We start from the raw sequence: 144,179 nt of genomic DNA, 5'->3' as shown, positions 1-144,179 counted from the left end.
ATATGGGAAATACAAATATCTGAGGAGAAAATGTACAAAACTTCAGAGGTATGATAAAAGTTCTTTGGAGAGATGGAACAATAATAAAGACCGCCGATGCAAAGCCTGGATTCCCTAGAGCACAAATGCCTGCCAGATCTTCCCATAAAAACTCAATCAAAATTTCACAAGAACTGAAAAATATATCGATTATCAATTTAAAACACCAACATCAGCTGAACCACTGAAGAAAATGCCCATAAGAGTCCCATTACATCTTACTAGGGTTTATTATAGGATTGACTTATAGGTCATAACATGAGGTCATGTAATTATGAAAAAAGGTGTGGCTGATGAATAGTAATTGCTAAGGTCATCAATAAGGTCAAAGGTGACCTAAATAAGGCAAAACTTCATTTTTAGCCGCCCAATACAAGGTCTTGGGATAAATTGCCTGTTATCGGTCTCTTGAATCAAAAAAAGTTGCAAATTATAAACTATAGCTCGTTTAAACACATTTTATATCATAAATCTGATAGTCTGATCATTTTAAGTTGCTTAAAACAGTGCTACAGTTTGACACTATACTGGTAAATTAACCCATACTAACATTTATACTGTAATTTATTATGCATGTTTAATTTGGTTCTGAAAAACACTTATTTGGTTTATTTACAAATCTAGGTGCTTTTCGAATTATTTTGATAGCATTTTATATATAAGTCAAACTGAACTTTGATCTATGGTTTCAGGAAGTGATTCTTCACTGGCCAAAGACGTTGGACAACCGAAATTGAGGACACACACTTAAACACAAACACATGCTTGTGATAAAAGAACCAATTATTTACTGCAAATTATTTAATTTACTGCATGGCTTCACTCTGATGTTTTTCTTTCACTATTGGGCATATTTTGGAAGTAGTGTGTTGACCCTTGGTGTCATGTTTCTTAATGAAATGTATTTTCAACTTGAGAGAGCTGTTGATTAATTCACAAGGACCACTGAAATGTGCGTCATTAAAGGTGATGGAAGACTTTATGGAATGGCACACTGAAGTTCTATTACTTTTTATACGACACCCATACGAAAGATATTTTGGACACGTTAAAATAAAATAAAATAACGAGATTAAAGTCTTAATATTTTGAGGAAAAAATGACACTTAAAAAAAAAGCTGTGCTAATCAGAACGCTTGTCGGCACGTTCCAGCCTGCATGTTTACATAGCAAAGAAAACAGTGAAGCCAACACTGACACAAGAACGCTATAAATTTACCATCTCTCCGTCTTCTTGTGCATGCCTGCGTTCAAATGTGCCTATTTTCATACTGTACAATAAATAATAAATGATATAAATCATTACTGTGTGGATATCCAAGTAATGTCCCATGTACTGCTTCCATCGAGATTCTTAGGTACGTAACGTTACGCATCACTATTCTGTCGCCACGCGAAATGAGGCTAAATTCAAAAAGGTAAAATAATTCTGAAGGGAAACAATAACAACACCTAATAAATAGGTGTTATAAGGAGTATAAATTATGTATGTACAAAGAAATGTATAACAAGTGGTTAAATAGTTGATTATTTAGCTAGTTTTTGCAAACAACAAACGTAACATGGCAAATGTATATGTGAATGTATTGTCACTGTACGGAATGTAGAGTGCAATTGTCTATCAAGACCAAAGACAGTATACACACACTTTTGATTGGATAGATGGCCAACCTTCTCTCTAGATAGTAAGTGAAATAAATGGGCAATGAAATTTATGCTTTGCTCCATGGAGAATAGAGTAGAAACACACTGGAGCTGATTCTGCAGGCAATTTATAAGTTAGCCTCTTTAAAGTAAACGTTTAATTATTTAAAACACCATGGGCAGGCTGCCTGTAAGTTGCTGAAATGTTCAGTGCAGCTTTTATACTTGGTCTTGATTTTAAATAGCCTCTGCCAAGCCACAGTTCAAAACTAACAAAATCTTATACTAATCTTCTTAGTTAATCCTTTTCAACAAAACGAAATCCACTCAAACTAAAATAAAAAATTAAACTGTAGCTCAGACTAAATAAAATAATATAATTTTTAACATTTGACACTTTAGCAATCCATAATTTGGATGAGAAATTGGTTCTTATAACTTTGTTAAAGTATGTAAAAATGTTACGCGCAGGCACCTCAGCATTTTGAAATTACTATCCACCTCATTTTTTAACGCGGAGGTAAATGATGTGACGTTAACCTTTTTGTCTTGAGACTGCCGTTTTATTAGCTGGTAAGCATTTGTGAAGCCACAACACGCACAACCTTGAGGCGGATGGGCTACAACAGCAGAAGACCCCACCGGGTACCACTCATCTCCACTACATATAGGAAAAAGAGTTCACAAGCTCACCAAAATTGGACAGTTGAAGACTGGAAAAATGTTGCCTGGTCTGATGAGTCTCCATTTCTGTTGAGACATGAGTCAGAATTTGGCGTAAACAGAATGAGAACATGGATCCATCATGCCTTGTTACTATTGTGCAGGCTGGTGGTGGTGTAATGGTGTGGGGGATGTTTTCTTGGCACACTTTAGGCCCCTTAGTGCCAATTGGGCATCGTGTCACCATTTGGCCGGTTCTTGGCCACCAGAGGTCCCCAGAGAGTTCTTCACGCTTGATTTTGATCATTGTTTGCACCTGTGCCTTGTTTAATTTGAGTATTTATACCCCTAGTTTTAGTCCCTTGCTCTAAGTTTGTATGTTGTAGCCCTTCACATGTTACTGTGAGGTCAGAGAGTGATTTTGTTTTTGTAATATCTTTTGTGCCATTAACCAACTGTGGATTTATATTTTTGCGTGGAGGATTATCTTTTAGTTTTTTCCAATTAAAACTTTATTTCAAGCACTGTTGCGTCTGCCTCACCATTTTGGGATCAAACAACTCCTAGTGGCTCAGTCTGGAAATTGACTACTTATCACGCCGAGTTCGAGACCAGGCCCTGAAACATCGTTTAAATGCCACGGCCTACCTGAGCATTGTTTCTGACCATGTCCATCACTTAATCAACACCATGTTCCCATCCTCTGATGGCTACTTCCAGCTGGATAATGCACCATGTCACAAAGTTCGAATCGTTTGTTGAACATGACAATGAGTTCACTGTACTAAAATGGCCCCCACAGTCACCAGATCTCAACCCAATAGAGCATCTTTGGGATGTGGTGGAACGGGAGCTTTGTGCCCTGGATGTGCATTCCCCAAATCTCCATCAACTGCAAGATGCTATCCTATCAATATGGGCCAACATTTCTAAAGAATGCTTTAAGCACCTTGTTGAATCAATGCCACGTAGAATTAAGGCAGTTCTGAAGGCGACAGGGGGTCAAACACAGTATTAGTATGGTGTTCCTAATAATCCTATAGGTGAGTGTATAGTATAATGATATTTTTGTACATTAAGTGTCACACTCACCATAAATGTCTGCATTTGAACAATGTTTATTAGTTATTGCAGTCAAGAAGGTGTATTGTTTAGGAGAAAGCTAGGCATTAAGCAGGCTAAAATAATGAATAATAGATGCAGATCAAAAGGTGCACAACATCCAGATTCTGCTGTGGTGTGTGGATTAAAAACAAATGTTTTGTAGACATTAATGGCCTTTGTACCAACTGTTATGGCAACATCATACTGCACATATCAAGCTTGTACCTTTGGGTTCCATAATAAATATTACCTAGCCAGTCAAAACAGCACATTTGTCTCAGTCGTAATAAGACAGCTGCCATTAGTTAAAGTGGCTCACCGGAACACAACCAGTTCAAAGATGGTGGCGCACACATTTACGCCAATAATAAGGTGGATAGATGTAACATAGGAAACCTAGTATATCTTGGTGATTTTTATATTATATTATAATAAAAATACATTCATAAGTCAAAAGATAAGATGTCCTGGATGAGGTTTAATGGGAAATATTTTCATTTGCAAATATGTGCAAAAAAATTTTGGTTTACCTTAGGGCACAAGTCCTAAATTAGCTTTTTGCTCCCATCCAAAATGCAGAGGTAAGCTTTTTACTTCTCCCCCACCTACCAAGCTAGGTAAATCCATTCATCTTTTATGTTAAAAACTCTGTGTTAACTGAGTTGTCTGACACAGTAGAACTTTCTCTGTTGCATAATGAAAGACCTAAGCAAACAAGAAAAATGCTAAAACATTTAGAATGTTCTAGACATCTCATGCAAATTTGTATTTGTTTTCCTTCTGTATATTTTGCATTCTAATTTGCACTCTTCTCATGTTTTATCTAAACCAGGTCACCAAAACCGAAAGACAAGCAACTGTACAAAGCAAGAAGTAAAATTCTCAGTCAGTATTTCCCATTGTACCAAAATGATATCCCAGACTAATGAATAAGTTAAAGCTGTGTTGTGTAATGGAGGGGATGAAATTGGACACTTTTTCATGTGATCCTGTGCTGGGGAACAAAACGTACCATGAGGCAGCAACAGGCAGAATAACATTGACCTCGCCAATAAGGAAAGACTTACAGGACACAGAGCGTCCAGAACGAGACCTCGTGGGATTTTCAGGTTCGAGAACCCTGTGAGGATAGCAGAGGAAACCAGCCTGTGAAGGACAGGACTTCCCAAGAGGGTTTACCTAATTTTCCTTTTCTGAGATTTCTTCCGTGAAAATATCCTTCAGGTAAAAATGAGCTTGGACAAAAAGTGAATTGACCCAGCCATACAAGCCCAAAACTGTTCTATGGAAGGTTCATCAGCTCTTGTTACAGTCCTGTAACTGGGTGTCCTCTGATGAGCAGCGTTCCAGCACATCTCTCAGTAGTGGGTAAAACCTATCAGACTTGGCTACAGTGAATCATTCTATTCCTCTGGGATGATGAAAATGGGCTGAGCGGTGGTTACAAAAAAAGACTGGGAGACCTGCAGGCCAAACTGGAGCAAAGAAACCAAAGAAACAATTTTACCATAAAGCAGCGCCGGTGAGTAAAACCTCTAACAGGGAGCGGGTGCAGTTACATATGTTTGATGTAAAGCATCTGAAAAATAACGCTGTGGGTTTACACTTGCCCCGAAACCAGATGTCAACACAGAATCAGGTACTGTATGAATCGAAACTGAATTTACAATTTTGAAATGAACTAAGATTTAGCTAAATACTTACAATTAGTTCTTTATAAGTTAACAATTAAAGAGTGTAGGTATCTTTACTAAATTATAATAGGTTAAATATAGGTTATAGTAACTCATTGATAGTATTGATCTTCCCTTTTGTGGAGCTTTGTTACATTGGTGCCGAAACCCGGGAGGAAGGAGGCGGGAACCGGGAACATAAAATAACTTTTAATTAAAAATTTAATTAAAATTAAAAAACTGCTCGCCACAGTATCCATCCAAAATTTTAATGAACCTCTCTGAATAAAGTATCGGTCACGTTCGGCCTACTGTTCAGTTCGGAAACGCATGACTGTTTATACTGTAAATATCTTATAAATATTTTAATGTCAAGGCGTATGCTTGAATGTTTGAAATTACATTTGTATACAATATATAATTGTGCATACCAATTTCTTTCATTAAAATTGTTAATAAAACAAATAGAATACTTATACAATTTGTTTTTAAATTAGCGAATAAGAGGGATGATTTTCCAATTCTAATTAAAGGGTGACAACTTTGAATATGCAAAAATCAAACATAATTTTGATTCATTCACAATATAATTCCCACTCCCATTATTCTAAAAGGTAAAGAAAGTAAGTGTTTCTTAATGTATAGTGTATACATTTCGATCTTAAAATGATATGCTTAAATTATGAAAATCAATTGGTGGACAATAGAAGTTGTGCTTGTAACATGAGTTGCTGCTAAAATGTAAACGTTTAGTAGATCACAGTTGCACTGATAGAAACGCAGCAAGTATCCAGCATACATAGAAAGTCCTTGAATATTATTTAAAAAGCAACCTGAATGACTGAAAACAATCACGAGTGTGCAAAGCTGATATCTAGGCAGAGGCTTTGACACTTTGATTTGTGTTATACTTCACTATTATTATTATAGTTATGTCAATTCTTTTTAATAAAGATTTTACATGAATCTTCAAAACAATGTTTTCTTCTCATTTAAAACGTGTGTTTTTGAGAATTGTCTTAGGTAAAAATCAGGCACTGCTTGAACAGACCTTACACAAACATGCACAGTGACTCTAAATCCATGATTCACAAGCATTACATACTGTAAACATCACACCCCCACTTCTAAGAGATTATGAGACCGTTGGTGTAATGTTGCTGTTTTGCGGCCCCCTGCAGGTGTGTTTACCTGTCGCACTGCCTCAGGGAAAATACAGCACATGACTGTAACCTGACTCAGTCCCTCAACACAGATATGACATGTGGCCATTAGTACTTCTATCTGTGTTCATTCTCCTGAACCTGTAAGCATATGGTGGAATGAGATAACGATGATGAAGATCTATGGTGACATGCAGGACTCATTTGGGTTATTTTATTGCTACAGATTTAGTGACATCTTGAAGACGACTTAAGGATTTTTAGGCTGGTTATTGTGTTACTGAATTACATAGATCCCAACAAGTCAGCTGATTTAAAGGTAATACCAAAAAAACCCAAGAACACATGGCTAAACTGGTCTAGTCTTCAACCGTACAAGCTATAGTTTTAAAAACCAACACAATAAGTATGTAGTGCTGGTGAAAGTTGAGGATTACGCTTTTGTTAAATGTCTCTTCGTCCTGCAGATGGTCGTGTCTGCAGTGCATGATGAAAGTCCAAAAATATCTGATGTGGGATGAAGGATCAGTGGAGTTTTGTTTTGAGCCTTGGCATCTAAATATGTTGATCTGCCCTTCCAGCAGATTATTTGATCAAGTGACTAAGCTTCAGACTTTAAAGTATTTGAATGAACTTTTCTGACTACTGAAGCTCATTGAAAATCTGAGAATGTCTGGGAGACATCTCAACAGATTCTCAGCCTCAGTACACTGAACATTCAAGTACACTACAAGTCAAACGTTTGAACACACCTTATTGTTAATCTCATTTTAGGATTGTAACGCTCTCTTAAAAATAAAGGATCTTAAGAAGAAGAATTTTTGTTCCACAAAAAGAACCATTCAGTCAAAGGTTCTTTATCTCTACTCTTTTATAATCTGAAGAACCTTTTTTTGCCACAAATAACCTTTGGTGAAACAGAAAAAGTTCTTGAGATGTTTAAGGTTCTTTATGGAACAAAAAGGTTCTTCTATGGCATTGGAAGTGTTTTGGTGCACCTTTTTTAAGAGTGTGTAGTCATTAAAGTGATTAAATAGCAATTTAAAGTATTGAAAATATGTAGTAAAAATAAAAACATTCATAACGTTTTGTCTCGTCCAAAATAGCCAGTTCTGCATTTAACACCAGAAAGAATAACCGTGTGGGTATGTGTGGGCTAAAAACACCAATTATTGAGCAAGTACCTAAAACAGTATTTAAAACTGTCTGACGTCACTAACATAAATGCACCAAATAATCTGCAACTGTATGTTTCAAACATACAAGTTTGTAGAAGCAAAAGTAACGGATTGCATCTTTAAAGTGAAAGTCCACTCAAAAATTCTTCTGTCATTTCAAACCTGTATGACTTTTTTTCTGCTGCAGAACACAAAAGAAAACATTTTGAAGACGGTTGGTAACCAAAGAGCGACAGCACCCATTCACTTATATTATATGGACACAAAAGCAACGCAAGTAAATGGGGCCATCAACATTCTAAAACATATCTTCTTTTGTGTTCTGAGGAAGAAAGAAAGTCATTCAGGTTAGAAATGTCAAGAGTGTGAGTAAATGCACTTTTTGGGGGGTAAAAATCACTTAAAAAAATTAGTTTTGAAAATATATTCATGCAGATACACACAATGTGTTTGTCTACAAAAACTAAATCTATAAGCCCATGTATCAACAAAAATACCAATTTAGTCCAGAATGTCTAAACTTTTAATTTGTAAGTTTGATGCTCTATGAAAAAAAACTTTAAATACCCATTATGGGTACATGCTGTTTCATTTACATAGTTACACCTTACAAAACCACACTTACATAATACAACAGACATTAATCAAGTGGCTATACTGTGATCATAATCAATCACCTTTGAGTCAAAAGCAGCGATGGTTTGACACAAACAGACAGTCAATCAGGGTGTCTTTCTGCAAGACTGCTCTCTTTGAGCCTTCCCTGCTGTCATAGCTGGCTCGTGATGTGTTTATTTGTGTGTGTGATGGTGCTTGGGGATGTTTCCCTTCCCAGCTGCAATGCCCCCATGGCACCATTCCATTCCCTATGCATGTGAATTAGTGTATTCACCTATCACAATGAGCTGTGGAACAAAAGCAGCACTCCACAGACCACATACTGTTCTCAACTGAATGGCAGTATGAGGGGAATAGCCACCAATATGCTTGATATCACATTACCGACACCATGTATGGAATCTTTTATGTGTTAATCTAACGTAAAGGCAAAGCACCTTTGCTAACCGAAAATAATTTGGGCGAGGAAAAATGACAAAATACCCAAAGGTTCCCCAGAACTGTTTGCTTACCTACATTCTTAAAATGTCTTCTGTTTTTACTAAATTTATTAAGAAATCTTTTCTATTATGCTAGTCAATGGTGGACTGTTTGGTTACAAGCATTCTTTCAAATCACTTTCTCTGTGTTCATTAGAACAAATATTTTCAGATTTGGTGCAAATCGAGTGTGAGGAAATGAAGACTATGTGAAAACTGTTCCTTCTACCTTTTGTCGGAAGCCGGTAACCTTTTGGAGGCCACCTGGGGGTCCTCAGACCCCAGTTGGAAAACCCCTGATTTAGGTTATAGATGATATACTCTACTCTACCGTTATATTGTAAATGCTAGTGGTTGTAGAAAAAGCTCAAATGAAACTGAAAGAAACTCATCATTACACCAAATTTCTATACTTCTACAGAGAACTATGAAGACACAGCAATGCCTTGGCAACCTCTCGAGCCTTTCCCCTTTTTCCATATGAATCCACAGATTAGGCAAAGAGCTGCGACGTTCAGCCCCTTCTAATGATACCAATCAGTCATAGTGGAGGAGCACATCCAATACTGCCCAGCTCTTCAGAGACAGATCAGCTGTTAGTCCAATTCCCCTCTCTGGTTAAACACAGATAAAGCAGAACCAACAGAAAACAAAGGCAATGAATGCATAATTTTCTATTTTAGAGAAAATGTTTCACGGTTCTCTTCCTTTTCTCCCACTGGGTGTTTTGCTTGTGGAGCTGCAGCACAGGAGAATAAGAAAATGACTTTTGCAGCTGGGTGGGGAAATTAGAGGAATATTCGGCTTACAGACGCATGGTTTGCATAGTAGTGTGCTTTGCATAGGTCTTTGTTTAAAGCGCATGACCTCGATGTTCACAGTCATCACATATCTGACAGGACGGATTTGAGTCTTAGAAATGAATTTAAACTAGTTATTGCATTTGGAGAACTTTGAATGCCGTTTTGATGCCTGGTTTAGCAGTAGTTATTGCTGGCAGATCTGCAGTAGACTGTAATAGAGGATGTCCACTGTTGTGCTATTGAATAATTTAATATTGACAGCTGTTATGGCAACCACAGTGTGAGCACAAAAGGAGAAATGCAGTGTTTATCGGGGCAATTCAGAATTCAGTAGTTGCGATATATCCACGAAAATGTATCAGTGGCAACAAGCTATTAGAAAAACTGGAAGAACAAGTTTAGGACACGTGAAAACAGACACAGAGGGGCGTGGTCAGACGATAATAGCATCCACTTATGAATAATTGAATTTAAGGTGAGCAGCTGGGAGTTGGTCCCATTACTGAGAAAGAAAAGCCTACGAGACGTCATGATGCGACTTGCAAGTTGGCATATTCAAGTTTTCCTCTGGTTTGCATAGTATGGTACATGGACGACGCACTTTCAGGCGAACTTGTATTCATTTTAAAGTACGTACTGTGCTCTGATCTGTGATCACCTGACAATGGTTGACCCTTCAGACGTTTTTGCTTTTCCCACAGCTGGATATGTAAGAGACATGCATTCAAACCTGTACAGAGGTTGGAGATGCCCTTATCAGTCGTCACCAAATATTTATGAGGTAAGAGGAATGTAAACAACAATGAACAGTTTAGATTAAAATGTATTTTATTTATGGATTTTAAAGATTATTGCCTATCTGTTTGTAGTGTCCAGCTGTATTATGTCACTGTTGTTTCAAGAAATTTGTGTTGCACAAAAGAACTGTACATTAGCAATAATAAATGATGGAGAACTGCTCATTATTTCATTCTGGAGTACAGAATACAATAGCAAAACCGTCTCGCACTGTGTGCTTAATTTCCGGTAGTTATAATAAACTTGCAGGTTGGCTGTTGTAAGTAAAACAACAGTTACTGTCATACGGCTCGGCCTTTCCTGTAAATCAGCAGCCATGCGTAGAAATTGAATTAAGATGCCAGCTGGGTAAATTAATAATAATGTCCTGGACACTTCTGTTTACTCTCTTACTTAGGATTTCTGTTCTGAGTGTCTCCGCTGAAGGTTTCTGCTTATATGCAAAGTGTGTTTAATGTTTAATCTTCTTCACAGTTTGGTTTTACAGTGTGTTTTTCATATGTAGACCATTTTTGTGTCACAATACTTTAATCTCACAAATGTATTTATTTATTATTATAAATACATATTTATGCATAACTTCCGTTTGTTTTTGAGGACCTGTGATTTCATCATCATAAAGAAAATCTAACCTGCCTTTCAGCCTCGATGAAATTCATTTTCATAGAGGGGTAATAAAGGAGCACAAATATATCTGATTTATTCATAGCACCTTTAGACGTTGTTTGTAGCCCCTTAGGTCATATTGAAAGGCATGATTTAATTTCTAATAGATTTTCATTGTAAACACTCTTTTTCTGTTTGTTTTCAACTATGGACGAATCCAAATACATTTCGTTGCGAATACATTTCGTTGCACTGTACTTGTATGTGTGTAATGACAATAAATTGAATCCAATCCATCCAAAAAATACAGTGACGTAAAAAAATAAAGAGACCATTTCAAAATCTTTATTTTTATTTAAAAATGTACTATTTATGTGTGTAGGTAATATATTATGTTTATTTCATTTGGTGAACTACCAACAATATTTCTACCAAATTTAAAAAAAAAATAGTTTCTATTTGCATTTATTTGCAGAAAATGAAAACTGGACAGACAGGTCAAAATTACAAAAAAGATGCTCGGTATTGTTTCAGACAATAATATGTGTACACACTGTATATTTAAGAAAAGTTAAAAAAAAGTCTCAATTATTATTACAGTTTTCCTGTGTCTTGTCATGCTGTCAGTCTTTCAAATTGCTGTTGGATGACTTAACTCCTGGGGTTAAATTATGTTAAAATTAAACAGACATCTAGAAATGATGAATAAATAAAAATTTGGAAAAATTGTCCATTTTTTTCCACAGATGTATTTCCAGTAGAGAGGAAAAACGCAGCTTTTGATATATAAACACCTAAAAGTAAAGGTTTTCTGTGCCATATGGCTTCCTAGGCCTGGCAAGGCAAGGCAAGAAAAATGTCTAGAGCACGTTTAAAACAGCGCCAGCTGACCAAAGTGTTCAATGTCATAGAAGAACCATTATGCCTTAATGCTTCTGTAAATAAATATATTTTAACATCTTTGTGGAAAGGTTCAAAAGACGTAATAAAAAAAGAAAAAAGGGGGTTTTCTATGGTATAAATGCAGAGGACCCTTATTGGCACTTTTATTTGTAACAGTAGGGTGTATTTATCCCAGAATGTTCTTTTAATGAATTTATTATATGTTGTGAGCAAAGAGTTTATGCATTTGTTAAAGCTGAAGTCACTGGTCACTAAAGGTCTTATACTTCACAGACAGTGGATAATGAGCATTCTTGGTACGTCCATCAAAATGCCACAGCACAATGGAGGAGTCCAAGAACTAGACGGGAGATCCCATTCAGAGAACGGAATACATCTGCCTCTTTATCTGGTTATGACTTATATGATGAACCCCGGAGATCAAGAGCTATCACACCTAGTCGTTGTTTACTCCTGAGCCGGACACGCAGTGTCCCCGAAGCCCTCGATTGCTTGCACAGCCCCACTTCACATTCTAGATTTTCCTCAGTCACCATTACCGCCCGGAGTTTATCTCCTAACAGCGATCGAATGGCTTACTCAAGCTCAAGAATTAGCCATGTGAACATGCCTTGTAAACCCCCCTCATTTATAGCCCACAGTGAAAATCAAAACCTACATGCAAGGCCTAGTGTCACTATGGTCTCTCGCAAGGCAATTGTAGTGACGGTGACTGAAAGCACAGAACAGCATTCAACTATAGAGAACATTGGAAGTTTCCAGGATACAACAGAAAAAGATGCAGTCAGTAAGACAGTGCAAACAGACTGTTCATCCTCCTCGAAGACTTCTGCTAGACTCTGCCGCTCCTGCGCACATTTGGAGGTTATGCCATCCCGGCTGTGCAGGTCTACTCTCTACTTAGACAAATCTATCATGATCCCTCTTGGACAGCCTCAAAAATACAATGGGACTTTCCATAGATCTACTCTGTCCCTTTCACTAAGAAGATCTAATCAGACGTCTGATAAATTGGAGGTAATATTTCCACCTAAAAAGTCTTACAGTGAATGGGATACATCGAACATTGTCGTTGATGGAAAAGAAAAGCAGTCACACCCTTTGATGGATACTTCCAACCTCACCAGTAGTGCCTTCGGGAATAACACGAGCTCTCCCTCCAACACGCGGTATTCCACTTTAACATCATTGCCATTCAGAACAAGGTGCCACTCATCTTCCGCTGCCTTCAGCCTGAATGGAAAGGCTAATGATGTCTTAGGGCCTCCGCAGAGCAATCTAAGAGCCAGACAGGCATTCAGCCAGCGTTCAGGTACCTAGATCACCTGCCTGCTCCTCTGTAGCCATGCAAATTTATCTCTTCTGTCTCCCTTCGTTTCATTCTCTTTTCTTTTACTGCCCTTTATTCTGTACCGTTTCCGCTACTTCGGCTATTCTGAACACACTGTGTGAAATCCTTGCTATTTGGTTTCAACTTTTACTACTTTGGTTGTGCACTTTTGGATTTGTCAATCATTCATTGTTAATGAGACGACCTCCCTTCAAAGAATAAGAATGCATCGGGCAAAAAAGCTGCAGTATAAAAAGCATTGTCATTACAAGGCTTTTTGAAAGACCTTTGTACGGTATGGGGAATGTTTTCCTTTTTTACACAATACTATAGCGGTATTGACAATAATCGTGATATTAATGACGTCGATTATTGATATCATGTTAAACTACACATATGATAATTTCATAATTGTTACATATAATATTATAATTGTAACAACACCCCCCCCCCCCCACTCCACATCAACACCTCCTACCGGCAATTCCTGTTCCCTATCTCCTGATTTTTGGCACTATAAACTACACTACCCATAGTCCATTGCATTCCACACCGTACATGATTTACCCACACCTGACAGATTATATACCCTATATATGTTTGATCCCTGTCTTTGTTCATTGCCGGGTCTAGTTGTCGTTTCCCTATATCACTAGTGCCGACCTTATGTTCTGTGGATGTTTACCTTATTTCTATACCTGTGGATGTTTACCTGATTTCTATACCTGTGGATGTATTTACCTGTGGAAGTTTATCTGATTCTACACCTGTGGATATACTTATCTGTGGAAGTTTACCTGATTTCTATACCTGTGGATTTACCTTTCTGTTAAGAGACTTTTCATTAAAGAAACCATGATTGATCTACTCCTGCGTTTGTGCCATCGGTGTGCCTTTGTGAATTATGACAAAAATGACTAATAGCTTCTTTTAATTATTTTTAATAGATACCGTGGTAATATTGTTATTCTTTTTTTTTTGCCACGATACTTGTGCAGGGAAGATCTTTGACTACCCTACATGGAACATTAGATCGACGTGCAAGCTTAAGTGGGTCAATCAGATGTAGCCATGAAAAGCCCACTGGCACAAAATGGCAAAGTAAATTTAATCTGCTGTGGATACTGTGATTTTCTGTACACAGCATGATATCTAGAAAGGGAAGGAAATCTGTTATTGTTAGCTGTGAGGAAGGATTTAGGATTTTTAACAGTGAGAGTCTTGATCTAGGAATAATAAGATGCCTCTTGACTAAAGTGAAATAGAGGATCATAGTGTTATCTATGTTTGATATGGAGATGACTCTGGTATTCTGGAGTTTACTTTGCTGTGCACAGACAAGGATAGATTGTAGCATAAGCCAAGTGGGGCAGTGCCCTAAGGCCTCTAAATGCAGGGGGCTTCAAGCTGAGAGGTCCGCCATGTCCTGACACTCAGAACCAAAACAAAACAAATGTGTTTGTAGACAAACAGTTTGTGAAAGTGTGTCATTAACTGTTGGCATTATGTTGTTTGTAAAATGAGAAATGCTATTTGTTCCAGACACCTCCGTAAGAATGAATAACAGCAGCTGTGGTGGATGGATGGATGGATAGAAATAGCTCATTCTATAAGATCATAAAAACATAATGCTTCATTATATAATGGCTTCATACACACCTAAAGACATAGTTATGTTTTATTATATTGCATTTCTGTCAATAGATCCTCCAAACAAATTACACATTAAATAGTGGTCACTTGATCTTAATATTGTGTGAAATATAGCTAAGACTGTCATGCTGTAAGATAACATAAGCTACAAGATAACATAAGCTACATGATTTCAGTTTTTGTCTGTGCACAAGTCGAATCTAAACGTTTAGCACAATTCCAACTTTATGGTTTTAAATATAGTTATTTTTAGGACATGATTGCAAAATATAACGTCACGATTGCAATAGACTGTACCATATGTTCCAATTTCACCAGTTTTTACTCCCTGGCGAAAACAGTTAGCGTGACTAGAGGGCCGGCCCCAAAAAGGCTGGTGCCCCGGGGACCTCATAGGGGCAAATTCCTTCCTTGTGCACTCAAGATCAGACTCCTAGAACAACAGGAGATGCACAGTCAAATGGGCATAGAGAGAGAAAGAGAGAGAGAGAGTGAGAGAGAGAGGAAGAGCTATTATAAAGAAAATAGGATGAGTTTCAATCTTCTTATATCTGAGATGATGCATCATTGACTCCACATTACCTTGCACCTAAAGTCTATCAGTTTCTCGCTCGCCTGTTTTGGCTCTTGGTGCACATTCTGCAGTTAAACAAACCCTGAGAAGAACATCCTCACTGCAGCACACTGTGATCTGCATGTTCTGTGAGGCATGTGATGGCACGACTGCATGACTGGCCACTGGTAAACTAACACCAGGTACCACTGCAGCAAGCACACACCAGGACATGGAAAATCTTTATTTATTATTTATATACCTATCCTTTACTGCACTTTTGCAACACCCTTTGTTTATCTCTCACTGATTCTGCCGTGCCTTAGAAAAGATTGTGTTAAGAAAATAACATTGTTTTATTTTAGAACCAGTTTTAAATAAGATGGTGGACTCCACTGGGATATCCAAAAGTATTTCATCTGCAGTCAGTGTAGAACATATTGGACACAAGTGTACAGCAACCGACCCTGACTTTTCAAGCAACACTTTAAGAAAACAAATTAGTAAGTATAACATTTGATCAGCATGACATTAAAATCCACCATACTTTTCTCTTATTATCTTAATACATGTGCATGATTCATGCATGTTAAATATCTGCCTTGCTGCTGGAAGTTGACCTACTAGATTTTTACCAGATTTTATAAAGAAATTTTGTTTTTGGCAATGCTGGGTGTCAGGAGCGGTTGCCATGGTGGTGTTATGCAGCTTGCACCCAAATGGTCTCTAGAGAACACCAACATTTACTGAAGTTTAAGCAAATCTCTAACCCATTTTGCTCACACAAATGTCACATTAAAGAAGTTAAAGGGATAGTTCACCCAAGCAAAAAATATGTCATCATTTATTCACACTCATGTCATTTCAAATCTGTCTAAGACTATTTCATTTGAACAAAAGGAAGATATTTGGAGAAATGTCTCAGTGGTTTTAAATCCATACTATAGAAGTCAATGTGACCCAGGGTGGTTTGGTTATCAACCATCTACAAAATATCCTATTTTGTGTTTGAAAGTCGTAGAGATTTGGCCTGATGTGCAATTTAGATTTTCTATTGCAGTTTTGAGTGCACCATCCCTTTAAATGCCTATTCATTGTTGTTTTATGATGCGTGTATTTTAGTATATCATCTGAATTCCTGTATGTCTTGCAATGCTTCTGTGTTTTCAGGGAAACGGTTGTAACAGCAAGTGTGCATGCTATGGCAATAAGCTAGCATCATTATTTATCCGTACAGGAGTCCCCCGGGCATGTGTAAGTCCCCCCGGTGAGGTCAGAACTGTTTCCCACACTGCTGGGAAAGTCAGGAGAGTAACTGAGTGGTCGGCCTCTCCTCATCTGATTAATTGCACCTGCGTGTCCAGGCCTGACCAGGACACTAAACTCCAGTCGCTTAGCTTAAGGGTATGCTTTTATATTCCACGATAACCATATAGCCCATTAATAGTATGGATTATTGTCACGTTAATCGTCTGTAAGACCGGTGGTTCTCGGCTGGTTGATTGCTACCCAGAAACAGGTCACAGGTCTTTACTTATAGGGAGAGAAGGGACTAAACAATGGTATAAACAAAGAATAAAATGCAACTAACCATATAATTGGGCAGTTAGGATGACAAAATAAATGGCCTTATGAGCTTCTAAAAGGGAGGAGAAAATACTTCTGATTTCTTTTGTTGATATTAAAGGCTGTTAGCAATTAATTCATGTCAGTTTACAGTAGAAACCTCTCAAATGATTGAGATTCCAAAGTGGGCCTTTGACATACCCACTTCCTCAAGAAACCATGAATAAAACTATGCAATGTGCAGTAAAATTAGAAAAATGTTTCATTTATGAATGCAGAATTTTAAAAAATGTTTAAAGCTTGGATATACATGGTTTTGTGCTAATCAGATTTTTTTTACTATTGTAATATAAAGAATTTTCAATAAATTGATATTTCTGCATTTTGACACAACAATTCAGTTCAACGTAGAATCTATACATTCAGATTTTAAAGATTATAAAGACGTTTGAGTTTTCTTAAAGCGAAAGTTCACCCAAAAAGGATAATTGCTTCATCATTTACTCCTCCTCTTGTCATTTCAAACCTGTATGACCTTTTTTCACACAACCCAAAGGAAGATATTTTGAAGTATGTTAGCAAGCGAATGATACCGTTACCCATGCGTTTCTATTATATGGACACAAAACCAATGGGTCAATGGGTACTGCCATTTTTCCGGTAAACAACCTTCTTCAAGAAAAGTTCTGTAGAAGAAAGTAATGCAGGCTTGAAATTTCTTTAATGAACTTCCTATAGCTCATCGGTTCATTCATAAGGTAAACCTTCAATTTATTGTTTGGAAAAAAGCATCTGCCATTTGCATAAATGTAAATCTTCTTTTGCATAATAAACAAATGTGGTTCTCCGGTGTAAAATCTGGATCTGGAAACCAAATCCAACTGAGAACCCATCAGTTGAGCTGAACAGCCCATTGTGTCACCACTTTGCCGAAACACATCTTACCTTTTGTTCAAATCTAAATGTACGTAGGAGGCCCTAGAGCGGTTTCGTCCAGATTTCATCTCACGATCTCAGAATCGGTTGCGGCGATTGGAACAGAGGGCCAGGCAAAGGCGGAACTTACAAATGGCTGAATCTTTGGAGGGCATGGAGCCGGCCAACCCCAGGCGTAACTGCACCAAGCCACACCCGCTTAGCGGTAAGGTACTTTATTTTCATTTATGTACTGGATGCACTTGGAGGAGCTGTAGCACAGATGTGGTTCTGCAGCAATGCAGTCACAGTTATGCAGCTGTCGCAGCCCAAATCAGGCGTCCACAGTAACACAGAATTTTTACCATTGCATCAGTGCGACAAATGCCTGCAAAATGTGTAAACATTTGCAACAGGGTCATCGTCTTAGGATAGTTGTAGCAACCACACAGTTTCATTGCAAACACGCTGCAGCAAGGCACATTGTTGATGCATTCACAGAGAGACATGGTGCCTAATACATACTTCAATGCTGCAGTGAAATTTGGTGCATTGAAACTTTAGTAATATCACAAAGCGAGAGATGAGACAGACATATAGAAAGCTAACAGATACAATCAAGATCTCTGCATATTTCACCACGTCCCTGTTGAGATGGCACAGTGCATCTTAATAAGTAAATCAGCTATTTTTGTGCCACTGCAGCTAACTCATGCCCCCTATTGGCCCTGATATGATTTCGCAATAGGGATGCAATTAAAACATGTGAAACTGTTCTTATTCATAGGCTTTATTGCAACTTCAATAGTTTATAAGCTCTTACATCAGAATGGTGTTTTAGTATTTAAGGACATAAAAGCAAAGCAAGAAAGTAAATTACGCCCCAGCTAATGTGAAGATCTTTCGTAAAATGCTACTGAAGAAAAACGGGAAATTGGATAATAAGTTTTGTAATGACCTTTCGATTCTTTATTCTTCTTATGCTTAATGTGTTTTGCAGATAACCTTTTCAAACCCAGGGACAGAGTCATCTCAGGCAAAGAGATGCAACGGAGATCCAGACGGTTAGTTTTCTAGTATTCAAAGAAATACACACGCACACACAATATCACATATGCTCAGGATAAGACACCAATGCTTATCAGCACAGGAACACCTTATGACGACCTGCTGATAAGGACAATGTTTTATGGTATTTATCTACTGGAATAGAAATCCCCCCGATCAGATGAAATATAATAGATAAATCATTTACATTGACACATAACTTGGTTTATTTCTCTTTTTGTCTTTGTGTAAAATTCACACAGAACCCTTTCTGGCTTTGTAACCGCCCTTATATGTCCATCATGCTTGATCGTGCTTGCAGGATTTATAAAAAACTTCCAGAAGTGACCAAGAAGAAGGAGGACGAGAAGAAGAAATTGGCGTCTCAAACCAACAGAATGAAGGCGGAGGTCTTTAAAAAGGTTGAGTGTTAATATTCACACAAAAGCTACTTTGAATTATATGGCTTTTGCTTTTATTTTCAAGTAATACTGATATACTTACTTCACCCCAAAATGAAATTCTGTCATCATTTACTTACTACCTCCATGACTCTCTTTCTTCTGCAGAACACGAAGGAAGATATTATGAAGAATGTTGGTAACAGAAAACCGTTTTGTGTCAATGGGGACCATCAGTTTTTGTTTACCAACATTCTCCAAAAAATATTCTTTTTTGTTTTGCAGAAGAAAGTATGTCATAAAATGACAAGAAGGTGAGTAAATAATAATACAATTAATTATTTTAAATATCTAAATGTTTGGTTCTATGACGCAATATTACTGCTAAACTCTATTTCTGTATATTTAGTATATTGACACATCCGTTCAATTTTACCAAAACAAATCCATCAGCAAGCTGAACTGAATAAATAATAATTAATAATAAATAATAATTTATTTATATGCAACTCAGACCTTTATGTTTAATAAATGTGAATTATGAGTACTCCAAATAAGGAAACAGGTTACAGCACATCCATCATTGTGGTTTAATCACATATATTGGTGATATTCTACTTCCTGAGACAGTTTGATCAAATCCAAATTTGTCCAGTTCTGCATTACATGCATTCTGCCTTTTTCCACCACCCTATGAGAAGAGGCCCTTTGTTTTTGGCTGTGACTCACTAGTTGAAAACCACAGTTTAAATGACCTCTAGAGTGACCTTGAATGACCCCTGCAGGTATAAAAACACCTGAGGCTTTTGTCTCATAATGCGTTCTGCCAGAACTGTCAACCCAAATGTACCAGGGGAGATTAAACGTGTGCCGGTCTGTGAAAACCTTCCCCCTGGTTACAAACAACAGGTGCTGTGTGGTGCCAGACTGCCTGATCTCACCTTGCTGAACTTTTCGCTTCCACGCTGAGGTGTCAAGCGATATATAGGCTCAGAATGTGGATTCATGCTGAGAGTCTGAACACAACAGTTCTACACAGCTCTGCTGAAATGATCATATGTGGCAGAGCCATTACGTTTAGAGGCATCATGCACCTATTTTTTGGAGAGCACCAGTAGCGGTCCTGACGCAAAATTGCCCTGGGCGAGATTTTAGTTTTTACATATTACACAACATTGTCCTATACTACAATTTCTTGGTCTAGTGATTCATGATATATAGCGTGCGATGGGACCCGGGCTCAAATCCCAACCTTAACCATTTAATTTGACAAGTAGAGATCACTGTAGACAAAAATAGAGCTCTTACATTTTGATTACAACTCCACTTATGTTCCAAAAGAAAAATATCATCTGAGTTTGAAATGACACAGGAAGGCGGGTATGTGGTTATATAATTTTTAGTTTAACCACCCTGTTGTCCCAAAAGATCTGCATTCACCTGTGATCAAATGTCTCCACATTTAAATACTTTTAAATGTTAATAAATTCTTGATGATGATGATACATGTAAAGTTAATCGTCTTTTTTTTGTTCCAAAATGTATCATGCTAGGGGAAAATATTTAGTATTTAAGGATTAACAAAATCAGGAATAAACTAAATTTTGATGAATTTTGGGGCTCAACTTCCATTGTTAAAGTTAGGTAGATTTTTTTACATATTTTATACCTATTTCTGTTTGTTTGTCCTATTTGTGAATAAATGATGTATAGAGCTAGTTTATGTCTTTTAACATACCTTTTTTGACTAAAGCAGTATTTTTTGTAGAGGGTATGATTAACTCTATAGTGGTTATTTAGTGTTGTATAGTGTTACTATAGAAAGATTACATATGGTTCTTTAGACTTTCTTTTTTCATAGACAGCAATGTGTCAGTTGGATTCATAGATTAAAAATCTAGTTAAGACTGCATATTTAGCAGAAAGTTGCAATCCACAGCATAACAAATAATTACAAATTTAATATCAGAAACAAATGTATAATACAAAGTCGTTTACGTGCGTCTGGCAAATGCATAAATGTAAATCTTCTCAAACCTGCTGTTTGAAGACATTTGCTTGTACTTTCCTTTTCCTCCTGCAGAGGGCAGTACCATTCTGCAGATGAGTTTTACTCATCACAACACTTATTGATATCTAGATTAATTCCACTTAACACATTGATTTATTCATGAATTCCTTTTGTTCTTTTCGGTAACAGACGTGGCTCTGATACTTACGGGACGCTCATGGCACAGAGGAGTGCTGTGTCAACATTAATTTCCCTGTTTTGATGTTTAGAGAGTTGAATTCCAGAACAGGACAGCTGTCGTTGGTATTTCGGATGTCTTTACTGACAGACTGTTCCCAGGATGCCTGAAACTACAGTTTTTGGGTCCTCGTGTATAAGGAGAGATCTGTTGTCTAGCTATGTTGTTTTAACGGGTGTCAGCTCCTTTGAGGCTGATAGTTTGTTATGAAGTGTCTGGCTCACTGTCTCCCATGAAGCCCCTTGGTTTTCCAGGCTTGCAGCATCTGTGTAACAGTGATAAATGACTGATAAGTCAGGCCAAATATAGAGAGAGACAGGTGATGCTGTGGAGACTGTCAGAAAGAGAGAGGAAGACTGATAGACCTTTTCACAAGATGTGACAAAGGGTCAAAAGAGCTCATTTCAGTTCAGTTTTATTTAGTGCATTTCCAAATGTGTATTGTTGCTAAACTGCTTTATTTAAATAAAATATTTTAGAACAAGGAATATGATGCAAAGTATTTTTGAATAGCCTACTAGTTTGCAATAATACGAAAAACATGTAGTTTTGTTGATATTCTTTTACATCTTTTACTTCTAATGTTGTTTTGTATGGGTTAAATTATTACTACAATTGTTTTAATTAATTAGTTCAGTAACTGTTGGCAGGTTGTTTCTTGAACAAAACATCAGAAGCACAATTCGTTTTTTCTCATTTTTATTGAAGTGTTTAGGTTATTCACCTGAACATTGCAGAATCAAAGCGTAGTCAAGAACAGGGAAGAATTCACAGAAATAAAAGAATGCCTTTGAGGGCGAAAATACATGATAGCATGATGTGGTTTGAGGACAGATAGCAGGTTATCATTTCTCCTAGAGATGGCCACCCATGGGGACTGACAAAGAGAATTCTGGGCAATCTGCACATTACACAATCACTTCCACTTTGTTTTTACAGCACTTGACCTGAGCGGACAGGTGCCTCAGACTGGGAGGTTGCTTAGCCGGCTGTTCTTCAGTTTAAAGTTCCCTTTCCTTGTTTTCCACAGAAACTTTTGGATCAGGTGCTTCAAAGGCAGTGACTGAGAGTATGTTCACAAGATGCACATCCTCTCTCCTTGCCTGAGGCAAAGAACTGAAGAAAAGCAAGACCCTTGGAGCTCCCTCCCGAGAACACAGCATGGTTTCTGATGCATTGTTCCAAATATAAAACACCTTTTACCGGACCTGAGATGAATCTGTGCGTTGTATAGATGCGTTTCTGTGCTCTGTTGTGTCCATCACCTGAAATTGAAAAATTGCGTGCTGTGTAATAGACTTTTTCAGGAAGGGTAAATTGATAGATGCAAGATATATTTCAAGACTATACATCACTGTAAATTCAGGAATACCTTTTTGTTTTCTGCTGTAATACAAGAATAATATGGAAGATCGGGTCGAGGATCTACAGTAATTAAAATCTAATAAGTTATATCTGGAAATATTTTGTTATATTTTGTGTTCCGTACAAACAAATGCTGGCCACAATCTGAATTAGGCCACTGGCAGTCACTTGCCTAAACAGATGCCCTAAATAATGTTTTCGTGTTAAACGGATAGTTCACCCAAAAAAGAAAATTCAGTAATCATTTACTCACCCTCGTGTCATTGTCAGATGAACACAGAGGAAGATATTTGGAAGAATGCTTATCACCAGACAGATTTTGCCCCCCCCCATTGACTCCCAAAGTAGTTTGCTGTCCTACATTCTTCAAAATGTATCCCTTTAAGATCTCCATCCGACTGACCCTTATTTAAAAATAACGTGGCCTTCGAGTATTATTGCGGTCTATAGCACCAATCGAGTGTCCTAGTTTGCTTAAGCATTTGCTTTCTTATGAATCAGTATTTCTTTTCCAGTGGAAATGGATTTCCCTCATCAAGACTTTAATGTAAAAACTGCTGACCAGCTTTGCACAAAACTAAAACGCATTTCAAAAACATTGCATGCCTTGTTCTTTTATTGCAATATATTTTAAATTGAAGTGTATATAATTTTACTTTTACTGTAGGTCAGTGGTTCATAATCCTGATCATGAGGACACATTTTGTACATCTGTATAAATACACCCGGTATTAAGCATCAGCTTTATGCAAATGTGCAATGCTTTGGGTCCCAGAAACAGGATTAAGAACCACTGCTGTATGTCATCAATAACAGTTATTGCAATTCCTACATGTGTTATTTTAAATGCTGTTACCATCCCTATACAGTACCTATGCAATTTTACCCATGTTGTAATTTGTATGTTAGCTTTATGCATAATTTCAGCTTGTGGATCTGCTCATCATAACAGCTAATTTCGTCTCAGATTTATGACAGATAGAGGTGCATATCTTCTACTCTCTGACCCTGCTTTTGCCCTGGAAGTGTCAGAGTTTCTGGTGCATAAAATTTGGGGTAATAGAATTCAGGAGAGAACATATTTAGATGACAGCTTGGATGACTTGATGATAAAGCAGAGACAAGTAATTTATAAGCGCATTAAAAATGTAATCATCGATCTGAATTCAGAGCTGCATGTCTTTGCATTAAGTCTGTTTAAGGGAAGCGCAAGCAGATGTGTTAATTTGAAAATGTGTGGGAAGGAGAAAAGTGCAAAAAACGCAAGCAAGTCCTTGAAGCTCTGAGTCAATATGCTACCCCGTGGAAGCCTTCAGATCGCTATTAAACTGCCCTGCATACCAAAAAGAAAAGGGAAAACCACCCCATTTTAAATATGAACAAGTTCCTACAAATAAACAATAGACGACAACAGAACAATCAATGTTAAGGTTCTGTCATCATTTTCTCATCTTGTCATTTCAAGCCTGTGCGACTTTCTAGTGCAGGAGATAAAAGAAGATATTTTGAAGAAACGGAACAGCAAAAACCCGCACTCACTTATATTGTATTGACACAAAACCAATGCATGTGAATGGTTGCAGGTTTTGAACATTATTCAAAATATCTTATTTTGTGTTCTGCGGAAGTAGGAAAGTCATAGGTTTGGAACGACAAGAGGGTCGTTCGTCAAATGATGACATCATTTTAATTATTTGGGTTCACTATTCCTTTAAATGCAAATACACTGCATTAATGTTACAATAAGCCTTTTAATTTCTAATGGTTTACACCTGCATTACATATTTTCTTCCTAAATCAAATCCTGACTCGTCCTCGCGGCTCTAGGACCCTGCAGAACAGCACAACAAACACGTGGAGATGCGAGCAGCGCTCTTCCAAAGAAACATCACTTTAAAGCACTTCACTACACCCCATCTATTCAAATGTGTCCATGTGCACTTTGCTTTCGTTTACACCGTGCAGTACACGTGTGATAGTGTCAATAGGTTAACTCACGAGATTTCCTCACTATCGGCTTCGGAAAGTTATTTGACAGCTCTGCCGCGGGTCTCCAGACCACCCTCCCCTTTCTCCCCTGTGGATTTATTCGTATTGCAGGAAATCCCCTACATCCTCTTCTCTTGTGGCGTGTGTGTGCGTGTTTGGGTGTGTGTTTCTGTGTCGGTATATTATGAAGGTTTCATGGTAAGGAGCCGGGCATCATGGCCATCCACCGGCGTTTGGAGAGCTGGTGCCTCATGAACGCACTGCGCGCTTTTGTGCTTCTGTTACTGGGATTGATACCTGACAGCTCCAGTAAATGCTCACCCGACGGTAAGAGTCGCTCTTTCCATTGCTGTCTATACAAAAAGTCGTGAATACAAGTACTGTTTTGAATACAGTTAACGTAAATATATGGTCCGTGCACTTTTTATTGCTGTTAGTAATGCGTTACAGTATCGTGTTGTGTATGTGATGTTAAGCGCGTTTTGTGTTAAACACACTTTATAACGCTACAATGCTGCTATGAAACATGTATAACGTTATATTAAAATACATTTAAATAAGCGTTTTAAAATGCAGTTTAAAAGTTGGAAATATTATGATTCCATACTGTATTTCAATTTTTTTTATTTTGTATTTTTTTATGTATTTTATAATGACACAATTCTTTACAAAACACAATTCACAAAATCTTACTGTATTTCAAGTGTGTAAAAGAATGAAGAGTTTCTTTCGTAATTGTGTGTAGAATAAGACTAAGACTTTTACTGAAATCGTTTTGGAATTGGTGACTTGTAACAGAGTATTTTTCGCTGCAGGGTATCTGCATTTAGCACTTATAGTGGATAAGCCCTTCCCCCACATATAAACCGCACAAAAATATACTTACATATAGAATTATCGGAATATGTCTTTTTTCAACTCCTGGTAAGTGTTCTGCCTTTTCAAAATTAACTAGTTTTCTCTAATGTAATTACATTGGTTTCTTTGATGTGCCACACGACCTCTAAATAAATGTTGTTTACTGTTTCGTAACGCTTTAAGAGTGTGTCTTGTGTAAAGTGACATATTTATAAGCAGTCCTACTTCTCAGATATGACCTCCATAGCTAATATAGCATCACGTTGAGCTCTGTTCGAAATAGAAACGTTTTAGTGATGAAAAAAGCTGTACTTCTGATGTTCATTTAGTGTTGAATGAATGTGCAGAACAGCTTACACAGTTTCTATAAATTATAAGCAGTGGGAATAGTTTAAAATAGGCTTTGATATTGTTTTGTACTGAATACTCTATGACTTGTGGATGGGTGCATGTGTTATCAGGTCATAGGGTTAAGTGTTGTCTCTTTTACCAGTCAGTCAGTAACATCATTTGATATCACAACGCTTTCTTACAAGATATATCTGTTCTTCACCTCTGTGATTACCTCCCCTACTTACTTTCACTAGACACACACAAACACACACACATACAGACTTTAAAACCGGTGATGCAAGCGGAGTAAGTGAGTGTTCAGTACGATAGCAATTACAGCGACGGCATGATGATAATATGTCTTTGAGCTTTGATTGCAGGGGACGTTTTAAACACACAGCGTGATCACGTCTAATGCAACAGAATGCAAACACAAAAATAACCTTTCAAATGTCTCTCTGTCACTCTTATGCACTGTTGGGAATATGGCGTGGACACATATTTTTGTATTTATTTGAATGTTTTCTGTGTGTGTAATTATTTGGTTCACTGTGTACTGTATATTGTGTATGAAAGTTCGTTGACGTCACACTGTGCCCCGGGCACCTGTGTGTACAGTATGCGAACACGTGTCTCATATTTCCACTTGTTAGCACATTATTTTCAGCACTGACAAGCTTCTGAAGTTAGCGGGGATGAAATTATTTCACTGTATCACACATGAGTTCCAAGGGCCATTAAAATGCAAAATAAGTAAGATCGTCCATCCGTGCCTAATATGTTTCTTGTGCGGCGGGACTGTTTGTGTACGTGCATGTGTTTGCAATGTGTTTGCACTTTTCAAATCCTTATAATCTGGCGGAGTATTTGGAATATTATTTTTAACAAAAAAAAAAAAACATTGCGTTTGATACCTCGGTTCCTCTTTCCTGTGCGCAGAGAACTCTTGACAGTTTTACCCCTTGTGTGTTTTTGTTGAGCATCTGTTTTAAAGGGGTGGTGCAATGGTGTGTCATGCATTCTGACTTCTTTACAGTGTTAAACGTGTTGTCTTCTCATGCTTAACATGGTCAACTTGTCATAAAACGAGTTGGATGTATTACGTGGTATTTCTGTTCTCGATACACTCCCCTAGTGTTCGTACAGGTTTCGAAAAGTGTTTTTCGAACATGAAAAATCATTACATAACAACTTTTCCTTGTCCCTTATTGGAGAATTCTCCCGGAAAAGCATGCGGTACACCCACGCATCAGCCATGGAGAGCGGGAGAAGGAGCATGCGCACAAGTCACTTTCACTTGTCTGCAGGAGAGAGAGAGCACTATGTTTATGAAGTTCAGCTGTGTTGTTTGTTTGCTGAATTTGGGTGATGAATGTTATATAAAAGGCGGATATAACGCTTGATATGTAGATCGTTTGAAACTGATAGATGGAGCGGCGGTCCCAGCACTCAGATTAACATGAGATAAACAGAAACTGTCTGAGTTTGGGCCGCTTTAAAGGTTCAGGTTTCTTCCAGCAGGCATGTGGGTTACCCCGCTGTAGTGTTGGCTTTCTTGATCAATCCTTTCCAATGGGAGGGTTCTGGCGTTTCCACCTGGAGTGACACACAGATGCCAGTCATTCCTGTGTACACATGTTCATATTGGGCTTCACACCAGATATATAACTGCTTTGTATTGCAACGCATGGATTGAAGTAAGGCAGGGACTTTAAGAGTGCTGCGTTCACAATCAATACTTTTATCCGTCTTTGTCTGTCTTTGTCAAAAGTCTAACTAAGTTGTAACTAAGTTAAACTTTTTAGTTTTCGAGTGTAAGGAGCTGGACCATGACCAGTTTTATGTTGAATGGACCCCTGTTGTTCTCTCCATTGATCCAATTTCCCCTCTGCGTCATGCCTGCGCACACACAAACACCCATTCACAGAAACACCCAGCTATTGATTCTAACACTAACAACAGGGATTGGTTTGTACAGGCTGGTGATGCGTGCCTGAGCTCTCCTTAATCATTAGTCTTTAGCTATTGATGTGTGTCTCTGTTTTCAGGTTTAGCTACATTGATGAATATCACATTCTTTGAAGTGTCTACAAAAATATTGTAAAAGATGGCTAAAACTGAACAGTGAGGATTTAGGTAGTAGTGACAAAAGGCTCATAAAAAGGTCAAAATGTAAAAAAAACAAATTTCAGCTGCTTTAAATTGTTTAGTAAAATTACATTTGCTTTATGAGTCAATTGAGTTGAAAAAATTCAACTAGATTTTTTAAAGTTAGTTCAATATAATTAATTAATTAATAAAACTTAATTCATTTAGGTTTAACTGACTCATAATGCTAATTTGATTTAACTTAAAAAATGCAATGAAGCTGTTCAATTTAACAGTATTGTCCACGTGTAGGTGTGAACTCTTTACAAAGAGGTTAATAAGGTTATATTTGCTAACATTAGCTAACCTGTACTAACAATGATCAATATAGTTTATTAACAAGTATTAATCTTTGTTAATGTTATTTAATGCCAGTAATAATGATCATTTTAAGTTTACTGTGCATCAACTAATATTAACAGATACAGCTTTGGTTTAAAAATGTATTAGAAAATGTTCAAATAAAAATTTGTCAACTAACATTAATGTTATACAACCTTACTGTACAGTGTAACCTAAAAAAATCATATGCCTCACAAAGAAACAATACATTTCAATTACATGTCATCACTTATATAATATAATACTGTAATATAAAACTAGTATGAAGGTTAAAATAAAAAATAATGGGAATTTTATTTATTAATTCTCACTTCTTTCTTCACATAGCCCTCATTTAAAAAACAGATCTCTGTCATTTTGCAAAGTTTAAAATCAGATCCATTTATTTATTAAGTCTAGTCAATAGTCAGAGTAACTTCATTGGTTGCTATAGTGATAACGTAAGTGTCAGCACGATGTCAAGAGATTTTCTGCAACAATTGCTGAGACAGTCAGTCGGGTATCATGATTTCTCGCAGCAAAGTCAATGACAAGCAGTTTAGGAATTCATGCATATACTGTGTCCAATTCCGCTGACTTCACTCCTTTATATATTTATTTGTAAATGTCACTTAGGTCATTTTGATTGGTCAGTCGTGGCCAGTCTTTTTGGGCTCTTTCAGGATTATTTGGCTATTTAATCTGTTTGGGTAGATTATGAAATTATTAAAATGCCCGCAAATAAATAAGCATTAATACAACGGCACATGTAGGAGTTCTCAACCACAGGGACAGTATTTTAACAGGCTAATAACACGAAATGTCACTCATAGTTAACCTCTGTCACAAAGCATCGTTTAAGATGTCTGTCTTCCAAAGTAGCCTTCTCGCATTTCTGTCCTCCTGTCAAGGAGTCTCAAACTCATAAACCACACATCAATAGCAATGAGCACAGAGGGAGACAGATTATTATAGCAGGGTCGTAATGTCTATAGATTTTCTTGGTCAGTAATCTCTCTTCATTCACCCCATCTCAACACCATCACACCCGCATTAGCCATCTACCCACACACACACAAATCCTTCATCACGCTCTTAATCTCCAGTTCCCTCTGCTTGCCATCACACTTTCCATCTCTCTCACGTCCGTCTTATTTCGCCGAGATTCAGCTGATTCTTCGAGCACTGACATTGCTTTTTCAGCCTGTTAGGAGAGAACTAATGCATTGCAAGTCATCCACTCAAGACACAACAAGACACGTATTATTAACATGTGGGTGAAGGAATGTGTTTAATAATGATTTGAACATCAGGTATGTTGGAGTTGACTGGTGATGTGTGTGTTGAGTTGTGAACTTGCCAAAAGTGAAATACGTAAGATATAACTGCTGTGAGAGTTATCATGCGAGTTAGTTACCAAGAATTTAATGTAAAGCTGTTTTTTATTTAAATATATAGTGCGGATGACACATTTAACTAATGTTTAACATTGACCCACACGTGGATGTTACGTTTCCCACATTGATGCAGCCAAGCAACTTCAACCCTTTCCCACGTGGTTTGTTTAAAATAAAGTTGTTTTATATCATTAATGTAACCAAAGATTCTTGAACAGCATCATCTGTCCGTGCAACTTTACACAAACTAATTTATGACGTTTTAAAGACCAGTTTTTTACTTTCTGGCTGGATCCAGATATATCCAACACAACGGCTATAAAGCACTCAAATTCATTAGATTTAAATTATAAATTGTCTGGTCTGCTGTTATCACTTCTGTATTTAGTTAGAGACCCTAATAGAATTTCATTATTAGTAATAAAACGCAAACGTGTGCACAGATTCTTTGGGGTTTTATTGTTGACACGACACTAATTTATCAGGTGAGGTCATCAATTCTTGTTTCAAAAATATGCAAGCAAAAAAAGAAAGGCCAAGCCATTTGGAAGAAATGGTAAAATTAGGGGCACACTTTAAGATTATTGGATATCCACACAACCTAAAGTGTTAGACAAGGTTAGATATTATTATTATGTTACCAGTGTCACATTTTTAGTCTTAGCAGACTTAGTTTGCCAGTTATCTCTCCTCAGACAGCCATTACAGACTCTGTATTTGGATTTACTGGTGTGAATCTTTGCGACATAAAGCCATAAAGTGTGAATGTATAGCATTATGGTTTAAATATTTACCTTATTATGAAAAAAAACAAGTGACAAAGGAATTTTTTTTAATTTTAAAGTATTCGGATAGGTAATATGTGTAGGTAATGGGAAGAACAATACCTGTGGATACTTGCTAGTTCACAAACTGACTTCATAATTCACCATTAACCTTAATGGAACAGTTCACCCCAAAAAATGACAATGGTAGTCAAAAGGGCACCAGAACTGTTTGCTTTGCTACATTCTTCAAAATATCTTCTTTTGTGTCCAACAGAACAAATAAATGTATAAAGCAAACTTTCCTACTGTGTGAGCGTGTTTAGTTTATTTCATTTGTAAATTTTAAACATAATGATGTCTTTCAATATCATTTTATTATTCCTTCTCCTGAAGCCGGTTTTATGCTAGTGTGTTTGGTCCCTTCTTAAATTTAATCCTTGTTGGACAAAAAGAGCAGAAGAGAGGGGGGATGAAGGATAATGACATGCAGGAAATTAGGTCTAGGGAAAGGAAGTACGTGTGTGTGTGTGTGTGTGTGTGTGTGTGCGTGCGTGCGTGCGCGCGCGTGCGTGTGTGTGGCTGTGTGTGTAGTAGGAATTATATTCAGAAAGACAGGATGTGCACATAAACACATTAAAACATGAAAGATTGTTTCCTAGTGGGTAGAAAAAAAATGTGCTAACGTTTGTGCCACTTCCTGCCTATCCCAGATTGCAGAATTGTGGGTAATCTGAGGTCTCTAAGCAAAACCCCAGCCACAGATTGCGGTGAGTGGTGAAATGTGTGTCACCGATGTGTGTAGCTATGAACTGTGTAGTATGTCACTGTAGTGCTTTTGATGATCAAACTGACATTTAAAATCCAATCTCGTTGAAAGTTCTGTGTTGGTATCACTGTATAGCAATGATATCAGTGCTGTTTTTATGTTTTAGTATTTACCTATTCATTTAACTAAAATATCAGATTTGTGTACTATGGAATTTACAGGGTTTCTTCACAGCTAATATTTTACTAGGTGTAAAAGTACTTTGTTCAGTATTCAGCAAAGTGTATTTTTGACTGAAGAATACAGCAATTGACCAATTCAATTAACAGGAAAAATATAAAAATTCCAATCATTTGTAAAAGTTAATTGTAAGAGAATTAAAAAATCTGGGTGTGTCCGCTGTTTGGCAGAAAGAAAAAGACAGGAAAGCTTGGGTTTCGAAAAAACATGTGCTGTCTGTCACACCCCTTCTTTATACTCTAAAGGTGACACGTTGTTCTTTCTCTCTCTCTCTCTCTCTCTCTCTCTCTCTCTCTCTCTCTCTTACGCTTTCTCCCCTCTGTGTCTGTCCCCCTCATTCATAATGGATGATGTACTGTAGTTTCGAGGTTCAGCTAGGGATCGAACGCTTTGGCCCTGTAGGGCAAAATGATTTCACTCGGGAGAGATAGAAGCCTTTTGATTTAGACTTTCGAAACACAGATATGAGTCAAATCAAGTTTATCCTTCAACTCATCAAAAAACAGTGTGCAAAAATTAATGAAATACATGAAGATGACACAGAGAATTTGGGCGTTTTTTAATTTAGGGGTTAACATTTTTATACAAAGTACCATTATGTGTCATGACACATGAGGCTGGGAACTCAATTGCGGGGATAATCAATCTTTATTAAATAAAAAGTAAAAAAAAACGTAGTCCAGATGCATGGCACCACCAGCAGCACGATGACCGGTGTAGAGAACTCGACCAGCCAAAGAGAAGACGAACCCACGGAGGGAGAGCTGGACCCACACGGGGAGGAACGACCACAGAGGGAGAACTGCTGAGAGAACAACTCATGAAGAGAGAGAGAGAATGTGGTCACGACGTCGGCCGGCAAGCCTTGGAGACGGAAGACGTGGTCCACCAACAGTTGAGGCATCTCTTGGGTGGAAGGAAGCTTAGGCAAGGGAATGAACTTCACCTTGGAGAAACGATCCACCGCCGTCAGGATGAAGGTGTTGCTACCGGAGGGGCGAAAGGCCAGTAACAAAGTCTAAGGCAATGTGTGACCATAGGCGAGAAGGGATGGAGAGTGGGCGGTCAAGACCAGCTGGCGGGCGATGGGACCACCAAAACTGCTGCCAAACGAAAGCCGAACCCCTGGATGGCCGACCAACCTGGACGAATGACAATCCCAAAACAAACAATCCCGCGACCGGCCTCCGCCACTCACTGCTCAAGTTCCCAGGTAATAGCCTGGATCAATAGCCACCAACTCCCTGTGGAGAATGGCATTGGCCCGAAGGCTCCTCGCCGGGTGATCTAAGGACTGGTGTAATTTGCTCAGATTTTCTGGTTCTAGTGAGAATCTTGGCAGCAGCGTTCAGTATGAGCTGCAGCTGTCTAATGGTTTTCTTGGGAAGGCCGAAGAGAAGACCATTGCAATAATCCACCCTGCTGGTAATGATGACAAGTTTCTCCAAGTCTTGACTGGAAACAAAATATCTAATTCTTGCAATGTTTTTGAGATGGTAGTATGCTGATTTTGTTACCACTTTAACATGACTACTGAAACTAAGGTCTGACTCCAGAATCACACCAAGATTCTTGACTTGATTTTTAGTTGTTTGACCCCTAGAGGGAAGGTATGCATTCACCGTGAGAATTCTACCGCTTGGAATATAAGAGATACATGGTTTTATTACTCTAACTGCATTATTCTTCAAGAAGAATGTCATATTCAGTTAGGATACCTTAAGGGTGAGTAAAGCATGGGGACATTTTGTTTCTTGGCCTAAGCATCCATTTAATGTCAAGCCCTAGTAAAATGAATAAGTTATTTCTTCATTCATTGTAGTTCATTGATCAAATGTGAGCAAATTTATAAACTTATTTGTTTCAAAAATGCAAACTGATGTCAAATGAAATGAAGATTGTTTTTCAAAATAAGCATCAACACATCCCAGTTTAGCTTTGTTGTCATTCATGCTGAGTTTTGATTTTTGATGTTAATTCTCTTTGTAATAACATCTTACGCTGCTCTTGTCTGTTTACTGTTCTCCACTTTTAAGTTTTGCTCATTTGAACTTTTTGCCTCAAGGTCAGATCAGCTGCACTGATTGTTTTTCTGTTACTAAGATTGTACTTCTGAAACATTGATGTGGTCTTTTGTGTCTCTTGTCACAGGCAGACAACTGAAAAGTACTCTAACCAAACTGGAACGTTATCACACCATGATACCACTGCTGCTGGAAGGAAAAGAGCAGCGACCAATCAGCTGGCTTCGCTCCAGGGTAAGAAAAAGCACTCCATACATTTTTCTTGGCTGCCGCCTTTTTTACACATTCATTTTGAGCTACTAGAGAATCATTTGCATTTCCATCATAATGTCATGTTGCCAGTGGATGTTTTTAGATTGATCTATTGTGTTGAAATTGACTGAAAATGAAATTTATTTTTTCTTTATAAAAACAATTTATTGAGGGGAGATGAGGAAGATTACATGAGAAACACGCTGTCATATTTATTGGTTCTGATCATTTCCGTCTTTTAAATAATTACAAATATAAAAGCAGATTTTTATCATAGTTGTGGTATTGTAAAATTTCACTGTAGCTTTAAATTATTGAATTAAATTTGACTTGAACTTTCTGGGCTCCTCCTCGGTTTAAACATATCACCAACGCTGTCACAGTTTAATTGTAAAATGACAATTTTAATAAAAAGCATCCGACTGAAACCACAAAAAAATTATGTTGCACTGATAATTGGCTTCCAAATTCACTAAAAGTTAACGTTTTGATGCTGTTTTTGCTCAAATATGTCTTCTGTGAGACCATGTTATTAGACCTCTAAAACATAATGCTTGTGTCTCTGACAAGACTAGAAGTGCAGTGCAAATTAGTTCACGATGTATGACTCTCATAGTCTGTATAATTTGGAGCTGCAGACTATCAGCTCTCAAAGGGTAATTTATGAAAATGAGTGAAGGGCCCGGCTGCCAAATGACACCGGAGGCACAACGACTGACTGATGAGGTGATGAATCTCCAAAACTATTGTGCCAAGTACATTACATTAGATTTACTGCCTGAAGCTGTAGCGACATTGTCGCAAGAAAGTCATGGGATCTTTGTCAGTAAGACTTACTTTAATTGATTGTTTCTCCCCGTACATACAGTAGTCACTTGAGCTTCAATGAATATTACAGTCAAGCTTCTGTTGTAGCTCAAAGCATTTCTTTCTTTGGCACGTGGCATTTAGAGTCTATTCGCATGCTGTTGTACAAGTTGATGCAGTGAAATTACATGATCTTGGGTGCTTTGGCATAAAAAAATCTGGGTTTTTTTCATTGCTGTCTTTGGAAGAGTCCAGACTTCTACCCTGAGTTCTTTGTTTGGACAAAGTTCTGGAAGGCTTGGCTTATATGGTAACAGCTAGCTTTGCTTTCCAAGGCGATTGTGATTAAACATTTGCAGGTGCGGAAGGGCATTGTGGTTAGGGGAGTATATTATAAAAAGGAAATCCTCTGTAAAGTCGGCCAGAACCACAAGTTGGTCGACTGATTGGCCAAAGCTATTTTGTCTCAATGAGGTATAACGGAGGATGTACAGTATGTTTTCTCATCTGAGAATTACGTACAGTAAAAAAAATATGTGGTCAATATATTATTTTAAAAGGAAGATCTATAATATGCATAAAGATTGATGTATTTGGTTTAATTATGTGTGCATGTCTAGCTCTGGTTGTTTGTGTTTTGTGTTTTAACTTACAATAAATGCTCAATACAGATCAGTTACAGATGAAGAAATTAGGTGCATCCCAAATTACTTACATGTAGAACAGGACTGTAAAATAAAGCGCTACCCAACCGATGTACTTTCTGTCTGAATGTGAAGTATATTATAGACACATAGCCCTGTGCTGAGTGCTTTGGCATGTTATTATGTGCAAAATGACATTGGGAAGGCTTCCTCTCTACACATGTTGTGCTGGATCAAGGTGGTTTGTGTGGAAGGTGCAGTTTTTTTTTAAATTGGCTGAAACAGGTAAACAGGACACGGGGTGATTGTTTTTGTTTTGTTGTCTTTCGCTTATTTAGATTCCTCCAGCTTCGCTGCGCATCCTGATCCAAACAGAAGGACAGCGGATGGTTGTGTCTGTGGAGAAGAACCAGTAAGTTTCTCTTGCAGAATATACAAAAATTTTCACTGACAATTCACCACACATGCTCTGCTCCAAAATCTAGTGTGATGCCTGCGTAGGCTGCATTTTAAAGCATGACAAGCACGCTCCTGACGCGAAGGCATAATGCAGGCATTTTAATTATATCTAATCCTGGCCAAATTCTTCACCAGGCATTCTCTTCCTTCGAAGAGAAGGCAATCCCATGATGCATCTTAATAAACGAATGCTTTATTTCATTCAAGACTTAAAAGTAGTCTAATGTAATTAAATTGGATAATTTTACCCGCTGTTATTGTGTGCTAGGTATTTTTATGCTTCTAGAAGGAATATTTTTTTTGTCGGCCACTAGGATGCCTGAAAATGCAGCTGTCTATGTAGGCAGTAGCATGGTAGCTAACAAGATTTTGAAACAGAGCACATGCACAGTCACGCTGCGTTTTACAAACCCAATGCTCATCTCAGCAGGGTCACAGAATGCTTTCAAATTCTGATCTCGTCTGAGCTAGAAACACATTTCCATTTTTTGTCATTGTGTATTTCTCTCTTTCTCACACACACACGCAAAGAAAGTTGAAAGTGAGTATAAAATAAGGTATTAAAGATATACAGAATGTTTTTTCTAAATTTTGAATGCGTATGTATGAATTAAGCCAAGCAGCTAAAACCATTACAAACCAGCATGAACCACCTTCAATTTTCATTCTGGTCTAACCTGGTCTTTTCAAAAGTGTTCTCACTTATTCTGAGTTGTTGTCAGCAAGCACTGTGTCACTGTCAGGTGGGAACCTTTTATCTCTATTGTAATATATTTTCGTAAATGAATACTATTGGTCACCCTTCATGTTTAGCTGTGGGATTTGCAAATATTTAACCAATAAAAAAGTATTAAAAGAGCTTGTCAACACTGTGAACACAGTGTTTAATTATTATTTAGAAAATATGATGTTTCTTCCATTTCCTGAAAAGTATCAAGATTTGGAGATATGCGGCTTCTGTCTGACTGTGACAACTTATTTTTCAGCCACTAACATCCAACAGCCTATACAAACAGAGATCCAATTTACAATAAAAAAGGATAAAATTCCCATCCTGCATTGACATTGTCTGATATCCTGTTTAATTAGATAGACAAAATGGGTTATGAACGCATGTTGGCCCAGCATTTCACTAATCCTTCTGTGATGTGACTGTGTTGAACTTTCTCTCAAGTTAAATTCATCCTTCTTTCATTTAAATTCCAATTAAAATTCTTGATACAAATAGCACACTTTTCTTCAATTTGGTCTTTTGCTCAGCTGTGTCTTTAAGTGGCCCTGTATCTACACAATGTGAAAAATGTCCTGATTGCCATTGCTGTTTTCAAAGAAAAGAAAAAACACAAGACAGACAAAAAGAAATAACCAACGAGCAAACAAAGAAACTCCAGGGACTGGTGTCGAGGGACGTCCAATATGGGCTGACCTTCTCTGTACATTAAGCTGAGTTCATTTCTTTCCCACAGAAAAAAAACTCAACAAGCATCACTCATCCAGATATATAAAACACAACACAAGACAGATGCTTATTCTTCAGGAAGAACGTAAAGTTTTGTCAGTGTATCAACACAGTTATCATAACTATAGAGGCTACAATACAAACAATCTTTGTACGGGATGGTTTTTAAATCCAGTACACTTCCAAGTTGTTTTAAACAAACCTGCTTAAAAAAACAGCTCATGAAAGCTCACAAACCGGCAAGGTGATTGTCTGCGGATGATGTTTGATGTTCAGTGTTCTTTACCTTGTGGATTACTTATCCCTGTATTCTCTGGGCACACATCAGCAATAAAACACAGACCACCCATCTCCTCATAACCCATAATGCACAGGAAAGCAGACTTACAGTGTAGATGAAACTGACTGTTCATTCATAGGATTTGCAAATGATAGGCTTTCAGCTCATGTGGTGTGGTGATTGAGGCTTTAGAGATTTGGAGAGCGCTGTATCTGATAGTTTCTAATCACCAGCTGCCCAGTGAAGTAGTAGCTTTGCTGTGCTTAATTTGCTCAGTCCTCTTGAGGGACATGTTTCTCTCAGGGCAACTGTTGAAATGAGGCATGTAGCACAAAGCCAGGTGTAGTTAGTGCATGTGTAAATAAAGTCCACTGTTATTTAGCAGCGTTGGGGAAGCCGTTTTGAAACCGTAACTTGCCAAACAGCAAGCTTCTCGTAATTTTACATCATGTGCAGACTTGCAGGGTTAAAATGAACTTGTGATTGTTCTGTCAATTATTTGAACACACATAAACTGTGCTATTTGAACCTTGGTGGCACCAAACCATTGGTTGGATCTCTGTGCACTTACGAACGGACTAATATGTCAGTTTGAGCGAAAAATGAATGCAACCCAAACCAAATACATCTAAGCAAACCAACAGTAGAATGTTATGTTAAAAGATGCAACCCTAAAAAATGCATGGGCTGTTTCTCAATATGCGTCCTTCAGCGATCTTGTGTCATCGTGTACTCGCTCTACGTTATCATCAACCATCAAAGTACCCAAGTACACAAGAAAAGAGAACACCTGAAAGTACCCGGGTGTGTTCTTGATAGCAAGAATGCATCGAATGCAGCCTTAGGCACGCAGCGGCGATAGGATTAAGAAGCCGCTTGATGTCCCAGAAGTCACTGCGGCTCGTCCATCCAAGTTCATTCTTCCAATGCTGCCTAGCAAGACCGGTCTCCACGAGAACAGGAGTTGGTTCCTTGCATTCTTGGACTTGAGAAACGGCCATGATCTTAATCTATGCCCGCAACATAAGACTTCTTGGAGCTGGTTTGACTTTAAACATTTCATAACCTCATTGTGACATCTCAGTCCCTAAATGTTCAAGCATACAAGGAGCATGATTAGCCCAGCACACAGTGTAGTTTTAGATTTCCAGTAAGTTTCATCGCAAAATATATGTCATAAAAGTTGTCAGGTTGTGACTTTTCCCTATGCCTTCAAGCTATCTATCTTTAGATTTAGTGTTCCACTGTGAACTATAAACTTAACTGAATTAAATGATATTTTCTGCTTCGTTCAGGTCCAAAAATAACCAAAAGAACCAAACTACAAAACTAGAGTCGAATCAAACACTAGTTATGAAAGTAATTGGTTAAAGCTTGTGTGGAAGATGTGTGATTTAAGTCCAGCATGTGACACCTTCCAATCACACTTTTTCTGTCTGACTTTCGTTTTCTTTATTTTCCTTTCACAAAACAGTCAAAGAAAATGTATTTAATTTAATTATGCAAAAACAAAAGAAGTTTTACGACGCTGCACAGACTGGGAAAAACTATTGAGTGATGACTCAAATGAAGCAGTGAATTGATTTTTGAAAAAAATAAGAGAATAAGACTTTGCAGTACTACTTGAGAACGAAAAGACTTTCGTATTGTGTTTAATTATCGCCTCAGCTCACTCGGATTTAGGGCTGCATGTGCGATACAATGTAGAACAAAGCAAAGAAGAGCTATTCCAATTGAGAAAACAACTTGTAATTAGAAGACATTAAAAATACTGAAAAACCAAATTCACAGCATTATTACTTTTGGTTAGTTCTGTTATTTAGGAATTCTAATGAGCCGTAAAATTGCTGTCAATTCTTACACCTTCCTTATTATATTTATTCATAGACATCCAGCAGATTTAGACTGTAAATATTGATGATGTCATCAGAGGCCGAATTCTAAGCATCAATCGGTTGTCAGATTGTGTAGGAAGATTTATCAAGTGGCTTATTTTGGTCAACACAAACAGCTTTAAGAGAGGAAGAAACAGAGCGTGTGCCATTCAAAAGCTTCCGTTTATTCAGCCAAACAGTTTAGCCAAAGCTCACAAAACATGTCATACCTGTGACATCTACAAAAATTTATCTAATCTACAAAAAACTCTGACTTGTGCATGAATGAATGGCACGAAGGTTTATTTCTGTGAGAGAATGGCATCATGACTCCAAGACTATTAGAGTCCCCTTGCCATTGTGGTGTTAGAGGCAAAGATACATACACCTTCAATGAAATTTGAAACACAAGACCTTTGACATATACACATCTTTTTTTATGTTTTTTTAGAGTGAAATATATATATATTTCTCCTTTTCAACAAATGGGCAATAAAGGAGAAGCTTAATCTTCAGGCAAAGCTGACTATAGTTGAGTATCGTTGTGTTGTACTCAATAGGCTATGTATAGGTGTGGAGAAAAGTTGTCTTACATTTATTTGTTGCTCTATGAAACATATGAATATGAGAAAGATAGACTGAGCCAACAATGAAAATGTGAAAATGACAAGCAGTGAATAGTGTGCGGACTTGTGCAGATTTTAAATTATGGACTCACTTGTGGACCCGCTTGTGAACTTTCCATCTGTTACAAATTACTCCTCTCAGAGGCTTCAATTATTTCCTCTGTCTTCAAGCTAAAATTAATAACATGGTGTGCAGAATGTAATCAGAGGTTGCAGAGTGCATGAATGTGGGAGAAAGAGAGATAGGGAGAGAGAGTGAAAGATAATAATAATAGCATTAAGCAGACGTTAAGAAATGTCTTTAGCTTTTAAAGAGGTCCACACTCCAATTTTAGGAACACAGCAATTGGATTTCTGATCACATAAATGGTTCTGCACCTTCGAATAACTGTTGGTCTGTAGATGTACAATGGCATTTGTTGCAGAAAAGTTAAAATCTTCTATTTCTGAGCCAGATCTAGAGACTTGAGATAAGGGTCTTTTAACATGGACCTTAAAGACTTAGAGAACATCTTAGCAAATGCATAGCAACACCTTGGCAACCATTCTAACCTCTCTAGCATCATTAGCTTTGTCTACATGAGCGTTAATATAGTTTGTACTTTTATAATATTTTTTTATGTTTAGTTTAAATGTTAATTTTAGTTAAATATTTAACAATTTTGTTACATGCTTTTGTCATTTTATATTTTTTGTTGCTATATAAGATTAATTTATTTAGTATTTTAATTTAAGTTGACTTAAAAAATATATCAGTTCATTTCTGAGGCAACGTTTTAATTTTTAATTTTGTTTCGGTTTCATAAATGTTTTTTAGGCCAGTATTTTATTCGATGTTAATAAACAGAAATGTTGTCAGTTTAAATTCTAATAAAGTAAAAAAAGCAGCGAATTGAAAATACACCCAATGAAAACACTTACATTTGTCAATATGGCAGAATTTTGCGTCCTCATGAGGTGGTTTTTCAGGATATTTGAAAAAGGAATATTTCGCAACACTGCAGTAGACACTTACAGGTCACCTGGCATATGTAAAAATATTTCCCAAAAGATGTAAAATCATGTACTAAAACCTTACAGATACGAGGTAGTGCTACTAAGTACTGTATAAGGTGCTTTCCTACCCAGTAATGGTTGGATTACATCCAACCTGAAATTAAAATAATGGTTTGGTGGCTGCGATGAACGTAAACCTACCAAGATCCGCAATAATTTCTTTAATGACTTATCGCAAGAGGACAAAATAATGTTTTAGTCATTTAGTCACCGCAACATTGGTTAATGGAAATGCTGCCATTTTGCAGTGAGAGTAAAAAATAAATCTGTAATGAATACCAGGCTGTAATCTACACGTAGAATCAGTGTTTTTTAGTCTTTATTATTATTATTATAGTAATGCCTCCAGAGCATCACCACACAACACACGTTGCCACTTTATATAAATACACATTTATTAAGACATGTAATCAAATTTTACAGCTAATGCATATTTAATGTATATTTGCTGTTCAAGATGTTTTGGTAAATCTTGTTCGCTGTTACCCTTCAAAATACAAAGTCTCCTGCTATTTTTGAAGCCGGTTACCATGTTGCCTCCAGCAGAATCCCTTTCCTCCCCATGCCTCTCCCCAATTACTTACCAAAAGTGGTTTTGTATGTCATGTTTTCCATGCTTTTTACATTTGAATGCTTAATATGCAATTTACTTGTAAGACCGTGGCAAGGACGACCTGATATAGGTTTCATTTGACCTCAGTGAAATGGATGGGCTGTCAGGGGTACAGAGTCATGCAGTGAGTAATGAGAAGAATTTTACATCAGGACTTTGTGTTTGTTTGTATGTGTGTTAACACATTATTACAGCGGGTGGCATGAAATAAAAAAGAGAAAACAGGACGAGTTATGCTAATGCAATTTGGTTCTCGCCATCCCTCAATGAAGCCAGAACGGCTGCTTTGAGATATTGTATGGATCGGTTTGTTGTCAGCAGGCTGCTGAGGTGACAAAGAATACAAAGCATTAGGATGAAATAGAGCATTGGAAAGTATATGGTAAATTATGCTTTTCTGCATTTCTTTTTTCATGTGGCCTTTATGAAGTGGAATGCTCTAAAGAGTCCTTGGCGGTATTTATCTAAGTCAGCCTATTCACAGAAGTCATTTAAACTTTGGAAAGTGAGGAAATGCAGGTTTGCAAGATCTTCCCCATAAGATATGTTTTTAATGGCTAACTGGCAATAACTGTTACCTGTAAATTAATACTTTTATTTGTGAAACTGCTCCTCAGCTTATCCTGACTCATGGTTTGCGTGCATCTGCAATATTGGAGCATTTTTATATAATTATTTTGTTTCTTTTTCTAAAATATGCATTTGCAATCTCCATAACATGTTATTATCTGGGCCACCCCAATATCACATAATAATTTTGTTAGGCAGTTTATGCCAGTTAACTTCAGCAGTGAAGTTTTTTAAATGTAAAAATACTTTCTACTTTGCAGGTTCAGAGAAAGCTATTATTACTATTATGATTACAGCATTCTATAAAACCCACAATACCCTAAATATATTGTGCTTCACGGTACAGGACTTTCGTTCTGTTTTTTCACGTGCAGACTGTGGACATTAGGTGGAGAGGTTATGAGTTCATAGAGGAAAACCTATAGATGCTGTTCTGTCGAGATTGTGCTTTTGATTTGTGGTGTGTAAATTGGATCAGCCTTGTATTTTCTGCGTGTGACCTGCTGCCTATGTTGCTGTTTATCAGAGTGAGTTATTACACAGGGGTCAAATGTTCAGGTTATGGAACGTCAACTTCACACAATTTTTACTCTGCACGTAGCCTGTGACGTGTTGCTGGGACTAGTCAAGTTTACACCTTCAATGTACGTTTTTTATGGTCCCTTGTGATTTTTCTCAGTAAGATTCATCACAATATCAATTTAGCATTCTGTGAATATGAGATTTTAAAGCTATATCTTAAAGGAGAAGTTCACTTCAAAATAAGCCCCCATTGATTTAATTTGAGAGTTGAGAATCCCCGTGCAGGTTGTTTATTAAAAAACAATCGGCAAACAATCCAAAACAGCAGGTAAAACTTAGTCAAAAGCAGGCAGGTAAATCCATAAACCATGAGACAGTCCAACCAAATTAAACAAAGGGGTAATCCAAAAAACAGTTCCCAGATCTAGATTGAAACAGAAGGGCGATTGCGCCTTTTCGGTGGTGGCTCCAAAACTTTGGAACTTCTACCAGGGAACATTAGATCAGCTCCGTCTATGTCTAAATTCTTGTAAAAAATGTATCTATTAACTCAGGCTTTAATTCTGGAGGTTGAGATAGACATTGGATGTGTAGTAGAGACATGATGGATGTGAATTTTGGTAAATCTTTTAATCCTTGTACAGCACATTGGACAACAACAGTTGTATTAAATTGTGCTTTATAAATAAATAAAGAAGATCATGAACATGAACTTAACTTAACTTCATTAACTATGGTAAGGGAAATCTTTCACTATCCCCGAAAATGGTCTCAAACTTCAAAATAGTAGCCCAATCATACTCTGCTTAAGCGTAGTTATATCTGAAAACTTGCTTGCGAAACAGATTTCTTCTCTTGAGGCTGTATCAGTCAGCTTACCCTTTAAAAGTCAGCTATTCCGTCTCACTTCATTTTCCCAAGCGACTTTACCAGCTGACCTCTCCATGATCTCATCACCGAAGGTCAACAGCCAAACCTGGAAGTGGTCCTGTTTTATCAACCAGATGCGCTAACAGCAAAAACAGAGGAAACGCATCAGTGAAAAACAAGGGGGTTTTCAGAAAGAGAGAGACCACGAGAGAGTTGACAAACAATGATGTGAGCATTGTATCCAAAGGGAAGTTTCTCACAGGAAGCTGATAAGACCTGCTGGGTAAAGTTTGAGTGATGTTTGCTGCTGTGTTGAGGATTCGTGAATCAATACATGAGCATTTTGAGAAAGTTCTTAAAGAAACGTCTCTTCTTATGAAAAACTCTGAAATAGACCTCTTGAGATGATCATGAACAACATCCATCTAGGGTGATTTGATCCGAAGTTATAGTTTTTTGTAGTTTTACGACACAATTTCACAGGAATTTGTACGCTTTTTACAAGGTGGCTAATTCATATAATTCTGTACGATCTTATTCGTACATTTTAGTACCATTTGCTTTCACGCGAGTGACAGCAGGTTTAGGGGAGGGGTTTCCTTACTGCTTTTATCTAATAATCATACGTTTCACATCAGTGATGTTAGGTTTGGGGGGCTTCGTTATTGCTTTTTTCTAATAATTGTACATTTTTGTCGATTCACATTATACAAATTCATACGAATTGGCCATCTCCTAAAATACATACAGATTCCTGAGAGATCAGGTTGAGTCTTATTATTATTTAGAATTAGCTTTGATTTTTTAATATTTTAAATTTTCACGTTAAATTTTGTTTGATTTCTTGCTATTTTGTTGTGTACTTTTGCATTTATTTTTATAAAATGTTATAGTGCTACATGAGTAAAATTTTCTTTTTATTTCAGTTAGTAACTGTTTTCTAGTTAATCGTTTTAGTGACTCAACTTGAAAACATTTTTATTTCAAATAAAACAAAATAAGATATCACTATTTTCATTTACTAGGAAGGACCCCATCTGGAGCACCCATAGTCAGTCAAATAAAGTTTTTTGAGTTCTAGACACACTTGGAATAGTTTTTTTTGTAAACTTATTTCAGTTTATTGGTAAGGCTAGATTTTGAATATTCATTTAGTTTTTTAAATAATATTAAGGCCGATTATTTATTTGACTTCAATTAATAGAAATGTTTTAGTAGTTTTAGTTGTATTAAAATATACTTTAACATCCTTGATCTGATCTGTTGGGACAAAGCAACATTTACAAAAACATTTTTTAACCAATTTCTACGTGCATCTTTAATGTGCAGCGGTTGATTGACAGGTTAGGAATGCTTTGGGATGCATTGGCAATATTGCTGTCTTGTGGTCATATTTCTATAGTTCTGAATGTGGTTTGAGCAATTGGATAAGGGAAAATTTTGAGTCCCCCCTGTTTTCATTCCAGTCCACAAAAGTGGATCACCTGAAATGAATGTTGATTAATCTACGTGGTTCTTTTCTTTTGTTTCTTTATTCATATTTTGTTCTTTGTTACATTTTGCCCCATGCTGTCTGCAGAACAGAAGGCTGACCAAACAAAAGCTTCGCTAGCTGTTTTTCCAGCAAGACATCTGGATAACGCAATGAAGAAAGCTCTCCAGTGGAGAGACACTTCTGCTGCATTACTCACAGATGTTTGAAGCTGTGTGAGCATTGCACACACCGCTCGTAGGCTCAGCGCTAATGAAGTACTAGATTCTTTTACTTTTTGACCAAAATAAACGCAGTTGCCTCCAGTCCCCTGACTGCCGGCACTCTCAGTCTGACTAATAGCACGCAGATCAGAGGTACCGTCATAAATATGGCAGAAGAGGTTGATCAGACCTGTTTAATGAGCTGCGAAGGAGACTCTATTAAAGAAGCTCAGAATCATCAGTGTTTCCGCGGAGAGATTGAACAAGAGAAAGAATAGACGACAGTTAATGGAGTATAAATGGACACAGAGAAATGAGAAATAAAAAGGGCTGAAATTTGTTCGGATTTATTCAAGTGTGAATGCTCTTCTTCCCCAACTAGTGAAGTAGATGATCTATGGTTCAAGAAAGTTCTTAATGATTGTGCACTGCCACCCCTGCTGAGAATAAAGTTGCAGGGCTGTCATTTGTGAATTTCATCATGTCAAGTGAGACACAAGTTTACTTACTGAGTATCACTCAACATGCACTGTTCAATGGTCTGCTTAGGTTTGGTCTATATATATCACAGCATGGAATATTAACATTAACTTCCCAGTTTTCACAAATTTTAGTGTTGTGTCTGTAATGGATGGGCAGTCAGCCAGACACACTTGGTGTTATGGAGTCCTCAGGCCTCTTAACTCAGATTAGATTCAGACTAGATGAGGAGGAGAGCAAAGTTTGTAACAAATAATAAAAGAAAGGAAAGAGGACACAAGAAAAGCAAGGATATTGGAGAATAGAACAACATGCAGATGGTTCATTGTTGGGTCAGGTCAAGATTGTTATATTTGAATACAACTTTTAAAATATTTGTTTGAATATTATTACAAAATTCGCAATAAACAATTTTTTAAATGAAATCTTTATAGTTTACATTAATGCACTGAAGTGAAAACTAAAACCCAACTAAAACAAATCACACTTAAAATTGTAAGGATTAAAAAATGTGTTTGTTACCATTGTTGCTCTCAGGGCAACACTTTAAATGAGTGCCGAATTATTCACAATATTATCATATTTGTAAAATAATACAATATTGATTAAAAAAATTATAATAATACCATGATTATTGTCAATAATTGTACATCGTGACACCTCTAATAGAACAAATTAACAATAAAATTACTAAAGCAAATAAATTGAAAAAATTTATTCAAAATTAAACCAAAAGGAACACTAAATAAATACAAAGAAAAGTCAATTTAAATAGTAAAAAAACAACAATAAAACTGAAAACAAAACTATAATTACTCTGGGTCAGGTTGGTTAAATTTGTGTTTTTGTATCATAACCTGTATCAGATGGTTATACCAAGTCTATGACCATAAATTACATTTAAACGCATTTGGCAGAGGCTTTTATCCAAAGCATCTTCAATTGCATTTTACTATAGATTTGTTTCTAAGTATGTGCAATCCCCTGGTATCGAACCCATGACCTAGGTATTGTTAGCGCCATGATCTAACCACCGTTTTGACAAACAGTTAAGTTGAGGTGCATTATATTTGTATGCTCCTTGAGAAAGAAACCCCTGACCCTTTTTGCAGTGTAAGCGCTGTGCTCTACCGATTTAGCAATAGAAATACTTATAGAAGAATAGTGGTTTCAGACTGCTTGCGTGGTTTAAAAACATGAAAGTTTTGAGAAGTTATATAATCTAAAATATACAGTTGCAGAGCCAACTCGGACACATTATATTATTAACACAAGCCTGTTTTAAATGTGTTTAATAAAATGCATTTTGCACGGAAGATTTCTAAATTAGGAGATACTTGGATTAAACACGGGCGACCCTGTCTATAGGGACATCTGTGCAATGTTGCTTCGTCCTTGAATAAATTCTCAGAGGATGCACACACAAACAAACACAAAGGCTGATACAGTATACTGTATACTACCATAGAAACACTACAGAGTCTAAAGCTATTGGGCTTTGCTGAATTTCTTCCATATGAACACTGATGGCAGAAGCCACAAGGGGAAGTTTCATCAGACAGGAGGTAGCGAGGGAAAAAAAGATGTAGAGAGAACAGAGAAAATGTTTGTAATGGGGTTCAGTACACGTTAGGAAGTAGACAGGGTCGGTGTGGCAATATAGCAAAATATATAAAAGCAATATAGAATAATTTAATAATTATTTTATCTACTGTTATAATTTATAATCTTTTTATAATTGTCAACTTTTGTATTTTGTATTTGTAGATATTTTACATTTATAAACCTATAAATATCAATGCATTGTGACTATTTAGGCTGAATTGAGATGCATCGGGAGATTTTAATGTTATTTAAAATTACAATTTTATAAACTTTCCTCATTTCAAACTTTCAATCGCAAATGTAATAGAAAAAATATCTCTTACAGACAGTTCTTCCTCTGCACCCAGACAGTGCAAAATAAACTAAAATATACCTTTAGCGCTGAGGATTTCTTGTTGTCCTGCATCCTCGACCATCTCCCACCTCATCCTGTTATGTGAATCCTGTGTATTTTAGTTTGGCAAGCTAAATCAATTGGAGACACGGGAGTGTGGAAATAGAATTAGGCCTTTAGAGCAGCCATGTTCTGTGCACTTGTATTAGAGAAGAGGAAAGAAAGAGAGAGAGAGAGAGCAAAGGCTGGTACTTCAGTTTTTTGTGTCCGCTTTGGCAACATGAATGAAACTCTATAAGATAAACAAGCTTACCTCTTTAAAGCCCAGTATGGGGAGAATAAAAGGAAAGGAAAAAGGAAAAAGAAGACACATTCCGAGTAGTACTGTAATTCTGAGGGATTTTGTTTGAATCATTCTCTAAATGTCGGCAGATGTGCTAACAACAGTGACCGCTTTATTTCAATGTCACATGACTCACGTACAGCTTAATCTGAATGTTTTGTCAGAAAAATATCTGAGAAAGGCTTGTAGGACAGCCATTGCGCCACATATAAAAATTTTCTGTTTCTGCTGCAGTTTTCACTTTTGTGTCTGTTCTGTTAGTCAGAATAAAAACGTAATGGGTATTTTTAATTTCCGCACTGCAGGCAGTAAAATGAACTTTCTAATTAAAGGATCTAAATGGTGTTCAAGACCTCTCGCTCATCACAGTTTCACTAGTGACTGATGTTGGAGACTGTGGCTCCTTGTTAGCACAACCGACAACCACCAGCTTAGTTTTGCCATTCGAATCCCCCTCGGAGTGGGTCGAGCATAACCGATTTTAACAGCACCGATGCAGTTGTTGTATTGTGTCTTCAGTAGCTCTCGAAGTGAAGCACACATGTTTGCTGTTTCAATCATTGCTTTGGTTCTTCTGAGCTTGTTTCAGCTCTGTGTATTCTGGGATGGGATTTCAAGGAGATTGAGTTGAGGATAAGAGATACTCAGTAGCTTGTATCTTTAGACACAAAGACAGGACCTACTTCACACATGCACACACATAGCAGGGTTTCCTGGCCTTTTCTGCAGTTCATCATACGGGATAACAAAATTTTGATTCCCTGCGAAATGTATTTGATGATGGTCTATATGAAACGTGTGAACTGTCTGTGTGAACGTTGCCCTCTAAAAATGCATCAATGATGTTCTTACATGGAAGATAACATTATAAATAGAAAAATATAGAAATATGAAATAATTAAAAATATTTTATGATATCTTGTGTAAAGATGCCTTAAGACTGCTTTTTGAGTATCAGTTTGACCTTTTGACCATTTATCGTCACACTGTGCCTGTGTGTTGAGGAAGCTTTATGTCTGGGTTGCGTTGGGGTGACTATTTTTGTCATAACTAACTTTAGCAAGTCAAAATGGTTCCCAACATCAAATATTAGCATAGCAATGGTGAAAGTCAGTGGTGCTTTGCTGGCTTAAAGTGTGCTTGTAAATTCTTTATTGGCGTATAACACCTCGGGACTCATTTATGACAAGAATGTCCTCAGGCGGTACAACAAATACCAGACAGATGTCATGGTCTTGTGGAGGTCATGGTCGTTCACGATCCTTGTTGGGGAAGCTGCACTGAAAAAGCTAATACAAAAATAGTTCATTTAAAAACAGGAAACTATATTATTTTTTTTTACTACATTAACATCAAATTGAAAATTTCATTTAAAAATATTGACCAATATAACATTTACAATTTTAACATAAAAATTTATTAATATTTAGTTTCAATTTAATAAATAATAAATAGAAAATAGTATAACAGAAAGGTAAAATGTTTGCTGTCATGAACGTGGAGGGTGGACATGGTGGAAGAACCCAAGTGCAGGCAGACAAGGGGATGAAGGGGTTAACAAACATTTATTTAACAATAAACACAAAACAAAAACCCACGAGGGAGTAAACAAGACTAGATAAATAATAATGACAACAGTACACGGACTAACTAAACAGAACAAAGTAAATGACTAGACTAGACTAGACTAGACTAGACTAGACGCAACAAGAACTACAGACAGGATGCACGGATAATCAAATAGACTGTCTCAGACAAAATACAATGAACGAGCACAGGACAATGAACACGAGGATGTTTTAAAGGAAGACAGACAAAGGATAATTAACAAGGGTCAGGTGGGGGTACTGAAACACTCAGGGAAGGTTAAGGAGACAAAAGGGCGGGAAACACTGACGAGCCACGAGAAAGCACATGGCAAGTCAGAATCAAAACAAAGCCATGTCTTTCTCACACAAAACCTAAGGCCATGCCATGACTCCGCCGCAAGACAAAGAATAAACATGACATGATAGCGGAATCATGACAGTTTGCATTGGACATTTTAACTAGTAGTAGTGGAAATTCTGTCATCGTTTACTCACCCTCTTCTCATATAAAACCTGTATGACTTTCTTTCTTTTTAAGAACACAAAATAATATATTTTAAAGAATGTTGGTAACCGAACAACAGCGATACCCATTCACTTCTATTGTACGGACACAAATCCAATGCAAGTAACTGGGTACGGTTCGTTTACCACCATTCTTCAAAATATCGTCTTTACCAGGCCAACAACTTTCCAACATGGTGTAGACCTTTCCCTCTGTTTTTTTTACATCAGTGACAGAGTCTACTTTTCTAACATTAATCCCTAATTGACATATTACACCACGGCCATCATTCCTTTATGATTCACACTTCCCTGTGGACCAAATCCCACATTCCCTAGCTCATTTCTCTGTGGCACTATGGGAGTCACGCCGTGTTTGGGATTCGGATGGCTGTCACGCCAGTTCAACCCAAAGAACATCAAAGCCTTTCAACGGGACTCTTTGATGTTGTTCCAAAACAACCAGCCGCTCTGCCACTGGTGTGTGGATCAAATCGAGAAGAATGAATTGCACCGGAGTGCTATCATTACTGAAGGATGGTCTAATGAAATTATAAAAGAAATGGCTTTTCTCACAACGACCATGGAGTCAACAACCCACGTATGCATGAGGGAGCCAAGCTGGTGCAATTTACTAATATGTTAGCCCAAGGTCTAAACCGAGGAGGTTCATGATGCAAATGAGAAATGGAGGTTTGCCTGAAGAATACAAACACAGTATCTGTTTTCATATGCTGTTGTTCAGTTGATGAATGTGTACTGTATGTATACAAGAGGATAATTATGGCGTGCATAGGCCTGGAGGAGAAATCTGAAGAGTGTGATTTTTTTTCAGAAGCTTCTGCTAGTAACCGAGTAGTTCTACGTTGGGAAGTATTTTTAACAATAACTATATTTACAGTTGGATTAATTGTTATCAACATCAATACAGTAGATCAATACAAGTACAAAATGATTAAAAAAAAAATCTTCAGTCTTCAGTGTTTCTTTATACAGTATTTTCATAGCCTACAGGATGATTTAGGTTAATTGAAGTTGGTCCCCATTAAGCCTACATCGTCTGGAACACATGTTCTCAGGCACTCAAATACATACTGACCCTTTAAGCAGCTGCTTATGTCATTGAGGTGATTACATTTGGATTTCATCATGCCCGCATCATGTCGCATGCCAATTCTTCGTCAGTAATGTCGGTGCAGACTGACCTGTGACCAAAACCACACCCACATATTGCACCACCATGCACATACACAATGGTTGCAGGTACTCATTAATATGTTTTCCAAATCTACCTTGTGTTGCTCTCAGCTGCTTTGTTCACATATGCACATACTCAATCTGGACAGAATATTTGTGGTCGCTGTGAGAAAGTGTTTGGATGTACAGTGGTGTCCAATATGTCAAGACCATACAGAAAACTCTGAATTTTATTTACATCTAGAAGCAGAAAGATTTATGATTTTGATATAGGTTATTGACAAATAATTTTGTCGTTAAAAATGTAACAAATGTGATGTAAAGAAATGGGTTGATGCGGAAACATTAAGAAATATTACTTTACATTACTTGTTTTTCAGAATTGACTATTTCTAGGTCATGTACCTACAAATTTACTAACAATATTACTCTTTTCCATTCAGTCTAAGAACTATTGACAACATTTCCTCCGAATGAAACTATTGATTTTTATTTGCATTGAAACGGGAAAAATAACATAAAAACACATGCATTGTCTGCAGATCTTAAATAGTGTAAAGAAAACAGGCTCATATTCTGCTGGTTTAAGGCCAAACTGGAGTGCTCTCTTTTCTACGGCTATATATAGAAATATTTTGCATGAGCAAGTGGTCACATTAACAAATCATGCTGGGATAACATGGGTCATCAGCTTTTACACAAATTGTACCATACAGTCCATGTCACCATGACTGCATGCTTCATTAAAACAAATATGTTTTACCAAATACTAACAAATTTATAAGAAATTAGTTAAGAAAATTGAAGTTTTGTACCCCACTTTTTTTGCAGGCTTATGTTTAGTTGGATCTGTCTAGATATTGACCGGTTCCTGTGATCACAGCACATACTGTGCCCCACTTATCCTGTTTATTTGCATCTCCAAAAAGCAAGTTTACTCTCAATTTCCTGTGTGACACACTTCCATAACCTGCTCTGTCAATATGGGCCAGTGTATAAATATGACAGTTCTACAAGTGCTGCGTTTTTCAAGTGATATACTGTATTCGATATGTGTTTGCTTGTATGTGTAAATGCACTCTCATAAAATATCCTTCTTGTGTCAGAAGACATGTTAAAAGGTTTGTTTGTTTGTGTTCTGTTACAGCGGCCTGTTTGCAAGCCATTACACAGAGACGCACTACGGGGGAGATGGCCAAACCCTTACCACAGCACACAACTCTACGGTATGTTAGAGCTTTAATCGCCTCGCTTCGACACACAGGAAATTGCATTGGCTGTTAGATGTTGACTTATTTTATCCCTTGGTAGTGCACTACGGCATTAATACAGCTTAGACGTGCTTAAAGGCAAAGTTATTGATTCGTGCAAAAGATCAGAGACTAGCTATATGAGGTTATTCCGTAGTGAGATAGCGAGTAAATGGTAAAAAGTGAACCCATGGTTAAGCGCAGTGTAAAAGCGTTATATTGTTGTCATTATATATGTAAAATTCTTCAATTGTTAAATTGCTCTAGCTAGTGCACTAGTGTATTCTGACTGGCTGTCTTCCCAGAAAACCGATTAATCCTGATGAGATATGATGTTGACATCCGGACAACATGTTGACATTCTTGTCAGGCTTCATTTTAATTTTCTACTTTGTCTTTTGTAGTTTATAATTAGACTAGTGCTAAGAACCGTAACTGGCAGCTTTGACAACATGCTGCCCACCCCCTCTTCCCATTCAAACATAGTCTTGGCTATATTTCTAATTATTATTTCTAATTTATAATCATTTAAACCTGTCCTTGTAACTGTGAACAGTACGTTGTCTTCACGCTGAGGAGTTTCAAAATTTAGTAGATTTGTTTGTTAAAATCAGAAGAAAATGTTTTGACAAAGTGGAAAGAGCGCACTTCAATTTGTTAAGAGTAAATGCAAATGAGGAGCACAGACACGGATTATGGGAAATCTGGACAGGCTCACATTGAGTTTAACAGTTTACAATTAGATTATAAAACATCTTAGGTAAGCTTAACTTCATAAGAACCGTTTAAATTAAGTCACTTGACCTTTTGACGTGGTGTGTATTTTACATCGAAAGTCAAGTGACTCACAATTTAATTAAAAGACGTTTTATTCGATTTTTGGTAACACTTTACAATAAGGTTGTATTAATTAACATTAGATGGTACATTCATTTTATATTTTGATTTCCACAGTATGTAGTGTATGTATTGTATGCTCTGTGGCTTTAGGGGAATGCCCTCTTAATAAAAGAATTGAAATGCTCTCATTATAAACAGAAAACAAATGTACTTAGTAAATTACCCCTTTCCATGTCATTCATACCAGAACTACTTCTATCTTTAAATCATTTCCCAATTAGAATGTTGTCCATTATAAAATGTGACCCTGCTTGTGAAAAGTCGTTCAACTGTTTTCTACATAAAATCATCCTACAGAATATTCTGTGAAAATATAACAACAATATCTTCAATATTGACTGAATAATGTCATTTCAAAGATTGAAATGTTTGTGAAATGAATGCTTGAAATTATTCTTTGATGCTTGTCTTTAGCCTGAGTTTTAACAGGGTCACAAATGTTTACATGCTGATCAAAAATTCTAATGCTAAATGTAGATAAAAAAAGTTATGGTTTATAAAATATCACACATCTGATCACAAGGTTGGAGGACAGTAAACAGTAAACAGATTGGCGGATACAAATACTTTAATATTTTCTGCATTTTGTTTACTGTTGTGTGTCCATCTACCTGCTCTGCTTAACATAAGCATGTGTCTGCTGCTCTTCATGCTGTGAGGAGATAAGCGTGGAACGGAAAGGGTTAAAATGAAGCGCGTTTGGCGCTAGATAAAGATATAGCAGAAACATATAAATGACGTGAATGTTCGTGAGAGCGTGTGTGATGAGATTCTCCGTTGTGTAGATGTGCGGCTCAATTTAAATAACCGAAATAGTCAAATGTTTTCTTTCTGAACTTTTATATGCATATCTTCAAGGATATGCAGGAAAGTCTTCCTTATTCTTTTGACTTCGTAAATCAAGACATTTAGAAAGAAAAATGGTTGTTCAAGACATCACTTCGCTGGCCTAGTGGAACCATTAGCTAGAAAATAATAATTTTTATCTGTGACCGTTTCTGGTACATTCTTTCATATTCTAGATCCGACAAAGTTTGAAGAAGAGGACGGTAGCCACAAGAATCCCCTCCGACAGTGATGTTCTGATGGCAAGCATTTTTGCTGTCAAGCATTGATTGCTTTTGACAGAATGTTTTTGAGAATTTTTTTTCTGTCTGCGTTGTGTGAAAATGTATGTTTGTGATGGCTTTTAGCCTGTCTGGCTTGTGGCTGCCAATTGGTATTTCCACACGAAAGGGACTTTGGGGGCCAATGCCAGCCATAACAGAGGAGAACAGTTTTTCCCCTGTAAAACAGACCAGCAGACACTTATTGGCAGAACGTTTGTGGTTTTCATGGGCAGACAGCTGCTTTAGTGTGATTGTTGCTACGTGGCACAGGGCTACGCAATCCAGTCCGAGCATTGGACCTGTATTTTCTGACATTAAATTGCATCTGGAGAGGTTCTTACTTCATCTCATTTTACAACTAATTGAAACGAAATCTCTAAATGATTCGGTTTATACATATACTTGTTCTTCGCTTGACCTTTTCTGTGTTTTTTTGCAGATGAATTGCTATTATCACGGCGTGGTCCAAGGGCACACACATTCTGATGTCAGCCTCAGTACATGCTCTGGGATCAGGTAAGCATGGCATCACCGCTGCAATATGCCTGTATCCCATAATGAACTGCTCTCAGTAATTGTCAACCATATTGAGTTCCAATTTTGAAAGTCGTTAAAACTACTTAAACGAGTAGTTTGTGTGCTTCCGTGTGGAAAGCTATTAGGAACACTAAGTTGTCAAACATTTATTGCCTCAAATGGTGTTTCTAGTGAACTTTGCAAGTCTTTGTATGTTAAGGTGCGTTTAGAAACTATAAAACCGTGAGATGAAACAGCAATAAAAGCTTCAGTGTCATCCCATGCTTCATTATCCTGAAGATAAGCACACAGTCCAATGGAAAGTGTTTAGTATGTCGTGAAAAACTTTAGTGGTGCTGTAAAATGTAATTAGAAAGAACATTTGACCACAGTAAATTTGCCGTAAAATGAGCAGAATAGGTAAACATGGACTGTTCTGTCTGAAGCACACTGAGGTCCTCAAGGTCTTTTGCTCATAATTACAAAATGCTTGTACTGAAAGCTTACTGTACAATATCGCAAGATTTGGAGACCTTCTGGCAGCTGTTTAAAATTGTTCGAGATAAAAAGAATCTAAAGAATATCCTTTATAATTGAATTACCCATCATCCATATGACTTATGAGACGTAGCCAAGTCTGATACCGAGTTATAGCATACAGATAACTTTCTGTAAAGAAGTTCATATGCGTACAAACCCAAGGCTGGGAAACTGAAATCAGTTTTCACTTTAAGGTGCACTGTCCCTTTAAGACCACATCTAACACACAGAGCATTAGTGTGCACGCAGTAGAAGGTTTATAAAGTGATAGTTCATCCAATAACGAACATTCTGTCGTCATTTACTCACCCTCGTACCATTCAAAACTTGCATGACTTTCATTCTTCTGCAGAACAAAAATGAAGATATTTTTAAGAATGTTGGTAACCCAAAAACACTGGCTCTCATTTGCTTCCATTGAATGGACACAGAACCACATGACATTTCTCCCAATATAGTTCTCTTTTTGTCTTCAACAGATGTAATAATCAAATACAGGTTTTGAACAACTTGAGGGTGAATGATTTATATCTTTTTTGGTTATGGGATGTTTAAAGGTCCAATACTGTATAAGATTGTTAAAAATCTCTCTGCTTTTTGGTTTCATATTTCGAGCTATAATATTCAGTTAAAAATCGCAAGGAAGGTATCATCAGATGTAATTTAATTTATCATTTCTTTTCCAAGCACCCATTTGGAATCATCACTATGGCTCACTATTATTGTCTATCGTTTCTTTTCATGACAGTATATTGCAGTGTAAATGCAAAGTCCCTCTAAATAATGTGGCCTAGTTCTGTAAAACTGTGACTCTAACATACTCCCTGCATATGCTGCACAGCATATCTCTCTAAAAGATTGTTTGTGTCTTCACCAATGGGTGTATTATTTTTGTCAATTTTCAAAACACAGACAGGTCCCTCTCTGGTGAATAATGGGTGGAGAAATAAAATTCTATACAAGTTGCTGTCATTCTCGAGGAAAAATATATATCCACCTATTTCCCAGGTGTACAAAGACAAACAACTGGATATATTAAAATGAGATTTATTGACAATAGAACTTATTAAAGGGTCGACGGTCATCTGCTTTTAACTTTCTCTCAATTTTCTCATTTACAGTGCATTGATCAAAATTATAATTACATATTATCTGATATCATTCAAGATCTGATCTCACAGTTTCTCCAATCCGGTTTTTCAATTTAGTGCACCCGTTCCTTCTCCATGACACGTATGCTTATGAAACGTTAAAACACCATGCGCACAAGGGAATTATGTGACAGTTATAACTTACACGTTATTGCAGGTGAGGAATTGAGCTTGTCTTCTGCGAGGTAAAATAATAAAACGTGAGATAAAAAATGAGATTTTTTAATTTACAAGAATGTTACACCACGCTTACCTATGATGATAGTGTGTTTTGCTTCAACATAAACACTTTTTATTACTATTGTTTAAATCCTCAGAGGTTTTATCTTACTTGAAAATACGACACTGATGGTGGAACCAGCTTTTGAGCCAGAAAACGACACGCATGCGATCTACGAAGGTCAGCAACTACACTTGCCCACTGGAACCTGTGGACATGGACACAACATATCTACCCTCGGTCATACCAATGATGGAGGACTGCCACGATCACTCAACACAAGAGTATGAATGTATTCTGTCATCAACTGTCCATGTACCCACTATTAATGATCTCTTTGGAGAATGTCTTTTTTTTGTCTTGAGAATGAATTAGCATGCAGCATGGTTCACTACGATGCCTTTGTTAATTCAGATTAGGGGATTGTAGTTACTCTCTCTTCCTATGCATGCTAAAACAAGATTAGAGTGCTGAACAAGACATCAAAGGTTAAAAGACGATTCGACCATAACAGTCTTGATTGCTGGTGTTCTTGTCACAGAGCTGTCTAAATTATGTTATATATGTCTAATATGATGTTCAAACTCTATAAAATTGATAGTTCCCAATAAAACGATGCTGTTATAAATTGACATAAAAGCACAAATGGATGATATCTTAATCAAATATTAGGATAAGTATCTGCGGTTGCACTGATTTGGAGGCACATCTGAAAAAATTTTAATCTTTCATCGAACATTTGATGAGATGAAGAATTTAGATTTTGTCCCCGTATTGACAGCCGAACCACTGATCAAAGTTGTAAAAGAGTGATGTTGTTTCAGAGAAGTTTCAGAGGGATTGCAAAACTTACAAAAAGTGTCATGTTTACCAGAGCAGGAGGGAAGGCAGACAGAAAAACTGTATTGTCAAAGTTGACAAGCAGTTTTAATACATTTTACTGGTTATATATTTGCAAAACCGAGTAAAAACATAAAGTGTGACTAACAATAATGATTTATCACGAAATATGGAGATACAGTAAAAGGTTTCAGAAGGACAGCAGCAATATGTATCAATAACATGCAGTCACTCAATAGCCCTGAGACATGCAATTATTTTTCCCTTCATTAAAGTGAAGCTAATCTTGGGTTTGTGGATCCTCTTATTTTTTTTACTGGAGTTATACTGCACCACTTCATGTTAAACTCCGTTCATTTTTTCCTCTGGGTTGCTCACACAATGTTCTCTCTTGCTTTGCAGCGTAAGAGGGATGTTCAGAAGACCACCAAATATGTGGAACTCATCATTGTAGCAGACAACAGAGAGGTACATTTATAGCATCATTGTAATGTCACTTTGCCAAAATGTAATGCCTACCGGTCACCAGATCAGCAACAAAACACGATTTTAGGAAGATTATGTGAATTTTGTGTATTGTATCATATGACCATACTTGTACATGTACTTAAACCATTTTGTCTTCAGTCTACACTATGTGCTTTAATTTCCTACTTAAAGGAAATATTCTGAGTCATTGACCCAGTTGTTTTTAGTCAAGTGCTGATTTGGATTATGGCGAAGCTTTGGCTCTTTGTTTCACCTTGAGAGGCCAAAGCAAAGGCAGGTCATAGAGGGGGGGGGGGGGGGGGTGAGACAGGAAGTAGGGCATTTATCCCTGATGATCAGACGGGAAACAGGAAGTGTTTTGTTTAAATTGAATGTTGGTGCTGGAAAAAGGAAACTTCGGGCAACAAGAAAACTGTGCTGTTATCAGAACAGCTGTCTGTATTTCAAAGCATATCTGAGTGGTGGTCAGAGAGATTTTGGCTGCTCTGTATAATAACATGGAACTTGAATACAAATTTCTGCATTTTGCCTTTACTTACTGCATTTGAATCAGAATGATTTTATTTGTGTTCTTAGCAAGGTTATACTCACTCTCACTCACATTAACACAGCATTCACACAGGGGAAACAATGACGGGGCAAAAGTGTCTGGCTCTTGTGTCCAGATTGCACATGGTCTTTTTTAACTTCGATTGTTGGTGCCAGTGCCTGTAACATGCTGCATCGCTCTGGAGTGCTCTAAAGTGTCTGCTGTTAGACTTCTGACTAGTACCTTCAGATGCCAGTCGAAGATGATGCCACTCAGACAATCATGAATTCTTCAAAGCTTGTCTTGACCGCATTATGTTCTTTGCAGTATGGCCAAGTCCCCATCTTATCTTTTGTTTCTTCTCCAGTTCCAGAAACAGGGAAAAGATGTGGAGAAGGTGAAGCAGAGGCTAGCCGAGATCGCCAATTACGTCGACAAGGTATAAAGTATTCTGAAGGTATAAAATAGTCTCTGTCTAAATGAATAAAAAGGTCTGATTGGAAGTCTAAAATAAAACACTCACGATAAACACTGGGCTTCTGAGGTAAAGAATGAGCTTTTAAATGAAACCCCTATTGTAAGACTCTACCTAACATTTTTTGTATATTTTTTGATAATGAATTTACTGATTATACGGGTGTATGTGGTGTTTTCTCAGTGTATAAACAAGACATTAGAATAGAATAGAAGGATTGATATTGTGTGTGTGTGTGCTCTCTCAGTTTTACAGGGTCCTTAATATTCGTGTAGCTCTGGTGGGATTGGAAGTATGGAGTGATACTGATAAGTGTGCTGTGACCCAGGATCCCTTCACAACCTTGCATGAGTTTCTGGACTGGAGAAAATGGAAATTGCTGCCACAGCGGCCACATGATAATGCCCAACTTATTAGGTACGCACACAATCGCATTCAGAATCTCATACAGCTCGACATGACACAAAAAAACAACTTGTTAATATTATGGAATTTTAAATCTATATTCTAAACATAGCCCACTGTGTTAGTCTTATTATTTTGTTCTGTTCCATGTTCTTAGCTCTATTTTCACTCTGTTATTGCAGTGGAGTTTACTTCCAGGGAACCACAATAGGCATGGCTCCCATCATGAGTATGTGTACAGCCGAGCAGTCAGGAGGCATCGTCATGGTGAGAGACCAGCCCATGCACTCTTTGCTTCTCATTAAAAAAATCCCTTAAAACTGAATCACAAAACCAGCTAGCTTGCCCCCAGTGCCAGGGTTGCTTTTCAACCAATCAACACACACCGACCCTCTACTGACTCATAGCTATTCACCAGTCATCAGTAAAACCCTCAGCAGGTTAGACCGTCTGACAGATAGAGGAATCAGCAGTGCACTGAATCAGAGAGAGTCTGCTAAATCCCACGACCTGCTTTTATTACGGATTTCTTGCTTTATTCATGACTCCCTGGGAAGACTGCACCATTTTACCCTGTTGTACTTGTTTTGGCTGGATTTTGTTAAGGTCCGGTCCTGTGTGACAAGATGTTCTATTTTACAATCGATATGCTAGACACATTATCTGAGCAGATAAAATTTGCTTTAGTATTTTGTTATGCTCAAAAAAAGCACGTAGCGTACAGTGGGGTCCAAGAATCAAAGGCTACTAATTTTTAACATGCATTAATTGTTGGTCACTACAGATTTTCGTGTTTCCATTGAATCTTAAGTCATGTTGGGACATCATTAGGTTTTATGTAGATGTATTAACCTTTTTTGTCCTTACCACTAGTTTTGGACATCACTTTAATGCAGTTGCGTCGTGGTTGTGTTATGGTTTTGTACCCCAAAGTGTGATAATGAATCTAATGCACACGCAGGGGTTGCAAGTCATGTAAAACTTCCACCATGATGTTTGCTGTCGAACACAGCAATTGCCTATTTATATTCATCGCTGCATTACCTCTGTATGGCTAAATAATGCATATTTACATTTTTATTACTCTAGATCTTTCATCCATGCCACTGTAACAAACCTCCTCTCTTTAAGAGACTCACACAGAAATTATGTCATCAACCATAAGTCTGAATTAGGAAACTATGGTGCTCTATGATAAACAATGCTATTAAGTGCGTAAGTAACTTCATATTATCAGTCAATGCTATGACCTGTATGAGAGCAAACATGAAAGAGAGACGGAGAAGTTGAGAGATAGACATGGGAAAATGAGCACTGTATGCTGGTTTTATGTTGTTGGTTTTTTTTCAAACTGTCTGCTGTGGTTTTGAAGTCCTATTTCCAGATGTGTGTTTCTCCCCCGCACTTGCATGTGGCAAACGGAAAATTAGGTTCTGGCTTGGAATGAAAACATGTCTTGTATCGTGTTATAAAGCCGATCAGCTCACAAAGCCTTTACAATTCTGTAGGTTGACTGACCCACAAATAGCCTAAGAGGATTTAAATTTAAGGCCTGTATCGCACACCGCACACTAACACAGTGCACAAATGGCGTGTATTTATCAAAGCGTATTTATTTCAGCACCCGTATTATTGCGTTGCAGTGTTTTCACTGTGCGTGAGCAGTGGTTGGTCAGTGTTGGGAGCTTGTGAGCTCAGTAGAAAAGACCTTTGAAACTTGCTACAAACCTAATTATTCACACAATGCATTGCTGGTTAAGCTTTATAAGGTTATATAACAAAGTGAAGAGAATAACTTCCCCATTATAATTCACAATAGCCAACTCCCAATGCCTATTTTATAATTTATGGCATTTCATAAAATAAATACTCAATGTTTCGTACAGTAAAACCCAAAGACAACATTTACTGTGCGACATTTGGGCAACTGCAGCGTTATGGATGTGACATTTTGAGTCAAAACTTGAAATATAAATTCTCAGAGAATGTATTTAGTAACAATATATTAAACCGTTTGTTTATATTTTACTAAACCCACGGATTATGGAGTCCAGACATCAGCAAGATATCCGTCTACACACAAGTTGTCTATTTTAAAAGAGAGAGAAATTCATGTATTATGGATGTGACCAAAAAAAGCATGTTATTAAAAGATAACATTATATTGTTCTAAATTAAAATGCACAAAGCCGAAGCAATAACAAATGGAGAAGAGATGACTCTTCACTGACAACAAAATAGTTATTTTATGTTTATTTTCATGTGCCCATTTATGAAGGATATGGACAGCTATGGATTTGACAATTCACTTACATGACTATATAAAACTATGCTTGGAAACCTAAAAGTGCTTTAAAATTGTGAAAACCCTTGGCAAAATCTTTAAATATAAAAATGTATAAATATTTATAAATAATAAAAATTATTGGTAAATATAAATAAATACATGTTAGTATTTCCTAAACATGTATACGTGTATGTGTATGTGTTTATAAATACAACATTATTATACACAGAGATATATTATGTAAACACAAACCTTTATTCTGGATGCGATTGATGACGATTAATCATTTGACAGCCCTACACTATTTGTGTGTGTGGTGTGATACAGACCTGCAGTAAGTTTCAAATCAAACTATTTGGAAGAATCACAGTCTTGGTGCAAACAGGTACAGATAAACCATAAAGGACACATCTCGCATGATTATAGAAATCCTTTCTGTCTGACTTAACCCAACTGCAGTAACCCAAGAGCACTTAGAGGCCCTATAGTTTCAGTATTGCAGCTTGTCATAGTCTCAGAGCATTAACCACTGTATCGGTCTGCAATTATACTCAGAGAGAGGCAAGTCAATCGTACAGTATATATGTTCCCCATCGGCACACAGTGGATCTTGAATGAAATGAGGCAGAGAAAGATCTCCCCTGTTGCTTGTGAAAGCTAATATGAGCCTGTCATGTTCCTCTCCCTATAATCAAGGCAGGAAATGGCTTTTGGATGTAAAGTGCAAGGGAAAAAGAGAGTCTGCGTAGAGATGTCAAAAGTTTGGCCATCATCCGATACTAAAATAGAAAAAGATGTACTGTAGTGATACCAGTCTTTCTAGAGTGATGTCAGTTGTGTCAAAATATTGAATCTGTTTGGTAGACCTTGCAGTGCGGGGCTGATGGACTTGCTGCTGGTTTCTGAGAATATTTACTTAAATAATTGCTTGAAAACCTTAATCAAGGTTTAACTAATTCAAAATATATTGTTTTTGTAAAATTGTGATGTGGTCAAGTGTGGCTTCAGGGACATAAGATGCTGGCTACATTCAGAAAGGAGTCTACATCTGGGTTCTGAATAGAAATAAAGCGCCGATACCCAGCTCACGTTTAGACGCTCTTGAGACAGCAGGGACATCCTTTACCTCGGTTGATATGGATTTTGCTGAAACTCTGCTCGGGTTTGTCTGATGTTGAGGGCATTATGAAGGGAGCTGAAGACAAAAGAAAGGAAGCTAAGAGGGAGAGGTGGTGCTGTATGTGTGTTTTATGGCAGGATTGAAAGAGATTTTAAAAGAGTGGGTGGAAAATGGGAGAGAACAGATCTCAACCACAGACCTTCAAAGAATATAATAACACCATCTACTGTCTGTTGGTTCGTGAATGTGTCATGCATTTTTAATCAGCAAAGTTAAGGGAAATTGCTAAAAATAATGAACAAGCTTTGTAAATGTATTATAGAGGCAGACAGTTGAGGTCATGTGCTTTTATTTTAAAATAAAAATGAAAAGTAGATTTTAAATTTTTATAAGGTAATGTTCGGAGTGCTGTCTGCACTTGAAACATTTTCTGTCACAATGGTAAGGTGTTGCTTCTAGTACTAAGGAGATTTTTCTGATGATGTCTGTTTAATACTGTTGAGCTGTCCAAATGCGACATGTGTCAACATTCTGCTTTAAATGTAGCTTTTTTGTGCTTTTTCTGCTTTAAGAAGCCCTCTTTTACTTTTTAGCTTAATTTTTGTCTTTTTTAAATTAAGTTTTTGAATATTTCTCATTGACAAACCTATTTAATTTCTCTTCATTCATACAAAATGATCGGTTAAACCCTGAATGTTTGGCAACCTTCAGGTTTTCACATTTTATCAAAGGTAAAACATGTGAAGTTTTAATGTTTTTGAAGATTTTTTTGTGTTTTCAAAGCAAGTTTCTGATAGTCAGTTCATAGTTCAATGTCAGATGCTGCTGGTTTTTACATTTTAATTCACAGAAATCCTCCAAAGTATGTCGTCCCTCAAAAACGTGCATACTTTTTGTCACATCCCACAAAATGTTCCCTCTTTTAAAACAGAAAACTTATGTATAGACTGATATTTGTCTGATGTCTGGACTCTGTCTTTAGGGGTTTAGTAAAATATAAACAGATGATTCAATGTATTGAATGAAAATAAATACAAGTCACATCCATAATGCTGAAATTTCCCTAAGAAATGTTAAACATAAAACTGATATTCAAATTTTAGTTTCGTTTTTTTAACGTGTTTAAAGTATTATTATTATTATCATAATGTGATCCTAGTATTGTGAACTGTATTGTATCGAAACTGCAAGCTAGGTGCATTGTTACAACCCCACTTTTAACTGTTTTGCTGTTACCTTATAAATGTTACTGTTATTTTAACTAATTTATAATTTTATCAAAATGTTCAATAGGATACTATACAATAAAGCATTGCATAAATTTGTTTGGGATGTGACCTGTTGTGACATCTTGTGGTTTCCCAGGATCACTCAGACAATCCTTTGGGAGCTGCTGTGACTTTGGCCCATGAGTTAGGCCACAACTTCGGAATGAACCATGACACTCCAGAACGGGGGTGTGGCTGTAGGATGACTGTAGATCGGGGTGGCTGCATTATGACTCCATCTACAGGGTGAGTATAATTTTCCACAACCTCCTCCTGTTCATGTAAACAGTATTATACAGAGTGAAGTAACTGATGTATTCTGATGTATTAAAGCACTGTAGATGCATCACTACAAAGCTCAATTGGTCACACTCCAGTATAGGGGGCAATGCTCGCTATTAACAAACCATTAACTATCAGTTTTTCCCCAATAAACTCTTAATTTGTTGTTTATTAATAGTTAGTAAGGTTGTAGTTAGGTTTAGGTATTGGGTAGGATTAGAGATGTAGATTATGGTAATGCAGAATATGTGCTTTATAAATACTAATAAACAGCCAATATGCCAATAATAGGCATGCTAATAACAACAAGTTAATAGTGAGAATTGCCCCCTATACTGAAGTGTTACCGCTCAATTTGTTTCCAATGAGCCCCATTATCTGGAGAATTACTAAATCAGACACTCATCATTCATGTCCACAAGAGAACAATCAGCCGCTCACCTGCATCTTATTGACCTGAAGTTAATTATCTGTCTCTCTGTGAGGAATTTGTGCCGCGTGTACGTACGTCACCACTGACATGAAGCTGGTCTTGTCTTAAGCCTAGGCACAGACTAAAATGATAGTTTGAGCTGTTTTAACTGAAAATAAATTGCCGTTACATATCTTGAAGCAACACCTTGTAGTTTTTCGACCTTAAAATAATCTCTATATTTTTATCGAAGGCATTTTAATAAAAGCGACCTAAATATCCTAATTTAACTAAGGCATTGTCCTGGCTTTACCTAACCATTGTCCGTGGAATCGGGCCTTAATCTCACAAACATATAGGAAGTGTCATGATTCCGCTATCATGTCATGTTTATTCTTGGTCTTGCAGCGGAGTCATGGCATAGCCTTAGGTTTTGTGTGAGAAAGGCATGGCTTTGTTTTGATTCTGAATTGCCATGTGCTTTCTCGTGTCTCGTCAGTCTTTCCCGCCATTTTGTCTCGTTAACCTTCCCTGAGTGTTTCCGTACCTACACCTGCCCATTGTTATCTCCTTTGTTAGTCTCCCTATAAAATGCCCTCTTGTCTATTGTCTTGGGCTCGTTCGTTGTACCTGTATGCTGTACTTGTTTCCACGTTTAGATGTTCCCTGGTAAAGTTCGTGTTCTTGTACCCTGTTTGTATAGTTCTTAGTTGTTATTCCTAGTTGTTTCTTTTTGCCCCCCTTGTGGGAAGTCTTTGTTTTCAGTTTTGGATTTTAGTTTTGTCAGTGTTTTCCCCATCGAGGGTGTTTTGGTTTTTGTGTTATTATTAAAGTCTTGTGGTAAGCCCTTCATCCCCGTGTCTGCCTGCACTTGGGTTCTCCCTTACCTGTTCATGACAGAACGAACGAGCCAATATTGAACCCAGCAGGCAGCAATGACGACACGGTCCCGGAAACCTCGTCTCCTCTGTGGCGTCCAACAAGGGAGCATGGACTTGGAAAGTTATTTGGGCAGGTTCCTGGATGCCGCAGAGGAGATGGTCCGTGGGGAGGAGGACCGGGCGGTGCTTTTTAACGCGGAGATGGTCAGCGGAGATGAGATCGCTGAGGCCGTTGGAGTTTGAGGATGTGTGGAGGTGCGCCGTCGCACGCTCTGAGCTTAGGGTCTCAGGCCAACCTGGCTATTCATCTCCGCTGGCCGCTGTTCCAGAGGGTCGTGCCCTGCAGATCGGGGTTATGGGCATCACCACACCATCTACTCCACCACCTACAGCCTCCCCACCGGCAGTCAGCCTTGGTGGCAAGAGGGGAAGGCGAGAATCCTGGGGGTCCTCGTCAGAGGCCTCCAACCCAGAGGCAGCCATGCCATTCACCTCCTTCCTCCAGCCGACCACCAGACGGGTGGCTCGGCTGAAGAAGAAGAGGCAACGGAGGGCGGCTCGGAGTCCGGTGGTCCCAAGTCCGGTGGTCCCAAGTCCGGTGGTCCCAAGTCCGGTTGCCCAAGTCCGGTGTCAAGTCAAGTTCCTCGCCGGCCTTCCAGCCGGCGTCAAGTCAAGTTCCTCAGCCGGCCTTCCAGCCGGCGTCAAGTCAAGTTCCTCAGCCGGCCTTCCAGCCGGCGTCAAGTCAAGTTCCTCAGCCGGCCTTCCAGCCGGCGTCAAGTCAGGTTCCTCAGCCGGCCTTCCAGCCGGCGTCAAGTCAGGTTCCTCAGCCGGCCTTCCAGCCGGCGTCAAGTCAAGTTCCTCAGACGGCCTTCCAGCCGGCGTCAAGTCAAGTTCCTCAGCCGGCCTTCCAGCCGGCGTCGAGTCAAGTTCCTCAGCCGGCCTTCCAGCCGGCGTCAAGTCAAGTTCCTCAGCCGGCCTTCCAGCCGGCGTCAAGTCAAGTTCCTCAGCCGGCCCCTCCCAGAGCCTCTGGGACTCCGCGCTCTCGAGCACCTCCCCCCAGGGTACACCCTGCTAAGTCCCCCAGGACTCCGCGCTTCTGAGCGCCAGGGACAAAGACTGTTTCCCCTTGTCCCAACCCCTTTGGACTTCCCCCCATGGACTCATGTGTTCCCCCCATGAACTTTGTTGTTCCCCCTCCCTTGTTTGTTATTTTTATTATGTCACCCCAACCCTGTTGTAATGTATTTTTGTCTGCCCCTTATCTTGTTTAGTATGTTTTGCCTTGTCTTGTCGTTGTCCCAGTCTGCCTTGTCTTGTCAGTCTACCCCTTGATGAACACCTGGAGGTGTTCATTTAAGGGGGGACTTATGTCATGATTCCGGTATCATGTCATGTTTATTCTTGGTCTTTCAGCGGAGTCATGGCATAGCCTTAGGTTTTGTGTGAGAAAGGCATGGCTTTGTTTTGATTCTGACTTGCCATGTTCTTTCTCGTGTCTCGTCAGTGTTTCCCGCCCCTTTGTCTCGTTAACCTTCCCTGAGTGTTTCAGTACCCACACCTGCCCATTGTTATCTCCTTTGTTAGTCTCCCTATAAAATGCCCTCTTGTCTATTGTCTTGGGCTCGTTCGTTGTACCTGTATGCTGTACTTGTTTCCACGTTTAGATGTTCCCTGGTAAAGTTCGTGTTCTTGTACCCTGTTTGTATAGTTCTTAGTTGTTATTCCTAGTTGTTTCTTTTTGCCCCCTTGTGGGAAGTCTTTGTTTTCAGTTTTGGATTTTAGTTTTGTCAGTGTTTTCCCCATTGAGGGTGTTTTGGTTTTTGTGTTATTATTAAAGTCTTGTGGTAACCCCTTCATCCCCGTGTCTGCCTGCACCTGGGTTCTCCCTTACCTGTTCATGACAGGAAGATGGTTCGCTGTGTGTGCTAAAATTTGGATTTTAACTGACGGGTGGCTTCTTGTGATTACATAGTTGCCAGAAACCAGTTTCAGGATGAATGTAGTGAGGCATGTGTAACCTTCAGGTTGATGAGTTAAAGGAATAGTTCGTCAAAAAGTGAAATGCTGTCATTATTTATTCACCCTCATTTTAAAACCTGTATATGACTCTTTCTTCTGTGGAACAAAAGATATTTTAAGAAAAGTGTAGTTTTGTGTCCGTACAATGGAAGTCAATGGGGCGCAGTGCTGTCTGGTTAGAAGAGAAGAAGAATAGAATGAGCTTTATTGCCAGGTATGTTCACACATACGAGGAATTTGTTCCTTGTTACCGATGTTATTCAAAATCTTTTTGTGTTCTGCTGAAAAAGTGAACGGAATAAAGTGAATGTTATTATAAAAGGGAACCATATATGCCACATCCTTGCTTGTGTACTCTTTAGAGACATTTTTGCGTCATTGCCAGGCTGCCATTGTTGTTCAATTGTGCTGAATGCATTATCTTCTCTTGCTGGAGTCAGACCTCAGAGAAACAAGCATTTTATCTGAAATGAGGCTGCGATTTTTTTTACTGATTGTTTTAGTTGTAATACACAAGTCACCAGTAATCGCCTGTTCACTCTCAACTGTGACCGGTTTCCAATCTCTATGCCGTGGCTTATCTCAGAGTGGGGATGTTTTTGTTGGACTGCTGCTCGTCCCAGGATCAGAGCCACGACCAACAGTGGAACCCTTTTCTCCCATTATTTGTTCATATAACATAACATAATATAAGACATCAGGCTGAGAATAAACCTCTCTGGGCTTTTTTAAAGCTCACTTGCTAAATTATTGAGCTGGGATGTTTTGTTGTCCCATTTCCTGCAGGAACAGAGAGTCTGTTGACACCATTTTTGCTTACATTTTTTAAAATGTAAAGCTTTAAACTCTCCAGAAGCATAATACAAGAATACTTGAATGGAATAAAAAAAATAGACTAATGTCGCTATTTTTCAAAATAAACCCTCACACACTGCTCAGCATACAGTAGCATCAGTTTCTGAAAGTTCCAGTTTAGCCTAAGCTTGGCTTGTTTGAGATGTTTTGTAATTCAGTTTGTTTTGGAGTGTTATAGAAGGTAATGCACGTAAGGTTGGAGAATATGTTTTAAGTATTAGAGAAGCAGTGTAAGGAAAATGCTGGCCTATTTTTTCGCTTCCCATGGGAGAAACACAGACTTCCTTAGTTTATTCAACCCTAAAGGCCGAAACTCGTGGACACACAGTCTGAAAGGCAGGAACACAAATCAGCTAAATGACAGGGGACCATACTTTACTATACATACTTATACTCTCTTTAGTTATGATTACATAACAAAATCAAGAATTTTATTTTATAGCTGAACAATTCTTTTAAATTGTTTTTATTTACACACTCATATGTTGATTCAACCCCCTATCATCTTTTTTTTGAAGAGTAGAGTTATACATGCAACATTCATTGACACCACAGGGTGCCTAATATGAAAATTAAATTAAAGCACCAGAAAGAAGTTCATGCTCGTACAATATGTTCCACGTAATTCAGTTCAATTCATTTTTATTTATATAGTGCTTTTCACAATGTGCATTGTTCCAAAGCAGCTTTACAGGGGAAAATAAGAAAAACACAAAAAAGGTAAAACACAGTACATGGTGTTAATATATCAAGTTAAATTATTCTAGTAAATAAATCTAATGTCAGCATTAGTGTGGGGGAAGGTTATTCCAGAGTTTAGGTGCTACGTATGAGAAAGCTCGACCCCTTTTGGTGGATTTAGTTATTCTAGGTAGTATCAAAAATCCAGAGTTTTGAGATCTTAGAGAGCGTGATGGGTTGTAGTGTGATAGAAGCTCTGTTATGTAAGTAGGGGCTAAACCGTTTAAGGCTTTATAAGTGATTAAAAGGGGCAGCATGTATATGGAGAATAGCACGGGTCCAAGAACCGATCCCTGAGGTAATCCATAATTTACTTGCGTTAGATTTGATGATTCCTGAATCAAGTGGTCTGAATCTTTGTGGTTGTTTTGCATAAAAAAAATTGTTTTATGTACTGTAAATAGGAAAACAGCGGTTTACGTATGGCATGCGAGAATAATGAATGAAAAATCATTTTTAAGTGAACCACCACACAACACCACACAAATACTATACATATATTATTAAAAAAAATTATTTCGTTCTTTGCTTTTGATCCATTGTCTCCATGCTGCTTTCCCAGCTAAATAAACCTCCTGTTACTTGGCTATAACAAAGCACACAATCTGGCTCTGATTTATTTAGTTCCTCAAAACCCCTTTCCCCGCTGTTGCTGGATGTGTTGCGCTGTTCTTACCCTGCAAGGTTCTATTTTAAAGTTCAAACATGAGTAATTCATGATCTCGCACGCAGCGTTATTTCTCTCTTTGACAGCTGCTGAGAGTTGTCAGCACCAGTGTCTGAGATATTCAGGGCCAGAAACTCAGCAGGGAGATGAGCTCAGGTCGAAATAAGACGAAGAGACAGAAAGAGATCAAGAAAAAGATGATTTTTCTCTGTAAAATTTACAGAGCGATGGAATGTAGGATGAGAAGTCGACAAACTGGGAAACAGACAAAGATTCAGAAATAGAGATAAACATGGCAAGCTGAGAAGCTAGGTAATCCTTTCACATTTTTACAGTAAACACAGTAAGTCTCTTTCTGTAAGATCTATTTTAGCTCTGCCTGAAGCGTAAACAGGAAGTCGTTGTTGGGTGGTTGGTGCTTGTCAGCCACATACAATAGCCAACATATGCACAACAGACTGTATGAGGGGAAAAAAAGCCCACAAAATAATTTGCCCTTGATATTAAATGTGTGTGATGGATTAACCTGCCATGACTTTTAGCATCTCTTTCTTGACTTATTATCAGAATATATATACAATATTTTTATTTCTTAGATGATCAGATGTCATGTGACAAAAATAACGAGGTCATGTGACAGAAATGTAGCTAAAAAAAGTATTTTATATAAAAAGCTTACTGTATGGAATTAAGTAAATGTTTCATTTTGAACCTTATTTGTGCTTGGGGAGCCCATCCATTCATCCATCTAACATACTTATCCACTTTAAGGTCATGGATCATGGAAGGGCTGGATCCCAGCATCTTGGGCCTCTGAGGGACCGATCAGACTGAACACATTGTTTTTTTTATATTAGATGCGCCTCTTTTGAATTGTTTTCAGTTGGCAGGGAGCATTTTGCGCGCCGCTTACGTGCGTCATGCGCCACACGTTTTTGCCGCCTGCTCCACCTCACGTTTTTGACGGAGTGCTCTGAGGGCCTGAAGTTAGAAAATGGCCGTCAGGTGAACTTACTTTCTTTAAAAAGAACCTTGGCACCAATGATCTGTCAGAGCTTTAACAGGATTCATAAGAATTATCTGCTGCTCCTTAAACAGTGTGATTTGAGTTCTTTAGACTCACCTCGCACAATCTGTGCTTGTATCTTCAGTACAGAGCCCATGAGGGGAGAAAATTTGCCTGCAATATCAACCATGTCAGTTGGCCTTTTGAAAAGAGCACATCAGATGCTATCACTTAATGGGGATCGCTTTCTCCTTTTATTGAGGCGGCCGAGCTGTGATTCGCAAACGACGGCGCTATCTTCTTAACGACAGGCGGCATAATAGACCCGGACTCCGAATCAGCTTAAGTCGCCGGAGGACGCTGATTAAACAGACATTAATTTCCTCATTTCCCACCTATCGCTGATAGCATAACAACTCCGATAGGTCAAGCTCGAACTGAGGTTTGAAAAGGTCCTGATGTAAATCGATTTGAACCGCAGGCCTTCTTCTATGGCACGGCACGTTAATAAAGACCATTACGTGCTTGTGTCCAAGAATGTCTTTAAATAATGTATTTAAATAAGAAATTATTGATTTCCTCATCATGTTTGTAGATGTCGTCATGGTTTGACCGGGAGACAGGGCGATCTGTTATTTCCCTAAGTGCATTTTCATGAATATATTTAGAATGCTGTGATATACTCTAGAGAGGTGTAAGCTAACAATGTTTAAGAGAACACCTAATCTTTTCAAGCAATACTGGGTGTGCATCTTCCATTTGTTTCAGACTCTTCTCAAAATTGTGTTACTATTGAAACAAGTTAAACCTTTCAACAGGGCAGCCCCAGCTGACTTTTAAGGGGGGTGTGGTGAGGAAGGCGGGACGAGAGCCGTGACGCGGGGCCGGTGGCGTGAGTGATAAGTTCAAGCAGCTGTGCGCGCACCGGCCCCGCATCTTATCACGGAGGAGATTGGGAGCTTAAAAGGATGTTCGGCAGGACTGTTGTTTAGTTTGTGTATGTTTTATGGCCGGCAGTCGACCGTGAGGTGGCTGTCGGTCAGTTACTTCCGTGTTTATTGTTTATTTAATTAAAGTTTTATTGTTAAAATGTTCGCCGGTTCCCGCCTCCTTCCTTCCCTTCTATGGAACTTTATTACAGGGGGCAATGTATTTCTTATTTATTGGCCATTTTTGTCAATGTGAAGATCTAATATATTTGATTGGGTAAAAATGTATAGTTTGTTTGAACTAGATGTTGGCCTTTGAATATTGAACAATGGGGGGTGTTGGGTTCAAAAGATTTAAGAACTGTATAAATGCCTTTATATATGTTAAATGCACTGTATATTACTTTGAATAAATGTGTCCACCAACAGTAAAGATTATTTCTTCTCCAGACTCCAGTATTTTAAAACATTCCAGAAGGCAAGGGGATGAGAGGTGCAGACAAGACAAGCAAGTTACTGGAGATTTATTTTCTGCAAGCACACTACATTACACTTTTTCATGAATATGTCAAAAGCACATGCGTTTTGAGAGGACAGCAGGCGTGTAATTTCAGAATAATTTGCACCGTAATCAGCATCTGTGTTCATTGTTTTGCTGAATAGTCACAGAGAAGATGTGGTTTCGCTTCGTTTTGCTTGATGACAGCGGTTAAACGTTTCAGATGCATGCAGATATTTGGGTTGAGAAATTAGTTATAGATGATTTAGCGAGGACAAATTTGTTGTTAGCTCATACAATGGCTTTAGGCTAACTCATACAATGGGGTGTTTTTTTTGTTGGCTGCCATACATCCCAAGTGAAACAAAGTTGTTAGCATTCCCTTCCATTTGTCATTCAGCTTCGGCTATTAAAACGACAATTCATTATGTCAACATTTTGTAGTAATCTAGCATTAGATGACATCAATGCTAACAACCAAAAACCACAGGCTTGGCTGTGTTTGGGTCCGCTTATCTCAAATTCTCCTGCAGCTCCGTTTGTGAGTGGACTGGCAAAGACACTTGACACGTGCCCCAATTCATCCCAGTCTAAATATTGGCTTTTGCTAGCTCTATTCCGCACCGTGCCAAGCCCTCTAAACCCACTTGACCTGATACCATCCTTACCAGCTTACCATTGAAAGATCTCCACCCCCCTTCACGCTGCTAAGGTCCAGTGCCAATCCCTCTTTAAACCAAAGCCTTTAGCTCTGTCATTACTATTCAAACCATCAGTTGAGAACTGTTCATTGAACAAACTACAGCGTGGCTGAAATGTCATTTCTGGATCATTAGCTTTTTCTCGGGGTGTTTAAGATACTGTCTGTATGTGTCGCTTCTATTTGCAAATATCATGACTTTTACTTCCAGACGCCCCTACAATTTGCTTTCTTTTAGCTTTCATCCCTTTAAAAGTGGCATTAAACTCATACGTAGCCCCAGCTTGCTGCCATACTGTTACTCCTGGCATCTGTGAGGACTTGTTGCTGATGTAGTAGTAGATTTTCTTTTCAGAAATATGCGTTCATGCGTGTTATTTTGGTTAAATTAAAGGGACAGTTCACCCAAAAATTAAAATTATTTCATCATTGACTCGTCCTCCAATTATTCCAAACCTGTACATATTTATTTGCTCGGATGAACACAGACAAAGAAATTGGGAAGAATGTCAGAAACCACACAGATCTCTCCCCCCATTGACTGCCATTGTAGGAAAATAAATACTATCGGAGTCAATGGGGGTGAGATCTGTTTGGTTACTGTCATCTTTCGTAATATCTTTCTTTGTGTTTAGCAGAAAAAAGACATTTATACAGGTTTGTAACAACCCGAGGATAATTACGGGGGTGAACTATCAAACAAAGACTGACAGTGCATTCGGACATGAGCAGTAATATTTTCAGCAGTGGTGTTGTCGGTCAGGGTGCAATGGGTTAACAAACTACAGCATGAGAACAGACCCAAAACCCCCCTGCAAGAATCAGGGCAGACACCCCCCACCATTACCATTGCGCTTCCCACCACAAAACCCCAAACAAGACGACACATACCCCCCCGGAGCACAGATGTTCCTGGCAAACAGTTTCTCCTCCCCACACCTCCCTCCGTCCTACCCTCACGTTTTCTGCTCTTTCATCTGCAGACAGTTTATTTTGCTTTACTGGCAGTGACAGAATCATCTCACTTCTGAGTCATGACTGCTCGATTCAGGCAAGTGCTCCCGCGTGTGCTCGCTGAAAACGAGTGGTAAGGTTGTCTTTGATGAACGGGGCGGTGGGGAAGCGATAGGTCCTGGTGGAACAAGGATGGGTGGATAGAACAGAGGTGTTAAAAGCTTTAGAGTTCATGGGCGAACTCTTCAAAGGCGTTCGGTCAAATGTGGATGAAAGCAAGATTGATGTGGTGTGCGTGTGGCCGGTCATTTCTGCACGGTGCTTTTGAGGATCATTTTTTATGTGAATAAAGGATCGTGTCATTTGAGGGGAGACATTAACCGTATCTGTCTGGTATATACATTACCACCCTGCTGAAACAAGCATGACTTGTTAAGACTTTGTTGGGTGTTTGGACTGCTTGGTCTGGGACAACCATACATTCATGCTCATCTAATATGTATTCAGAAGAGTGAAATACTTTAATATTACATATGAAATCAAAAGCGGTAATTTCTCCATTCAACTTCAGACTACAGGTGGGCCATGTCCACTTAATCACAGTGCACAATTTAGAATAATGTCAAATATATGAGATGCTTATTTACGTTTACTTGTAGGTCCATTCAGTTTCTAAATGGACAGTCAAATGGCCTCTAATCTACTCCAGTCAACATATTGTGAAAATGGTGCTTATAACAAAATTATAAACGCAACACTTTTGTTTTTGCCCCAATTATTCATGAGCTGAACTCAAAGGTCTAAGACTTTTTCTATGCACACAAAAGGCCTATTTCTCTCAAATATTGTTCACAAAAATATTGTATCTAAATATGTGTTAGTGAGCTCCTTTGCTAAGATCATCCATCCACCTCACAGGTGTGGCATATCAAGATGCTGATTTCTTTTTAGCTTCCAGGAATTGTGTACAGATCCTTGCAACATGGGGCCGTGCATTATCATGCTGCAACATGAGGTGATGGTTGTGGATGAATGGCACAACAATGGGCCTCAGGATCTCATCATGGTATCTCTGTGCATTCAAAATACCATTAATAAAACACACCTGTGTTCATTGTCCATAACATACATCTGCCCATACCATAACCCCAACGCCACCATGGGCCACTCGATCAACAACGTTGACATCAGCAAACCGCTCACCCACATTATGCCATACACGCCGTCTGCCATCTTCCCTGTACGGTAAAAAATGGGATTCATCCGTGAAGAGAACACCTCTCCAAAGTGCCAGACACCATTGAATGTGAGAATTTGTCCACTCAAGTCGGTTACGACGACAAACTGCAGTCAAGACGAGACCCTGAAGAGGACAACGAGCATGCAGATGACCTTCCCTGAGACGGTTTCCGACAATTTGTGCCAAAATTATTTGGTTATGCAAACCGATTGTGGCAGCAGCTGTCCGTGTGGCTGGTTTCAGACGGTCTTGGAGGTGAATATGCTGGATGTGGAGGTCCTGGGCTGGTGTGGTTATGCGTCGTCTGCAGTTGTGAGGCCGGTAGGATATACTACCAAATTTTCTGAAACACCTTTGGAGACGCCTTATGGTAGAGAAATTAACATTCAATTCAAGGGGACCAGCTCTGGTGGACATTCCTGCAGTCAGCATGCCAATTGCACGCTCCCTCAAAACTTGCGACATCTGTGGCATTGTACTGTGTGATAAAACTGCACGTTTTAAAGTGGCCTGCCTAAGGCACACTTGTGCAATAATCATGCTGTCTAATCAGCATCTTGATATGCCACACCTGTGAGATGGATGGATTATCTCAGCGAAGGAAAAGTGCTCACTAACACAGATTTAGAAGCAATATTTGAGAAAAATAGGCCTTTTGTGTACATAGAAAAAGTCTTAGATCGTTCAGATCATGAAAATGGAGGCAAAAACAAAAGTGTTGTGTTTATAATTTTGGTCAGTGTAATAAGACTTGGCTATGTAGACTTGCAGTGAGATTCAAAGATAGGAGACCACCAATAAAAATGCTTCTATTAAGATATTCCAATTAGTTTTTTATTTTATTTACCCTTTTTTCTGCATGTGCCTTTCTTTTTGTTTGTAATGTATATTATTTTGAAGTCATTTTTGTAGTCTTGTCCATGGTCCCTGTAGTTTATGTTACCCGGCTCTAATTGTGTCTAGGTGTGTCTTGTTACCCTCATAAATCTATGTTGGTTATTGTTTCTATCTAGTGTGAGATTTCAATGGACTGTATTTTTGCGGTTTTTGTATTATATTTCAAATTTGGATTACTTAAAGGAATAATCCACCCAAAAATAAAAATTCTGTCAAGAATTACTCACGCTGTAGTTGCTCCAAACCTGTATACATTTCTTGTTGACATTTCGGTTGAACACAAAGAAAGATTTTTTCCAAGAATTTTTGCCACAGAAAGTTCTGGGACATCATTGACCACCATAGTATAAAAACGATTGAATCTTTTTTTTCTGTTGAACACAAAAGAAGAAATTTTAAAAAAAATTTGGGAAGCAAACCATTCTGGGGCACCTTTGACTACAGTTTTTTTATATGATAGTCATTGATGCCCCAGAATTGTACGTTGCTAACATTCTTCTAAAACTAGAGCGTGAGTAAATGATGACAGCATTTTCATTTTGGGTGACGTATCACTAATCTGCAATTAGATCTTCCATGTTTGTGGTCTATAGTTATTGACTTGATTTGCCAGATGATCCGAGTTTTTCCAGTATGATTTGAGAATGTTCCAAAGAGCATCATGCTTTAATGAAAGAAAATCTGATCTTTTGTTGAAAAGCTGCCTGCATTTGATAGGTGACATAGAAAAGGGTGAAATTTTAATAATTTAATCATTCTAAATGCACATACTTTGTATATTTCCGGTTCTAAAAGACTAATGTGGAAGCATATTCATACTGAAATGTTAAAGTATAATTATTAAAAGGGACCACATGCTATAAAAGTTCATGCAGCAAGCATCATGCCCATAAACCTTATGTTTATTCATGTTTAAATCCCTTCTTCATATGCACGCTCAGTTTTGCTTCTCAAAAACAACAAACTCAAGGACATTCAGTTGTTTCGCATATTTATGAATATATAGCAAATTCTTTGGGGGGGATGAGTTTGTGAACTGAAGATACCGGCAACAGACCGTGAAGAATTTTCCACGCTATTCTCCAGCGAGCAGTGCATAGACTCAAACGAGTTTCGTTAGATCTCCAAACGTCTCACTTCCAGACTAAGACTGTCATGCTTGAATATCACTGGATGCTGCTCTAGTCTGACCGCAGAGGCTGTTACTAAGTCTGAGGTCATGCCTGGCACTCGTTGTTTATAATCGTGTATGGGAAGTGTTTGAATGAACTTGAAATGTGAGCTGTCACCATACGGGCTTATGCTTAAACGGCTTCGCGTTCTATCACGTAGAGAGCGTTTGAATGTTAATGCCACAGCGGAAGGTCATATGTTAATTTGCTTTTGTTTTCTTGTCACGTTTGTTTTGTGGAAGCAATGCCATCGTCGGCTCTTGGAATTTGAATTCTCATGACTTTCTGCTTGGTTAGGTCAGTGGGGTTGTGCCATTATGCGCTATGTTTGGCTATAATCTCCTAGCATTGTTTTGCTTACTGTTACTAAGTTGCTCCCCAAAAATCCACTTTGCTTTGAGCAAAATGGTTTGCTTTGAAACATGTATTCACTTGAAAAGCCTGTTATTGGCTTCAGTTGCCAGTTGTATCGTTGTGTGTTGTTGATGCACATGCCAATGTGTTCAATTCGTAGTCTTAATAATCTTCCCTCTTTTTAACAGGTATCCGTTCCCCACGGTGTTCAGCACCTGTAGTAAAAAGGATCTGGTGGCAAGTCTGGAGAAGGGAGTGGGCATGTGTTTGTATAATATGCCTGAAGTGAAAATGCTCTACGGGGGACAGAAATGTGGAAATGGATACATAGAGGAAGGAGAGGAGTGTGACTGTGGAGAGCCGGAGGTATGAAAGACCAACACACATCAAAGACCAATGCACGCCACAACAAAATAGATCTCTGCTTGCTTATAGTTTTTTAGGATGAATTAATAATGAATCCAGTTTTTGGTAAAATAATTCTTTCAAATGCTTTATTTGTGCAGTCTAAGGCTTGGAACATTTGCCCTGACCTTAAACCTGACTTTAAGAAGCCAGTCTTGAATTGACAGATGTTCGGAAACCACAATACCTTTCTATATGTGAGAGGTTCTGCTGAGTTGACTGCCCTTAAAGGAACAGTTCACCCCCAAATCATTCTTAATTTACTCTACTACTATTGACTACCGTCATTTTTCCTACTATGGGGATCAATGGTGGCCAATAACTGTTTGGGAGCAAGCATTCTTCTAAATATTTTTCTCTGTGTTCATCAGAACAAAGAAATGTATAAAGATTTGGAACAACTAGAGGGTGAGTAAATGATTACACAATTTTGGGGGGTGAACTGTCCCTTTAATGCGTGCCAGAAATATTAAAAAGCCCAGACAGAATTGACAGTGACTGGCATGCCTCTATTCATATTACATTTGCTGCGGAAAGGCTTTGAAATGATTCATAGCGGGAAATTCCAGTTTGGAAAATATTTATCTTTTGACCATTGCTGTCCTTGCCATGCAAAACGGTTTGCAAGAAGAAATAATGCATTGTCATCTGCCAAATAACTACCTTGTCATAATTTAATTCCATTTGATTTAATTTTAATGTTAATGTTGGCAGTTCCATTTAAGCTGTGGCACAAAACGTGACACATAAGCACTCTTAGTTTATGAAGACCCAGGTTGGAATCTAGTGAGCTGACCTGCTTCTTCTTTGTTCTTACATAAATACAATGAAGGTTTCACTTCAAAAGTGGGCTTAAAAAGCAATTGTGTCATTCCTGCAACCGGTTCAGTGAGATGAACCATCAACTTATTTACTTCTGACCAAAGAGAAAACATTCTAGTAGAGCACGTCTTCTGTAGTTAAATCATAATTATGTTAACAGCGTAGCTTCTTTAAGACTGTAATTACCCCAAACTGGTGAGAACAGTACAGACCCGAGGGAAACAGCTTGGGCTAAAAATCCTAAGTGTAAGAAAGTTTGTGTTTTGGAGGGGCACACTGGCCGCTGAGCTCCAATGATCTCACCAGGGGAACGAGACAGGAAGAGACAACACAGGGTAAAGAGCATGAGAGGAAACTAAGCAGCAGGATTTGAGTGTTAGGTAGAAGGATAAGAGAAGCCCCGCCCATCATCATCTGACAAGTCGCTGACGTAAAGCTTGGAGAAAACAGCAGGTCTGTAAAGAGATTTCTATGTCTCTGAGGAACAGTAATGGGCAGTAGACCGACCAAACCCAACCCAAACCTTCAATGCCTCTCCCACTACAGAATATAACAGGACCTTGTTAAAGGGGGATGAAGGGGAGAAGAAGGTAAAAGAAAAGTCCCAAAAGACATGATTGTGTGACGTAGAAAATAAAATCTCATGGTTTGGGGTCACAATGAGCTTCTTTACTACCTTATATGTGAACAAAGCTATTCTACATCACTGCCAATTATGTTCAGACTCTCTCTCTCTCTCTCTCTCTCTCTCTGTTACTCTTCCGTTCTCTTCTGAGATAAATGTCTTCTTTCCTTCAATTGTGTTAGGACTCTTGACTTCCATGTCATTTCCACTTAGGGTCATTGATGATGTCACTGACGTACACATACAGTAGCCTACACGCTCAGTTCACTGGTATCATGAGTTCAGATTCTGTGAAAGTAACACACCTCTTTTTTTAAATCAGAACAATGCATGGAGCATTAATTTAAACCAGATGTGTTAACACACACGAACCTACAGTAACATTTCCAAACATATTTTTGTTTCCATGGATGCAAAGAACTAGTGGACGGGGGGGGATTTTCCTACTAACCCCACACCTGGAACTAATATCCAATATAAAGATCGTTCTGGAAGAAGATTCAGTCTTTTTTTGTAACTTTTCATTGTTTTTTTTTCTGTAACCCTTAGTTGTCTAATCTTAAATTACAGGGGTCATATCCTGTACTGTTTTATTTGTTTCCCTAAAGTCTACTTATATGTTAGTTAAGGTTCATTGCAGCAAAACAATCATAAGTTTGCCTTAAAGGGATAGTTCACCCAATAATGAACATTCTGTAATCATTTACTCAGCCTCAAGTTGTTAAACTGTATACATTTCTTTGTTAAACACTAAAGAAGGATGTGGGAGACCTAGCAGGTCTGGGGGACCATTGAATAATAAAGTAGTTTCGTTTCCTACTATGGTAGTCAATGGTGCCCCAGAACTGTTCAAACATTCTTATAAGTATCTTCTTTTTTGTTCAATGGAACAATAACACGTATAGAGATTTGAAACAACTCGAGGCGTAAATGACAACCGAATAGTTTTTTGTGTGAACTGTCCCTTTAAATGATTCAAATCAATTTAAATAAATTTTTTGTTCCTGTACCTTTAAGACTTAATTATGTAAATGACTTTGGTTATAATTTACTTAATCCATTTAAAAGAATCTAAACTGTGACTTTCTGATACAATACCTTTTAAAGCCATTGTCTTCTTTTCGTCTTTCTTCAGGAGTGCATGAACCCCTGCTGTAACGCCACAACCTGTACTCTCAAAGGAGATGCTGTGTGTGCTCACGGACAGTGCTGTGAAGACTGCCAGGTACTTTTCAAGATCCCTCCTTCTCCCTCATTCTCTCTCTCTCCTTCTACTTGTGTAAAAGAAATCACACTTTTATTGCGCCATTAGTAAGTGCAACATGAACCAGCGTTTGCGCTCCAAACCTGGACACTCACTTTCCTCTCGGGCCTCCAGACGCATAAATCAGTGCTTAGTTCACTTACTGAGTGGCGACAGAAGACAGACCAGAGCCCCATTGCTCTGCTCTGGACCCCAGAACAGGGCTACATGTAGAACAATGCTCTTCAAAGCAAAAGGGCTTGTCTGGTCACGTAGATCCAGTACTACCACAGTGCTTTTGAACTTTATACATCTTTGAATGAAAGTATAGGTATACTGTAGGACAAAACATCATCATATAGGTCTGTTTAGTTTATTTTAACTCACCCTTACATGACCCCTTGCACTTTGAATTCACTCTCTTTTTCTTATGTGAAACCTTTTTGTTATTTTATGTATTTGTGTATATGCAGTTAAAACCAGCAGGGACTCCTTGTAGAGAGGCCAGTAACTCCTGTGACTTACCCGAATTCTGCACCGGTAACAACCCTCACTGCCCCGTAAACGTCTACCTGCACGACGGGCATGCGTGCCACAGTATAGATGGTTACTGTTACAATGGCATCTGTCAGACTCATGAGCAACAGTGCATTACTCTCTGGGGACCAGGTTGGTACTCGCAACAGGCTGAATGTCAACATGTGTTTCGCAACCCAGGGGCCCGCTCTTCGCACCTAGCTTACTCAGCTGGATTTGATTGTTGACCATGATCTTGGATTGTTCGGTTCTCTCAAATGCAGTCTTTCCTGCCATTTGCAAATTGGTGGTATTTCAGTCTCTTAAGTAAATATTATATAAGGAACTTAAGATGATGGCGTCATGATCATGTCAATGAGTATTGTATTGATGTCATAGACTGCATCATAAGCCCTCAGGTTATTTTCTGATTTTTTTTTATATTTGCAGGAAATTTTAATATTAGTTACAGTATTACGCTAAAAGGGAATTGAATCAATAAGAAGCTGACTGATTAAATGTGTCTTAATGTGCACCAGTATCAACAGCAGTGAAGCAAAATGACCAAAATCTGCCTGAGTCTGAGTCAACAGTCTGTTAAAAGATACAATTCCCTGACCCAAATATGTTACACAACACTTGTGCTTGTGCAACACTACACTCATCATCAAAAAAGATAGGAGACCTGTGATGAAGGTTCAGCCAGATGATGATCTCTAAACCACTAAACTTCATGAGATATCACTTTTGGTATACAATTTCTTTACTATTCTTGAATAAATAAAACAACACAAATATGCTTAGGCCCACAGCTTAGGTTTGTATTCTTTATATTGTCAAGGTCAATGCAGGGAAGATTTTGCTTTTGAATTGACATATACCCAACCCTTAAAGACTTGTGTATAAAAGTGTATACATGGATGTGACTTTTTCTGGAGAGAATCAATAATTTACAGCACATTAAAAGCAGTAAAATAACACAACAAAATCTCTGTACCACATTTCTGTGCTTACTCAGCAGATGATAACCCCCAAAAAAGAGAATTTATAAAAAAAGAACTAAAAGTTAATTCATAAAAATATACAACTTCATCTTACAACTGCTTTAAAATGTGATAAATATCTCTGAAACTTGTCTGTGCATCGTTTGAAGCGTTCCTGACATTTTAATAAGGTTTTAAAATTGGTCATAATGTTCAAGCAGCAGTAAAACAAATATGGAAGTAACTACATCTTTTGACGTAACAACCAGCCAATAGCATCATTGCTGATCACTAATTCTTCTATCGATATATGCTGCTTTTCCAAACAGTGCGTGAGCGTGCAATGATCCCAGACAATTTAATGCATTCGAAGAACCGAATTATCCAGATCATGATTAGAGAGATTAGGTCATGTCGGATGTTTCATTTGATCTTCGATGTAGAAAGCGACGTACAAAGAACGGGCACCAGTTTATTTGCATAATGTGTAAAAAGGGAATGCAGGCATATATTTCCTCTAAAAACACGCTGGTTGAAATTGAAGTAGCATTAGTGACGGCATGCAAAACAGAATCTCATCGACAAGGCGGAGGAAGTTATTACATTTTGATGAAAGATTGTGTGTTTTTTCTGGTTTGTACTGATAAAACATGCACAAAAACATCAGAAGTATTGATAGATTGTACGGTTATATAGGCATGTGCTTCATTAATCATACATTTGTGACACTGCAATTCCACATGTAGCAACTTCCTGTCAGCCAACCTGAATGGTACAATGAAAGCTCACAGTGATTGCTGTTATATGTTCCATATGTCTGATCGTTCCCCCATACAGATGGATTTAGGGCACAGCGTGACGTTACCATTTTTCATGTGTTTTTAGTTTATACACAAACTGAAACACGATGGAAATATTGTCATATTTCCATCATTGGCAGTGGATACATTACCTCTGCTTTTATTTTTATCCTCCCTCTTTGCAGGAGCGAAACCCGCTCCGGGGATCTGTTTTGAAAGGGTAAACTCTGCAGGTGACCCCTATGGGAATTGTGGGAAAGACCCCAAAGGCTCATTCGCTAAGTGTGAAGCAAGGTACTGTAAGCATTTGTGCATGCTAGTCCATGTCTATTGTAGTAAACTTACATTTCAGATAAAGTATTGGCTGAATGTCTTTTTATACTCTACAGCTGTTGTGTTTATTTTTTGTTGCTAAGGATGATTCAATTTGTTTATTGATACTGCTTGTTTACTTCCTTTGAGTTGATTTTACTTTAGATTTTTCTTTTACCTTTTAGTACTGTATATATTCTGTAGTTTTCAATACGAAATTATAATTATGTATATAATTTGCCTTAAAACACTAAAAACTGAAATTAACAACCAGTCGCAAAAGCCAAAAAGTCTGAATATGTAAGTCTATGCGCAACACTTTTCTGAAACAAAAAATGTTTATAAAGAATCATGATGTGAAATGATTGTTGGTTGAGCTTGTCTAGACTCATTCACGTCACACAGCGTCTAATTATTACAGGATGCCCCATCAAAAATCTTATAATGAATGTCATTTTATTAATTTCTGCAAAGCCTGTGACATTATCATTTAGTCACTGTGGCAGCCCGTGGTTGTGCCTGTAATCTCCTGTCACAATTAATTAAACTCTGCGCTCTTTACACGCCTGAGAGGTTGTGAAACGTCTCGGTTACGTCTGTAACCTCCGTTCCCTGATGGAGGGAACGAGACGTTGTGAGAGACTGACTGGGGTTTGATCTTGAGAACCTACCTCCTCCGAGATAATTAATTATAAAACGCCAATGGGCTTGGCGAATGGCACGCGCACGCCAGTCTCCGCCCCGTACATACGGGTATAAAGGAAGATGGCGGCGGTCATTCACTCACCCTTTGTACTGAGGAACCTGAGAGGGCACTCCCGGTCACTGCAGTGGTTCGGCGCAGCGTTGTGGCATGAAGTCAGACGTTACAGACGTAACCGAGACGTTCCCCTTCAGTCGGTCTCTCGACGTTGTGAGAGACTGACTTGGGATCTATCTTAAACGCCACAGCGCTTGCACCGATATCACGACCTCCAGTGGAGCGACCCTGACTAGGCTAGTGAGTCACAAGAGTGCTACCGCGAGATGTAATCTTCCAGTCACATAGTATTGGTCATACTGAGAAGCCTGTACTGACAGCCTCACGGACAGTGGCGTACGCATCTAGTAGCGAGGAGCTGTCCGGAGCCGAACACTGGGGAAACACTACTCTCCTCTTAGAAAAATGTGTTACGGAGGCCACATCCTACCCGGAGGGGAGGTTACATGTGGAGACACTAACATGGTCTCACCGGCGGGGAGAACAACATGCGCAAAAAGGTGTCAGCCCGAGGTGTCCAGGTGGGATTACCACCGGCGGGGAGGTCACAGATTCACCAATCGGGAAATCATGAGTGAGGAATTCAACACACGGGACGACCCAGAGGGGAGTACCTGAGCAGGGATGACTCTACCTATACCGGACCTGGTTCCAACAGACGGCTCCGCTCAGTCTGTTACCAAGTGCAAATGCTTAGTGATGGATGGAATGCCTATACTTCGCTGCGAGAGGGGAAAGTAGGGAGGCTAAAATAGCGCACTACTCTCACCTGAGGAGGGGAGAAGGTGCTTTCGCAGGCGTACGCCCAAATCAGGAGCCCAACCTAAACATTGGCTGCGTTAAGGACATGTGCTGCAACTGGTTCCACGTGGAGATTGTAAAACCTCGTTAATGTACTGGGCGTAGCCCATCCCGCAGTTCTACAAATGTCTGTCAGAGAGGCGTCCTGTGCCAGTGCCCACGAGTGGAGTTCTCACTGCGAGTGGGCACGGCGATCCTGGGATTTGTACCCAGTGTGCCACCTCTGTTTGGAGACAGCCCCCCCCGGGTGCTGTCTCCCAGAACAGACAAAGAGCTGCCCAGAGCTTCTGAAGCTCTGTGTGCGGTCCAGACCGATGGAGTCGCCACTCTCCGCGGGGAGTACCCTGTCGAGAGAGCGCATCGGCTGTCTGGTTCAGGTTGCCCGGAAGAAACGTGGCCCGCAGGGATTTCATCTGCTGACTCCAAAGGAGGAGGCATAGGGCGAGTTGTGATAACTGTGGTGAGCGTATGCCGCCTTGCGATTGATGTACGCCACGGCAATCGTGCTGTCCGACCGGACTAGCACGTGTTTGTCCTGCACGAGGGGCTGGAGCCTCCTCAGTGCCAGAAGGACTGCCAGCAACTCTAGGCAGTTGATATGCCAACGCAGTCGGAGACGCCATGTGCCCCAGGAGCCTCTGAAAGTTCTTCAGCGGCGTCGAGGGATTCTGCCTGATCAACCTCAGACAGCTCAGCACTGACTGTGCACGCTCGTTGGTGAGACGTGCTGACATACGGACAGAGTCTAGTTCCATACCGAGGTAAGAGGTGCTCTGCGGAGGGGAGAGCTTGCTCTTCTCTTGGTTGACCCGAAGGCCTATACGGTCTAGGTGCCGAAGCACAAGGTCCCTGTGCATGCACAACACATCTCGCGAGTGTGCCAAGATAAGCCAGTCGTCAAGATAGTTTAGCACTCGCACGCCTTGCTCCCTGACAGGAGCTAAGGCAGCCTCCACTAGTTTGGTAAAAACCCGTGGAGATAGGGCCAGACCGAATGGTAGGACTCTGTACTGATACGCCCTTCCCTCGAACGCGAACAGTAGGAACGGCCGGTGTCGGGGGAGAATAGAGTCGTGAAAGTACGCGTCCTTCAGGTCGATTGCCACGAACCAATCCTGGTGACATACCGAGCCCTGGATGCGCCTCTGCGTCTGCCGCAGATCCAAAATGAGACGCAGCCCCCCGCCCTTTTTGGGCACAATGAAGTACGGGCTGTAAAATCCGGCCGACATCTCGGTTATAGGGACGGGTTCGACCGCACCTTCGCCAGAAGGGCAGCAACCCCCTCCCGAAGCACGGGGGTATAACCCCTCGCACCGAGGTGTACAGAATGCCCCGAAACTTGGGGGGGTGCCTGGCGAACTGGATCGAGTAACAGAGACGGATTGTCCTCTCTATCCAGTGTGACGGGCTGGTGCGCTGCCAAGCGCCCAAGAACCGCGACAGCGGGACCAGAGGGACAATCTGCTTCACCATGCCGGGGGAGGCTGGTTCAGTGGCTGACAGTGCAGTCACCTCGCACAGGGGGGACCCCAGGGAGGTTGACGGCTCTGTATGTTTACCTGCTTTCGGCTGCCTGACGCAACGTCCGGGGGAGATTGCAGTAGGCTGCCCGGTCCATCCAAGACACCGTCTGGACGAGAGTGCTATGGAGGAATACCCAGGGGAGATTTGTCTCTTTGTGAGTATGTGGGCGCCGGGCCCTGAAAAGGGCCCAGACTCGATGGAAACGCGGCAGGCAGCGTCCTGTTCCAATCCAGAGTTGGAAAGGTCGGGATCGGGCCCAGTAAAATCTCCCCCATGCTCGTCCCGTCAGGCCTGCTTAGAGGAACTCTTGGACTGCAACTGCCGTCCTCCACGGTATCATCAAGCAGCCCTGCCTTGGACCACCATTGTGGACATCGACCGACCCAGGGCACGTGCCGACGCGGCTGCCCGGGAAAGCATGGCCAACATCTCAGCGTCAGTCTCTTCCGGATCTCGACTGCCTGACGACAGGAGATCAGAGGAGGCTTCCACATCCGATGCCAGCAGGCAGCTGTCCGACGCAGCGACAGAGATAGCGTCATCATCCGTGTACGAAGTCATACCACTATGAGACGGCCGTCGCCAAAGCAGTCAACCTCGCCGAAACGGCAGCTGAACACGCCTGGGAAACAGACCCCGGTGGCAGCGCTCGAAAAGAACGTAGCCAACCGTGACCGCAACACCCTGATTGCTTTGTCCGCACACACGGGACATACCGCATCAGTGAAACCTGCCTCAGCATGCTTGAGCCCCAAGCAAGTGACACAGGTATCATGGCCGTCAGACTCCGGGACGAGTCTGTCGCACCCAAGGATACAGCTACGAGACATGCTCGTAGCCGGAGGGACTTACCTCTTAAGATCTGTAGCCTTCTGCCGAAACGCCCAGGGGAAGTCCACCGAAAGGAGAAGTCCACAGCAGGTTAAAAGTTTTCTCGAAGTTGAGTATCGCGTGAAGCATCAGCAAACACACAGGTTCCGAAAAAAACAAAGGATGAGTGAATGACCGCCGCCATCTTCATTTATACCCGTATGTACGGGGCGGAGACTGGCGTGCGTGTGCCATTAGCCAAGCCCATTGGCGTTTTATAATTAATTATCTCGGAGAAGGTAGGTTCTCAAGATCAAACCCCAGTCGGTCTCTCACAACGTCGAGAGACCGACTGAAGGGGAAGGGGAGATTACCTCAAGACAACAAGATCTTTTTCGGCAAATCATACAAAGCTTCAGTCAATTTATCACCTTTAACACTTTTTCTTGCTGCTCACTCATTTTATTGTGTGATTGAAACAGGGATGCAAGATGTGGGAAAATTCAGTGCCAGGGGGGTGCCACCAGGCCAGTGATTGGGACCAATGCTGTTTCCATAGAGACAAACATCCCTCTACAGGAGGGTGGGCGTATTCTGTGCCGCGGAACGCACGTGTATCTGGGTGATGATATGCCTGATCCGGGACTGGTGTTGGCTGGGACGAAGTGTGCTGATGGCATGGTATGAGAATAAAGATTAAAAGAATACAAGAGATTAAAAAAGAATAAGAGAGTTATAAAGGAATAAATAGAGAATACAAATATTAAAATATATAATTTATTTTTTACATTTCAATTTTTTATTTTAATACGTATTTTATTTGTCTGTTCTCTTTGTTTTTCTCTCTCATCATAGCTCTGTTTGAACAGACAGTGTCAGAACGTCAGTGTGTTTGGAGTACACAAGTGCTCGAGCAAGTGTAACGGAAGAGGGGTAAGATCATTGTCTGTCTAGGAAAAACAGATTCTTATTGGAAGAGCACGCATTGCATGTTATGAACAATTAATGGCGGACCGTTTTATCATAGAAAATGTATGCAAAACCCAAGGTGGTTACACTGATAGACCAAACACAGCTAAAATAACTGTAACATGGAAAAGTGTGCTAAAATAGGGTTAATTTTTTAAGTTACACAAATGATTCCTCTTTACTTTAAGACCCGCCCACAAAAACATTCCTTTCATTACAGTGCAGCCATATATAATGGTACAGAACTGATTTGTGCAACTTATATTTCAGGATAAAAATGAGCAATTTCATTCTAAATAAGATATCCGCATCACCTTGCGTCAGTCATGAATCTCATGACTTTTTATAGATGCTTTATGCATAATATACATATTTAATCAAACCTCAGTCAAATCGCTTTCCGCATGCTGGGTGACTTGTATCTGCTATACTATCAATCTCTGTCGCCCCAATAAAATTCTAGCAGTCATATTTAATTCATTTGCATTCCATTCAAAATGTCATTCATCATCTTCTGACTCAAATGCACTTTCGCATTTACCAGCGAAGCGCGGGAACGCGAACGCTAACTGCCTTCCGCACCTTCTGTCAGCCCCGCAGGGCACGTGCATGAGCGTGTAATGTTTTATTTCTTTCCTCTTGTTACGCTTCCTAAATTTGGAACGGGTGTCAGCTAAAGCATTGGTGATGAATGTTTTCTTATGTATCCTTCACTTCTGTCTGTAGGCTGTGCCATTACATGATTCGAAAACATCTGAGAACTCATGTGCCCATGGTTTATTTCCACATTGATCCTGCAACAAAAATGTATCATCGTTCATCAGAGTACAGATCTGAAGTGCTGTATCTGCATGCGGTGTACTTTGAGGTTATTAGTGTGTTTGATTTTGTCTTTTCAGACCAACCTCGACATAACTGCAGTGGCTAAAAAAATTTTATAATGGAAAATGTATTTTAATATAGAAAAATGGACACATCCTTTTCAAAATCCAAACATCAAGCTACATAAATCAAGATATGCGGGGACCCCTGACTAATACCCTTATAGAAAATGTGAACGCGGTAGATTGAGGGTTTGTAATTAAAACCCAATAATAGTCCATACAGAGAAATGTCACACCAATGAACATCTTCGGCATTGAACAGCAGGGTGTTTTGTTGATAATGTCTGTGTTTGACTATTTACAGGACTGCAACAACAACAAGAACTGCCATTGTGAAGCTAATTGGGCTCCTCCGTTCTGTGACAGGGCAGGGTTTGGCGGCAGCGTTGACAGTGGACCAATGAGGCTAGCCGGTACAGTGATTGACAGCAGTGCTTTTGAGCCATTCACCCCGAGCGCTTTCACAATACTAACACAGCATGATTCACATTTTAGTACTGAACTTTTTTGTTTCTTTCATGATGATGCATGAAGGTTTTCAGTATGTAGTGCAGAAAGTGTGAACTAGGTCTTACCACTTCTTTCATCCCCTCTGTGACAACCGCACCGCAGGTAGAAATGTACAACCCAAAAATACAATGTACTTTCAAAACCCATTAAACGATTTTTTCTATGGAAAAGCGTAAGAGAATTGACAGAACACACAATTGATCTACTTTTTCGGCATGCACTTCCTCTCCACCTTACCTGCAATGCAGCTTCAGACACAGGGGGATGTCGATCAACCCCTTTTGAGACTTTTCTTGCTAACCTGACTTTGACTTCCTGTCTTTCTTCTCTCTGTGCCGTTCGGTGGCGTGCTGTACGACAGATGTGCAAGTGTGTGTATTAATGTGCGTGCTGTCATATGTGACAACAGCTGACGGCAGCGCCGTGGTCGTGGGCGCACTGGTCACCCTCGTCTGTTTGCTGTTGACGGGGCTGATCGTGTGCCTGAGGAGGAAGGCTTTGCTTCAGATGTTCTGCATCAATAAAAAGAGTGCGCTTCAAAAGCTCAGGTACTGCCGCTGCAGCGTTTTCCAAAACATTTTGGATAATCCAGAATGATTTAGGACTCTGAGGATTTTGCAAGAGTCCAAGGATTCTACTTGTTCTTTTAAAACTACAGGTCTTTAAAGTTTGTACCTGTAAAATTGTGTATCTGGTACAGCAGAATTTTGCAGGTGTGCACACATTTATTTACAATACATAAAAAATGATTTTTGCAGCAATTCTGATGCTTAAAGCAACAGATTACACAAAATTTTAACATTCTGTCATTATATACTTGCATGTTTCGTTAAAGCATTTATGGCAGTAACTCTGGTAGAGCCTGTGCAGATCAAACTACAGTATGTCGCCATGACGACAGAGATGATAGTTTTTATATACTTGTATAATATATTTAGACTTTAAGGTCTATACAGGCAAGGTCAGTAAGCAAAAATATAACAATATTCTCCATTCTGCAGCAGCAGCAACAACATTGAAAAATACTTTATGTCGCCCAAACTTAACTTCTGGTTGATCTCTACAAAGACACAATAACTGTTGAGTAGTTTTAATTTAATTTGGTACAATTAATATACAATGAAATATTATTATAAATTAAAATCAATATAAAATAAATTGTTATAACCACACACAGACTGCAAGTTAACTTCTGATGAAACAAACCTGTAGATGGGTCAGTGACATGACATGCATATTTTTTGGGTCAGGGGCCTTGTTTGCTTTTGAAATAACTTGCTACATTTATAACATGTGCCGCTTCAGTCTATAAAACATATTTAGTTACAATACATTTTTGGTATTTTTACTAATAAATATATCCATTTATCTTTTGGTATGATTTTGGTAAAATGGCAGGCGGTGCAACTGTTCATACAAATGAACAGATTAAGACATCTATTAAAAAAAGTGTTTAAAATGTAAAAATCTAAAATAATTTTATATTCGAAACCTTTCCTGTAAACCAATTTCACAAGTATTAGTAGTTTTAAAGATGATGAGATAATTGAAAAACATTTGTCCAACCATTTGGATGTTCTTAAATATCAGGTTGATGCAAACCTTTTATGAAGAAATGAACACATAGTAACAGTGAACATATTACCGCATCATTCAGAGGACCTTAAGTGATCCGTCTGGCTGAAGAAGAATTGACTGTACATTTATTGAAATATTATTCATCAAACAAAACTATTTTTAAAGGATTTTTTAATTATGGTTTTAAGAAGCTTATTTTGTCATTGACCCAGATATATGCATTTATCGGCTCCAATGATTTGCCAAATAACTTTCATTTCATTTAAATCATTTTACAGATCAGTTGAGCGGAAGCGAGCACCCAGTCCTCCACAAACTCAATTGGTCTTCAAGGTCTCACCTCAGCACAAGCCCCTCTCATTACCTCTGCACTCCAGGAGTGACAATGTAAGTTGACTCTTGTACATAATCTCTTAGAACCTAATACTAGTAAAGTATCTCTGGGACTATTATCATCACATACACAAGCACACAAAATCCCATGCTTGTGCTGAATAAGTGGGGTTATAAAATTGCATCATTGAACCATCTGTCAATGAAAGTGCAATGCATCAGTTACAGGATTGTAATACTGTAGCTTTTATCGAAATGCAATTTTATGTTTTTAGTTGCAAAAAATCTTAAATCCAAACACCCTGGGTACAAACCTGCACTTAATTTGTTCCTAGGATATTTTAAAAAGTAATACAAAAATGTACCAAAAAAACACATCAAGTCAAACCAAATGGTCTGCAAGCCTTTTTATCAGGTCTTGCATAATTTAGCGCAAGACCGTAATCAAACGGTTGTCAGAACAAATAATTACAGCCCTATTTACAAGAATTTCCAAGATTTTATTAGATCTCCGATTTCATAAGTCAGTTGCCCAAATGTTGCCTTCACCAGCAAGGAGCTCATGAGATGACTCACAGCATGACTATGCCTGTCCGACCTCATCCATCCCTGGCTTTCTGTTTGGACAGAATGACACAGAGGTGCGTAATTGATTTATAGTCCCGCATTGTCCCTCCAAGAATATTAATGATATTCTGTATTGTCATCCAAAACCTCCGACATGCATTTCAAAGCTTTTTTTGTTTTAATTCAGTGTGATGCATTGAGTGTAAAATAATAGCGCTATTGAAATGGTTCTGTTGAGAAGAGACGCTTTTGTATGCTTCGAAGGAGATTAAACCGATCTCTGATTGGAGACTTGCCGTTGAGGTGTGTTCAAATGGCAAAGCGTTGACCGATTGCTTGATTTGACCGTTTGTTCGAGCAACGCACAGCTTTTTGTAAGGCCCACATGTTTGAGTGTGTCTCCATTTGTGTGGGTGCCATACCAGACAGCTGTAATGTATGAATGCTTTTGTGAAAATGCTATCTGGATCAGTATTGGATTGTAGGTAGCAGGAGACACAAACTGATTCCTCAAAAGGTGCTGGAGATTGGAAGTTAGATAACTTCTTTGTACGTTCCTTGAAGACAAGCTTATCGATATTGCCTGCCATAGGATAACAAGGTTCATTGGGTCTATCAGTCAGAGACAGAAAGTAATAGAAAGAGAGAGAGAGAGAGAGAGGGAGCATGTGTTACAAATGTTATCTATAGTGTTTGAAACAGCTTTATTTTAACAGATGAACATAAACAGATCTTTTTGAGCTTGAGACAAATCTCTCTGTAGACCTCCAAAACAGGATTGTATTGAGGCACAGATCTGGGGAAGGGTACAGGAAAATTTCTGCAGCATTGAAGGTCCTAATGAGCACAATGGCCTCTATCATCCATAAATGGAAGAAGTTTGGAATCATCAGGACTCGGCCCGGCCAAACTGAGCGATCGGGGGAGGAGGGCCTTAGTCAGGGAGGTGACAAGAACCTGTGGTTACTCTGACAGATCTCCAGCATGTCTCTCTGGAGAGAGGAGAACCTTCCAGAAGAACAACCATCTCTGCAGCGCTCCCCAAATCAGGCCTGTGTGGCAGAGTGGCACAAGACAGCCCGCCTGGAGTTTGCCAAAAGGCACCTGAAGGACTCTCAGACCATGAGAAACAAAATTCTCTGGTCTGATGAAACAAAGAGTGAACTCTTTGGCCTGAATGGCAAGCGTTATGTCTGGAGGAAACCAGGTGCCGCTGATCACCTGGCCAATACCATCCCTACAGTGAAGCGTGGTGGCAGCATCATGCTGTGGGGATGTTTTTCAGCGGCAGGAACTTGGAGACTAGGATAGAGGGAAAGATGAATGCAGCAATGTACAGAGACATCCTCGATGAAACATGCTCCAGAGCGCTCTGGACCTCCGACTGGGGCGGAGGTTCATCTTCCAACAGGACAATGACCCTAAGCACACAGCCAAGATAACAAAGGAGACAGGACAACTCTGTGAATGTCCTTGAGTGGCCCAGCCAGAGCTCAGACTTGAACCCAATTGAACATCTCTGCAGAGATCGACGCTCCCCATCCAACCTGATGGAGCTTGAGAGATCTTGCAAAGACGAATGGGAGATACTGCCCAAAATAGGTGTGACAAGCTTGTAGCATCATACTCAAAAAGACTTGAGGCCGTAGTTGGTGTCAAAGGTGCTTCAACAAAGTATTGAGCAAAGGCTGTGAATACTTCTGTACATGTGCTTTTTTCGTTTTTTATTTTCAATAAATTTGCAAAGATTTCAAACAAACTTCTTTCACGTTTTCATTATGTGGTATTGTTTGTAGAATTTTGAGGAAAATTATAAATTGAATCCATTTTGGATAAAGACTGTAATATGACAAAATGTGGAAAAAGTGAAGCCTTTATGCCTTTAATTGAAAAAACTAATGGCGTCTTAATGGAAACCATTAGAATTTCTGTGATGGATACTGTGAGATTCTAGAATCTTGGTCATTGATGGTTCCCATGAATCCCATGGTTCCCATGCATTTTCTCGCTACAAGTAACCTGGGAGGATAATATATGTTTCCTTAGATGATATATGCTTCCTTAAAAGGATATATCTCATGGTGTGTTATAAGTGGCACCGACGTATAACCAAGCACTAATAAATTGTCCTAGACAGGAATAACTAACAATGTGTGATATATGCGCTGTGCAACAATGTGAGGGATTTGAGCCCAAATCTCACTTCCTCTTTTGCATATAAACTGAACCCATTTGTAATAAACTTTGACTTTGAGTGAACTGTACTTCGGTGTCTGTTTCATTCTTGGTCCCCAGGCTCGGTTCTTCTGATTGTTCCATCGACTAGACTCATCAACTCGTAAAAGCTATTATCTAGACAAAGTAATAATCTTACAGATACTATTGGGTTTCTATTGGGTTTTTTTTTCAGCAGGGATATTTAAACGTGGTCACTTAAATGGTTTAGAGATCATTATAAAAAAAATTATCTTTTTAAACTGTCTGTCTCTCCACAGTCTCACCCCAGCACCGAACCTCTCCTCCCTCCACACAACTTCAACAGTCTACGTCGGCTACACAATTGCCCTTCCCGGTGCCAGCCTGTCCATATCAGCCACCCCATGCCCATCACACTGGGTGTCGGCATGGCAACGGGCCTCCAGTCTCTGCCCGCCGTCCCACCTCACAGGAATCTGCTCGCAAACTTACATTCCTCTGGCAAAGCAACAGGTTTTCACACACTCCCACGCCAGCTGCCCTACACAAATCACCAGGTGAGTGCCATCAGCTACAGATTATCCGCTTTTTACTATACCTGCGATTCATACTTGAATACACAGTCAGTTAGAAGCAACAATAAGGCAAGTTACAAAGCGGTTGTCTAGTTGCATGCAGGTAGAACTTAATTAAAATGAAAGACATTTTCTCTTTTTGCTTTTATCTTACTTTCCCTAGTTAAGACATGATATAAGCAACCACAAATACAGTTTAATTCAGTATTGTCAGACAGAAAGAGTTTGGCTAAAGGGTCATGGAGGTTTTAGCTCTGCGAGTGCTGGGTTACGCGAGATCCATTTCATAGCTCTTAAATCCAACAGCAGATGCAAGAACCCAAAGGACTCAGATAAGATAACATTAGCAAGCACATTACACTTTCCACCGCTGCATAAATCACATGAATTTTCCATGTGAAGACAGAACCAGTTAAAGATAAAACAAAGACAAAGGAAGAAAATATAACAGCGGGACAAAAAACATGGGCGACTGAGGGAAACTGATACGGAGAACAGAGATTTGATTAGAGGGGTGCATGAGAGCTGTCCTAGGTAAGAGATGAAGCTATGTGGTTTAGATGATAAGTGCCACTGTGGGACGTTGGGGGGGATATGCAGCTATCAGACGGCATAAAAAAACATGTTGTGCTCTGAATATGAAAGTATCAAACTGTGGGTAGGTCCAGCGCATGATGTATGACCACAAAGACTTTCATCTTGCCCAAAAAATGAAAGATGGTAACGTTGACATTTGCATTGAAAGGCCCATAACCGAAAGTACACAACACCAGTCCCACTATTAAGAGTTTAACTTTACATCTAAGTGCTTTGTGAAAATTCTGCGCTTCACATTCCTTTTTAAATCCTCAATAACTTCCCTCATCAAGAACCTACATGAGTCCACCAAGTGCCTGATTTTTGACTGAAACTATTTAGCCATTATGCCACAGTCACTTCTGATAGCTTAACTCCCATTAATCCCTCAAATTTCTTTAATCACAAAACACATTTAATGCCCTTTCAGCCCAAATATATAATTAATTCTTGTACAGTTTTTGCTTCTCAACAACAGTGTTTCATTAAGCCTTGCCTTTCAGAGCTCAAATAGCTGTGCCACACAATACAGATGATGACCTCATTAAAGCTTCCATTGTATGCTGACCTCATGGAAAGCATTCGCATTAAAGCCTTTTACATAGAATACCAGCGTGCCGCGTTTAGTGCACCGAGCGGCCTTTTCTACTCCACTGAGCAGTTCACATCTGCTCTGAAAGCCGCGAAACATTTTCACCTATTAGGTGTTCTCGCAAATTGGCCTCACGGCTCGTCGCACCGCCTTGCACTCGTGATTAAAAGGTTTTGTACTGCCCTCATGACATTGCTTTCTTGCTTTCATTGCGAGTGACGTTTTACACCGGAACAAATCACTTCAATGTAACGCTCAGAAACTGAAAAGAGGTGAAACAAAGGGTGACAGGTTTGAAGGTGAAAAATTCAATCGAATGTGGTGAAGAAATGCAAGTATTTCAGAAAACCCTCAAAAAATAAAGAATTAATGTAAGCCTGAAAAGGAATGATGGCATCAACTAAAGTATGATTTTACTTTAGTGGATGCTTTGTGGATTTTACAAGTTTTCTGGTTGTACACAAATTGGAAAGTTGTGAAAAACGGATCAGCTGTATGCCATGACCTCATTGTGAAAGTAAATTGGTAACATATGCTGAGTAGGAGAATATATGATGTATTGGGTGTTGGCTATGGGAACTATATGCTATGTGCAAGTGTTGTAATTGTGTAGAGGGGTGTGATAACACCGTCCTCTAGTGGCAGTGGGACGTTGGCGCTTTTTCAATGAGATTTAAGAGTTTATTGTCATTCATTCTCTGTGAATCCAGACCAATATTACGAATGTGCTAGTGCAGGGGTGTGCATGTATAAGTGTGAATGTACAGTGCATGTAATATGTCATTTTTCCAAACAATTCTCCTTTTAGCATCACTTGGTGTATTTTAAAAAAAAGTTTTACACTTCTTGTACAATCTTGTATGTTTCCATGCACAGGACAACGATAAACTCAATCCCCCACAAAAGCCACTTCCTGCAGACCCCTTGGTCAGAGGTCACGGAGTGAACCGAAACATTTCCAGAATAAGAGTCCGGATACCGGTCCCTGGACCTCTACCCATCCCAATTCCAACAGTACCAAGACCACCCCCTTCAATACCACTGCCAAACAGGTCAGTCCCCTAAAAATCACACATTTTTAAGGCACATTTTTTTTTTAACTCAAAACTAATCTGTACTTTTGCATTGTAGACCTCTTCCAAGATTACCACAGCCCTTCTATGAACACTGACACATGAACACCCACAACACTGAGGGTGAATTTCACCAGCATCTAAACACACTTGTTTGCACTATGAAAACTCTGTTAGACTATGTTGACCACTCTTGCAGAACTCCACGGAGAGTCTTATAGAGAAGAGGGCTGACTTGACACCTTGGTGCTGTGCCTCCTTGAAAAAGGTGTTTATTTGTCCTCAGGTACTGCAGAGCTATTTAAGATGTATATTTATTGTGAAGACCACAGATGTACTGTCCTTGACAATTTTTTACTGTAAGATTATCGATGATTATTGTGACTTTTTATTACACATTTTGATTGTTTTTTAAATGGAAAAAACAGCTGGGTTTTCATTGATTTCAATTGATTCGTTTTGTTTGTTTGCTTCTGGTAAGAACGATGTTAGTGTTTAAAGATTAAACCAAACCTGCTTCGAATTGACACAGACTGGAGTATGAGCAACATACAATCTGGATGATGAAATTGCCGTAAGATCTCTGTGATAGAATCAGCCACAAAGCGCAAAAAAAGTTTACACGATTACTTGAATGAGGCATGTCATAAAGGATAAAGTGATGAGAGCCATCATTGTTCAATCACTGTTCAGTCGGCTTTGATGTTGTACAATCCAACTTTTCACAAGCTACAATATCTTGAAATGGTTGTACATTTCATGTGTGCTTTCGTGCTCCTTTATTGTCACTATTGCACATAATTTCATTCAGTGATTTTGACAAACAAAGATTTTTGGACTTAAGAAAATGTAAAAATTTGATAAATATTTGAAAAGTTCATTTGCAAAAAACGATAACACAGTTTATAAAAAAATCATGTTTTTTTTATTGTGCATTTAAAGTTATATCAATCAAACTACAGCTGGTTTTCATTAAGTAATAATGCCTTTGACAGATGCTTTTATCCAAAGCAACTTGTGCATTTATTTATATGTCTTTTATAAATAAAACACAATAAAAACAATATTTTAGAAAATTTATAAACAGCGTTATCTGTTTTTGCAAATGAACTCTTAAACACAGGCTTGTGGTTTTCTTTGTGTTTTTAAGATGTTCAAAGACCCACAGGTGAAATTTTGACACTACATTCCTTACAGGATAGACCAATCAGCATCCAGCATTCCTCCCAAATCTTTAAGTTCCAGCACCTATCACCCATGTAATGGCCTTGTTATGCTGTACACACTTGACATTCTGTGAAAATTCTTTTGATACTTGAGGTAAAAAAATTATATTAGGTAAAAGATGAAGTCACAGTAGACTTTAGCCATATAGAATTTCTTTCATTTCATATCACTTCAATGAAAAATGTTGACGTGTGATGTGATTTCAAGTAAATGTCATGTCACATCTATTGCGATTTTAGACAAAGTTGTTCTCTTTTCCATACCTCTGTGTAGAGCAGAACGGTTATTCATATACTCTTTGACTTTAGTTTAGCTTGGTACTTTACCCTAAAGGTAAAACTACGCCACCAAAATCTCACCTTCGTTTTTTCCCACCTGGGATACTAATTTTCAAGTATTGTTGCTGTCACATAGAATCTCATTTATGCTCGTTTTTGTTTTCCTATTCACACGCATTATGTACATGTCACCATTTTATATGCACTCATGATGATGTATTTGATGTTCAAAACCATTTTTGACAGATGTTTTGTAAGTCTGTCATTGCTCGTTTTATACATTGAGTTGATTCCATTGTGTAACAGTTTTTTATACAACAGACAATTTTTATTTCTCTTATTTTGGATCTGAAGAGGGAAATGTGACTCCTTACTTGGAATTTGTATGATTAATTGCAAAGACTTGAATAGGACTGTAGGAAAAAAATAAAAGGATATGACTATTGTGAATTTTATTTTGTTTTGCATTAAAAATACTGAAAATCAAATATCACAGTTGTTTGACAACACAAGACTAATGTAGATTAGAAGTATTGTTCATTAGATGTCGGTTGATCTTAATTTTCCAGGCTGATGGTATCCAACAATTTTATGATATTCTGAAACGGAGAAAATATCTTTCAGTTCCACGTTCCGACATAATATTTCTTTATTCACTTGTGTGTGTAAGTTACCTTTCCCCCAAATGCTTTGGCCATATCAGCTGCATCTGCTCCATTCTAGAGTGTAAACATCATGAATGACTAGTGTTATCAGGTTTCATATGGCAAAATGTAATTGTATAATCACTTTGGATTATAAATATTGTAGTAATCAAGGAGCCTTTACCTTATTCTTCATACGGTGGTCTGCCCCACTGCCAATCAGAAGTTTTACTAAATCTTCGTAGTTATTCAGCACAGCTGCCTAAGTGAGACAACACAACCTCTACTGTTACTATATGCCATTCATCCCATTTCAGATAAACTTGTGTCCAAATGGCAACTAAACAAATTGGCCTGACATGTCTCTTCCTTATGCAATGTGAAACTATTTTGATGGTAAATACTTTACCATTAGTGGTGTCTTTCCAGCTTTGTCACGGACATTTGGGTCGGCTCCAGCTTTGAGGAGGACAGAGGCCACCGCAGCGCTCCCGCTGATGATCGCCACACGCATGAGCGGAGTCCAGAGGAAAACCTTGTCCCTTATATCCACCTGTTTGTATAAAAACAGTCTGTCATCGCAGGTTTTTATTGGGAAACATAACCTCTATAAAAGGTTTAATCAAACATATTTATTTTAAATTTTATGTTCATTATAAGACTCTTAGTAATATATATCTTTTTGAACGTTAACATTTTTTATTTATGTTTATTTTTGGGATTATATTAGATTATAGTTGCAAATTAGTTAAATCCACATTGGATGAACCGTTGACCTCACAGCCATCCAGGATCATGTATGTGATGACAGGCAGATGTCCCCCATCTACAGCCCAGTGGAGTGGACTACAGCCATTCTTGTCTCTTGACTCCCACGTGGTCCCGCACTTACGCAGATACTTCACTATGTCCAGGTGACCAGTGTAACATGCTATCATAAGACTGAAGAAATTACATTATGAGGGATGACTTATTAATATGAAATCAAATTAAACACATTAATGTACTATATATATCGAGAATGCTATACATTTACCTGTCTTTTCCAGTACTGTCTTTCATTGTAATGTCGGCTCCATGCTTCACCAAAATGTCCACTAAGCTACAAGCCAAAAGGTGAGGATCAAAGTATGTTTTGCCTTTGGTTTCTGTTGTATTTCACAGAATAAACGTTTATTAAATATAGGTTCTCAAATGGGAGATCGGGAATGTATAGGACATTGTATAGCTCGCTATAATTTACACAAGTTATGAGTTTACCTCATAAAACCTTTCTGAGCAGCCACCATCAGAGGTGTGTACCCCATTTTGTCACGAACATTAACATCCACTGTGCTAGAGAAGATTTGCAAGAGAGGGACAATAAACTGGGGTTGTATTAGTGTACATTAAGCATTAGAATTACGCCTTTGGGCAGAAATAATGTGTGTAACTATAATTGAATAAGTATCGTGTTATTATTGTTGGGTATATATGTTCTTAAACAAGCACAAGCTATATGATCTTGTGGTTTTATAGCTGGACAATAAAGTCTCACCCAGACTGCAGCACGTTTGTCAGCTCCTTTTCATCTTCTTTGTTAACAGCCTGGTGGAGATTTTTACCACTGTACGGCTCTCCTGTGGCAACATTTTGAACAAATATTTGAAAAAAGTGATAGATTTTTCTGCCACTTAAAATGCCTACAACAAGCTTAAATGGGATTGTGTATTCCGTTTGTCTGCAACTGCCATGAGAAGAAGAACACAATAACAGATCAAGTCTTAGACCGGAGGTTGTTTGTTGTTTTCTCACGTGTGGTGAAGAAAGAGACAGGTGGGCTAAGGTGGCTCTCTCCTGAAGGTCTGGTAGCCCTGAGTCTGAATCTGTAAGAGGTACTGGGCTCCAGTTCCTCAACAACATAATGGGTGCTGTACCCTCTGTTAAAACAACAAAATGGAACAAATGTTTTGCAGAATCTTTGCATCTCTCGATAGGTGTGTTATCAGTAAGAGAAGGCTTACATATATATTGTGTCGTTTGTCTGTGCTTTTGGGTCCATGTGCTCCAAAGAGTAGCGGGTCCAGTGTTCATAGGAACCGGTCCGAGGTTTGTTGTCTTCGGGAACCCAGATCAGCTCCATACTATGATGAGTGACTCTACCAATCACAGGCGGCTGAGGGGACTCAGAAGATGCTGCACAGGAATTAAACATTGAGTGAATAAATAGTAGGATGAAGACATGGTTGTCCCCAGGTGTATTATAGTTTATTATTTTCTGTATAATATAAGCTAGTTGTGTCCTATGATGCAATTGTACGATTATAAACGAAAACAAATAAATTATCAAATAAAATCACTGGTTTTTTTTTCATTTTGCATAGAAACAGAATGTTTTGACAAGGGATGAAATACAAACCAATCTATAGTATATATTGAATATGAAGCAGCAGCAAACTGGTCGTACACCCTGAATATGCTATTCAGCTGTAAAATATCGGTAAACTGCAGACTATTGCTTTCATCATAATAAAGGTCATGAATATCACGTGACAATGCACCAAGAATAATTAACCACCAGCTAACCAAGACTGTTCCTGGATTACTAATTCAATTCAAGGATTATGCATTAATATTTAATCACTTCTGTTTGAGAAAGCTTCAAAACATTATTTAAAAAATACACATAAATTACAATGTGGCATAAGCCAGCATTGGACTGGATACATGCAGCTTTCTGTGAATTAAGAGTTTCGGGGATCAAGTTTTTAATTAACACAGTGACATTTCATTGCAAAAATTGGAAACATCTCTATGAAATGTTCTTCTTTTACAACGTTTTTCATTCTATTCATTATACATTGTGTAACTTATAGAGCCTACATGTTTTTGGATGTAGTTGATTTAATTGTGGAGGCAAAATACTATAGGCAGTATTAAAAATATAGTGAAGCATCAAAACACAAATCAACAGTCTACCTGCTTTCATCGTTGTCTCCGTCGATGTTTCCCCTGTACCGATAGGAAAAATGTCTCACACGGAGGATGATAGTTTGTATGTATGAGTAGGAGTCCGCTTGCGGTCTCTCACACACCTTTGATTCAGAATGCCTCACCGTTGCTATGGCCACGACTATGGCGCAGTACGCGTGGACCATTTAACTTTTTCACAAATGTCCAACAACTGTGTCAGTTTGTACATGTTAGCAATTCAAGATTATACAGATTTACCATTGTTCATCACAATGATCCTATACGTACAATCTTCAAACGAGGCTCCATTGTGATGGGATTAATTACCACATGACCGCTGCAAATCTGTGCCGCTGCGCATTCACTGCGTTCTCTGAGCGGGACATGTGATGACACAAAAGACTGATCTGGAGCTAACTTGTTCAGGATCATAATATACATTTGACGCTATGTCGATTTATTGATAGAGTCTCGTCATTGAAGTGCTCGGTCCATTCATTGCCTCTAATTTACTTTAACTGAAAAAGAGGTGCGCGAGAAATGGATCTATCAACAGATGTGGAGAAACTATCCGACTCTGAAGGAACTAAAGACATCGATTCGGATGACCTGCTTGAGCTGAATCAATTCGACGGACTTCCTTTTTCCTCAAGATATTACAAACTATTGAGGGAAAGAAAAGGACTGCCGGCGTGGGGAGCAAAATGCGAGTTTATGGAAAGTCTGATCAACAATCAGATTGTGATGGTTTCTGGCACAGCCAAAACAGGACAAAGCACACAGGTCAGTTCCTGCAAACAAAATGAAGTTGTTTAACAACACAAATCATTATAAACAATTAAATAATGTTACATTACAAAATGAAAAAAAATATTTTCTTAAGATTGTATCATATTATTTGTCTTATTCAAAGAAACTTAATGATCTTTGAACAATGTTCACATTGCATCAATTCAAAGGTTCATTTGCATGTTCATTTATTTTATTCACAAATGGACTTATCGTCTGTCTGAATCTCCATTTAGATCCCTCAGTGGTGTGCAGAGTTCTGCTTATCTACGCAGTATCAGAATGGCATGGTGGTGTGCACTCAGATTGACCAGCAGAGCACTGTGGAACTGGCCCTTCGTGTGGCTGATGAGATGGATGTTAACATTGGTCATGAGGTTGGGTACAGCATCCTGTTTCAGACCTGCAGCTCTACCGACACCGTATTGAGGTATGTTTATCTTCATTCGGTGGTTAAAATGTGTGAGGTACGTATTTGGTCATTTGCACTGGACAAACCACTATTTCACTCGGTTTTACCATCCCCCCTTCATTACCGCCACACGTGTTGCTCCTTTTCACCGGCGCCTGTCCTTCTTAACAATATAAAAGCCAACAAAAGGCAGAGGGGGCTGTGTCTGAGGGTCTCCACGGCAGCTGCCATGCTCCCGTGCTGCCCCGATGCTTCATCACAGCTTTCAAAACAGCCGAAGTCAGTCTGGCGAACAAAGACCCAGAATAGTGATTAAAAACAGCTGAGAGGGTGTGACCTAATGAAAATGCTGACAATTATCAAAGTTAATTATAATCCAATCCCTTCTGCTTGTCTTCACTTGTTTACTTGATGTCAGATGCAGATGGTCATTTGATTTGAATGAGAATTTAATCAAAAACACTTTTTGTTTTACATAAATCACAAACAAAGAATGCAATCTGTTGCTTTGCAGATACTACACAGATGATGTCTTGCTCCGAGAGATGATGTCAGATCCCCTCTTGGAGCAGTATGGCGTGGTGGTTATTGATCAAGTCCAGGATCGCACCGTCAGCACAGACCTGCTCCTCGGACTGCTTAAAGATGTGCTCCTTGCGCGTCCAGAGCTCAGACTGGTCATCCTCACCGCCCCTCATTCCACTGAGACACTGTCGCGCCATTATGTAAGCATTCCTCAGATCCGTCTGGAAGGGCCGCAGCTGTGTGAGGTGGTTTATGGTAGTGGTAGAGGGGGCGTAAAGGATTACCTCTGCTCTTCTATTAGACTGGCACTGGAAATCCATCAGAATCAAGACGATGGAGACATTGTGACATTCCTGGCAACTGAGCAAGTAAGAGTTTAAACTTTAAAGACTAGTTCGCAGATTAGACCTGAAAAATGCCATCAAACATTTACTTTCAACTGTTTTGGGCCATCCTAGGTGTATAGCCTATGACTTTCTTTCTGGTGCCCAACACGTTTTGAGTAATTTGACAAAAATGTTTTGATGTCAATCTTTGTAATGGTATTGAACTTGGCTAGATGTGATCAAAGAGAACCAGTTGATGCAGAGGGTCTTTACCCATGAAAAGACAAGGCCGCAGCCTGGCCCAAACTTAGGGGTCCGGGTGAAGAGAAAAGAGAATGCACAGCTCAACGGATGAGACAGTGGTCTCTTTTAAGCTGTAAGGATGTCACAGGACTGACCCAATCAGGATATGGCACCTTTGCAGGGAAAGTTTATGGTCTTTGTCTTCCAACATTTGTTTTGCATATGGAAGCTGATTGCATGTTTAATAAGAAAACTTCTAAGAGTTTAATAAAACGTATATGAAAAGAGTTACCAAAACACATCAAACATAAAAATGAAGGAAATCTACATATCATCTTGGTTAAATGAGTAACTACAAATCTAATAATTCTAGTAGTCATACACATTCATTCAAACTACTTTGGGTTAATGTTTAACAGCCATATAAACAAGAACATCAATACATGGTAAGGTTATAAATGAATTATGTACATTTATATAGAAATGTATATAGGACTGTACATCTGTCCCCAAAGTGAATAAAGCGAGCGCATCTCCCTACATTCCATTGGGTTGTAAAATAGTCTTATCTTGATGGTTTGGTGTGGGTTGCTATGGTCACCAGAGATCTGGTCCTGCGCCTCACTGATTTTTGAGTGAACTATTCCTTTAAGAGATGAGATAGGGCTGGACATTAATAATGCTGTTTTAGTTGGTGTTTTATGTTGAATTTGATGTTTTATTTTGTATATTTTATTTTGATTTATCTTTTTTATTTTTAGTTGGCAATTAGTAGAGGTAATGTCATTGCATGTTGGGCATGTGCAATATCGGAGAGGGGCAACATTACGCACCTCATGATTTGAAATCATTGCTAAAGTGTAAAATTTGTATTGGGTAATTTACTTTAATATATTTTTCTCAGCCTCCAAGGCAATTGGCTGACTATTAATTTAATGTAGGTTTAATGTTATGTCACACACATATCATCACCCTGACTTGCTCGGGGTAAACTGGCACAGAACTACAAAAGGTCCCATTTCCATGGTAATAGAAACTTTTCTTTCCCTTTCCATTTTGCAAGGAGATTGAATGTGCTCATGCCATTTTGCGGAGGGAGGGTGCTAACATCGCATTGGCTCACGGCGAAATGGTGCCTGTATCTGTCTGCCCTGAGCAAGGACACTGTTTCTTAGATCATTCTGAGGAGAAAAGGATTAGAAAAGTCTTCCTCACCTGCATCCCCAGCACAGACTTGTTCTGGGCCGTTCCGACCATTCGCTTTGTGATTGATACTGGAGTGCAAAAACGATATGTATGTCAAGATTATTTATTATATACAGTGATTATATATCTACATTAAGTTATATTATTTCCTTGTGGATGTTTGTGTGTACTGTATGACACAGTGTTCCATTGTTACAGGTGTACAACCCTAGAATCAGAGCCAACTCTATTGTCATTCGACCGATTAGCAGGAGCCAAGCTGAGAGCCGTAAACAACTTGCTGGCCCGAAAGGTCGGTCTTTATTCTTTAGTGGTCTGAATATTGTCTCATAACAGGGAATGCAAATTAATACAGATAATATCAGAACAAGCAAAAGATTATCCCAGAGCATAGAACTGTGGTCTATGCTCCAGACATACTGTATACAGTATGTGCTGTCTGACTCGTGTCATGTCCCATTTCACAGCTCCTCTCTCATCCCTACTTTCCTACCAACTCTTCACTCTTCAACTTGCCATCAAAAATAAAGGCAAAAAGCCCGCCCCCCCAAAAAAACGTAAAAACATTGCAATTACGCCGTGTCTACACCGGACGCATGTATCCATTGTGGACAACATTTTAATTATAATGGGATCAAATGCTTTTCTAATGTCTTTTGTCGTGTCTCGTCGCGATGGTCGCATCCGGCACAGATACGGTGTTACACTAAAGCTGATAAAGATGCTAAGTACAATTTTTTTATTTTTACCTAAAACTAGTTAACTTAAAACTTTAAAACACACCTCTGTTATTTAAAATAAAAATTGTATGTCCTTATGTCCTGAAGTAGTACTCCTGTTACCTGCCTTTATCTTCTATACAGGCAAGTGTTTTTGCTTATATCAAGAGGACGCATCACTTCCTGCTGAAAGCATCCCTCACATTCTCGAGTCTGACATCACTTCCACTGTGCTCTTCCTAAAACGCATGGAAATTGCTGGCCTGAACCACTGTGACTTTATAGACAGACCAGGTGAGATTCTACATACTTAACCGATTCTCTATACATGTGTTTATTAGGGATACACAACATTTACATATTCACATCTTTAATGTTAATATAAACAAACACCTCTGAAATCATCCTGTATATGTTTATCATTTTGAACAGTAAATGTTTGCAGATAATCAATAATTCATAAACTTGTTATAGAGAATCTCTCACATAAGCTATGAATATGAGTCATTTGTCCCTGAACACAAACAAGCTGTTCAACATTCACTGTTTACAGCAGCCAAGCAGCACTGGGATTAGCCAGGTCCTCTTGGCTTACAGTGAGTGTGCAGATGGGCATGTCCTGTTCACTGCTGGCTTTAAGAGGTGGTGAGCCGTGCTTTAGCTGAGCTGACAGTACTCTGACTGGTCTCTTTGTTCCAGAGATAACCTGCTTCCACCCGCCAGTCAAGAGAGGAAGCGCATCATTAGTGAAGCTATGACAAGGGAATTTCTGTGCAAGAGCAACTTGGTGTGAAAGACAAGATGAATATCTGATGATGTGCTATAGGAAATGTGTGAAGCACTTTTGTGCCTAGTTACTACTATACGTAAATGAAAGATTCTTGTCAGTTTAATTTGATGTTGTACTATTTGTACTGTCAGAGAAAACGACCAACAGTCATTTCTGACATCCCTGGAAGAGGCAATGCTGTCAATTTAACAATTCAGTTTGTGCCATAATTTATTGCATATTGTTTGGAATATATAGAATCAGTTCACGGTTTAATGTTTGAGAACAATGGATATCTTAATTCCTGGTTGCACTTCAATTGATATTCATACAATTAATATTTTACGTCTGTTATTTAGTCTGTTAAATGTTTGAATTTTCTCTCTTCAGATCCCGAAAGCCTGATGCAAGCTTTAGAGGAGCTCGACTACCTTGCTGCTTTGGATGATGATGGAAATCTGTCTGAGATTGGAATTGTAATGTCAGAGTTTCCTCTCGAGTCTCAGATGGCCAAGACTTTGCTTGCTTCCTGTGAGTTTGAATGTGTCAGTGAAGTGTTGACCATTGCTGCCATGCTAACAGGTAAATCCTTCTCAGTAAATGAATCTTCACAGGTTTACTGTTCATTCTTTGCATCTATTCTTCCATGCATTCATCAATAAAAAAGATTCAGTAGCATATATTACTTGGAAATTTTAAAGATCACTTCCAACCTTCTGTTTCACTCTTTCTCACTCAGCTCCAAGCAGTTTCCTTGTACCTCCAGTGGATATGAGTCAGAAAGCTTTACTGTGCCATCAGAAGTTCCAGCATGCTGAGGGAGACCACTTCACCCTAATAAACATCTATAATGCCTACAAATATGCTCAGGAAGGGCCATGTGAGTGTATTTTGTGCATCAAAGCATAATATAGCATCTATAACTAATAGACATAGTCAATGTCCTCCTGAAACCTTGGACGTCCAAATTCGCAGTTTTTCAGGACATGGAAAAACACTGTACATTTTAAATGATTAATATGTTGTCAAGTTGACAGGCACTTTTTTATACTTTTATTGGTTAGATTTTTGCCAAACCCTGTGACAAACATAAAAGGTGACTAATATTCAGGATTTATGATTAAAATCACAAAACATGGATATACAAGGTTTTGGAGGACAACAGCGATATAGAATATATGTATTTTTGCATCGCCAGACTTTATAGTTTTCATGCACTGCACTTAAACAAGACAATGTTTCCATCAGTCCCACTGAATACAATGAATTTAAAAGATTTTCGTAAACTGCCGAACCTTCTCTAATACAAATGTTTGTTCTGTCTTTTTAGACTCTAAAGTGGATTGCTGGTGTATGGAGCATTTCCTGAGCCTGAATGCTCTTCAGACAGCAGACGCGATACGGTCTGAGCTGACAGATATTCTGAAACGTATAGAGCTGCCAGTGTCCTTACCAGCTTTTGGCTCTAAAAGCAACATTGTTAACATCAAACGTGCTCTATTGGCTGGATTCTTCATGCAGGTATGGATATAGAAATGATCACATAATATTATAACAATACATACTTCCAATGCATATTCATATGAAAGCTCCCTCAGAGTCTTATAATGAAATGTAACATGCACTGAAATAACACTTTGTGTGAAAATGGTACACTCGTGATTTTAACAGTACAGTGTATGATCAAACCAGATTAGTAAATGGCAGATTAGCAAAGTGTCATTTACATTTCTAAGTGTTCAGTGCTCCAAAATCACTAAAGCATTGAGTGCTTTTCCAATGTTTACCCCGTTGTTTAATCTCTGTGTGGGATTTTCCAGGTGGCCAGGGATGTCGATGGGTCAGGGAATTACTTCATGCTTACCCATAAGCATGTGGCTCAGATCCACCCACTGTCTGGCTATGGAACTGAGAAGGATCTTCCGGAATGGGTTGTGTACCATGAGCATACACTGTCAGAAAACAACTGTATTAGAACTGTCTCCCACATATCAGAGCATGAGTAAGTTAAGACTTTGTATGACTTAATGATCCGTGTAAATATACAAGATAAAAGACATGGCAAAAGATCTTGTTCATTTTGAAGCTGTTCTTGAATGTATTCTTATCTTGTGGGATCTGTTTTCCGTGTCAGGTTTATTCAGTTGGCCCCACAGTACTTCTTCTACAACCTGCCACCTAGTGAGAGTAAAGACCTACTGCAGCACATTATGGATCATGGCTCAGCTGCCCCATCTGAAGGCAAAAGAAAACTCCAAACCTCGAGACATCCTGCCACCGAGGAGCAGCCCAATGAGCGTTGTACCATACAGTGACTGTGGACAATGTTTGGCTTTGTCAGTGTGTTAACATGACAACAAAAAGGATGTTTACAGTGCTGGTGTGTTACACAGTAACCACAAAATGTATGGGGCAAAACAAGGTATCTTAATTAGATTAACTGTGTTTGATTTATAAATCATTAAGAGGTAAAAGCAGGGATAAAGATTTACAGGGATTTTGCTTAAATTCACAGTGCGTAGGACAACGCTGTTTTGGATAAGGTGGTTTCATCAATGGGCTCATATAGCCCCCTGTCACAGGACAGGAACACCCCATCCACTAACATAGAAGTTACTTCAGTTGTTTCTATTTACGGACCTACGGTGCACTATATAAATCATTATATGAACTCTACTCAATCAATAACTTTAATAACCTACTGCTGTGCAGTAGTTAATAAATAAACAGTTATTGACTTTGTGGTGTCTAAACTGTCATTGACAAACTATTGCTGTTAGCCTTTAAACAAAATGTTTAAAAAATAGCGTGTGGTTTAGCCATGCACATCAGAATAGTAGATACATAATGGTAACAATAAACAGTACTTAGCTTTTTATATGAGTTTTAGTTTTTTAAATGATGTATTTATTTGTACGTTTTTTTTTTCAAACTTACATCATTATATGATATGATAAAATGTTTCACGATCATATGTTAAATAACAGTAATTGGTTTGAATTTAAATATCTTAATATTATAAATGTGTTTTTTGTATTTGTATAAGTTATATCATTTCTAATGCAAACCTTTTGGTCTCAGTGTGTCATTAAAAATGTTTTATTGTCATTTAATAAAACAATCGTTCTTTTAAACAGTTTGCGTATTTCTGTAAAGTTTCTTTCGCCTGAATTCATGACAAAGTGGAAACAGGGAGAGAGGATGGATGTTGTGAGAAACACTTATGCTGTTCTTGTATCATCATCACAGCTGTTCCCACTCGCATTGCACAAAGACGCAACGCTTGATGTTTGTCGCGGTCCTTCGCGCGCTGATTGGTCGACTTTGTGTCGACGTCACCATTCTAGCTAGAGAACTGAAAGTCGCATTGCGTTACATTACGCCTGTAACCTCTTCACCTAAAATGCGTTTTGGGTTTTTGTTGTCTTTTACTTTAGCCTGAAAACTTGAGAGTTAAAGTGTTGTGTTAACTTACTCATGGGTTAAACTATTTCATGGCGCTCTTGTTAACAGTGCCAAGCTAACAGAGATGGGTGTAGCAAGAAGCAGGATGAAAAAAGTTGCACCTGCTTCGGTTTGTAGCGGCGGCAGTGACACAGATGGACACTTGTTAGGTCCCTCAAACACGAGTTTAGTTCGGATCGTGTCGATAAGAAAAAGAGATCGGACGGACTGTAACAGTGAGAGGCAAGAGTCAGATGTTTCTGCCGAAGGTGACACTCTTGCGGAGGTGCACAGAATCCTCGCCGAGTGTGAAAACATCGACAGCAGCGGGACTTCTCATAAGATGCCAACGTTCGGATCCAAGTCATCTGAGCTTTGCTTTGCCAAACGACATGATGCCGGTAACGACATTTACAGAGAGAGCAAACGTGAATTCCATCATGGTGCTTGTGTGAAGAATGATGAAGTTAACTCAATGAACAAACCGACTTCAAATATTCAGGAACAAGTAAGCCCGCTCTTTTTTTCAATTTCATCTCGCAAATACCCCCTATTTATTTAAAAAGCAATGGATCATAGATTTTAATTTTTGACAGAATAGTCCTCCAAAGGACCTGTTGTGTAGCACCCACACAGAGAGCACAGCAACAGCTTTGTGAGTAGTGTGTTTCATGAATTATTTATCCAAGCTTGGTTAGACTTTTGCTCTGAAAGAAGATAGGTTGTGTCCAGCAGCACCATGCTTGGTTGAGAGTGGTATATTATGCAGTGGGGTTTTTACGTTGATATTTGTCTTTATTAAGTCCAGCTTCAATTGTGGTTTATTTCATTGTTTTAGATGTCATGGAACTGGTGGAATTTCTTCTCTGCCGTTGCCAATCACTTATGACCCCTCGGAAGAAGACCTTATGGACACAATTGAGAGGGAATTTGGATAAAGAATATATTGCACTTCTCAGAGAGCTGAAAACTGATCCCTATAAATAAACTGAGGTCTGGTCTTTGCATTCAGGAAGGCCATATAGAAGCCCATGCATTTTTACAAAGTAAGTGGACGAAAAAATTGAGATTATCTATGCTTTACGATCCTTTATTTTGTATTCTGCATCAAGCCATTTGTGTGAAAGAAAAAAATGTGTCTGCCTGGAATGTATATGGGGTTTCATTTCCTGACCACATTTCCAGAATCCTCCACCCTTCTGAGAAAGGAATGTACATTAGGGTTTGAGTGGTTCCATGGAGTCAGTCTGGAACTTCTACCAGAATAAATAATGCTCATAATTAGCCTAAATTTGTGTCTTTTGAAGTATAAACCATGATTTAATCACAAAAAGTCTTTGAAAAAAGGTTTGTTGTTCTGCAGATTATTCATTATTAGTTTATTTTTTCACATGTTCTAGCATCACAGCAGAAGATTTATCTATTATCTAGAAATTTTACACATTCAGGCAAGCCTGACAAAACAATCCTTATTAGTAAAATACACCCTCTAACTATCTTAATGTTTGTAAGCTTGATAGAATCTCACTCAAGCTCAAGATCCTGAAACGTTTCAACGATATACAGTATAAAGCTTTGGAGGGATTTGAGAGGCCACTCTAAATTAGCATTCAATACGCATTTCTACAGACTAAGACCATGCCAAGCTGCAATAAAATCTGTGATTAAAAAGCTGATTTATTTGATCAAATATATATCTAACTCTTCTTAAATACATGTAAAATACTTTTGTTTATAAATGAATATAAACCTGTGTATTAAAGGCCTGAAAACATAATTGTTTAACAATTTGTCCAGTTTTCAATTTCTGAAAATAAATGCAAAACACAGTAGTTCACAGAATTAAAAAACATTTGACTTAAACACTACATTAAAACTAACTATATTTTATAAATGTTGTTACTTCTTTTAGTAGGCCTACACATAGGCCTACATTTCGTTGTGCTCACTTGAACAACAAAGACGATGATAAATGAAATGAAGAAAGTGCAGATTGACATTGGAAACAAGCAGTCAAACATGTTTTATTAAGAAGAGCACAACTAAGGGCTGGAATTCACTTGGAATTCAAGACTTTTATAATCCGAACTGATTTTTTTAAACTAGACATCATACACGTGCAGACTTCTTGAAAGTTTCATATAGAAACACACTAACTGATAAAATCCGCAGACTGGCACAGACTTTCTGCAACAAGTCCAGACTGAAAATCTGGTAAAAATCTGAAAAAACAATATATTTGCCACACGGCGTCGCTGTTTCCGCGCATTGGAAAGTCTGGGAACTTCGTTTTGGGGAAAGTCGGTCAGTAAGGCAAGGAGGCGGGGAACCATTCTAAAAGCTGATTGGTCGCGCCTCCCGGGAATATAGTTGGTCTTGTGATTTGATTGGTCCTAATTTGAGCGACATGGTGGAGTGTTTAGCAACACTGCAAATTCTCGAAATTAAAACTGCCGTTTATCTGAACAAAACTCCGACCTGATTCTCGTGGGGATATTATATTACTGGAAAAACACGCAAGGTATATTCCCAGGCTATGGTAAGTTAGAGTGAACGAAAACAACATCATTTATTTTGGTAATTTCACAATGACTTCCAAATCGACAGCTGGTGTTTGTTTTTTTCCACATCTGCACTAAAAATGTGTTTGGCAGGAAACCTGTTATGATGAGAACATTTTCCTCTCTATTTATGACTTCACTTTTTGAACTTTTAGACCTTAAACATGCACACAACCTGCTCGGGATGTCTTGCTGTAGTTTGAAAATCAATTGAATCATAAAATATCTATAAAAACATGTCAGCTGACAATCCAGAAATCAAAATGCAAACAGCATTTATTTTGCAGTCTGGTGTCCTTTTAACAAGCTAATGATCTATTCATTAGATGGTGAAAATCTGTACTGTCCTGAGCACTAGTGTCAGTAAATGAAATGACTTAAGTAAAATTGCTGCTGGGACATGTATTAGTGATGATGCATTACACAAAAGATCCAGAATAATCTAACAAAACAAACAGGAAGTTGATGCATCATGGGTGCGTCAGCATGACGAGAGTTTAAAGGTAGTTACTTGAAACAACAATGGGAGGCAGAAGCGAAACATGGGGCTAAACTGATACTGTGCTTTACTCATACAAGCACTTTAATAAGCTCTATAGCATTTATTAAAACCACAAAGAACACATTCTTCATTGTTTATTAAAAAAAGAGTATTAAATAAAAGAGTATTATGATGATCACAGTGTATATAATTATTCACATATACATTTTTTACATACCCATTTTCATTTATCTTTATGCAGTTTACCATATAACATTTCCCCTAGATATGTACATATAAATGTAAAAAAAGGAAGAAAATTAATTTCTTTTAAGACAAACACAGTACAAAGGCTTTGGCAAAAGAGTGCATTAATCTTTTTCACAATAAGTAAACAAAATGCTCTGTTGTAGAGTGCGAAATATAAGCAGCGAAGTAAAGAGAAGTCCAGTGCATATTTATGTCTTTGCCCATGAGAGAATCAGAATTCATGCCCGCATATTGCATTTTTCCTGCATATTATCAGTAACAGTTCAGTCTTATTTAGTTTGAGGCCGGAAGCAACATGCCGACTGCAAGTGCTGTGCCATGGGGCAAGGCTTTCGCTGTGGTGATCTTGTTAATATTCCGAACCTCCGCTTGCCAGGAAGGGATCTTTTTGGTGGTCATGTGCCGGCGTGCGTGCTTGGTGAGGTGATCGCTGCGCATAAACCGTCGGTCACACACCGGACAGACAAACTTCTTTTCGCCAGTGTGCGTCCGCCGGTGCCGGGAGAGCTCATCAGAGCGAGCAAATTTCTTGTCGCAACCTTCCCAGTTACAGCTGAAAGGTTTCTCCCCTGGAAGAGAAATGCAATGAATTATAATGTAGACTAAACCCTCGCATCTGAAGTGTTATACATTACATGCTATATACCTGTGTGTGTTCTCAGATGTGCCTTTAGGTGGGAACTCTTGAAATATGTCTTCCGACACCCTGGGAAATTGCAGACATAGTTGCGTCTGCGCGAAAAGTCGCCCTGCATGACAGTGCTCTGACTTGAGGGCACGTAGACAGGTGCTGGTGCCAGAGGCAGTAGTTTTGTGTTGCCCAGGGTCATAACAGTCTGTGGACATTGTGGAGTTGAAGACACTGGCGTTTGAGGCATCACAAACATCACTGTCCCCTGAGGCACTGAAGAACCCATCAAGAGAGGCTGTGGTAAGATAGACTTCACCCCAGGGCTGTGCTTCTGAGCTGGGCCCTGAATAAACGTGGCTGAGATGACCCCTGGTTGTGCCATTGGGAACATCTGACATATGATTGGTGGACTAGGTGTCGGGGGTGGTGACTGAGGAGATAATATAATGGGGATCTTATCATCTTTAAAGGGGGTCGACCTGTTTTTATGGCAGATTGTTTCCGTTCTGTTGTCTGTCTGGGGTTGGTGGGGTATAGCGCTTGGTGAAGGAACCTCAGGCAGCTGTTTATCAGTCTTTGATGGGTACACCGCTTGTGGAATGTTTTGATAGAGTGAGCTGTCTGCCGTGTGCCGTATTACGCTGGTGGCCATGGCTCTGCAAAATGGGGGTGTGGTCTTCTCTGTGGGCTGTCCTGAAGAGGCCATATGATTGATGGAAGTCGTGGTGGGACAAGCAGATCTGCCACTGGGGAGGTTGGGACACGGTTGGGCAAGTGGGGAAGGGGACCCGGGCACCACTGTAGTGTTGGATGTCTCCGTAAAACTGGGGCTGTGAGGTGGTGTCATGCACTGCAAAAAAATAGACATTGATAAATCGGCAAGTAAAATTAAGATATTCGATAAAATAAACAAACCGGTTCTATTCACGGTGGTATTATTACATCTGTTTAACTCTCAGTATAATTACAGCACCGGTGATCTGTGTAACCACAGGAAAGAAGCCTGTGCTGAAGTTCATTTCGGAGAAGCAGCTTATCTCAAGACTGCCACCTTTCCACAGTGTCATAAACCCCCCCCCCCAGTTTTTCAGCAAACAGATCAGATTCTGATAAGAGCTTTGTACTACGACATGCGGCACCAGAGAACCTCGAGGTTCTCCTAGTTTGAATGTTGACATATTAACAGCTTTAAGTGTACATATTTTACTTCCTATATGGTCCAAATAAGAATACCGGCTTACCAGTGAGGAGAGTGAGACAAAGTCCTTTGGGGTCTCCAGAGGTTCGGGTTGCAAAACAGAATCGCAGGAGTCTGATGCTGGCGTGAGAGGGCGAGGTTTGAAGGCGTTGGGTTTTGGAGAGATCTGCCTCCAGAAGCTCATGCAGACCAAAGCTTCAGCAGCTTCCAGGTCATTATATTCTGGCACACTGCATGAAGAGTGCTCGCTGGTGTGTCTTCTCCCATCCAGGGATTCTTTGCAGACCTCCATCCGAGCTCCCTAAGAACAGCAAGGAAATGACAAAACTAATGTAACAGTCCAAAAAAAGTTGCTTGGTAGATCTGAATAAGTCTTTATCTTTGTCTTTATCTATTCATGGATCCAGAAGCAGTATGAGAGTTTAACAGAGGAGCCCTTTATAATGTAACCCATCTGTAGGGACCCTCTATCATCAGACCGTCACCTCCCACTGCCAAATAAAGCCAAAACAATGACGTGTTCTCAAGACCACGTGAATAAGCGATGAGCGAAACTCAGAACCGCTGATATGCACGGGAACAGCTCAACGGTGCCCAAGGGCATAAAACTTTGATTGAAAGCCCCTCCCATCCAGAGTTTCCGAAGAATGACACTATTTCCAAGCAGCATGCATGTTTATTATGTAGGCTACACCTGATAAACCTATGTACAGTCTGCAAGACAGTGTGCGGTATGGTCTTGCTTTACTGGAAATGCTTTACAAATAATAAACAGTAAGAATTATCCAAAATCTTAATTTTGGTAAAAGCTGAACTGAAAAGTGGCACATCTCACACTCTTTATCAACGGCATGCACTCGAAATGGGATGCAAAACCTGATGATGTTAACAAAAAGAAACTATAGAAGCCTACTTCTGCTCAAGCAAGAATATCTGACCATTACTGTCACTGTCATGATGCACATTTTATTAGGAATAGTAATGAATCCTAAATGTTTATGAGTATTTCGAGTTTTTACATTATTAAAACAACATTGTATGTTTATTAAAAAGAGCTTAAATCAGACAACGAGGAATACCCGCGCATTACGCTTTTTGTTTACTATCAGAGAGGAATGCATGCATATGACGTACAGACAGATACGCACGGATTCAACTTTGTAAGAGTTATGATTCATTGTAACCGTTCATGCTGAGACAAATATAATTATGTAACAAAGTGTCACTCAACCCGGCAGGTTTCTTTCAGTTCAATTAGTTAAACGCAAAGAACAATTAGCGTCAATAAAATCACAAGAAACTTAAGTAAATGATTATTCGATCCTTACCCCAAATATGTCTTTCATGTCAGCGAACTGAAGTGTTGACATCTACACGAAATGTTTGAAAAAATAGGACCGATGTGAACAAAGCAGAACAAAGAAACGGAGCTGCTCCGCCTGCTCGGTGACGACTCACGCCGGAATTCAGTTCGCCTTCACCAGCAGCTGAGTTAAACAAGTCCGGGAAAAAAGAAAACAAAATTCACCGCAGTCTGGCGGGTGGCAACACCCCACCAATGAAAAACAAATGTGTGTGAGACCTTGACCAATTGCGTGAAGGACGACGCGTGATCGGTGCGTGATAGACGAGCTATTGGAGGAGATGGGGTGCGTGGCCGCCGGTGGGCGTGAGGAGGGAGTCATCGGTGTCGCTGTAAACCCGCTGAACTGAGAGCCGCGGAACTGGGCGAAAGGTCGCAGCCTTTACAAGCCGAGCAAAAGTGAAATGTGTTTGTTTGTCTGCTCAGCATAAACATGTAAAGAAATGATGTTGGGCGGCAACAATTTAAGGCATTTCCATATTACAACTTGTTTAAAAACAGTTTAAAACACGGTGTGCTTTTTGTGACACATTAAAATTGTAATTCATGCGCAAATATTAATATTGGTACAGCATTGACTTCTGAATTAGCTTTGTCGTTTTCTTGTCATTACTTTAAAAGATAAAAAATGTGCCAAAAAGAGTAGACAGTTATATACAAATGTCGCATAACTGACCAGTTAGTAGGCTAATCACAATAAAAAGTTGAGCCTTTCAATATTATATTACTTTCGTTACATTTTCCGTGTAAGAAAATCACATTTATAAAGGCATGTCATATTTTGAGGTTTTCTTAAGCCTAATTGTGTAAACCTGATATAGTTTCCAAGTTCAAGCTGCTACAGTAGGCTCGGGATAATTGTGAATGCCGTTATTATAAAATGCTCATACATCTCAAACAGGAACATGCTATTAACTGTTATACTACAGTGAGAGTTAACAAAAAACTCTTACCTTAACCCATGACCCGATTTAACCCCATTTAATTAAGACATTTGAAAAAACAGTAATTCTTGCAGTTGTGAGGTGGATGAAATCATCTGTTTTTGGTAATGGTGCTGAAAAATACTTGTGTTGCCTGAATTCAAGTGTCTTAGTCACACCCTCTCTGAGAGGATGGGGTGACAGAAACTCATTCGTCTACCTTTAGAGACTATGGTACTCCAAATTGTGTGGATGTTAAATAAAATCATCCTGACACATGTCATGCAGTCTGCTCTCACTTTACAGGTTATAGATGATTTTTTTAAAAGTGTGTCTGTTCCTTTTCAGGGAAAATCATACTAGTTACTTGTAACACATTGACTGCACTGTCAGGCTGCCAGACATTTTATCTTAATTTATTTCAGGCTTAGAATAAGTTTATAGTTGCCGGATAATAATTTGAGGTTATGGAGGACATTCGTGTATAGGTCTTTTATAAGGAGGTGTAAGTAAACAACTCTCTGTTTATGATACTGTACCTTTGTTAAATGTATTTAAGCTTCAGATAATATAATAATAATAAAGTCAGAATATGAATCATCTTGCACAATATTTCAAAATGACCAAAATATCAATGAATGAGAATATGAAGCCATCAATATTATTTGCAAGTTTCAATATTTTAACTTAAAGCATTATCATAATGTATATTTAACTGTTTAGCAGTTATCACATTTCTAAAACGTAAATACTGTGTAACCTTAAAATCATCCATTAAATAAAAAAGTTAAGAGTAATTTACTATGTGATTGTGAAGTATTCACAGGGTGCTTAGAACATTTAAAACTGCGTTAAAAGGTCATTCTGTAAGGAAATTAATGCTTTTAAATTCTGCCTGTATTGACATCCATTATTATTATTAATCACCCATTTTGTTTGTCTCCAATAACAAGTATTGAAATTTGTGCGCTTGTCAACTTTAACAACACAGTGTTTTTCCATTTTCTAAAAACAGCAAATTTGGACATCCAAGCTTTTGGAAGGATCTAATTAATATTACTATTCCTAGCATGTTGAGAAGTTGGACCATGTTACTGAACTTGATAGTATGTCTTGAGTAAATTTAGCAAACGCCTCCAAGAGCCCTTGTGAAGACATTTTACTAAATTACATTGACTAATGCAATTATATTTGGATTTACCATTATCTCTACAAATCGTGATGAATCTAAATATGCTCATCATCTTCTGGGCTCTGGGAAGTGAGGGTCATGTAAGTGAACATTTAGGAAACCAGCAGGTGCACCACAAAAGCTCAGGCATTCTGTGTTGTGTAAGGCAGTGAAAAAGTGCAGCGCCAGCAGCAGTACTGCTATAGCCGTGTGTGGGAAGCATAGGAGTCATGATCGAGGCGAGAGGCATGTTGGTGATAGAAGTGGGGCAGACTAACAGAGGAAAGGAAGGAAACTAGAGGAAAGGTCATAATGCTATTCATGTCTCCCATCCAGAAGCTCCCAGCACACAAACTCCAGATCTCACATAACTAAAGAGTTTCTGCTTAGCTGAAGTCTAGGGACGGGCCAGAGGAAGGGTCAGATATTCCTGGACGTGTTAATGTACTACTGTGGCTGTCATGCTGGGTCTTTCCTGTTTATGGTGTTTTTGTATTAATCTGTCCTTATATGTTTCAGTGAGTGACTGAGAATACTTTACTATTGGTTTGTTATGTGCTTTGACCATTCTTAGATGTCATTAAAAGGTATTAGATGAATACTGTATATGTGTGTGTACTGTATATGAAGGGCTAAGTTATACGTTTTAGCAGTGCTGCTTGTAGGCAAATCAGATGCACGTAGACCTTCCAATGACAGGTTGATCAACAGAAACTCCCCATTTGCTTCACGTAAGTGGGTGTGTATCTGGGTGAAAGGGCAATGCCAGAGACTGAATGTCAGTTTTGTTTTACAACAGGTTTTGTTGTCTGGTATGTAATTTACTGAGTGGCACGTTTGTTCAAGTGGTCTGGTCTGACATGTATTGTCCGACATGTGACCTGTAGATGGTCACAATGTCAATATAGATTAGATTTTAAAATTCACATTAATGAGGGACGGATAATAAATAATATTTGGAATCATAATACGAATCACACAACGTAACTAAAGTTATGGCCTATACCCTCACCTGACAGGCACTGCTAGAAAAGCATCATGACAATCGGGTGATATTTGTGTGTTTTCAGTGGGCCAGTGATGAAAGAGTCAAATGATCTATTCTATTAGGATGATGCCTGGAGTCCCGATGAACCAGACAGACCCTGCAGGGGCTCATCTAAGTCTTATTCACAGCTCAACAGGCAAAAATCGGATGCATGTTTTATCAGTTTTGTCTCGGAAGTTTCCAAGCTTTCATTTTCTTATTACTATAACAGTGTAAGTTATAAGCAACACATTTTGGTAATGTATTATCATCATCACAGAGATGTTTTATAAATCCACCACCAACTACTGTACTGAATTCATTATTTTTTACATTTATTTATTTTAAATGCAACTTATCTGTTATTTTATATGTGTGTTTTTAAATGTTAAATATTTGTGTCATTTTGTTTTTGAGATCCAGCCTTGTAACTGCAATAAAAACTGCCCTGTCATTGTGCCCTGACGTTCCGGAAATAGTTTTACAATTTATATCCTCATAAAAAGCCAAATGCCAAAACATTAGCTGACTGCAATACTCATCTAATGTAAAAAAAAAACATGCATATTCTTTTCAAAAACCTTTGTTTGTTCATTATGTCCAGGTCAAAAGGAGGAACATTGTTTAAAAGTCATGTTACTTTTTTTTGTTTACAAATTAAGCTAACATTTCAAACTCCTTAACAAGGGAAAAATACTCATATTCAGACTAATTTGGTACATTTTAATAACCAAAATTAGATTTTTTTTAAATCGTCTGGAAGATTGCCAATGAAGCTCTGGAATAAAGGGACAGTTCAGCCCAAAATGAAAATTGTGTTAACATCTACTCACCCTCTTGTCGTTTTGAACCTGAATGACTTTATTTCTTCTGCAGAACATTGAAGAAGATAAGTTTGCTGTAAGATTTGTGTGCTAGATGTCGGGTGTCTGTTTCTCAGCCAAATATAGTCAGACCTTGTTAAGAAGGGATTCCTGGGAATGTAGAGAAGGCCAATGGCCAAACAGGTCTGGAAAGGACCATCTCATCAGCAAGGCCTTTATATGTGACAGATATAACCCAAACTCTGGAACGAGCTATAAATATCATGACTTTAAAGACCCTTTTATGACTTTCTTATGAGTTATCAAGAAGATATCGTTTGTCAAGTAGCGCACCTTGATTCCTGTGTATGTTTACAAATATAATCCATTTAATGAGTTCTCTCAAACACAAAGGCATTTGTTTAGGCAGGCTGGTCTAGAGTTTCAGAGCTAAATGTCTGTAGCCTACCAATCCGTTGACAGTAAAACCAAGTGGTCAAGAGATGGGTGTGTCTGTGCTGTGTGTAAAAGTATTGCCGTAATCCAATAAGACTCAGCTGACTAAGAGAGACATGTTGCACTGCACAGTTCATGAGACCAAAATACTCACTGCTTCCCAAGGGTTGTATGGATCTATATTGTTTCTCTGAATGTAGCTTTTTTCAGAGGCCATTCGCTTTGTAGTTTTTTAACACCAGGTAGTTGTTGTGTTAAGACACAAAATGTATGATTTTATTTTTTTCAAAAAAGGATAAAGTAATCTTTGACGAGAACGCGTTGCGGAATGAAAAACCCAGTTATTAAGGGAAAGAAGCAGAATATCTCTAGTGATCTTCTGTCACCATATGTTTTTACAGGTTGTACAGCATTTTATCCACTTACATACAAACAACTCCCTTGAATGGGAATGGATTAGGACAGGAATGTGAGCAAACAACAGAATGGGGGTTTTTGTGTGCGTGCAGAAATACACAGGTAGAAAACAAAGTCATTGCGTCTCTTAAAGCTGCAGTCGCATACAATGTCAACTATTGCGATGACAAAAAAGATGTAAAACACCATCTTTATAAATGCAACATGGTCTAAAAAATTGCTTTTATATTATTCGGATAACAAGTACTTCCTAAATTACATGGGGCATCGTTCTCAGGATTTCTAAGAAAGTTGCTTTAACTAGATTAAGACAATATTAAAAGGTTGAAGAAGAACAGAATGCAAAGTGAGACAGAATATGAATAAGTGAGGGAGAAAACAGAAAGCAGATGGTCGATTCCAATGTGATGACGCTGAGATTGGCTGGCCGGTTAAAATCTAACCAGATCTGTAGTGGTCTGATATACTTACAAATACACATAAAAAGGCCTGTGATGAACTCATTCATGTGTTTTCACACCCTCACCTCACAAACAAAAATATCATTGTGGATGCAGTAGTACAGTTCTTTGTAAGTGTTGAAGTGTGTACTAAAGACTTAAGGGACAGTTCACGCCCCCCAAATTGCTGTCAACATTTCCTCACTCTTGGGTTGTTACAAATCTGTATAGAATTCTTTGTTCTGATGAACACAGAGAACGATATATGGAGGAATGCTTGTAATCAAACAGTTCTTGGCCATCATTGACTACCATAGGAAAAATTATAATGAAAGTCAAAAGTGACCCAGAACTGTTTGCTTTCCTACATTTTTCAAGACGTAACTTGAAACTTTGAGCATGTTAATTATTGTTTCGGTACATATACAATTAATTTTTTTAATTCAAATAAACAAATAAATATGTATAGAAACACAGAGAGAGAGATATTAAAATTTTTATAGCACTTTGCAATTTTGACTTTGCTTTGTCTCCTCGCTGAGACAGACCTCAAAGATGGAAACTGAGGCAAAGGGGGTATTTGAGGTCACAGCAGATTTGAGACTCTCTCTGTTTAGACGCCCACTTCCTGTCCACCAGACAGATGGGCTATTGGAGGACAGCCTTTCTCCATGACAACCACTACGGCTTCACCTGAAAACCACAAGACACATAGACAAAGCCTACTATACACAAAGTTGCTTTTATTTGACCTTACAGAAAACGTGTATTTGGTACATAAAAAATATGTCTGACTAACAGTTAAAGGTAAATAACATCTTTGCATATGATGACATGCCGTAGAAAAACAAATCAGACGGTAACAACTAAAAAGATTCCCTTTGCATAAATAGATCATTTAGAATGATTTAATTTAAAAACATTAATCAATATATCTTGTTTTAGAAAACATTTTTTCTATAAAAAAGTCCCATCCCATGTATGATAATAAATATATACACAAGTTGTTTGGTAAAAAAAGAGTAATCGGTTGCATCTAGAAACTCAGAATCAAAAGCTGTACATGTCACTAACAACAACAGAAAAGGACGTTTATACTCCTAACTGAAATAGGAATTTAAGTTTAAGTGTGCACTGAGGTCTGCACTCCTCTTTTCTACTCAAAGTAACATCACGTTAAGGGGCAATATAATGATTACTGGGTAACAAACTAAACAAAATAATACTTTGGATTTCAGGACCTTGCATACTTTGCTTTGCTTAAATGTTTTGAACGAAACTTGAATACAAAGATATAAAGGGGATTTAAACATATAAGTTCATTTAGCCTTGAGCATCACGGTTCTTTCACACAAATGCAGAATAAAGATGTACGTTATTCTTTTAAACCATATGAAACAAGCCACCTGCTTTGCTGTTATAAAAACCTGTTTGATATATCAGTAACAATGTGCACATAAACTTATACATACTATAGTCACAATGCACGATGTGGAGTTGTTAAAGTGATAGTTTTACCCAAAGATGACAATTCTGTCATCGTTTACTCACCCTCCTGTCATTTCAAACCTGTATGAACACAAAAGAAACTATTCTGAAGAATGTTGGTAACAGAACAACAGCGGTACCCTTTGACTTGCATTGGTTTTGTGTCAATGTGCCCACTGCCTTGTTCGGTTATCAACATTCTTAGAAATATCTTCTTTTGTGTTCTACAGAAGAAAGAAAGTCATACAGGTTTGAAATGACGAGAAGGTGAGTAAATGTTTTACAATTTTGTGTGAACTATCACTTTAAGCAAGGTATATACTGTACTCACGAAATACTGCTCAGGGTAAATACAGTGAACCGATGAGCCCCCAAACCCATATTACTACAGCATTAATGCCTTAATAATTGCCCAATCATCCTTTTTTAGTGGTTAGGATCGCCAGTGCTGTAACATTCAAGAAAAAAATTACTTTAGGAAACTATACTCAATTATAATTGTGACTACTTTCAGAGTCACAGAACCACTGTTAAAAATTATACTTAGAGAAAAATAATTGGCTCAAACTCTTCAAGGTAGTCAGCAGAAACACATTAATTCACTCTCTATTTATGTACAAAGTACTTTAGGCTCATAGACAAAAAAGGTTCTTTGGACTAAAAGATGATGACTGTATGGATTTACTGTATGGTGCCCTAATAGAGTAGACGGAAAGCTCTCATGTATACCAGTCTTTTAAATCTCTGTCAGCGTCAGCTTGATCATTCCTCCCATTTCTTCCATTTGGATCTGGAAGGTGTCCTCGTTGGAGTAGTGCTTGATGATGTTGTCATCCATGTTTACCAAGATCCTGAGAAGAACCAGAGTTGGTTGGACATTACGGTTTAGTTTCTCCTGTGGTTGACTTTGGTTTAATTTCTGATCAAATGACACATGGGATAGGTGTTAATGTATATATAAGTCTTACCCCTTTTTGCATTTCTTGTAGACCTTTCCCATCTTGTCAAGAGGAACTTCATATTTCTCTGAAATCTGGTAGAGAGCAAAGTAAACATGATGTTTTTGATCAGAAAATTGTTGGTGATCACCTTTGTGCGTTTATCGCAATGGCTTGCAGTATTTTAAAGTACCGTCAAGCACCCTTGCATTTATTTTCTTGTTTCCTACTCATTGCTAGGTGTTTATTTGTCTTGTAAACTCATTTAGTCTTGTTTACATACACCCACGTGCCCTCTTGTTTTGTATCAGATCTCATCTATAGTTGTAATGTGAGCATGTTTTAGTGTCAATTTTTTTACAACTTCTTGGATTACTTGTGCTTGGCCTATTCGCTTGGTTCATACAAGCTTTATTTAGATCCTGCAAGATCTTTACATTACAGTATGTAGTTACTCTAAGTGCACTTATAAGTACACAATTCTGTGTGACCGTACCAGAACGGAATGGCCAAAGGAAACTGTAACTTAATGCAAACAGGTCATAATACAACCCAAAACAAATCAATCTTGAGGAACTCACATTGGTCCTCTCCTCAGAGTAAAATTTCAGGACATTTGGATGAGTCATGCAGTGTACCAATGGAACGGAACGTTTGTAGACCTAAGTAGGATTTTAAGCCAACTAGTATCAAAGTTCAACTTATTTTGATGTACGTGAGGTTTATGTAAGCGCAGAGCTCATTTGGCCAGCGTGACTTGTTGTGGTTTTCGCCTCCTGCTTTGTTTTGATTCAAACCCGTATTCATATTAAATCACTGTCCCTACTAAATCCCCTGCCTTAGATTGTAATTGCAGGGACTTTGGTGCACAGACCACATGTAAGTGTGTGTGTGTGTGTTTTGTCTGTTTTTGTTTCTTTTCTGGTTTTTGCCTAGGAGGTGCTGAGCTGCATTAGAATGTGGGTTTGGATGGGCTGCATGATTTTTATGTGGGAGTTCTCAAAGAAAGAGAGTTTGTGTATATTGTTTTCTGTTTGTAAGTGGTGCAGGCGATTCTTTATCAATTGAAATGATATTGTTTCTTTATGTGTGTGTGTGACCTTCACATACTTTCAGATATTTCTGAAAAAAATGAAAGTGGTCAAAGACATGTTACATGAGGGCATGTGAAACTGTAATGCTCAATATGAAGACTTTAACATGAGGGCATGTGAAACTGTAATGCTCAATATGAATGCTTTACAGTTAAAGTGATAGTTCACTAGTTTTCTGGAGCTTTCCCATGCACAACTTGTTGCTAGGGTGTTCCGAGGGTGTGGCTAATTGGTTTCTGGGGTGTTCTGGGTGGTTACTCTAAGAGATTGGTTACTAGCCCAAGTCAAAAGAACACACCCTCAAGAATGCAATTGGCTCTTTAAAAGTATAACATTTTACAATAAGAGATTTTTGTCCATTTTGTCATATTCCCTTATAAAAGCGAGCCTTTCCTCAACAAGGCATTACTTAAAGTGTCATCTTTGTCTATAGATCGGTTTGGGGTTATGTACAGATAATACCTAAAATACCATCAGTAGGCCTAATGCTTGTCTATGCAAGCACCACCAGTAATGTTCAAAGCAGATGTGGATGTATGTTGGGAAGAATTGAACTTACCGCCTCCACTAGGCCTTTTACTGTAGGAGTCTTTAACATGAGGGCATCAAACACTTCTTCCGTCTCCTTACGCACATACAGCAAAACTGCAAACACAGAAAGATATGTGGTCAGCTGTGATCGCTCATTCAACATACTGCACCCCCAATTTTAAAGAAACTTAGGTCAGACCCGCAAACCAAAATACAGCATTTTCCAGAATGTCAAGTTGAACTCATCTCCCTTCAAACTTATGTGTGGTGGACGTGCATTTAATCTCCCTTGTAACGCATGCTTTTTGTGACCTTGTCCCTCACATGCTGTTCCCTTCAGTTGGGTTTGCTGCCCACGTAAACACCAGCGCTGCCCCACACCCCCTAATCCACTTTCACCCAAAAACCTAGGACTGGGCACCATCCCAATCCGTTACTGGGAACAGTGAATTTATAGCACGGAGAAAGAGAGATTCTGCGATATGAAGAGCCTGATAAACAAAGAGTACACATCACATCCTATTGCAAACCTGATAGCAAGAGGTATGGCTTTATACATGTAAACGTCAAATCATAATGGCTGGTAGATTTTATTGATCTGCAAGTCGATGTTCTATATTTAATATAGTAATCTTTGGTTTTATATCCTTTGGGAAAGTATTGTAAGGACAGCCAGAGTTTGTGAATCATTCAAAACTCTACAATTATGAGAAAAATACAATAGTAATCTAGCCATTACTGATGAGAAATCTGATCATATAAAACCATACAAATAAGATAGGAATTCATATGAAATAGCCACCTTATCTTATCGCATTATCAAAGCCAGCATTTGTAATGAAATTGACTGCGCATGCATTTCTATGATTTTCACACAACTTTCATGGGCCCCAGAATATTTCCTTATGAAACTATACATCAAATACTCTGGTTAAAAAATACAACAAAAAATTGTCAAATACAGAGTAAAAATAGAGTGTTTGCTTGTTTTTGGATCTGTAAATGCTGTACCGTTTTAGCATATGTTTAACAGCACCCCCTACTGTATAACAGTGAAAACGTGAAAATCTGAAAAAAGGCATTAGGTCTTGTCCTAAATGTCCGAAAAACTTGTAAATTCCAGGAACCGTTGTGTCATAAATTATAGACAATCTCGTCAATGGCGGGGAAATAGTTAAAAACGAAAATCAGGGAGCCCAGCTTCCAGACTAATGTTAGACAAATACTAGCCATATGTCTAAGTATTTTCTTAGGATAGTTCTAATGGGTCTATTAGCAATATACTTGTTAAAAAGTCCAAGCTCCCATAAGGTCAGTAAACGATCTCAGTTCGAGTCACGTGTGAATGGATTAAACACAATTCAAAGAGATGTAAACAGAAATTTGTTCTGCTTGTCTATTATAAATAAGACCCAATGTGTTTTGAATTAGTGTGTTTTTGTGTGTGGTTATTAAAAAACAACCAAGTGCCATTTCACCATGACGGGACCGGTACTATATTGCCAACAAAACTGAAGTAAATAGACCCACACCTACACACGCTAGAATCGTGTCTTATCCAGGGCAGGGTAATATGATAAACAGTTCCAGTTTAAACACACCTCTTTTTGGCTCATCCATCCTCGCAAGCTTATTGGGAGGCGACCCGAACTCTTCCTCGGTGTAGGGTAATCTCTTCATCCCCGAGCTGAGAAACGTGAGGGAAAAGAGAGTGAGAAGAGCTCAGGAAACAGAGATTTATTAGATATTTGAAGTTCTAAGAAAACCTTTATCGCCATATTAAGTGAAGGCGTTAACAATACATCATTACCCATGACATAAACCATTTCCTAGAAACGTTATTCAGCGAGAAAAGCTTAAATCGTGTGCATCTTGATCCCTTTTACTTTTAAACAACACAAAGGAGAATAGACTGGACAAAAGACAAGAAGGTGTTCTTACCCCTCCTCTGATTCTTCGGTAGAGAAAGGCTGTAATGAGAAGATGTGACAACACATTACCAAAAATTCATAATGGCTACCTTCAGCAGAACTATTTATCAGTCTTTTTTTGCTTACTACAATATTTTCCATCTACTTCAATACACCATGCATGTGCATTGTCTTTTCACAGTAATTGCTTTGTAGAATGTATTGTGTGTTGGTGTAGCCTATGTATCACACGTCCTGTGTAATGCCAAACATTTCTGGTCTCTGCTTGTTAGAGCAAACCACCAAGACAAATTCCTAGTCAGCACAAATTACAAAAAAGCGGATTCTTATTTTGATTCTCATAAACAAGTACGAACCTGTGTAACCCAACTATGATGATTAATAATGTCTTTGTAATTTTCTGACCTTTTTTGCCTGAAGTGTACTGCATGAGCAGATAGATGCACCTAAAACCATTAAAGCATCTTGGTAGAGCACTGAACAGGCCTAATGTTTCCTGATACTGGAGCAGTATGTCAAAGTTCATATTTTGTGTTCTTTTTCTGTGATTTTAGCGAAGAGCAAACAGCCAGGTGGTTTATTTTTGGCAGTGGACACTTTGGGTTTCAATGCCACACGACTAATGATGATCAAAGGTTATGTTTAAGCACGGTGTCTAACATCTGCTCGGCTGCAGAACAGAGTCATGTGATTTTAGCCGTACGGGTGAGCAGGTTTTCGAACCAAAGGTGGAATGTTTAGTTAATAGAATGGTTCTACCTAGAAATTGTACTGATTTAAAATATCACCAAAGTCTTGGAATCTTTTGAAAGACCGCCAGTGACAGGTGTTGTAGCTCAGAAGGTGACAATGCTGAGGTCCTTGGTTCGGTTTTCAGAGGAGATGTCTGCAAATCACCGAATGCACTGTAAATACTGTATAATAATATACAGTATAACACTATGTATTATCACCTAGAATTGTAGTTTATGCAAATATAATATTAGGACACAAAAGGCATGTTTTGATTCATCCATCCACCATGTGTGGGCTTTAAAACAACATTACCCTGCCCAGTTCCCTGTGTGTCTCATCTGATAACAGCCAAACCCATGCCATAAATGCCAGATTTCCCAACAGTAAGAAGCCGCTTTATTCCTCCCAACTGGCAAATCATTCTGGTCACCTTGACCCAAAAACAATCTGCTGTTCTGTGAAATGTTTCACTAGTCTGTGCATGCTTGTGATAAAGAGCACTAAAATTACTGTCAATATACAGTTATGCCAAGTTCTCATTTGCCGATAGCAGTATTATGGAAGATTATATTGAATCTATATTGAACTAATAACATAAAGCTAACAACTTAGCTTATGCATTTGGTACGCACTTATTTCCAAAGACTATAAACACATTTTATCACTTCGCACATCTTGTGGGAATTTAATCCTTGATGTATATATCCCCAGGTCATCTGTTTAAGCTACAAAAATGAGAATTGACCATATATTACAAATCTTAAAACATGATAGATTTGTCAAAAAAAGCACGGACAAATCATCCAAATCCAAAGCTGTTTATAAAATATAACTGGATATTTACTAGATCTTCTACTTGATTGATATCTTGATTGATTGACTGATGGATGGGTCAATTCATTGATTTATCTGTCAATAACTTTCTCTTACAATCAGTTGTTGATATCCACAATATTTCTAAATTCTGCATTTCTAGGATAAGTCTGAAAATCACTACATCATAAATTCCTATCATCCATGTACTGTTTAATTACATGCCTGTTTGATAAGATCCTAAGTTCTTAGGTAGACTGATAAGATTTCAGGCACAAAAATGACAAAGGTTGCAGGATCATTCCCAGGAAGCAGCGATGAAGGTGCAGTGAGGTTACTGAGGTCTTGTTACATGTTCACTAAATGATAGGAGCAGTATATCTCCAGAGCAAAGATACAGTCTTATAGAATCATTCATAGCTAAGGTTTATCCGTTTTTCTTTACTTTTATCTTAAAAAAATGGAATAAATAACTTTTTTTATAGATATTGTTCCTGCTATGCTATTTACCATACAGCTACTCACATGACGTTGGAAGGTGGAGAAGTGGATGTCGGGTATAAAGAGCACAGGCTGTGTCTCAAAGTCAGTCAGTGTTTTAAAGATGGTGATGTCACTGCGCTTGTGCAGGAGCGGCACCTTTACATCCGCTCCGACTGTGGAGAAATAAAGCAAATAAAGTGAAAACCTATTCAAGCTTAACTGGAGCTCAATTCCTGCACTGAGAAGCACTACGGCATCAGTTAAGATCTGAAGCTGTGCTTACAGTTTCCTAAAGAAGGGTTGACGTCAGGACACTTGCCCTTCCTGCGGGATTGTTTCCTCTCCTCGTCGCGGATCTTGCGTTCAGCGCCCTTGTCGCAGAAGACCTTGATCTGGCAGTACGTGCGGTGGATGGGCTTGTTACTGCGGTTGTTGTAGCTGTAGGTGTCAATCTGGATGTTGAGCGGCAGGCCCTTCACTCCCTTCTGAGACGAGAAGTCTGTGCTGAGGCAGTTCACTGAGATGAAGATCTGTTGGGATATGATTCTTGTAATTTAGGTGTCACTTGAATCTGTTTTGCGTTACATGCATTTTGGGAATAACTTTTATAAACTGTATGTAAATGCAGAAAGTGAAATAGGCATTGAGAGAGGAGAAATGTAACATTCAGACCGTTTCCCTCTTTTGTATACGTAATAGAATTACATAGTTCAAAAACTGTTGCCTACTATGTATGGCAGTGCATCTCAACCATTTCAAGACCCCCAGCCCCATTGTCCCCCAGCACCACCCACTCACATTTTACACAGAAATATTCCAGAGAAATATGCAGACTATATTTCTTGTATGAAATAACTTAACACTATTATTAATACTTCACTACTACTTTTGAGTTCATTTTAATTATGGCTTTATTTTATTTCAAATAATTAGTCATCGTGAGGCCTCTTTGGAAGTTCGTTGAGGCCCCCTAGGGGTTGTGAAAGACCATAGCATGATTGGGCAACATTTGAGAATTGAATTTTAATAAATTAATACATTTTCAGTTGGTCACAGGATGATAAAACCAATTTGAATTCATACAGGGAACATATTATTAATAATATTTTATATAAGATAACATATGTCATTCCATTTGAATTATGTTTAGGGCTATCCATTCCTATTCTGCATCCTATTTGCTACCTCATTGGAAATCTAGGAATGGAGTTGAAATGCACTATATGATGAATACAGGTATTGTTTGAGAGAAAAGCAATACTATTTGTGTTCTTTGTCGTGTGTTTTAAGATTCCACTCTATCGCCGTAACAAAACTGACATAACTTATTTAATATACTAATTTACAAGTATTTAATCAAATGATAATGATACTACAGCAACCTACATCATATATTAAATTGTAAACAAAGTACCTAAGATAAAATGAGAATTACAAACAAACCTGTGTTCAACAAATATTTGAAGAGTTTGGTTCCAAAATGAGATGACCACATTTTATCCAATTAATATTAATGAAACTGCAGTTGGTTTGTTTTGATGTCAGCCATAATAACTAAAACAATACAGCTCATACAATAAAACACAATAAAAACATGTTAACATAATAAAAAACATGATTTCAGATTTTTCTTGGAACCAAACTCATCATTTGCTCAAGAGTAAGCTTAATGTTTGTAATTTCTTAAAATGTCCGCTAGGGGAAGCAACAACCTTGACAACCTCAACTACCGTACCCTTGCAAACATTCAACGGTCTTGCCCTTTCTATTCTGTTATCCTCTTTCTATCTTTCTTTCACGTGCTTACACAATCGTAACCACACCTACACGTCCACACTGCAAACAGACAGCAGACAGAATACACTGTGCAAACGGATGAGTATCCAGCACCAGGCCTATCTTATGATCTGCATCCTGTTTTTAGCATAACACTCATGCTCACAATAAATTCATTTTTGGAGTTTTATTTATTTTTTATTTCGAATCCTTTACGTTAATGGCAGTAACTTAATCATTCTAGTCAGAGTGATATGCATCAATTTATGTGGATCAATTTTGTCTACTCACACATAATATTAGCTAAAAGTTCTGAATCATCTGCATCACTTCTTTGATAACCAATCTGGTTTAAAACAAAATGAAACACATGTAATTCAATTTTTTTCACCAAAGACCTTTAGACTATATTATTATAATTTATTTAAAATATTGTTTAAACAGTGTTATTAATAAAAACGAAAGGCTCCCCAAAAATTTGTCAGAGGCAAGGGATTTTCGTCAAAATCTGTTTGTCACTTAGTGATGGGTTTAACCTGACCATTCCTGACACACCTGTCAAACAGGATTCCATCATGTGTCAGACCTCACTGCTCCCCCAGCAGCGTTTCCTCATTCTTACCGCCAATGTTGGGCGCGTCACCCAAACGTCTCCCCATAAAAGCATCAATTTAGTACACAATAGGGCTGACAGGCCCTAATGATCCAAGAGCAAATCCTCAGCTACGGTCACCCCTCTAATTTAATGACACATCTCCATCAATCATCTGCTCAATGACTGCTCTGAACTCAAAGTTTACCAAAAAGTGACAATTCCGTCATCATTTACTCCCCCTCTAGTCATTTCATACCTGTATGACTTCGTTTCTTCTGCAGAACACAAAAGAAGACATTTTGAAGAGTGTTGGTAACCAACAGCATTGACCCCATTTGAGACATTTCTTAAAGTATATTTTTGTTGTGTTTACAGAAGAAAGAGTGAGGTTTTAAATGAAATGAGGGTTAATAAATGTTGATTATTTTTATTTTGTAGGGAACATCCCTTTGTAGTGAAAAATTGTTGAAAAATAATCCTGGAAAACACCCTTCTTTAGAATTCTTTCGACTTCCTTGACTATTTGAATGACACCTTATATTCCTTAAATGATTGTGTTACCTAAATAAAACCTTTGTTTAAATAATTAAAGAGTTAGGTTTTGTGTCTATTTTGAGAATAAATCTCAACTTAAACCATACTAAGGGACATGTCTATTTCAAGATTCTTTATCTATACATACTATTAAAGTACATGTCTAAAATGACCAGACATTTTTTAAGAGTTTTTTTGTGACCATTTGTATCTCTTGATGTCATCCAATAACTTTCTTAACAGGTAATCCACGTTGCTTTAACCCACATGAATAACTTTAATGCGATGTTAAGAGGCCAATGAAATATAAATTGAAAAGCCACCATTAATCTTAGCTCCCAAAATTACCTTTGCCTCCTCGTTGATGTCCCATGTAAATGAAATGGCGTTATATGAAATCTCCTCGATATTGCTGATGGTGTTGAAACTTTCTTTATAATCAGCTGAAAGGCAAAAAAGCATGATGCTGTGTTAATTTTGTAATAGGAGAGGTAATGATAAGCAATGGGAAGGGAATAATGCCTTTGGCTGTTTAATAATCCCATGATACAACCAGCAGACAAGTAAAACTGACTGTATAGACCACAAATGATGGGCTTTTAAAATAAAAGCATATGAAAGCTAAATGTTTTACATGGGCAGCAAAATTTTGAGTTTGTGTTCTTCAAGATTTTAAAGTTATTTTGATGTAGATTTTGATATGAAAATCTTTTTTATGTTTAATGTTTTCATAATTGTATTTGAATTGAATTGTATTCAGCTTACATGTGGTCATGTGGTCAAGTAATATACTTCTTTGTAACATTGTAAAGGTGCTATACAAAAAATGAAGACTGAATAAAAAAACTGATCTTCTTCCATTTAGAGATCCACCTTTTTGAAAGCAAGATAATGCTGTGTACCCTTTTATGATTTACAAAACTCATCATTTGATGTGTTGAATGTGGACCTCACAATTGACATTTGGCTCTCCCATCTTTCAGTCAGGTCTGTTCTATTGTCCCGTCCCCACCTGCATCCCCCACTGCGTCCACTTCAGATGTCTTTATATACAGTATGTCTGCTATATGTACTCTTTACTCCACCCCTTACTACACTGGACCCAGAAAGGAAAAGACAATGACTAAGATCAAAGCCCAAACAATTCAGGATGCTTGGTGTTACTTACCAATATCAATACATCTCTGTTTGGCAGTGTGTTGTCTGGAGTGCCAATATTTCCAGTGCTTGAGCTGGTCATCTCTGCTTTTCTCTTCTCCAAACACTACCATCACAACACTCTGTAATATTGTAATAGAAAGGGTTTTAGTCACTTAAAAATGAATAAATGTAGTAAATATTCAGACAAACCCCATAAAGACATCTTGCTTTTTCCCAGGAATGTCAGCTGCGTTAATGCTATGCAAATTGTAAAAAGCTATAAAAACTAAATTGACTTGACTTGACTTAAAGGGACAGTTCACTAAAAAATGAACATTCTGTCATCATTTTCTCACCCTCGAATTGTTCGAAATCTGCTTAAATGTCTTTGTTCTGATAATCACAGAGAAAGATATTTGGTAGAATGCTCTTAACCAAATGGTTCTTGGCCACCATTGACTACCACAGTAGGAATAATTACAATGGTAGTCAAAAGTGCCCCAGAACTGTTTGCTTTCCTTAAAAATATATCTTCTTTTGTGTTCCACAGAACAAAGAAATGTATAAAGCTAATTTTCCTACCATGGTAATGGCTGGATGAGAATCAAGTGTTCCAGTGACCGTGTAATATGCAAAAACAACACCCAAAAACAAATAGACTCATCTTACCCTGACTTTACAGATGGGGCCATGCAGCAGTTTTCCATTGTTAGTTTCCCTGAGGGTAATGGGATAGAACTGGCCCTTGTTGAGGTACGTCATTGTGCCATCGCCAGACTTCTGTCTGAGGGACTTGGAGGCTTCTAGCGTGTATTCAAAATTGTTCCTAAAAAAGATTCCTTCTTAATACATACTATTTTATCCCAACAGTCCTTAAAACCAAATACACACGCATTAGCATTTCCCTGTTTGCAGTTACAAGGAAGTGGCAGCTTGTCATATTTGTTATAGGTTGACTTTCATTTACCCATAGGCCATGAGCACCTGTCATAATGCTCTTGAGACCATCAAGTATGTAAACTGTTTGTACATTGTCACAATCAGCTGATGTAATTGCAAACTCCCAAGTGATCCTTCAAAGAAATAGCCTCGTTCTCTAGTATACGGCAGCAAGGGCCTGCTTACCCAGACACTGTGTCAAAAGCTCCATAGTCCTCCGGCGTGATGGAAGGCATGCGTAACTGGAGATCTCCTGGGAACGAGAACACCTGTAGAGGACAAAAGAGGGGCAAGAGGGCCTGGCTTTAGCGCAAACAACCGCCGCACCGCCGCGCTTTCAGTTGGCTAGAGAAAGCCGATTGCTAAGCCAAAGAAAAAAAGAAAATGCTCTCCCAGCTCCCTGTGTGTGCAAGCTATCATTTCTAAGGAAATCCTCCCTATAGGTTAAAAAAAACAGAGAGGAGGTTGAGAGAGAGGGAAAGAGAGTAAAAGAGAGAGAAAAAAACGGCCCTGGCTATTGTGTGAGAGGACAATACAGCACTTTATTGTGTAAGAGAGACAATGGCATAATGACATGCTAGCTACTATTTTGCCGTGTTCAAATAAAAATAGGGAGGGGGCTTCAATGCAACCGTGTCTTTAAATTAGGTATTGTCTGAGGGTGAGAGACAGGAGAGATGGAAAGTATGAGAACCGATGCGTGACTCACTTCTGAAGTGCCATCTTTGAAGGTTTCGGGGAAGGTCGAGTCTGGGGTACGCGGCTGTGTGTTGGGGCTGAATTGGTTGTGAGCAAGCTGCCGGTCGAACACCACCGTATGGCTTTCGGGTTCCGAGCAGTGAGGGTTGGGGACCGTGACGGAGAAGCTGTGCGACTGGTTCTCGGTCTTCACAGGGTAGTTCGGCACAGCTGCGATGGAGACCGTCACAGTAGTGTCGGGTGTGGGGAAAAGGGCTCTCTTGTCCTGGGCGAGATGGTTCCCTGGAAGCACAATGTTTAGGGGAACCCCTTTCAATAGCTGGATTCTGTTCTCGGGCGATGCCATTTCCGTTTCTTGGAGAGGAGCCATTAGATTCCTATTGTCAGATAAGACAAAAGTATGACGATATAACAAAAGTCGCAAGCATAATAAGATGACTTCATTGACCTTTGTTCTCAATGACCTACACTTAATCTCTATATATAAAAAAATCACGGCCAACTAGGGTCTCATCATGTCAGCATGGGAAAATGGCTTTCACTATGGCATCTTTGATGAGAGCTTCACCTTTTGTTGGGATCCACATCAGAGCCCAGGACGTCAGTCTTTGGCTGGGACATTGTTTTCTTTTCCCGTGGCACCTGGGGAAAGTAAACAAAACCTGTGTCAGTCTGACCACATCCAATAGCATCAGCTCTACCTCCAATTGGCCATTATATCTTTCTGTGAACATATTTGTTATGCTGGATGTCATTTTGCTGCTTGTATGCAGGTCAGCGATTCGAAAAGTAAAAGCATGTCAGATATTATCAAATTTGTTTATTATCAAATTTGTTTATTAAAGACTCTGTTTATGAAGTTCTGTTTATGACTTTACTTGTTTACAAAGCCTAGGGTGATATCTACAAACAATGGATCTCCAACAGAAAGGCCAAAACAAAAAGACAAACATAAATTTCCCAAAATAACTACATACATAGATTATTAAAATGTATATCATAGATATTTTTTACAGAAATGATTATTATTGTTGTTTTTTGTTATTACAGCACAATAAATTACCTTTATAAACAATTCATTTCACTTTATTGAGCCCATAGCCTCCCATTAAATAAGATGTAGCCTAAATCCATTCTAAACTTGAATGGTTGTAGTTTAAGATACATTATTTATCTGTGTAGTATTGTACTTTTTATCCATTGAAGATTGCAATTTTTAACAACAAGCTTTTTTTCGTATCGTTTACTCATCCTCATGTCATTCTAAACCTGTATGACTTTCTTTCCTCTGCAGAACACAAAAGAAGATATTTTTAAGAATGCAGACAACCAAACCCCCCTTGACTTACATTGTACGGATACAAAACCACTGAGACATTGCTCAGAATATCTTCTTTTGTTCTTATTTTGATCGACACGATGGTGAATATATGATGACAGAATTTCTAGTTTTTGCATGAACTATTCCTTAGTGTTCAAAAGTATTTCCATGCTTGATCATCTCCAGGTTCCATACCTTATAGTAGTCGTACAGCAAACCCAGAGCGGCTGCACTGTCCTCATCTCCGTTGATGCTCATCATGGCTTTGGTGGCCGCCGTGAGTGGGTTCTCCAGGAAGGACTTCCAGGCCTCATCTTCACTCGTGAAAGGCCTCCGCTGGCTGTAAGCCGGATCATTCTGTAGCACGAGCACCGCCCGCTTACTGCAAGAAACATTTTACAAAGATTCATCAGTGCCGGAACAACAACTGAGTAAAAAAAGGTGGACCAACAGGGTGAGTTGTAAAAACAAAGAGTCATAAGCATCAACAATCTAAAGATGTTTTGTCATTCTTGGCGGTGTCAGAGTTGACAGAAGAGCAGACAATTGTGAAAGGGTTTGATTTATCATCAGGATCTGTGACAAAACACTAGGCCAGGCAACAAATCTCTGCACAGACCGCAGCTTCCCGTCTGACAACGAGTCTCACTGGCTCTTCCAGTAAGACAACAGGTAAAGTGTCTCTGTTGTGTCATGTCTTGACGGAAGGAACTCTTTTCACAACTCGGTGACAAAGTTCATTAAGAAAACCGGTTTTGGTCTCTGCGCATAATTACCTTGTTGTCCTATCATCCAGACATAGCTGGCTCACAGAAACTAAAGTACTCTCTGAACCAATGTCTTTCACTTATTTAGGTGATGAGATACAGTAAAGACAATTTAAAGTGTTTTTACAACCTATAAATGGAGGAAATAGACAAGTCAGGTGGGAAAATGTATGTGTTGAAAAAAATAATCAAAAGACATATTTTGTTTCCCAACTTGTGTTGGTGGAGGAATACATAATATGACATCTGATAATGATGTCAAGTCACGTGTGATGTGTAAACTTAAAAAGTGCTTCTTCAATCTACTTGTTATACACTAGACTACATTACGACTATAGATTGTGTTTTTACTCATTTATCGCCACAGAACACTCTAATAGTCTTTAATCATAGAGTGAATGTATGAAGAGTTGCTATGACAAAACTTTGCGTCCAGCTCGTTTAACGCAAACGGATTACGAGTAATACGATAACAAATTGTGCCATTCTTTAACATTCTCCCTGTTTGATTTTAGCTTTGCAACCCGATAGATCCGTTATCCCGGGACAATAAAACCTGGTGGACACGCAATCCCGCATCTAAAACAATAGACGCGACCAAGCGCGTAATTACTAATGATGCGTTTGTGCGCACATCAGCCAAACTCCAAACAATAACTGAGAAGAGGTTTTATTTTTCTCTCCCGGAATCACAGACACAAGGTCTCATGCTTGAACTATGGTGACAGTCATCAACAAAGTTCGGTTGGGATGTTCTTGGAAAAGCTCTTGATGTGAGTTTACCAACAGAGGAATATTTTGGGTAAACAATGTGGTGCATGATGTTTTTGTCTAACGTGAACTGACACAGACAAAGGGAAAAACACTTTAGATAGCATTAGATTATGTTTAGATTTGCACGATTAAGTGTACAAAACGTTTAAACACTATTCCTGACAGGCAATGGACAACGCCTAAACAGGTGTATGTCTCAGTTTCCCCTCACAAAACATGTTGAACATATTTATAACACAATCTTATAGTACTAAACGATTCTAACAGTCATACCGTATTTTTGCATGCTGTATCTTTTAAAACTAAAGTCAATTGCAGGCACTATCTATCGTCAAATGTTACCTGTCAAAAAGGCACATATGTTGTTTCCTATCAGCTCCTTTTAAATAATAAATGTTTTGAAATAAAAATATAACACCTTTCGCATTTACATCCAGTTCCTTTTAAATGTTCTGCTCCGAAACAAGACGGAAAACCAAGCACAGAAAAACGAAATTAAACCACAGGTGTCAATTCTGGAGCGCGGTGCGCTTCGATCGAGCAGCAGGTGCAGGTACACCTGTGACCGGAGCAGGTCTCAACATGACAGCTAGATCCCAAACAGCGTATCCATGTAGCGGAATCAGCCTGTCGGTTATACATTTTCCCGAGTTTCTCAGACCTCAAGCCTAAAATCTAACCACTCACTTTCAACGAATTAACAAGTGAAAACTATATTTGAAATAATGTATATTTCAGTCTTAAATCCTTATTTCGACGATCACTGAGTTGATCATCCCACAGCACTAGACTATGGACCTACAGTAATGAACTTACTTGTCATGCTCCTGTGACATCTCTTATGGTCGAACTGGACTTTCTAGTTGGTACTGTAAATCCGATCCGTCTTCTTCTATGGAGAAACGTTTGCAGGATGTGATGAGGGCTGAGTTAGAATTGCCTGTATGAGAACGGGTTTTGTTGGCTTTTCTCGCTTTTTTGGATATACCTAGAAATTGGGGCCGGTTTTACCTGTGACAGGGCACTGGATTGGATTACACCTGAGAGGAGGAGCTTCATATTAATCAACAGGTACATGCAGTTTAAACTTTAAAAAAGCCTGACAGAGAATTGTACAGAATTAACGGTGCCTATCTTTTTTTTCTACTTTTAGAAATAGATTTAATAGACGTCGAATGCGTTTTTTAGTCTACGGGACAATTTGACAATTCTGTCATTTTACAGAAGCCTTGACATTTTCATTCAGCTTTTCTCGGGTCTGCGTTAAGCTTCAAGCTTAAAATGGAATTCACAATAGTTACATGATTTTGAATACAAATGTTTTAGGCTACATCATTTAAACTTTATTTTATTTTTAGTTGTAAGCTATTTAATTTGTGGAACACCTACTGTAGTGCTATTTTACTATTATTTTTACAAAAAGCTTGAAAATTGTACAAAATTGTAAATGAACGATTTGGATATGTATTGTTGCTGCTCTGTGTTACAGAAACAGTTTAATGCTATAGCGTTTTAAAAGCGGCAAGTTTTGTAAAGAAAGAGGCAATATTATTATCTAAAGAAATAATGTTAAAACAATTTAGCTTTAAATGAATACTATAGCCCGCACGTGAGAGCAACGCAAACAGGAAAACGTCTAATGCTATAAAATGAGTTTCCATGCAGCAGTTCGATTGCATTTCTATTAACAAGAGATTTATATGCATAACAATATTAGGTGTTGCCGATAGATAAAGTCAAGGGGCACAGGCCCAATTCATACACCCATTCCTGACCAAAACCAAAAAATAGACCTCGTTGAGTCGAAAGGGGTTTAAGAAAATGTATAGTTCGACATCATTATGTGAGACAGAAATTCATTCCTAAAACAAAACTATACTAAGCTAAATAATCTGTTGGTATGTGTATTTGGTAATCATTGATTTGTGTTTGAGTGGTTCAGTCTGATTTAAAAAAAATGTAAAAGTGTTTAAAGCATTGTTTATTATTTTATTTTCCTTATTGTGATTTATTTATTGTATTTTATAGCATATATAGGGAGATGTAGGGGAAACCAGTGTCAAAAGTCAGTTTCTGTCACATTGGAACTTGCACATTAAACAGCATATAATAGGATTTCAGCAAAAAGGTTAAAACAAAGTTACTATAAAAATATAAAACAATTATTTTTGTCTGAATACCAGTCTGTGAAACTTATTTTTTCAAAGACATTTCTATATTTTGTAAATCATAACTACATTGACCCTTAAGAAGTGGCAGTGTAAGACAAAACAGTGCAGTGTTCGAGATAATGGCTAAAAAGATACACGTCCGGGAAAACAAACATCACTTCTCCTTATCCAGAGAAGGCTTTATAGATGCTATCACCAAGTTTTCAGTTTATACTTGTAAACAGGGGCAAACACCACTCCCCCCAACACCCACCCGCTCAACATACTTTTCAGAGTCCTGCTTCAATGTTTATTTACCCTAATGCAGATACTTGCAGTGTTTATATCAGCTCATGTCATGTGTGCTGACTGCCTGAACACATTGCAGACACTGAAACATCCAAGTGGAGTGGTTATTGGTAATATTTTCTTTTTGGAAATGTTTACAGCATACACTGTTAAAAAATGTGCCTCACAATTCCATAAAAAACATGTTTGGTTCTACAAATAGCCTTTAACATCTGAAGGACATTTCTGTTTCACAAAAGATTGGAAAAAGTTTTTTGGTTGAAACCTGATTGAATGGTTGGAGAACTAAAATGGTTCTTATATGGCATTTCTCTGAAGAACCTTTTGTAGCAGCTTTATTTTTAAACGTGTAATTTAGTAATTTAATGCTTGGTCATTCAGTACTGTTTCAATTTTAAAGAAGGTCAATTTCTTTGCTGAAGTAATTTGGTATTCGAAAGCATTATGTGTAGTCTAACTATTTTTTATTTATTTGTGTAAAAATAAAAATAAATGTGCTGAAATGTTGAAAACAGTTCCTTTTTTTGGACAAATTTCTACAGTCCTGAATACTTATGTTTAAAATTGACCATTTCTATAATAAACCATTATACATTTTACAATTTACAAAGGTTTATTCTGTTGCTCATGGGAGCACAAATGAACCAACACCCAATAAATAACACCCTCGAAAGCTATGCATTCATAGAAAATCCGTACAAAAGCCTGAGGCAAAATAATAGTCAATCAGTTCAAATCCGACAAAATTTAAACTCTTTATATGAGCTTAGTAATTAATATATGAAATGTACTATACCAACAATGACATATTGATTTAGCACTATACAATATAGTGCACAATAGATGTTTGTCTTACACTGCTTTTCTGCGCAAAACCTGAGTTGGAAAACTATATTTATGAGAAAATCTCAACAGGGAAGTATCAGAAGTTTGAATAGTTTCATAACTGCTAAAATAAAAAAAATATTCAGGAACTGTATCAGAAAAGTGTAGACAAGAAATTTCAACTTAATATTTTACATTTTCTGCAGCAGTAAGTTGCTGTACTTTTTAGGTCAAGATTATGAAATGTGGCCAATACAAGTGAAGAGGAAAGTTAAAGCAGAAGGAAATTAAGACTTTAGAATGGGTCTTTCTTTATAAAGAGCATTCATTATGTTGCCAAATAGAATAGAAAAAAGTTAAATAGTTTAAACAAAATGGATGAAATTCACAATTTACATTTGCATCTATTTACAACCCCATGCATGATGTGATGTACGATTCCTATCTATTTACATCTTACATTCTATCTTTTTACATTGCATTCTATTCTCATGGTCTTGATAGTGACGTCAATTTTTAAGCTCCACTCACTTCAAGACACCAGGATGTCAGGTAAATAAGATGCAAATACAGACCAAATCTACGCCTTGCCAGGACTTATCCTCACTTATCTTATCCTCCAGAGGGTATATCTTACTATTTAGCCAGGTACCAACAAAGTCATATAGAAGTTCATTACATTCAAGCCACATCCTATTTGCTCACAGTAACGGCTTCTCCTTTCCGCCTGGTTGCCATTTGACCAGTTACTGCCTCCAGACAAAAGCAGAATGTTAAGTAAATACAGGAGTACTACTGAATCTCCGTGATGTTCTGAAATGACATCCTCAAATTACATCAAAAAACAGCTTTGTGCGTGTTCCCTATAAACAGTTAAGGTTGTTGGGATAAGCGCTAGTGTTTTGGAGAAACTCAGGAAGATGTTATCACACTGGCTTGTGTGCTTACATTGCAAATACAGAGAGAGAGAGTGAGGGTACCGAGGGCCTGTATGAACAACCCACCTCTTTCCCTGTCCTTTCATGTCTAGTTTTCTTTGAGGTCAGCATAAAGGTTGGATATAATGGGACAACAGTGCATTGACTGTTTAGTCATTGTGGATTTGGTTAGTCAAGAAATAGGTGGTAAGTCTGGCAAAAAAATAGCTTTCTTCAAAGTTCATATTCTTTGACTTGCTTGTAAATGAAATCCAGATAATTTCTATAGGCAGTTTCATGACATAAAAGGCGATATATACATTTTGGTTTGGCCCAGTGGGTTGGTCTGTCTAATGAAAGAGTTCAACAATAGATGGTGGGATGTGTTCATTTGCTAAAGATGTTGGTAAGATGTCTGACCTCACAACTGTCAGGTGTAAAAATCTTCCCACAGCAGTGAAGTCACTTATAATTTTCTCTCCTACGGCTTACATTTGTGTTTTCGCTAGCTGTTAAAATGTGCATGTTGAAACATGCTAGAATCGCAGAGCAATGTTTCAGCAAGACCTGAGACAAAAATATGACATCAAGTTTATTTGATAAGCAGAT

At 38.5% G+C, this 144,179-nt stretch overlaps 8 protein-coding genes across 16 annotated transcripts; 5 read left to right on the top strand and 3 right to left on the bottom strand.

Annotated features, from left to right (window-relative positions):
- The first annotated feature begins 9,856 nt into the window (after nt 1–9,856).
- LOC306895667 (uncharacterized protein) lies at nt 9,857–13,867 on the top strand. The gene is made up of 2 exons (XM_079459080.1): nt 9,857–10,145; nt 11,945–13,867. Exons 1-2 carry the CDS (start codon nt 10,029–10,031, stop codon nt 12,989–12,991), a joined length of 1,164 nt encoding a protein of 387 aa, XP_079315206.1. The 5' UTR covers nt 9,857–10,028; the 3' UTR covers nt 12,992–13,867.
- A 3,731-nt stretch (nt 13,868–17,598) lies between these two features.
- LOC306894946 ((E2-independent) E3 ubiquitin-conjugating enzyme FATS-like) lies at nt 17,599–23,341 on the top strand. The gene is made up of 4 exons (XM_079457799.1): nt 17,599–17,914; nt 18,689–18,752; nt 19,058–19,157; nt 22,416–23,341. Exons 1-4 carry the CDS (start codon nt 17,842–17,844, stop codon nt 22,446–22,448), a joined length of 270 nt encoding a protein of 89 aa, XP_079313925.1. The 5' UTR covers nt 17,599–17,841; the 3' UTR covers nt 22,449–23,341.
- Nucleotides 23,342–24,655: 1,314 nt separating this feature from the next.
- adam12b (ADAM metallopeptidase domain 12b) lies at nt 24,656–99,483 on the top strand. The gene is made up of 23 exons (XM_079459474.1): nt 24,656–25,066; nt 33,721–33,827; nt 35,635–35,708; nt 52,520–52,598; nt 55,071–55,147; nt 57,156–57,342; nt 58,301–58,366; nt 59,284–59,355; nt 59,639–59,808; nt 59,922–60,063; nt 64,569–64,717; nt 78,268–78,445; nt 81,067–81,156; nt 81,648–81,843; nt 83,659–83,767; nt 88,166–88,364; nt 88,539–88,616; nt 89,841–89,949; nt 90,408–90,594; nt 91,903–92,011; nt 95,020–95,277; nt 97,340–97,515; nt 97,595–99,483. The coding sequence occupies exons 1-23, from the start codon at nt 24,955–24,957 to the stop codon at nt 97,632–97,634; spliced, it is 2,964 nt and encodes a 987-aa protein (XP_079315600.1). The 5' UTR covers nt 24,656–24,954; the 3' UTR covers nt 97,635–99,483.
- On the bottom strand, nt 98,442–103,839 carry fank1 (fibronectin type III and ankyrin repeat domains 1). Of its 2 annotated transcripts, XR_013786784.1 has the most exons (12): nt 102,644–103,839; nt 101,689–101,860; nt 101,480–101,604; nt 101,223–101,304; nt 100,946–101,020; nt 100,722–100,787; nt 100,462–100,627; nt 100,095–100,238; nt 99,870–99,947; nt 99,716–99,760; nt 99,311–99,640; nt 98,902–99,246 (listed from the first exon to the last, which is right to left on the bottom strand). XR_013786784.1 is itself a non-coding variant. In XM_079458480.1 (11 exons), exons 1-11 carry the CDS (start codon nt 102,651–102,653, stop codon nt 99,599–99,601), a joined length of 1,005 nt encoding a protein of 334 aa, XP_079314606.1. In that variant the 5' UTR covers nt 102,654–103,839; the 3' UTR covers nt 98,442–99,598. The 2 variants fall into 2 exon arrangements, 1 of the variants encoding a protein (XP_079314606.1); XM_079458480.1 differs by having other exon boundaries at nt 98,442–99,640.
- Nucleotides 102,712–110,764, top strand: dhx32b (DEAH (Asp-Glu-Ala-His) box polypeptide 32b). 2 transcript variants are annotated; one of them, XM_079459476.1, is made up of 11 exons: nt 102,712–103,420; nt 103,663–103,856; nt 104,353–104,731; nt 105,996–106,226; nt 106,337–106,430; nt 107,002–107,151; nt 108,017–108,208; nt 108,366–108,506; nt 108,957–109,147; nt 109,447–109,628; nt 109,761–110,764. In XM_079459476.1, the coding sequence occupies exons 1-11, from the start codon at nt 103,178–103,180 to the stop codon at nt 109,939–109,941; spliced, it is 2,178 nt and encodes a 725-aa protein (XP_079315602.1). In that variant the 5' UTR covers nt 102,712–103,177; the 3' UTR covers nt 109,942–110,764. The 2 variants fall into 2 exon arrangements, with proteins under 2 accessions (XP_079315602.1, XP_079315601.1); XM_079459475.1 differs by having other exon boundaries at nt 102,995–103,420; nt 103,702–103,856; nt 109,761–110,758.
- Nucleotides 110,765–110,923: 159 nt separating this feature from the next.
- LOC306895655 (uncharacterized protein) lies at nt 110,924–112,901 on the top strand. Its single transcript, XM_079459059.1, has 3 exons — nt 110,924–111,578; nt 111,667–111,725; nt 111,909–112,901. The coding sequence occupies exons 1-3, from the start codon at nt 111,156–111,158 to the stop codon at nt 112,006–112,008; spliced, it is 582 nt and encodes a 193-aa protein (XP_079315185.1). The 5' UTR covers nt 110,924–111,155; the 3' UTR covers nt 112,009–112,901.
- Nucleotides 112,902–114,254: 1,353 nt separating this feature from the next.
- On the bottom strand, nt 114,255–118,630 carry klf11b (Kruppel like factor 11b). The gene is made up of 5 exons (XM_079459323.1): nt 118,528–118,630; nt 117,540–117,954; nt 116,255–116,512; nt 115,029–115,863; nt 114,255–114,951 (listed from the first exon to the last, which is right to left on the bottom strand). Exons 2-5 carry the CDS (start codon nt 117,579–117,581, stop codon nt 114,656–114,658), a joined length of 1,431 nt encoding a protein of 476 aa, XP_079315449.1. The 5' UTR covers nt 117,582–117,954; nt 118,528–118,630; the 3' UTR covers nt 114,255–114,655.
- Nucleotides 118,631–123,289: 4,659 nt separating this feature from the next.
- Nucleotides 123,290–140,331, bottom strand: grhl1 (grainyhead-like transcription factor 1). Of its 7 annotated transcripts, none has more exons than XM_079458014.1 (16): nt 140,186–140,331; nt 138,024–138,210; nt 137,076–137,149; nt 136,518–136,884; nt 135,995–136,077; nt 135,539–135,695; nt 134,898–135,009; nt 134,078–134,172; nt 131,144–131,354; nt 130,867–130,997; nt 128,804–128,832; nt 128,464–128,549; nt 126,891–126,976; nt 125,268–125,332; nt 125,029–125,150; nt 123,290–123,504 (listed from the first exon to the last, which is right to left on the bottom strand). In XM_079458014.1, exons 1-15 carry the CDS (start codon nt 140,203–140,205, stop codon nt 125,036–125,038), a joined length of 1,818 nt encoding a protein of 605 aa, XP_079314140.1. In that variant the 5' UTR covers nt 140,206–140,331; the 3' UTR covers nt 123,290–123,504; nt 125,029–125,035. The 7 variants fall into 7 exon arrangements, with proteins under 7 accessions (XP_079314140.1, XP_079314136.1, XP_079314138.1 ...); XM_079458011.1 differs by lacking the exon at nt 123,290–123,504 and adding an exon at nt 123,536–124,747 and having other exon boundaries at nt 131,108–131,354; XM_079458013.1 differs by lacking the exon at nt 123,290–123,504 and adding an exon at nt 123,536–124,747.
- Nucleotides 140,332–144,179: the final 3,848 nt, after the last annotated feature.

This window comes from Barbatula barbatula (assembly GCF_947034865.1).
Source record: "Barbatula barbatula genome assembly, chromosome: 6".
Taxonomy (NCBI): Eukaryota; Metazoa; Chordata; class Actinopteri; order Cypriniformes; family Nemacheilidae; genus Barbatula; species Barbatula barbatula.
Note: the sequence above shows the minus strand (reverse complement) of the source record. Positions and strands in the feature narration are given on the sequence as shown.

Bases quoted from the DNA above. Each gene is read 5' to 3' on its own strand.
- LOC306895655 (XM_079459059.1), top strand. From the start codon at position 111,156: ATGGGTGTAGCAAGAAGCAGGATGAAAAAAGTTGCACCTGCTTCGGTT. The intron at 111,579-111,666 runs GTAAGCCCGCTC...AATTTTTGACAG, and splicing joins CTTCAAATATTCAGGAACAA to AATAGTCCTCCAAAGGACCT. The intron at 111,726-111,908 runs GTGAGTAGTGTG...TCATTGTTTTAG, and splicing joins GAGAGCACAGCAACAGCTTT to ATGTCATGGAACTGGTGGAA.
- fank1 (XM_079458480.1), bottom strand. The intron at 101,021-101,222 runs GTGAGACTTTAT...AATCTTCTCTAG, and splicing joins ACAAACGTGCTGCAGTCTGG to CACAGTGGATGTTAATGTTC. The intron at 100,628-100,721 runs GTAAATGTATAG...TAATTTCTTCAG, and splicing joins GACAGTACTGGAAAAGACAG to TCTTATGATAGCATGTTACA.
- adam12b (XM_079459474.1), top strand. From the start codon at position 24,955: ATGGCCATCCACCGGCGTTTGGAGAGCTGGTGCCTCATGAACGCACTG. The intron at 60,064-64,568 runs GTGAGAGACCAG...GTGGTTTCCCAG, and splicing joins AGTCAGGAGGCATCGTCATG to GATCACTCAGACAATCCTTT. The intron at 95,278-97,339 runs GTGAGTGCCATC...TTCCATGCACAG, and splicing joins TGCCCTACACAAATCACCAG to GACAACGATAAACTCAATCC.
- LOC306895667 (XM_079459080.1), top strand. From the start codon at position 10,029: ATGGTTGACCCTTCAGACGTTTTTGCTTTTCCCACAGCTGGATATGTA. The intron at 10,146-11,944 runs GTAAGAGGAATG...TATACTTCACAG, and splicing joins CGTCACCAAATATTTATGAG to ACAGTGGATAATGAGCATTC.
- LOC306894946 (XM_079457799.1), top strand. From the start codon at position 17,842: ATGGCTGAATCTTTGGAGGGCATGGAGCCGGCCAACCCCAGGCGTAAC. The intron at 17,915-18,688 runs GTAAGGTACTTT...TGTGTTTTGCAG, and splicing joins CAAGCCACACCCGCTTAGCG to ATAACCTTTTCAAACCCAGG. The intron at 19,158-22,415 runs GTTGAGTGTTAA...TGTTTTCCACAG, and splicing joins AGGCGGAGGTCTTTAAAAAG to AAACTTTTGGATCAGGTGCT.
- grhl1 (XM_079458010.1), bottom strand. From the start codon at position 140,205: ATGTCACAGGAGCATGACAA. The intron at 130,998-131,107 runs GTAAGCACAGCT...ATTTCTCCACAG, and splicing joins CAACCCTTCTTTAGGAAACT to TCGGAGCGGATGTAAAGGTG. The intron at 125,333-126,890 runs GTAAGTTCAATT...GCTCTCTACCAG, and splicing joins TAAAAGGCCTAGTGGAGGCG to ATTTCAGAGAAATATGAAGT.
- klf11b (XM_079459323.1), bottom strand. From the start codon at position 117,581: ATGTCAACACTTCAGTTCGCTGACATGAAAGACATATTTGGG. The intron at 116,513-117,539 runs GTAAGGATCGAA...TGCTGTTCTTAG, and splicing joins ACATGAAAGACATATTTGGG to GGAGCTCGGATGGAGGTCTG. The intron at 115,864-116,254 runs GTAAGCCGGTAT...ATTTTTTTGCAG, and splicing joins TTGTCTCACTCTCCTCACTG to TGCATGACACCACCTCACAG.
- dhx32b (XM_079459476.1), top strand. From the start codon at position 103,178: ATGGATCTATCAACAGATGTGGAGAAACTATCCGACTCTGAAGGAACT. The intron at 104,732-105,995 runs GTAAGAGTTTAA...CCATTTTGCAAG, and splicing joins CATTCCTGGCAACTGAGCAA to GAGATTGAATGTGCTCATGC. The intron at 109,629-109,760 runs GTAAGTTAAGAC...TTTCCGTGTCAG, and splicing joins TCCCACATATCAGAGCATGA to GTTTATTCAGTTGGCCCCAC.